The 144,179-nt window shown below is 40.6% G+C and overlaps 3 protein-coding genes, 2 non-coding genes and 1 pseudogene across 5 annotated transcripts; 2 read left to right on the top strand and 4 right to left on the bottom strand.

Annotated features, from left to right (window-relative positions):
• Positions 1-55,955: 55,955 nt before the first annotated feature.
• LOC128124197 (zinc finger protein 844-like) lies at positions 55,956-67,044 on the bottom strand (annotated as a pseudogene).
• Positions 61,115-61,223, top strand: LOC128095741 (U6 spliceosomal RNA). The gene has a single exon (XR_008213353.1). It is a non-coding gene; the product is annotated as a U6 spliceosomal RNA (small nuclear RNA).
• On the top strand, positions 66,597-66,705 carry LOC128095731 (U6 spliceosomal RNA). The gene has a single exon (XR_008213343.1). It is a non-coding gene; the product is annotated as a U6 spliceosomal RNA (small nuclear RNA).
• A 14,401-nt stretch (positions 67,045-81,445) lies between the features above and the next one.
• On the bottom strand, positions 81,446-132,758 carry LOC128124196 (zinc finger protein 120-like). The gene is made up of 7 exons (XM_052760388.1): positions 132,740-132,758; positions 112,564-112,624; positions 109,593-109,824; positions 83,852-83,978; positions 83,609-83,669; positions 82,267-82,400; positions 81,446-82,197 (listed from the first exon to the last, which is right to left on the bottom strand). Exons 1-7 carry the CDS (start codon positions 132,756-132,758, stop codon positions 81,446-81,448), a joined length of 1,386 nt encoding a protein of 461 aa, XP_052616348.1.
• A 7,616-nt stretch (positions 132,759-140,374) lies between these two features.
• Positions 140,375-141,748, bottom strand: LOC128124195 (zinc finger protein 709-like). The gene is made up of 3 exons (XM_052760387.1): positions 141,734-141,748; positions 140,833-141,376; positions 140,375-140,754 (listed from the first exon to the last, which is right to left on the bottom strand). The coding sequence occupies exons 1-3, from the start codon at positions 141,746-141,748 to the stop codon at positions 140,375-140,377; spliced, it is 939 nt and encodes a 312-aa protein (XP_052616347.1).
• Positions 141,749-142,693: 945 nt separating this feature from the next.
• On the bottom strand, positions 142,694-143,282 carry LOC128124194 (zinc finger protein 431-like). Its single transcript, XM_052760386.1, has 3 exons — positions 143,190-143,282; positions 142,953-143,079; positions 142,694-142,758 (listed from the first exon to the last, which is right to left on the bottom strand). The coding sequence occupies exons 1-3, from the start codon at positions 143,280-143,282 to the stop codon at positions 142,694-142,696; spliced, it is 285 nt and encodes a 94-aa protein (XP_052616346.1).
• Positions 143,283-144,179: the final 897 nt, after the last annotated feature.

The raw sequence follows: 144,179 nt of genomic DNA, 5'->3' as shown, positions 1-144,179 counted from the left end.
TAAATTAGTTAAACTATTTAAATAAACTCATTCTTCTAAAAGTTTAAAAAAAGTCTGGATTATATAGGGAAGAGTCTGGGGGAAGGGCAGTTCAACCCCCTGGGCTGGAGAGTTCAGGGCTGTAACAGGTAGGGACTGAGGGATGCTGGGAGAACCTGGAAGCCAGGTCCACTTTGATATGTTGAATGGGCGCCTCAGCTGTTTGTCCCAGGGTTTGAGATTTAACAAGATGGACCTACCCAAGGACTTTTTTAAAAAATATTTGTTGAATGACATTTTTTAATTAATTATTTTAATTTTATATACATTGGTGTTTTGTCTCATATATGTCTGAAGGAGGGTGTCAGATCCCCTGGAACAAGTGTTATAGACAGTTGTGAGCTGCCATGTGGGTCTTCGGAACTGAACCTAGGTCTTCTGGAAGAGCAACCAGTGCTCTCAACCACTGAGTTATCTCTAGGCCTCCAATATCTTTTTGTTGTTGTTATTTTGTTTTGTTTTTAACTTTCTTTTTATTTATTCTTTGTGTCTTTCACATCATGCCTCCCAATCCCACCCATCTCCCTCCCCCTACATAATAAAGGAAAATAAAATTTAAAAGAAAAAAGGGAAAAAACTATTTAAACATATAGGACTATAAAACTCACATTTATGATGTTTCTGTCTGCATTTTGTTTTTCATAATTTTATTAAATAAATTTGTTCTTGGACAATTTAATACATATAGATTATGAAGGCTTTCACCACGTTGTTCTGATTTCCACCTCTCTTCTGTCCACCCATCAACCTTTTCCCTACTAATCTGTTGCTTGCATTCTTGTGGTTTTGTTTGTTTGGTTTTTTTTTCACTTGGGGTTTCACCAGGGCCATCTGTGTATCCTTGGGGCTGGAACTGTCCCCTGGAACCTGATGGGTCCACAAGTGAGGACAGTGTCTCTCCTGTCTCATAGTCCATCAGTGTCCAGGTCTCCTGAGCCTCCCCAATCTCACCTCAGTGACTGACAACCGAGACACACTGTCGTGTACAGATGTGATGCAAGGAACTGTTGCAGCTGTGCTTGTGTAATTTCACAGGTTGTGGGTTTCTAGAAGAAGGGATTTTCTGACTTCCATTCTATCTTCAGTCTCCGGTCTCCTTGGCAACAGCGTTTCCTGACCCTTACAGTGACTTGTATAAAACGTGTATTTAGGGCTGACTCTTACTCTGTCACTTACTCTCAGCATCTTTCGCAGCCGTGAGTCTCTATATTCTCTGTTTCTGGTTACAAATAGAAGCTTCTCTGACTAAGGCAAACAGTAGCTTTTATATAAAGATTTTAACATAGATATTTATAAGCAGTGATATTGTTTATTTTGTTAAATATCAATAGCAATTCCTTTATAGGACCTATGATCTCCAAAACAAGGTTGTTTTTGTTTGTTTTGCTGCATTGTCTTTTCTTTTTTTAACCAGGTTTACAGCAGCAGATATGAGATACCGTTCTGTGGCCCAAACATTAAATTCTGAGTACACTGTTTGTTGCTCCCATAACAGTGGTGCCACTATCACATATGTAGGCACATCTTGCCTAGGAGTTTGGTGTAGGTTATGTTGTTCACTGCTCTGTAAAATCAATGATTCCTTCCATCCCTTGTAGCATGTACCATCTCTCACTTTGAAACTAGCCATCAGTGTAGACATTTCTTTTCCAGTTAAGTTTCCTGTTTGCTTCTTCTATATCTTGCAACTAAGGTGTGTGATAGCAATAGGGTCTTTATTTCTAGTTATGATGGGAAATCCATAAAAAGAACAAGAACCTATATTGTTCTGGGGGGCTCTGTGGTTTACCTAACTAATAATCCCTATAGAGGTAAGCTCCACATGGAATTGAATTTCTTATTTAGTATCTTGCTTGTTTGGTAACATTATAATCTATACATAGTAGGTATCTTGCTTCAAACTCATTTTGTTAATATTTTAAGTGAGCTTAAAAAAAAAGTAGGGAACAGATGAAGATAGGTTTATTCTGTATTCCAGAATATTATCAATATTTATATGTATAATTCAGCTATCATTTGGCTTAAAAGGTCTTATTGGGAAATGTTATCATTTATACTATTTTCTACAGAGAAAATATGTTATTGTTTAAAATAAAATAAAAAAACACAAAAAATAGGGGGAAAAAAGTAGGTTCCCATATGGACTTTTCAAACTCACTCTCCTTTTTTTTTTTTGGTTTTCGTTGTGATGGTGCATGCCGGTAGGATTTGCTGAAGGAGGCGAAGGCAGGAGGATCACCCTCCATTATTTAACCGTCTTCCTCCATACCCTTGTCTTCCTTATCCAACTATTTCTTTAACACTTAGCTTTTTCTATCCAGTAATTACCCTCCACATTTTCATTTTAACTATGCTCTATTATCCTTTTCTTTGAAGGCTACCTCTCTGTGACCACTTTTTACTTATGTGGTTTGCACACATTTGTTAGTTAAACACACAAAATGAAAGAATCAAAAGTAGATTTCACATATGAGAACACAATGATTCTTTTTTAGGATTTATTTGATTCATAAATTACATGTGTGGAATGATGTGTGTATGAATTCTGGTGTTCAGGCAGGCCAGAGGCATCAGATGTCCCCAGAGCTAGAGTTACAGGAAAATGTGTGTCCCCTGACATAAGTTCTGGTAATTGAACTCAGGTCCTCTGAATGAGCATATGTACACTTCACCATGGGACAGTTCTCCAACCTCAAGAGCCCTGTCTTTCTTGCCTGTGTTACTTCACTCAGTATAGTTTTTCTGATGACCGCAAACAGTCTGAGCAAAGAAGTTACACAATCAGTTTCAAACAAGGATATAACAGGTTATATCAGAGATAACACATTTATGTTTAACATGTATTCTGGGAACTGAATAATTACATTGATTAAGCACATTAAAAACAGCCCCAGAAGCATCAACATGTGTCAGTGTTCCATTAAGTAAAAAACACTTTTACTTGTATTGCCTTAATTAAGATGGAGCCCAAGTTTGGATTCTCTACTTCCCTTCCTTTTCTTTCTTTTTATCTGTAGTTCATGGTTTCTGGCTTATCTCTAGTCTTTCTGTCATTGGTCTGGCTATGCCTTCATGATATCTTACTGACATTCCTAATAAAGAACTTGGATGTGTATTTATTGAAATGCACAGAAAGTATCATGTGCAGAAAGAATTAGAGATAATCTACAGAGATTTTAAAAGTTTTATAAGGGATTAAGTAATTCATTCCAACTGATCCCAAAGCATCCAATTCTTCAAATGTACGCTTATCAGTACTATCTTTATGATGTTTTGCACATTTATGGTGGGTATTTGTAATTTAAGATTACTTTTGACATATCTGTTTTCAGCAAATTCTTAACACAAACATATATTCACACGTTGAGTTAGGGGAATGGAAAAGTACCTAATTTAAGATTAAAGTTATATATTAGCATAGGTTTTAAGAGTTCATTTTATAGGAAATCCAAAGCAAGTAAGGTTGGTTGATAAATTGTTCTCTTAAAAGCAGTTTAAACAGACTGAATGCACAGTGGGTTATCAAAGTGTGTTATTAACTTTGGCTGTGAGGACCAACAAATGTTCCAGTCTCTTTGAATGTAAAAGATATTTTCATTTTGTGTATAACAAAAATCTGCGATCCTTTGTAAAGGAGCCAGTGCTCTTAACTGCTGGCCTAGCTCTCCATTCTGTCATTAATATTAATTCATTTTTTGTCATTTCAGGCTTCTATATAATGCATTCTACTCTACATACTCTCCCCCACCCCATCTGTCTCTCTCCAGTCCCTCTCATATCACGTTTGTATCTATGAATCCATTTCTACATTCCTGTCTTTTTGTTTTGTTTGTGAATCTCAGAGTTTAACCAGAACCATCTGTGTGACCAAGAGGTTAGAACTCTCCACAGGAGTGTGGAGAGTTCATAAATGAGTAAATAAATGAAAACAACAACTCTGCACTATCCAGAATATGTCAGTAGCCAATAGTTCAGCAGGGAGGTGTAAGGTCACAAGAGCTCTTCCCCCTCTATCACTGATGTTTGAGAGCCTGATGCAAGGTCAGAGAAAGTGACCACAGCTGTTCTAAGTTCCGGTTTGTCAGAGCCATGCCATTTCCAGACGACTGCATTTCACAACCATCCTCTCTATCTTCTGGTGCTGGTATCATTTCTTTTCTTCTTCCCATGGTGTTCCTTGTGGTGCTATAAATGTCTGGTTTATGGCTGATCACCCAACCATTGTTTATTCTCAATGTCTTCTGCAACTGTGATGGAAATGCCATTTTTCTAAGAAATGAATATCGAAGCTTAGGGCTGTCCTGCTCAAAGCATTGAGGAAATGATAACCAGGTGTCTAGGGAGTGAAGTGCCCCTTCATGTGGGGCTGCTGTAATGACAACCACATGACAAATAGAATCAGCCTTCATCAGCCACATCCTGGGAACCTGTCCAGTCAGCCAGGCATTGTGGCCTCTTGGTGGAGATGCCATGATTCTTACCTTTACAACCATGCTCTGACTAGGTGAGATGTGAAGAGGAAAGGTGACTTTTTGGACTGCAAGATAACACAACCCAGAGCTTAGCACTGGTCCATTGGAAAACCCTGGGGGATCCAGGAGGCTCGAGAGAAAAAGTATACCTAACTGAACTTCACAAACAAATCTTTCATAAGACACTTTCTTCCAGGGCTGAGCCTGGACTCCTAGACCCTGGTACTAGTGAGTGAATGTGTTTCTAGCTGTCCCAAGTTTCTCCTTCCTAACTGGTGACTAGAAGCCAACCCTGGGCAGTAGTGATAGACATCAGCAGGTGTGAACTGCCCCTAGAGATGCCAGAAAGTTCCTTAAGCTGAGAACTGGCATGAACCCTCCCTAAACCCATCCTCATGACTGAACCAAACTCTGTGATTCCTGGGGGACCTATATAACAATCTTGTGTAAAATGACAACAGTATTCCAGGAATACCATCTCTGTAAAGATGGGAGGCCAAATCTGTAGTGCAGACAGACCCTATTGGAACCCAGGAGCAATGCTGAATTTCCATTCCAATCATTGGATGGAACCATGGAGGGAGATACCTCTGTGACTATCAGACCATTGCCAGCTAGTCTGTTTTCAGTAATTCCCTAGATCTGGTGGGGACAGGTAAGAGAATATCCATGGTTCCCATTCTGAGGATTTGCCTTCAGAAAAGGGGTCTTTTCTTAGGAGTGTCCACTATCACAGCCCAACGCTGATTGACAATGTGTAAGGTGAGTGTCCGTTTAGCACAATGTCTCCTTCCCTCTTAGGGTTTACTGCAGAGAAAGAACCCAGAATGTCAACCCCATTCATCTTTGCTGTGACCTCAAGAGTGAATGAGATCTTCAAGTGTATCTCAACACAGGGACAAAACACATTCCCCCTGACCAAGGAAAGAAAACAGGAGCTCTCCTGGACCCTGGACTCACAGTATTTATATACCAGGCAATCAAGGGTTCTATTCATTGTAGGTCCTGTGACCTTCAGCAAGAGGTGGACATTGAAATGTTATGGCTAACACAGAAGCAATCCACGTGTATGGTCAGAACCTATTGAGGACCTGGAGCATCTGGCATCAGATGAGGAAACCCAAACTTTTCTTTAAATAATGGTGAGCTTGATGCAATGAAGGGAGCTATGCTCCTACAGCTGATGTGTGAGGGGAGTCAGGCTCCTGAGCCTATTGACATGATGTGTGAGAAACAGTGGAATCCAAGATACATAAGCCAAGGAGTGGCTATGAAAGGCAACCATGGGGTATTCAGGAAATATGGGTCTTCATATGGCACCTCATATGTATCTGCCAGTCAGAATCAGACTATATGTCATCTCTGAACCTTTTCTGCATCACTGTTCAAAGAGACTGACATCCTCACATGCTTCCTTTCAGGTCCTCTCCAAACAACCACTCTGGGATCAACTCGGGGGTTCCAGTGAAAATATGGTGTCAGGGGATTATGGAAATGCAGCTATATACTTTGCATAAAGAAGGAATCCTAGACAGAGGATTCTTGGGACAGAGAGACTTCATTAAAGTCTAGGAATAAGGCCAGGTTCTCCATCCCATCCATGACACAGGAACAGACAGGAAAATATCCCTGTTGCTTTTATAGCCCTGATGGCTGGTCAGAACACATTGCAGCTGGTGGGGACAGGTAAGAAGACACTCAGGGATCCCAGCCCAAGAACCTTCCCTCAGAAATGGGTCTGCTTTTAATGATCTTCCCTTCTCACAGACAGCCCTGAGGGACAGGTGGACTATTGATCCTACTTAACTTACTCCCTCCATCTCACTTAAGATTATACAACAAACATTCACAGCGGTTCCATATGATCCCTATGGTGAGCTGGGGAGACAACATGAACTTCCAGCATTTCTCACAGCTGAGGTCTGATGGGCTGGCTCTAATTTAACAAGGAGAACAAGAGCTATCTTGGACATTGCACCCATAGGAAATATCTAGTGGGCAGTTTCCAGGCGCTGTTCCCTGTAGCCTTTGTGACCAACAAGAAAATGTACATGTTTAGATGTTATGGCTACTACAAGAGAAACCCAAAGGTGTGGTTAGAATTCAGTGACCGCCCCCCAGGAAATACAGATCTATATTGAGGAAGCCATATCATTGACACTATAATTTTTTTGAGATTTTAACTCCTTTTCATAAGACTTGCTCCCAGTGGTGTCCAGGTAGAATGTAGATGAAGGAGTTACAGTTCCGTGCTAGAGTGCCAGAGTGTGAGAGGCAATGACCCCTGAAGGCCGGATGTGAGAGGACACATATTTGGAAGGAATAACTGTTCAACATTCAGCCAGACTTCACTCTAGGGCTGTGCAAGAAGTCCTCCCTGTTAAACTCTCATGGTTCTATCTTGGCCACTGGAGAAAATCTGACCTTCCAATGTTGATATGGCATCAGCTATGAGAGTCACTCTACTCAGGCAAAAAAAGGAGGTGACCAGACTGGCAATTTCAGGTTAGATTTTCTAATACAAACTTTACCATGAGCCCTGTGAGTGCCTCCCACATTGACCAATGTGGATGCTAAGGTTCACACAACTTCTCCTCCATGTCACTGGTCCATATTAACCACTGGAAAGACTGATCATAGGGGAGAAGACCAAAAGTTCCAATCAAAGACCCATCGTCTTCAAGGCACTCTTGGTAGAAACCAGTGTTTGGAATGACATCTCATCCACACAGGAGAGAAGAGCAATGAAATGGCAGAGAAGATAGAATACCCAGGTCCTCAGAGACAGGCCTTTGTGATGTCTCAGCTCAGAACAAAGTTGGCATCTCTTCACTTATCCTATAGCCCAGCTCCCTGGCACTACCTGCCTCACAGTGCAACCAGGACTTACGGTATCTTCAGGTATATAACCCCATAGTTTCAGTCATGACATCTGGTAGACACTGCTTCTGTCCAAATAGCAACATCCTATCCTCATTGCATCTAAGAGCAAAGTCCTAAACTCAGCTCATTACCTGGGGACCTAGGACTGGAAAGGGACCAACAAATTCTATAGTTTTCAAGGTTTATCCCCAAACCAGTTTTTATATCTGAGTGCCACATGAAGCTCATTGTCTTTCAAGAGGTGCCCATGTCCTGTTCTCTCTGAACTCAAATGTCACTTGGCCTACTTCCTACTGAGAATTTTTTATTCTGGAGTTAGTGAGTGATGTTAGTTGTGAGGGATGTTAATTAGATGTGAGGTAGGGGTGATAATTCAGAGTGATATTCACAACTCATTGAGGTGGAGGTCAGTGGGTTTGTCTTCAGAAATGCCCATCCAAATGCCTTCACTGGAATCAAGAAAATTACAGGTGATTATTGTTTGGAACACAAAAGTCCTTGTGCTTACTGATAGCACTAGAGAAACTAAGAATATTATACTTGCAGAGTTGTCTTTTTGAGGATAGAGTGTACTACCTATTTTCCCACCCAGAAGGCTGGCAATGGAGTTGGTTAATAACCTGGTGATTTATTCTATCTGTATGGCCAGGTCAAATAAAGCTCCCACAAGCAGGAAGAAGGTGGCTAAGAGCCTAGGTGACCTCTGCATTATCTGTATATCTAGGGGCTCCCCCGAGCTCCCACAACAAAGACCAGTTGTGACTAATAACTCAAGTGACCACTGTGATATGTGTAAAACTGAAACCGTACCATGGTCTTAAGATAGCACATGCAACGTATGTCTAAAACCTATCTTCTTAAAAGAAGTGACTTAAACTTTAAGTTGAGTTTAATGTAATGATGCTTCCTTCTGCATAGAGGATTGTATTACACCAGGAAAAATTTTTCTAAGTCGTACTGTGTTTTAATATGCTTACAGTCAACTATTCAGCGTCAGACTCTAGAAGTTGGAAACAACACTGGATAGTTAAGCTCTCCTGAACTGGATTTCCTTCTTGCTTAGTGCCAATTGTTCCTCTGCTGGACATAGCACTTTCAGGGACCCACAGAGAATATGAACATGTTTTGAGTATATTGCAGGGTAAATGAAGAATGAGTACAGACCAATCCATCATTGTCCTCTATTGTTCCCATTTCCACGTCTTTTTTTTAATAGAGGTCACTCTCATTGGATCCATATCTCAGAGTATCCCCTGGCAAAGAAGTGCCTGATAGTGTTAATCAGGGAGCCTTGTGGACAGTGTTTTTACACAGAATAGTGAAGTCGTTTACCATCCCTCACCATGTGTAAGATCCTGAATTTCAGCATAGCTGTATCACCAAGAATAATCCATGATCCCCGTGACCTCAGCCTTCAGAGTAACATGAAGAGGCCAAATGTGTATTGCTTTGCCCTCTTTGTTCAACGTGACAGCCAATAATTCCTCCTTCCTTCCGCTCTGAATGTCTCCCCCACCTGAACAAGGAGGGCTATATGGATGTGGCCTCTAAGGGATCTTACATTGCTGATATTTGGAAATTCTGGATTGGCCAGATCATAGATCATGACAGTCCCTATCCCTCTATGTCTTGCCCACACCTCTCACAACTCTGACTTATAAGAGTTAAAGTTATGGTAAGAAAAGGAGCATTGGACTTATTCATTGAACTTGGGGGTCTGAACTAAGTGTGAGAAAAGTCTATAGTTGAAAAGGCAAATATATGGAATCCCAGCAGTTTAGAATCCACTCATTTATAATCCCCCCAAAATCTTTTAGATCCTTTGCTTAGAGATACCTTAGAGATAACAACACATCAAACTCTGTAGGATACCCACTCCTGCTTTAATCAGCCTTTCCCAGGTTCTACATAAGAAGTACTTAAAGAATAGGTTTTGTCAGCTAAGTATAGTTCCTATCATGAGTTGGACCTGGGAAGATTCTGGGTCTGATTCTGAAGAGATGCAACTGGGTCCATTGGAGACAAGAAACAGGGACTCTCACTGAGCAACAAGTGTTTCTCTTTTGAGAGTCTCTGAGGATGCAGCCCCTCACCCACACTTGGGTTGTCCCTGAATTTTCCTCATGCAGGGGGTGAGACTGCTGAGTTCACAGAGGAGTCTGAATTTTTAGGAAGCTGGTGCCCTCTGCAGTCACAGTCCTTTAGAAAGAAGTATCCCATGCTGTGGGTTCCCATCTACATGGCCCTCCTGAGCTCACTGGGGCCTCCATACTCAGTGCATTTTGAGAGGGGTAGCACTTTGTACCTGCTCACTGCAGTGACTCTGAGTATGACTGACTGGAAAGTCTCGAGCAAATCAATCTGTGACCACTCTGAATTTCCTGGTTATGTTGTTTATTATTGCTCTTTTTAAAAAAAATCCAAACATTGCTTTCTTGTGGAACTTATTTAAATCATGTAGAATTATTTCATCCTAAAAGGATATACATATATTACTATCTTCAGTAGACTTAATCATCTTTGTATAACAGTTTTGAAGACTAATTTTGTCTTGATATTAATTCTTTATATCCTACACATTGTATTTTTAATTTTTAATGAATTATTCCTTTCATGAATATGAGTGTTTTATCTGCATTGATGTGTGTGCAATATGCATCTAAGCCACACTGTGGGTGCTGGGAAGCAACCTAGTTCCTCTATAAGAACACCACTTTTCTTAACTGCTGAGTGATCTATCCAGCTCCTATCCCAGATATTTTCAGTGACAATTACTAATACCCAAAAATAGTTAGAATTTTTCACAGTAATTATTCACATGCAAGCAAACATCTATGAAATACTCAATTATTTTAATAATTTGTTTTTATTGTTTTTGAAATCTTTTAATTTTCTATAAAAATATATGAAAGAAAGATTTTTCTTTGGACATTAGTTTTATTTCATATACATAACTTATATTTTTTAATTTTTTAATTACTTAACAGTAAATGCTTTTTAATTACAGGTAATAAATATACTAATTATTGTAAGATGGAAACTTTATTTTTGAAAAAGAGTTTTTTTGTCATACACTCATTTTAGATAATGATAAAGTTCATAAAGATGATTTTATGTAAGTATCTTGTGTAGTTTTGCCACATTCACACAACCACATTTCCCTTTTCCTTCCCACTATTACCATTCATTTCTAGGCATATATACATAATACAGGAAATATATATTATTTATTAATATATAGAAAATTTAGGGCTCACAGATAAAGGAAAACAAACATTTGCCTTTAAATTATATGCATTTCAAAACAAAGAAATTTTCCTTCCATCAATTTTTCAAATATATATACACTTAATTACATAAACATATAAAGGTTCATCTTTAATTTTACATATTATGTATTTATAGGTGCTTAGAACTACAGAACCTTACCCACATCAATATGTCCAGCTAGGATATTTTATACATGTTTATTATCTACTAATCATCATAGGCATGCACCATGATGCATTAGAACAAATAAGACAGTGTGTGTGTGTGTGTTTGTGTGAGAGAGTGTGTGTTTGTGTGAGTGTGTGTGTGTGTGTGTGTGTGTGTGTGTGTGTGTGTGTGTGTGTGTGTGTTAGTGCTGTAAGTCTATCTCCATGTCTTTGTGAGGTGCACTGTGGGTATTTTAGTTAAGGAGATGTTGAAGGATGATAAAGCATTTTGGAAACTGGCTGTGGTGGATGCAAGCAAGAAAGCCCAAGAATGTCATTCCTTTGTGCTCCTGACATCCAGGCACTCCTGGGAAGCAGCCATCACCCCTGAATTCTGGGTCCTCAGCTGGTAAATCAGGGGAACTCATGTCCAGTGTAAGCAGCTTTTATCATCCTGTATTCCAGGCTGAGCAGAGAATACAGGGGCTTCTTTATTTATGAACTCAGAGAACATTTACTCACCCCGAGCTCTCAGATCTAAAATGGATACATTCCAAAGAAATCCAGACACAAATTCTGAACTCATATGGCACCGTGGGGGATGAAAAATCCATCAGGAAGACTGGAAGGAGCTGTGCTGCAGCAGGGAATGGGGGTTATGCTGGAATTTTGTGAAGTTATATAAGTTGTATAACTATATGTTTTTTAAATTGCACACCAAACTGAAAATAATGGATAAATTAAAGCATAAAATACAAATTTTGCAAAAATTATGTGTGAAAAATTAATAATTCAAGCCTATATCACCAAAATGAGAAAATGTTTTTTGAGAAAGGTAGACATAAGTTATCAATGTTAGCAATAACAATAGTTTGGAGAAAAATTGAAACATTTTTATCTATGGAATTTGTACTTGAAAGTTTAATAAAAAGCTACACCTGAAGATGAGTGTTGTGTGCAGATCTGTAATCCTAGCATTTAGTGGTGAAGCAAGGGGATCATGAGTTTGTGGTCCACCTGGGCTGCATTATTAACTTTCAGGCCAGTTTGTGCTAAAAAGACAGTTCACATCATCCTATCGATCTCAGTGAGAACTGGTTCCAAATAAAACTTTTAAACAGGTTTGGCTACAGTGTAAGAAATTCATAGATAAACATGGTCAGTACACTCTCTATGAGCATGTGATATTCTCACTGTTTTCCATTCATTTGGACACCAAAGAGGTCTTGATAACTCTGGTAATAAAAATTATGTAATGCTGGTAATGCTTATCCAGAAAAACACACCCATTCACAAAAATAGTAGACCAAACTTTTCCAGTCTTGTTCTTTGTTTCAACCAGAATCTCAGTATCTTATTACATGAGGAAACCAGGGCAGGCATGGACCTCAGAAGGCAATAGAGATAGTGTCCAAAACCTTGTCATCTGACCATTTGTGAATGCCACAAATACATCATGAGAATGGAAAAGCTCTAATCTACTACAGAAGGATCAGGAGCCTCTCCAGCTTATTTACAGGTGATGTGCACTTTGGCTGAAAGAAAGGGGAATTTTTAAAGTCACTGACAACATATGAGTGTTCGGAAGCAGTCCTGGTTTAAGGAGACTACATAAAAACCACACAAGTCCTACTACCTCAGAGACTTCTCATAGTCTTAACACCAAAATCATCTGAAATCTGCACCCACAGGAAAATGGACAGTAATAACTGTTCTAACCAGCCATGTTCACAAAGTACTCTGTAAGTGTTGCCAAGGGAGGAGTCGCATAACCCTTGTGAAAGCCCCACTTTCAAATATCTAGGTACTCAGAACCTGCCAAAAACTGAGGCTGATTCAGTAAAGAAACTGCTTCTTCCCATCATGATCAGCAAGAGCTGTCCTCAGCTGGGTGGATGCTAGTGGACACACAGGATTGCAGTATTAACCCAGTAGGTGTCATCTAGCTATGCCTCAAGTGACAATAATGCATGAAGAATGAATCATGAACGAGGTGGCCAATAAGCATGATTGGGAAATAAACATGGAATCAAGTTCCTGGAGAGTTGCTTTCTCACTAGGGACATGTTGCTCCTGCTGTGGTTGAACATCCAGTGTGTGTGATCAGAGAAGCCAGATGGGATGCCATTTGTTGAGGCCACAAGTCATCTCAAGGAAATTCAACACATGGAACTCTCCCCACCAGGAGGGGGGAGGACATTTTCTTGCTGAGAATGATTTCTATGGAGAGGATGGTGTTACTGATCTCACAGCACTGACTGCAAGTCTGACTGGTTCACAGGGTTAGTCCATTACATCCTATCAGGTCAGAGACAACAAGTATCTATAAATTAATAAGAAAGAAATAGTATTGTCATACTGTGCATGAGAGGACACAAGGATGCATAAGCTGCAAGGGGTTGAGTGCTGCTGTGTCTGAAAGAGCATGAGCATGTCTCCTTAGAAGTGGATGTAAGGAAAAGTTAGGAATTTACTATGCAGTATAGGTGTCTGACTGTTTGTTCATCCACCTGTTGGTTTTTAGACAGTGTCTGATGTATCCTAGGCTGATATTAAACTCACTGTGTGGCACAAATGATTATCCTTTCTCCATCATCTAAATGCCAAGATTATAGGCATCAATGCCCACAGCAGATTTATGTAGTGCTGGATCATCGAAAGATGTTAACGGATGCAAGTGTAATCAACTGAGCTGTAGTGTGCTGCCAAGGAGCAACATTTTGGTACAACAAAGAAGATAAAAATAAATACATAGACATAGATGATGAGAATGATTGACGAAAAGACAATTAAGGATATTCATCCTCACGGAGAAATATGGGGCACCAAGGAGAGAACTGGTGGGAAAGTTGCTTCTTGGGAGATGGGGTGATGTGTGTGAATAAGAACTGGAGGAGCGGCCTACAGGATACACTTCAGCAAAGGGAACATAAAACCAGAGAGCCATGAGAACAGCCCCATTTCCCTTCCTTCTCTCTGTGAATCCCTCTGTGCTCATCTCCAGGATAAAAGCCACATGTGAAGGGCAAAGTCATGTGACCAGTGTCTCTCTCTGCTTTGCATCCTCCCTGCAGCATCAATATGCATCCTTCCTGCTATGGGATGCTGTCCTGCAGGCAAGGAATGACCATTGCTTTCTTGAACTCTGAGCCCCTATGATGGCCTAATGGTGATGTATATAAGATTGGGACCATTAAGGTGTTCCTTCATGTAGAATCTCAGGAGATCATACCTCTCCCTAAGGACAGATAGCAGATAGGCTGTTAAAGGTTGCTGGGGAAAATATTTTCTTTATTGATATAGGCATTAAATAGATGCTAATTCTCCTCTCATACAAAAAAGTAACTAATTCCTTCACCAAACTTGGTCTCTGTCTGAGACTAAGTTTCTTCAAATGTCAAGGGGAGAAGCAAGGTTTTCATTTTTATGTTCCTTTCAATGTTGACCTAGGTTGTGATGTCTCCTGACACAGGACTTTCAGAACTATATTATTCAGTTATCCTGTCCCCACCGCCATAGTGATAGAGGCATATGTAGGGTGGAGGACCATTACATTCAGGCACTACATTCAGGCCCCTTCACTCTAGCTCATGGGATTCAATTGCTCTGGTATGAGGAGAAAAGCCAGAAGTCAGATTCCCTGGGTTCAATAACCAGTTTGCCACTTCCAGCCAGGTGGTCTGAGTGGCGGGTAGATGAATCCATGCTGCATGATTATAAGAGTTGCAGATGGTCAATGCAAAGATCTAGAATGAGTCTTGCTCATAGCAGATGGTCAGGCAGGCATCACAGTTACGCATTCCTTATGTCACTTGTGTCCCAGGACTGGGAAGACCTTGAATGTTCTCATCAGAATGTCTGTGGCCTTCCTCCTATTGCTTTCACTCTTCAAACACCTCTTTCTCTGGCACCAGCGTTGAGGCAAATTCAGGAAAAAACATTCATGGTTATGAGTATAGGTGGCAGGGGTCTCAGAAGGTGCTGAGCTCCCCATGCGCAATAAAATCAGAGACTCAGTGCACAAGACCAGGGAACCCATCCAGACTGGGACAGATGAACTTAGCACAAAACACTTGTGTAAAATCTCAGATAAGCAAATGTGATCTCAGTACCTGGGCAGATGTCAGGCATTCTGTGCAATTTTCCACCTCTTGAAACTTATCCCATGAGTTGTAAAAAACACTTACATTTCTGTGCAGGTGCCTGAGCTTACAGCGACTCCACCCTCCTGGCTGAGACCCTTTTCTCTATTGCAGTCTAGAGAGAGGAAACTAGCTTACAATTTTTTGCAGAATCTGTGGAGCCAGTGACCGGGGACAGAGGTCATCAGAAGATGCAATTCTAGCCCAGAGAAAGACTGCCACCTGCTGGACAGTGATCATTTCCAACAAACACCCTTTAGTTTCACAGTTCCTGGTTAGTTACTGCCATCCATGAAGGAAACCTGTGTGAGAGGAAGAAGGCTCAGAGAGAGAGCGAGCGAGCGAGCGAGCGAGACAGACAGACAGACAGACAGACAGACAGACAGACACACACACACACACACACACACACACACACACACACACACGCGCGCAGAGATCCAAGATCTTAGTATCAAATTGTTTGTCGAGAGGCTCTGGGTTCAGCAGCACCCTGAAGCATTAAAACCCTCACCGAGATCAGCAATCTGAGCAATCTGAGGAACTAAACCCAGGACTTCACCACAAGCCCTGGTTTTCTGCCTTTATCTCTTGATTCATTTGGAGGAAGAGCTTGAGGAAAGTGTGGAGCTTGCAAGGTGACTGAGGTCCTTGTCCCCAACTGCAGTGCTAAGAAGTAGGATCCCTACTTACTTCAGAGAGCAGTGTTTGTTCTACCTCTTTATGTAGGGAAATGAGGCCAGCCACAGAAACCCACCCAATGCCTGGAACCAGAGCTAGTGAAAGAAACCCATCCTGGCACTGAAATCAGAACTAGTGAAAGAAACCCACCCCGTCCCTGAAACCAGAGCTAGTGAAAGAAACACACCTGGGCCCTGAGACCCCAACCAGTGAGAGAAACACACTTTGTCCTTAGAGTCAGAGCCAGTGAAAAAAATACACCCTGGCTCTAAAATTAGAACCAAAAGACTAAACAGGACCAGTGAAGGAAACACAGTTTGGCCCTGAAATCAGAGCCATCTCTTCCCCTGACCAGTGAAACCAACCAATCCCTGAGCAAGAAAACTAACCAATGCCTGAGCATAAAATCTTCTCCCTGAAGACCCTCCACCCATAGGAAGCCCTATATAAGCCCCTCTGTGTCTTCAGTTATTAGCTGTGCTTTCCCACCCTATCAGAGGCAGCCACTCTCCTGGACTCCTCCTTCTCAGATAAATCTCTTTCTCACAGGAGTCATGGGTGAAGATCTCCATTTGCCAGTGCATAACAGAATAACCTTACTGAGATGTCACTTAAGGGAACTGAGCAGAAAAAAATCTTGCTGAGATATTCCCTTAGGAAGGCTGAGCAAGGCTGAAGAGAAAAAAGTCACATTTTTTTTTTTGCTGGAGCTGGAGAGGATTGCTACACTTCTGGAGGGTTTTCCCCTTCAGCAGAGTAAAGCAGAGAAGTAACATCTTGGGCCAGAGAGAAGAAACTGAGCTCTGCTGGGAAGCCCCCTCAAGACGTGGGGAGGTGGGGGTAGAAAGCTGAGATGTAACATCTCTCTCTCGGAGAGGAGCAGAATTGCTGTGTCCTGTGGGAGTCCATCTCCCACCACATCCCAGCTTCAGGTATCGCCTGACTTTCTGGCAGGATACCTTTCCCTCAAGAGCTGCCATATTGCAGCTCTAGGTATAATTTGGCTTCCTGGCAAGTCAGGATACCTTTCCCCCCAACCCCCCACCCCAACAGCTGAGCTGTCTCCTACTGCAGCTCCAGGTACAGCCTGAACTCCTGACAAGTCAGGATACCTCTCCCTCCAGATCTGAGCTGTCCTGCTGTGGCTCCAGTCTCCAGAACTGTCCTCTGCAGCTCCAGGTACAGCCTGAACTCCTGACGAGTCAGGATAGCTCTCCCTCCAGATCTGAGCTGTCCTGCTGTGGCTCCAGTCTCCAGAACTGTCCTGCTGTGGCCCCACCATCCAGAGCTGTCCTCTGCAGCTCCAGGTACTGCCTGACTTTCTGATAGGTCTGGATAACTTTCCCTCTAGAGCTGGAACACTCACATGCTAGACGCCACCCCCCACCCACCCACCAAGAACATCTACAGCTGACATTTTCCTTCTGCAAATACCTGCCTCCTGCGTGCTATGGTGTCATTCTATTCTCGTTTTCTTGGAACCCCATGTCTCCACCCTCATGTTCCCTTTCTGGCTCCTTGGCACCTCTCTGGTTGGTAACATAATCCTGGGATCTAAGAAGATCATGTGACTAAATGAGTCCTGATGCTCCCAACACCTCTACCCATCCGCCTGGCTGTCACAAGAGACATTCCCTTGATCAGGCTCACTGAGGAGGATAAAGTTAGTGCAAAGGGCAAATTCCCTTTGCAGGCTGTGACAATGTGCTAATAAATGCAGAGTGTGTGCTGTCCAAAATGTCTGGAAAAAAAAAAAAAAAACAGGTGAGTAAGGGTGTCAAGTATGTGTACCAGGGAGGGCCAGTGTGAGTTACAAGATGGACTCTGAAAGATGCCTTCTGAGGGGAAGCCTGTATGGAGAGGAACACAGAGACATGGACAAGATCGGGAATTATAGGCCGAAGACACAGCAGAGGCAAAGAACTGGAGCAGGAAGACAGGCTGTGTGATAGGAGACAAGACATACTGGGAGGTGTAACAGCTATGGCGATTGCTGTAAGCCATTAATAGTTATTTTTTATATATTAAGAAAGGGGGACCTGTGGGAGCCCATTCTCGCGTTCCTCGTGGCTTTACCCAGCAGGTCCGCATAGAGGATGATTAGGACCACGGGCCTGAGTGCAGGTGTCTGAGATGGTCTGCACTTGGCTGTGCTGGGGGAGGAGGTCTTTTGCTCCACCCCTTGGCGTCTCTATAAAAACCCTGGGGCAGAGACAGTCGGGGCCCGTTGGAATAGGTTCCAGGCCCTCTCGAGGCTATCCTTTGTTGTCTGTTTATCTCCGCAAGATTCTATAAATCCTTCTATCTAGTATTTCCTGCTGCTCGCACTCAAGAAAACTCTGGGGAACTGTGGGGGTGGTTGGGTAAACGCCCCACAGACCCTGTGATATTTCTGCCATGAAACACACACCTTTCCTCCTGAGGTCACCACAGGGCTAGGCTGGACTGACAGGCTTGGTTTCTGGCAGGTTCCTAGGAGAGAAGGAGTAATGAATTAAATATCTTAAGGTCCCGTTAACATCCTTGATTGTGGGTTGGTGGGTGGGGGCATACTTGTGAACAAATGCACTTTTTGACAGTCAAACCTGAGCTGGTGACCCTGTTTGTCCTCTCACAAGTCATGAATAGCCCCAGGGGGTGACAGTCCTCTCTGACTGCCCATTATGGGTATGATAGTGACAGCAATATTGTTCTGCATTGTGCTGCTCAACTGCTGAGACAGTGAGTTCAGTCTTGTTCCCAGGATACAGAGCCGTCTCTGAGCACTATGGATATGGGCCTTCATCTTTGTACAGACTGTACTCTTTGGCCCCATGTGGGCCCCTCCCACAAGAAGGTCCCCTTAGCCTGCTCAGAGAACAGAGTCTGAGTGAGCTCTGAAGACAGGCTTCAGGAGGGTCCCTGCAAAGAAATGAGCAGCGATGAGCCAGCACATCTGTCTGCAAATTTCAGTCCTCAAATCCAACTTTCCAGCCACCCACAGGATCAAAACACGTGTGTTGTGTTTCGCCCTTACTGTTCAGGCATGGCACCTGGGGATGATGAGAAGTGAAAGTCAGGACAGCTGCAGACATGCACTTGGCATCACGGGGGTCCTGATGCTCAGAGTCAGTCCTGGAAGAGGGTTCCCTCTGAGAGGTTTGCTCCTGAAGCTTTGGGATAGAGTAGTTCTTACCCTCTTCAGAGCCACCTGAGACCCCGGGGTTTCCTAAAGTCCCAGGGCTAGACCGTCGGGCAAGTTCATTCCTAGACCACTGTATCCCCCTCGCTCCCCACATCTCACCCAGACAGAGCAGTAGTGTGAAGGTGAAGGTCATGGCATCTGCTCCCAGACTCTGCAACTGTGACTTGGGGCAGAGCTACAGAGCCTGCCTGGAGGGCCAGGAAACTGGGGTGTGGCCTTTGGAAGCAGGCACTCTTCATGACATGGTTTTACTTCATCAGCCCCACAATAAGAACTGCCCGCTTCAGGTGGCAGGCTCTGACTTTCCTAGTACTGTTTCTAGGCCAGGTAGTATCCTTTCCACAATCAATTATTACATAGATGACATTTCACAACCCCATCAGTGCCTGCCTCCTCTGTCCTCTTTACATACAATCCAGATGGTAACAGTAAACAAACCTCATGTCTTTCTTAACTGTTCACCCCAGGAGAGGTTGGTTGAGACAAAGCCCTTCTCTCTCAGAGACTCCCCAAGTGGTTTCTTTTCACTCTTGCATCTGCATAGCATCCTAGGGTCTTTTCAATGACTGACAGCTTCCTTATCCCTGGAAATGCTTCAGGAGGATGCAGCTTGTTACTGCAGGGCAAATGTAGAGCAGCAGAAACGGAATGACCAAGTGCCTGTGCAGCCCACATGGAGATGAGTACAGAGAATTCAGACAGGAAGACAGGGCAGGAAAGGGCTGTTCTCCACCGCTATGGGTATAGTTACCTCTGTTGGACAGTCTGCTTCTTAAAAAGACTGAAACATGGTCTCTTTGTGTAGCTCTTGCTGGCCTGGAATTCACTGTGTAGATCAGATTAGCTTGGAACTCACAGAAGTCTGCCTATCTCTGTGTTTGGAGTACTGAGATTACAGATTAAGGACAGGTGCTACCAATCCTCAGCTCTAATCGTGTTACTTCAAGACTCCTTGTTGTATTTCCTTTGATAATTTTGTTACACTTTAGTCTACGCTGTTTATCTTTTCAAAGAATGGGACACTGATTCAATTTTTTCTGAATTTATCAAGTTTTAATTTTTAAAATATTGTTAACTTTACTTCATGTTTCAGAATGTTTGTTGGTATGTACGTATGTGTGACAAGCATGTGCAGTGCCTGGGGAGGTCAGAAGAGTGAATAAAGTACCCAGTGACGAGAGTTACAGGAAATTGTGAGCTACCATTGAATGCTGGACACTGAACCTGGGTCATCTGAAAGACCTACAGAGGCTCTTAACCACTTAGTGATCTGTCCAGGCTCTCATTCATTCATTGACTCATTCATTCATTCATGCATTCATTCATATATGTGTGCTTGTCTTTCATACATGTGGAGTTCAGAGGACAACTTGTGAGACCCAATTCTCTCTTTCAACTTTGTGTGTTCTGGAATCAAACTTAGGTCCCCTTTCCGTGTCACCAGCTGCTTTACTCACTGAGACATTTTCCCATCTCAGTTTGTTTTGTTGATATTTCATTATCTCTGAGTTAAGCTTCATTATTTTTATTTATTTCTTTGAGTTTATTCCCAGCCCTTAATCATTCTCATTTGAGAACACTCTGATTTTGAAATAGGCATTTAGAGCTCAAAACTTCTCTTTTAGGACTTTCTTCATTATATCTTCTAGAGATTGGTAGGCTGTGTTTTTATTTTCATTCAGCTTGAGAAATGTTTTCTAAAATTTTTATTTATTTTTTAAAATTCTTGCATCTATAGAATGAAATATTGTCATATCAGCTCCCATTTCCTTTTACACCCCCCTGATATCCCCCATGAAGCATTCTTCCCAAACACAAGACTCCTTTACAAATGAGCGGCAGTTATGATGGGTATTTGTTGTATAAGATCACGTTTAACTGTAGCTCGAATGTTAAAAGGTCATATAGTAAAAAAAAAAAAAACAAAAAACCCAGTACCAGATATTGGGGTAAATACTGAAAGATCAGAGAGCCAAAGGAATAAGCCATTTCTTACCTCTACGACTCCTCAGCCTGAACAGCTTTCCTCAGCTGAAAGAGCTACTAGCTGAAAGGGATGCTTCTGCCGAAAAGCCTTTAGTTCCTGTCTCCTCACGCCTTGTATGTTTTTCTCTATCCACCATATCACTTCCTTTTTAGTTCTGGGGTTAAAGGCATGTGACTTCCCAAGCAGAAGTATGAGATCTCAAGTGCTGGGATTAAAGGCATGTGACTCCCAAGTATTGGGACTAAAGGTGTGTGCCACCACTGCCTGCCTCTGTTTCTCCTCTAGACTGAGTCAATCTCATGTAGTCCAGGGTGGCTTTGAACTCACGGAGATCCAAACAGATCTCTGCCTCCTAAGTGCTAAGATTAAAGGTGTGTGCCACCACTGTCTGGCCTCTATGTTTCATGTAGTGGCTTGTTCTATTCTCTGATCTTCAGGTAAATTTTATTAAGGTATACAATATATCACCACATTTAACCTGTCTGCTATTTGCACCAAATTATTACTAATGCACACAAACCTTCATACATTACTCTGGGTTAGTAAAATGAAAGAGTATCCTATTTAAGAATAAAGTTACGCATTAGCATATGCTGTAAATGCTCATTTTTTGTAAATACAAGAAAGAAAGGTAGGTTGTTACATTGTTCTCCTAAATGTAGGGAAAACAGGCTGAATACCAAGCAGGTAATTGTTCTTAAGTGACCTCAGGATGTATTATTAACTCTAGCTGTGAAGGCAAAAAATAGTTCCTGTCTCCTTGAATATAATGGGTAATCTCATAAACTGTATCGCCCCAAACTGTGGTCCTCTAAAAGAAAAGCCAGTGCTCTTAATTGCTAACCTATCTCTGAAGTGTCTCATTAATATTTTTATTAATTAAATTAGGTCTTTGATGATTTAGGGCATGAATATAATGCACTCGAATTATTCTGGCCTTCACATTCTTTATCTCTCTTCACCCCTCTCAATTCCCCCTCCTCCCTATTAATGAGTTCGTACATTTTCTCTTTTTGTTTTGTTTTGTGACTAACAGAGTTTCACCAATGTTATCTCTGTGAAAGGGGATCAAAACTCTTGATGGGAGCATGGAGAGACCAGCCATCATGGGTGCATAACTGAAGACTACTCTGCATCTCCTAGAATCTGGTGCTAGAGGCTCCTGAGGCCCTCATCAACTGTTGTTGACTCTATTGTGCAGGGGGGAGAGAAAGCGATCCAGCTGTTTTGCATTCATGACCCTAACAGCTATGTCATGCCCAGAAGATAGCACTTCACAATCATCAATACTATCTTCTGGTAAGTGTATTATTTCTGCTCTCCTTAACAGAGTGTTTTCTGAGCCTTAGAAGTGGGTCTTACAAATGTCTTGTTTAGAGCTAAAAACTCATTGATTCTAACCATCTCATGCAACCATGAGGGCAACACAATTTTCTTAAGCAATGAATACAGAGTCTTAAAGTTGCCCTAGTCAGAGCATTGAGAAAATGACAACCAGACACCTAGGGAGAGGGATGCGCCTTTATGTGGGGCTGCTGTAATGAAACCAAATGACAGGTAACACCATCCTCCTTCAACCACATCCTGTGTGCCTGTCCATGCAGTGAGGCCTTGTGGCCCCTTCAAAGTGATGCTGTGAATTTTACTTTCACAACCCAGCTCTGTATGGGTGAGTTGTAAAGATGGGAGGTGACATTGAGTCTGGGAGATAACATAACAAGTAGCTTGCTGCTAGTGCATCAGAAAACACTGGGCTTCGGATCCAGGAGAATGTAGAAATAAAGAGGACCTAAATGGACTTCAGGGACAAACTTTTCACAGGACACTGTCTTCCAGGCTTGAGGTTGGATTCCACAATCCCCATGTTTCTGTTTCCTAACTAGTCACCAGGAACCACACTTGGGGAATAGTGATGGTCATTACCAGGTAGGGGGTGATCCCAGAGATACCAGGAGGGTATCTGAGCTAAGGACTCACATGGACCCTCTCCAAACCCATACTCAGGGCCGGAGCAAGTTTTGTGATTACCTGAAGGACTCAATCTTGTGTGACAGGACCACTGGGTCACATGAATACCATCTCTACAAAGATATAATACCAGATGTGTGGTGCAGGCAGACTTCTACTAGAAGCAAAGAATTTCTCACTCCATCCGTTTAATGGTACGATGCAGGGGGATAGCTCTGTATATCAGAACTCTGCTGGCTGGCCAGAGCTTAGTAACTCCCTGGATCTGTTGGTGACAAGTGAGAGAACGAACAGCGATGGGTTTCAGACCCAGGACATGCCCTTCAAAGAAGGATTTTTCTCTCAGGGGTGTAACCATGTCACAACCCAACACTGGGTGATAGTGTGTATGGTAAGTGACCACTTAACACACTGCCTCCTTGCCTCTTATGTATGCACTAGAGCAAACTCAGCCTGTCGGCCCTGATCTGCCCCGCTTTGATGACAAGTACTAATGTGGCCCTTCAGTGTATCTCTTAACATGGATATGAAGGAAAACTGGAGTTCTCTTGGACCCTGAACTCAAAGTATCTATACACTTGTCAGTTCAAGGGCCTATTCCCTGTAGACCCTTGACCTCCAGCCAGAGATGAAAATTCAAATGCTATGGCTTCTCACCCATAGGTACAGTCAGAACCCAGTGATGTGTTGAAGCTCCTGGCGTCAAATGATGGAGCCCAAGTCTTTCTTTACACGATGGTGATCCTGACACAGGTCATCAATGGATGACATTTCAGTGTAACCAAGCTCCTGAGCTGATTGAAAAGGAGTAGCAGAAACAGTGAAGCCCAAAATACAGAAGCCAAGGGATGGCTATGAAAGAGGACCCTGGGATATCCACGATAGAAATATGTTTTCACATGGCACCACATGTGTCCTCCTTGTGAGGATCAGCTTACATATCTTCACATTTGACTTTGACTGTGCCTTTGATCAAACAGACCCAGCTTCCCCAGACTTGCTTTCTTACAAGGAAACTTCTCAACTCCTCAGGGTTGAGGCAGCCTCTGTGATCATCTCAGGTAATGTACATGATGTGACTATGTGATGTCAAGGGATCATGGAGACCCAAATGTATATTTTTCATGAAAAAGGAAAATCTGAACCTCAAGAGAGACATACTCCATTGGAGGCTAAGAACAAGGCCAAGTTCGCCATCCAGTCCATGACACAGCAACACAGGGCAATATCATTGTCACTCTTACAGCCCAGATGTATGGCTAGAGCATAACAACATACTGAAACTGGCGGTGACAAATGAGCAAGGACTCGGGAATCCCAGCCCAGTGCTCTGCCCACAGAAAGAATTTTGCTGTCAATGATATTCTCTTCTCATATCCAGCCCTGGGGGACAAATGGGCTGTGTGGCCCTACGTCACATAATCTCAACTTCTCCCTTAGGATTCTACAGTAAATATTGCCTGTCAATCTAACCAATACCTGTGGTGGCCTATAGAGATAACATGGTCCTCCAGCATATCTTACAACTGAGATATAATGGGTTTGCTGTGACCAAGGAAGGCTATAAAGAGCTCTCCTGGACCTTAGACTTACAGGAGACTTCTACTGCACAGTTCTAGACCCTGTTCTCTGTAGGCCTTATGTCTCCCAAGGCCATTAGGGCCATTCAGTTTTTATGGCCACTACAAGAGAAACCTATAGATGTGGTCAGAATGCAGTGACCCACTAGAAATACAGCTCCACATCATTGACACTATCATTTTATGAGTTTCTCAAATTATTTTCCAAGATCCTTGCTCCCAGTGCTGTCCAGGTGACAATGTGGGGCTAAGATGGAGTTCTTGAGTTCTTGGCTCTGAACATATGGGAGGAACAGACACCCGAAGGCTTGATGGGAAAGGAATGATGGTCATAAAAAACAACCCCTTCAACAGACAGCATGAGTTCCCTCCAGGGCTGTGCAAGAAGCCCTCCTGCTTAATCTAACAAGGCTCTATCATGGCCCCTGGAGGGAAATTTATTCTTCAATGGTGACATGACATCAGCTATGACAGATTCACTTTGTCCAAGGAATGAAAATGTGACCTATCCCAGAGCCTTAACTTGAATATTTAGGTTAGATTCTTTAATACCAACTTTGTCATGATTTCTGTGAGTTGCTCCTACATTGACTAATACAGATGCTAGGGTTCACATAATCTCTCCCCACATGACTGGTTCACAGTGACCAGTGGAAGCACTGATGATTGGGAAAATTCCCAAAAGTTCCAGTCAAGGACCCAGCCTCTTCAAAGCCCTGTTGGCAGACTCCAGGATGTGTGATGACAATTTAGAAAGGAACACACAAGGAGAGGAGAACAATGAAATCCACGGAAAAGAGAATACCCAGTTCTTCACAAACAGGCTATTGTGGGGGAAATTTTAGCTCAGAACAAATTAGTACCCTCTTTAGCACAGCTCCCTGCTACTCCTTGAATGTCACTACACTCTGAACTTACACTATCAACTGGTATGTAATGCTGGTGTTGCAGTCATGAAATCTGGTGAACACTACCTCTGTAAAAATAGGAATGGGATAGGAAGGTTATCACAGAAGCCTTATATGTCTCTTATTTTTAACTGTGAGTCTACAGTTATCAACGTCACTGCCAAGCAAGTTTCTTTGCTCTTTACAGTCATTGGCAGCATGGATCATGGACATTTGACACGGTTTCTGGAAGCAGAGCAGATCGTGGATATCAACAAAGCCTTCAGCTGCAGCCCAGGCCACAGTGCTGCAGCGTGGGCCACAGATACCCAATTTACTTCAGGTGACAGCACACACCATGCACATATACATAGCCTTTAGTGGTAACATGGACCACCGACATCAACATGGCCACTAACGGGAGGCTAGACCATGAACATCCAAGCAGCCTCCATCTTCAGTGCAGAAAACACTCTATTATGGGCCTTGGCAGCCACACAGTTCATGGATATTAATGTGGCCTCTGCCAACCCAAACCAGTTTTCTTATCTCAGTGTCAAGTGAAGCTTATAGTTTAAGAAGCTCAAGCCAGGAGCAGTGGCCCACTGATGCTTCCTGCTCCCTTCCGAAGCAGATACACTACTCTTGGTTCCTTCTCTAGCATCATGTCTGCCTGTGTGCCACCATACTTCTTCCCATGCTTATAATGGACTAAACTTCTGGACTGTAATCCAGTTAAATGCTTTCCTTCCTTAGAATTTCTATGGTCATGTTGTCCTTTTACAGAAATAGAAACATTAACAAGGACAGCAATCCAAGCGTTTGGAACTATAGGAATCTGCTGAGTTCACTGGTGGTTGTCCAACTGAAGACAATAAGTCTTGTTCACTCAGAATTCATCACTAGTCAATAGCTCATGATAGAGGCCCATGAGTCCTTACCTGACCCATAATTGACTGCTAACAGGCCCAGTTTTTTTTAAAGCTACATTGCAGACTGCACAGTCCACGTTGGCAATGGCTGTTATCCACAGAAGATAACATTTGCTGTGCTGCCCAAAATTCTCGCTCTCACGTTCTTTCTTCTTATGCTTCAATGGTGCGTATAGAGCAGTGTCTACCATGAACCTCTTTCCGTGCCTGTACCCAAATGACAAAAATCTGTGTCATCACTCATGAGGTCAGTTATCCCGCCATCAGCTTCTGTCATTTGCTCCTTCGTGTCTTCATGTGATTGCTCCCCAAATAATGTCCATTCAAACTTTTTCTATGAATTCATAAACCTCACCAAATTCTGACGCACTTACCATAGGGTCCACACAGATAAGAAATGTCCCCTCTTGTTGCGGGTTTACTTCCTATCTTTCTAAAATGTGCTTCTAATTGAAAGGATGATATCACTTTCCCCCTCCCATTCTGCCCTTTATCTCCCCCCTGATATCATCCCTCTGAGCTCCTGTGCCCAGAATCTCAACATGATAGCCTCTTTTTTTTTTTTTGGTTATTACTGTTACTATATATTTGTATGTGTGTGCTCATATATGTAAATACAATCTGCTGAATCAGTTTTCTTTTGTTGTTTGTGTGTATATCATTTCAGAGTATGTCCCTCATCCAGAAAGCCTATCTTTACAGCAACTGGAGATCACCACAGAAAGCCACACCTGGACACAGTGTGGAGATCAACTGACCATGGGGATTCCAGCCCTAACAGATACATCTACGTCACAGCTCCTGCATCTATTACCCAAGGAATGTCACAAAAGAGGGAGCAAAAAGATTGTAAGAGCCAGAATATCAGGACATCACTAGTGAAGCAGTTTCTCCTAGAAATGGATAAAAAAATGGCTTGATTATTTTTGTAGAAATAAATGATACCAGAACAATACAGTATCAAAGAACATATTAACATGGAAAGGGAAACTTTTCATTGTGTTCTGTGATTAGACAGAGAAGTACTGTGCACTAATGCCCACTAGAAAAAGGAGAATTAGTCTCTTTCAAGCATGAGCCCCTGCAATTTTTCAGACAAATACCTTACCATTGGACAAACTAATCATGTTCTTGCTATTGCAAGTAATAGTTATACCATTGCAGGAACCTCCTAAATTGTCACCAATGTAATATTACATTTTATTATTTTTTTTGAAATCATAACTGTTGGGGTTAATGGTCAACACCACCATACCCAACTTTCATTTGTGGTTATTTGTTAGTTTTTAAATTTCTTTATTTACTTATTGGATGTGCGGAGCACACCAAGGACTTAGGTGGAGGTCAGAGAACAACTTGTGTGAGTCACTTTTCTCCTGCCTCTTTGTGTGTCCTGCTGATTAAACCTTGGATATCAAGCATGGTGTCAAGTGCCTTGACCTGCTGAGCCAACTCATTGGCTCTAGTTTATTTATTTGTTTGTTTTTGAGACAGGATTTCTCTATGTAGCCCTGGATTTCCTGAAGCTTACTGTGTAGGCAAGTTTGGCTTTAGACTCTCAGAAATATTTTGCCTCTATCTGATACATGCTTGGATAAAAATGATGGGCTACCAATCCATCCCTATTTATCTATTTTTAAACAGGATCTCGAGTGTTCTAGGCTGGCCTCTTACTCCTATGGTATTAAATTGAAGATTATATTGACCCGCTGATATTCCTGTTCACACCTCCAAAGTGCTAAGATTATGGTGTGTAATATCACACCTGGCCTTTGGCAGCTAATGTTTGAAACATGTCTTACTTGTTAATCCAGATTGGCATGAAATTCACTAAGTATCCCAAGATTGTCACAGAGCAAAGGCCCAGACTCCCATGGGTTGGGATTATGAGTCTGTGCAACCTTGCCTGTAAATTTTCCCATTTTCATGTCTTTTACGAGTAATGTCATTAAAATTAGTAGTCAGTTTAAGACCTCCCTTCTATTTAATCACATTTCACTTGATGATTGAGAAATCTCCTGTTTTATTTCCAAAATGTGTTAAGTTAGTTAAAAGGCAAAGACTCATCTCTCTTCTGGACCTCCTGGGCTTTTCTGTCACTGTCTATTACGGAATCTGTATATTTTTTATATGTTAATATATTTTATATAAAATGATAGTGCAATACCAAAATTAGCATATTGACATTGATACAGTGAAGAAGACTGTTTCTAACGTCACTGGATCTCTTACAGTATCATACCACAGCATCTGCTTCATTTTTGCCCACAAATTCTTACACTTTCTTAAGCCCTAACAACCCCTAGTTTGCTCTCTGTTTCTGTTTCTGGCATTTGAAAATGTTGTATAAATGGCATAATTGTTATGTATCCTCTGAGTATTGGTACTTAGCACACTGGATGATTTGAAATCTGTATCTTGAGTCCCTTTGTCTCCCATGCTCTGCATCAATGCCCTGGCTTCTCACTTGCATCACACATCAAAACCTGCCACGCCCACGACGGTGTCGCCCGCGTGACAAATGCCTTGGATGAGGTGGTTACGTGGGAAAGGGGGGCTCACGGACCTTGGGTCTATGCCCCCGGCGACCCCTTATCAATCTGCCCGAATCATGGTGCCAGGCTACACGGAACCACGCAAAATCTGCTTGCAGAGGCTGGCTGGCACTCTGCTTTTTTCTCTTTGCAGCTGTGACTATTGCTGTTTCCTTGTGTATTGATTTCAGGGAGTTAGCTCTCAATGTTCCTGATGTGCCCCATAAAGAGAATAATGATTCCTCAAAAGTGGCCTCAATACCCCCACCTATAATTCAAGCTTTTAGGCAAACAGTTAAAGAGGGTCCTAGAAGTTTGGGGGAATTTATGAATGACTTAGAGCAAAAAGAACTCATGACTCAGAGGGACAAAGATTCTAGCGAGGAGAGATGAAAGTAAAAGTCCAGAAACTCATAAGCAATCTACACGCGCAGCCAACAGCAGCTGCAAGGAAGCAGTTACAGGAACTAATCAGTCCTACAAGAATTATCAAGGGACAAATAGAGTTTCTCATCAAGGGTCGGTGGTGGCAACCCCCTAACTTTAATCCTAGATATAATAATTATTTGGAGCCATTGCCCTTTACGGGAGCTTATGATAAACATGGGAACCAATGGGTGAATCATAATAGTATGAAAACAGAATGGCATAAGTTACAGTTCATGGAAAGACTAGCTAGGTCCCAACCCCCCTGGTGCCTTCTCACCTGCAGGCAAAGGTTAAATATTTTCACACAAATGAAACCATGATTAGAACGATGGTGGGAAGGGTTTAATTTTGATACAAAACAAAGGTCTAATAATTACGTAGAAGGAAAACTTCAGGTAGGGCCGTAATGTTCTCTGTCTGGATGAGGGACCACAAAAGAGGAAATAACACCTGTACTCATGAGATCTATTAATCATTCTGAGAAAATTGTGTGACCACATTGTTAATTCTATGTCTATCGCCCCACTGGCCGATTGCCTTGTTTTCTTCAAACGATTGTATAAAAAACACTGCTTGATCTGAGTAAAATTGCAGCAGTTTCACAGCATACTCTCGTGTCTGTGTCTGTCTGTCATTCGCCGAATCTCACTTATCCTGAGTACCTTCAACCTGTTCTCCCTCGGTCTGGTGTTCCTACTGAGACCCAGTCCGCGGCAAAAACCTCTCTGAGTCCTGTATGATTTTAACTGAGAACAGGAGCCCCAGGAGATCACTAAGCTCTGAGCACACCTGTGGTCTTCTCTTCTCATACTATGTTGAAATTTACAGTTATTTTATGGTAAATCATCCTTGCAGGGTAATTATGTGATGATTACTTTGGATGTCTATTGTTTTGCATAAATGATCAATAGATGGTGCATATTGAAATGAAAAGCCCATCACTTTCGTGCATTATTTCCCACCCTCACTACTGGTCATTACATTGCTGTTAAAAGACAGAGGCTGCAGCATTGTATGAAGTGGTCAGCAAATGCCACAAATCATGACTTTGTTGTAAGAAAAATGATACTTTCAAATTCATGCCAACAGTGTCTCACCAGAGAGTTCCTGCATCCACCAGTGTAGTAACATTGGCTTTATATTTAAGGAGAAATCCTGTAGAGAACATATATTGAAGATGTGGGGTTTAGAGGGGCATGCAGAGAGGTTTGGGGCATCATAGGCACTGAATGACTTCTCAATTTCAAATCTGATTTCATTCACCATTTTTTTTTTTTACTGAGGAAAATGCTTGGTTTCTAGTCCAATAAACAGAGGCACCTGTCATGGAAAATGTGGTAGTTTATAATAAAAGAAAATGACTCATGAGAGGGAAGGGGAGCAGAGAATTCACAGAAGTGAGGACACAAGACGGACAGATAAGACAGGATGTTCCCTCATATTATAGATTCAGAAGAGATTTGGGAGAGTTAGTAAAAGCCCACAGTAGGTGGAGGAATAAAAATTAATTTGCTGTGACTAGATCTCATCACAACTCTGACATCTACCTGTACACCCAAAACACGTTGCTCCCTGGACATTCTCTCACACCAGTTCCTCAACATAAGGACTGGATTTTCTTACAGAAAATGTGAGATTATCAGGTTTATTTCTCATCCTCCACAACCTTGAAAGACGTACTTCTTTCTCTTCTGATTGCCTCTCAGCTTCACGGTGGGTCCTTCTCTGGCTGTGCCAAGCTTCAAATAGCAGAATCCCCCAAACTATGAAGACCAAGCAACTCCTTCTCATCCTAATGAGATTCTCCAATGTGTAGTTCTGGGTCTCTGAGGCCTATAGGTGTGTACAAAGAAATCACAGAGGTTAGGGAAGATGAAAATTCCCCCAAGATGACTGGCTTTCCACTCAGGGCATGAGTCTCACCTGGACTGTACTTAGACCCTCTGCATCCAGTGCTATGACTTTGAGTTCTCCTTCTTCACCTGGCTTTAGTTTGGTCATGTTCTGTGATTGACTGATGATCTCAGCTGATCCTGAGGACAAAATAAGAGTAGTAGGACGTATGAATTTCTTAAGATATCCATGTGTTTTCTCTGAGATCAATGTTCTTATTTCTCATAAATGCACCTTATTATCATCATTTAACACATAATATCTGGGATGAACCTTTCCCCTGCCCCGCTGTATTGGGGTTCTCTGTTGTATTCTTATTCTTCAGCCCCACTGTGCCAAAACAAAAACAATTTCTGCTAAGGTTAAGGCTCAGTGTCTTGTTGCTAAACTCTCTCAGAAGTTCCTTCCCACATGAGATCCAGAAATTTCTTTCAGGTAGGAGTACGTTCTCCTGAAGTAGCTAGTTCTCCACTTATTTCCTTTCACACATAATGTGGGAAATGTCAGATCAATATTTGTGGTGGTGCCATGAAGAATGTTTTGCTATCCTAGCCCTCAGTAAAAGATCAGAAAAGTGTGTGTGTGTGTGTGTGTGTGTGTGTGTGTGTGTGTGTGTGTGTATGTGTGTGTTTGTACACCAGGAAAAATAGTAGATGGTATGCATTAAACTTTTCCTTGTATAGTTTCCCCATTATCATGGCCATCTCACATCGAGCATAGATCTCAAGACTGATCTATCTACCATCTACCTTTTTCATATTTACAAATAATAGTTCCTGAAGCAAATAGATCAGGCAACAGGGTGATAAGACAGTGGTACAGGTCACCTACCACCACAGAAGACTCGAGATTAAGCAGCAGAGTTCCATAGAATTCTTATCCTTATAGCCTCTGTAGTTCAGATTCACAAAGCTCAATACAGTCTTAATACTGCTATGGTACCCTGAAGGTCAAAGTTGTAGATTTCACTGAGGTATAGGTTTTTATTGACCCTACTGGATTTTATTTTCCCTAATGTGATCATTTGTTATCTCCATTTTCTCATGGAGAAGTTCTCCAATAGGGCTGAGATATGGTTTCAGATCAGTCACTGAGTATGGTCAGGTCTATCTGATTTCAACAGAGGAGAGTCTAGCAGACTTTGTAATGATAACAGCAGGGCTGTCTCTTCCTCTGAAACACTCAGGGCTGTGGCTGAACTGAGTGAGAGTCTGATAGGGATCCTGTAAATATTGATAAGTGGAGGGTGACAAGAAGAGAGTGGCACTGGGGATCTGTTTCTGCTCAGTATCCTATATCTACCTGTAGCCTCCCCAGGATGCTCCTGTAGAGTACCTGGAACCTTTTGGATTCCATGAGCAGGGAGTGTAGTGAGCAGTCCTCAATAGTCTCCTGTTGGCCTCTGCTGTTGTGAGAGTGAATACCCACCTGGCTCACGCTATCTGACGTCTGTCACCACATTCTGTCCAATAATTGTTGTGAGTGGAACATGCTGAATGACCCCTTCAGCACTGAAAAAAAAAACCTGGGTCACCTCACCTGAGACCATGAGCTTTATGAGGGCACTGGCATGTGGCAACAGGTAGAGACAAGTCTCCAGAACTGTGGCACCTGAAGGTGTCCACAAGGGCAGAAGCCGCAGCACTCATGAAGAATTGTGCTTTGAACTGCATATCTCAGCGGTAGGCATAAGTGGACTGCTTCCGCCTTGGGCAGAGTGAAAGTGTCCACTTTGTGCATTAACACAGCCCTGTCACGTCCTTCCCTGAGTTTGTTGCGGAACACAGCTGCACTGAGGGGGAAGGTGGGTCAGGAAGTTGGTGGTCCTAAGGAGAAGAGCAGTGAGTGAAGGATGGCCTTCGTTGTTCCAAAGTGAGACTTTACCAGGGTCTGGTAAGAGCACACGGGACGGGTCTCCCCTTCTTTGATTAGCCCTTCTTCGGCTCCTCTGTCTCTGCATCTGTTCCTTTTCCATCCCTGTCCCTCATCTGAACTCCCGCATGAGCTCCCTCAGGCAGGCCTGTGCAGAGGCTAGGTAACTGATTGAGTCTGCTGGGTTTCTCACCTATGATCAGGATGTCAAGAGTGTCACTCGAGGGTGACCACTCAGAAAAGCGTTTGTTTGCACTATAGTATTTATATTGGCCTCAGGTAGAGCTGCTGACCAAGCTCACAGTGAAGCTGGCCAAGGAGATGACAGCCTGTGTATACTGGCTACAATGATGGTGGAGGTCATCCTTTCTGACCTTGTACAGAGCAAATCTGTCATGTGTGACATCAGAACAACACACCAGTGTGAGGTTCTTTCCAGGGTCCAGAATATGGCCTTAGGAGATCAGCAGGGAGGGCTTTTTAGACAGGTCTGGAGAGGAGGTAACAGGCCGGGGATAGAGCAGCTGTTTTTTTATTTTTATTTTTTTACCAAACACCTATTCCTTCTCATCCTGCACTGCATGTAACTGATTATTACTATCTGTGGAGCTATGGCTCAGAAACCAGGCTCTCCCCCTTATTCCCTCTCTACTGCAATTTCCCACAGTGGCATGGCTGTGGCAGAGGGCTTGGGGTCTCCAACACCATTGGTTAATGATGGGCTGACTCACCTGAGATGTGTATTTCTAGGTGATCAGTGGGTATTAACCATAATTATGGGATATCCTTGCAGTAACCTTGACAACTAAATGTTCCTCTGTGACATTCAGTAATGATACTCATAGAAAACAAGGCTTAGTACTGGCAAATACTACATATGCACTGTGAGACCAGGGAGCTGGAGAACTGCTGATCTTCCTTGGTGAGAGTGAACTTTTCATATCCCTTTTTGAGATACATTGAAGATTCATGTCCCACTCCCCCCACCCCCACCACCACTACCCACTCTAGGGTATCACAGGCTAACAGTCTGGGTTTATTGTAGTAGATTTCTAGGAGAGAAAGAGGCAGTCTGTTACATGAGCTCACAAAGCCACAACGTTCTTCAGGGCTAGGCTGTACGAGGAGAATATACCTAGGAGCAGAGCCTGGAAATGAGGCACTGACAGTCTCCTCATCTGTCACTACCTTTTCCAGGGGCTCACTGAACCCTGATGATCCAGTCTGGCTCTGATTTTGACATTTATATTACCCTGCATACTTCTCATCAATATATGAGTTGGAGAATTCAGCCTTATTTTCAGGCTCAAGTGTAATCTGTCTGCACCAAGGATGTGGGCCTCTCTCTTTATAGATATGATACTCTTTGACTCCTGGGGTCCTTTCACACAAGAGGGGCACCTGAGTCTGCTATCACCTGATGACAGTCACATCAAAGAGTCAGGCTGTGTTCTGAAATGAGTAGCTTGGATCCAGGACATTCTTCTTCAAATTGCAGGCCTGAATCTCCTGACCCTCCATCCATCCCCATAATCAGCACACACATGTTATTTTCCATCCTAATTAGCCAGATATGGCTCATATTTATGATGAGAAGTACAGGTCAGGATAGCTGTATACACTCACCATCCAACAATGGAGTTCTGAGACCCAGAGAAGTTGTAGAAGAGAGCTTCCTGTGAGAAGTTTGTCCTTGGAGATTGAGCATGTCCTTCCCCTCTGTAGAACCTCCTAAGACACTGGGGTTTCCAAATGAGCCAGTACTTGGCTATGGTGCAGGATCATTCATAGTCCACAGAATCTCCTCCCTCACTTAATATCTCACCTAGATACGGCAAAGCTTTGGAGGTAAAGATCATGGAATCTCCTCCAGAGGCTACAACTATGTGTATGGCAAAGTTACAGAGCTTATCTGGAGGGACAGGAAACAGTGTTTTGCCTTTTGAAGCTATTCTTCAGGAAACCTACAGGAAGGGGAACTGCCCTACTCAGGCACCAGCCTCTACCTTTCCCAATTTTGTAGCTAGGCCAAATAATAGACTCTCTGTAGTCAGTTCTTACATAGATGAAGTTTCTGCAACTCCATCAATGTCTCATCACACTTAGGTCCAGATGGTAGCAGACATGTCTGAATATGTCAAACCACAGATACAAATTTACGTGTGGGATTCCTTTGTTCATTTTTCACATTTTTATGTGAGATATACCCTCCTTTTCAAAAGTTAGAAGGTTTCTGAGAAGAGTCTTGCTGTGTACATCTGCATGGAATGAAATTTATAATGATTTTCCTAGTAGTCTCAAGTGCTGGGTTACATATATGCACCATTGCTTCCGGTTCCTTTTGGTGTGTGTACTTTCCGTTACAAATTTAAATTACATTTATTTATCTACTCATCTTTTCAGTGAGTGTGTGAGTGTGTGTGTGTGTGTGTGTGTGTGTGTGTGTGTATGCACGTGTGCCACAGCACATGAATGTACTTTAGAGAAGAACTTAAGTTAGTTTTCTCCTTGCATTATGTGGATCAGAGTCCATCTGAGGGCTTCTCCGCAGGCTTGTATACACTGAACGATTTCACTACTCCAACATTTACCATCTCCCCTCTTCTAAGTACTTCTGCTTCTGTCAAAATAACTCGCTGGGTACCAGGGATCCTGGGACGGACACAGGCACAGCTTTATTTGACAGTGATCAGTTGGATCAGTGTCTCCTATTTATTTCTAGACACCTTTTTTATCCTTCATGAAGCCTGAGCTGTCCTCGATGCAGCCAGGATGGGGATCTGCTTACTATGGCCACACACTTTAGCCATGGTCACCTAAAAACCTGAATGCTCATAGGAAATGTGGGGCCAATGAGTAGACAGAAGCTGTCATCAGAGGCCCGTGTTGTGGACAGATTCACATGGAACGTGGAATATCCTGTGAATTCCTTGTTAAAAGGAAGAACTTGTCATCAATCTCATGCAGGTTTTATACTGCTGAGGAGAACTACATTATAAACTGATGTTTGTGATTTTTTGATAATATAGATAATAGTTAATTTAAATTATCATATTTACTTTGTCTTTTTGTTTGTTTTTTTCTGTTTTTAAATCAAAAATGGATTTTTCCCATATATTATATTCTCATCAAATATTCCTCTCTCCAAGTTCCTCCCAGTTCTTCCATCCCTCTCCTCTCACCAAACTCCAAATCCTGTCTTTTTCTCTCTTATGAGGAAACAATCATCTAAAAACAAATAAAATTAAATAAAGTGAGATGAACTAAAAACAAACAACCTAGAATAAGATAAAACAAAGAAAAATAAAGGGCCAAAGAAAAACATGTAGATTCAGAGACACACACTTCTCAAACACATCAGTCCCACAGAAATACAAAACAGAAGATCATAATATATAAGCAAAAGGCCTGTAAGGTTAAGAAGGATTACCAGACAATCACTACGCAAAAACTCTCCAACACTGTCATTGAATTCATTTTCTATTGGCCATCCACTGCTGGGCATGGGCATGCCCTTCTTTGAAGTTTGTATACTGAGTGAGTCTCTGTTGGGAAAAAAAAAATCTCTTTTGCAAGTGGTTATTAATTGAACATAACTTCTGGCTTAGGGATGAGAGTATATGTCTACCTCCCTTCTCATCACAGGGACACCCATCTGGCTTAGATCTCGAAAGGCCATGGCCATGATGCCACAGTCTCTGTGAATCTATATTTAAATCAGCTTGTTGTATCTGGAAGGCAGTTTCCTTGGTGATTCCATCTCCTCTGGATGTTACAACCTTTCCACTTTCTCTTCCTCAGAGTTGGTTAAGATCCAAAGTGAATAGATTTGATGCAGATATCCCATTAAGACCTGAGAGTTCCCAGGTCTCCCACTCTCTGCTCACTGTTCAGTTGTGGGTCTCTGTATTAGTTCCCATCTCCTATAGGAGGAAGCTTCTCTGATGATAGTTAAGCAGGATACTTATCTAGGAGTCAATTTTTTATTAAGGAATATTTTATTCATTTTACATACCAACCACAGATCCCCTTCTCTTCCTCCCTTCTGCCTCTCCAGTCTTACCATCCCAACCCACCCCCCATTCCCTCTTCCAACAAAGTATGACCTCCCATGAGGAGTCAGCAGAGCCTGGTATATTCAGTTAGGGCAGGTCCAAGCCCCTCCCCCTGCATCAAGGCTGTGCAAGGTGCCCTACCATAGGTAGTGGGCTCCAAATAGCCAGTTCATGCACCAGGGATGGATCCTGACCCTACTGCCAGGGGGACCCTTAAGCAGATCAAACTACACAACTGTCTCACTTATGAAGAGAGCCTAGTCCAGTCCCATAGAGGCTCCACAGCTGTTGGTCTAAAGTTCATGAGTTCCCATTAGTTTGGTTTAGTTGTCTCTGTAGGTTTCCCCATCATGATCTTGATGCCCCTTGCTCATACAATCCCTCTTCTTTCTCTTCAACTGGACTCCTGGAGGTTGGCCTGGTGCTTGGCTGTGAATCTCTGCATCTGCTTCCATCAATTACAGGATGAAGGCTCTATGATGACAGTTAGGGTATTCACCAATCTGATTACTGGGGTAAGCCAGTTCAGGCACCCTCTCCACTATTGCTAGTAGTCTAAGCTGGGATCATCCTTGCAGATTCTTGGGAACTTCCCTATCACTCTGTTTCGCCCTATCCCCATGTCTCCCTCTATCATGGTATCTCTTTCATTGCTCTCCTACTTCTAGGAGTCATTTAATTGCTATGTTTCTTTAGCAAATAGTTGTCATGGTGTGTCTTCATAGTAATAGAACAGCAACTAAGACAGAGGTTGGTACTGAAGGGTCCATGAATATAGAAATATAAAATTATAAGCTTAAGAGATAAAAATTGACAGTCATCAGCTCTAAAGGTTAACTGCTAACAATGGCTCTCTGCTTTACAGCAAGCTCCTCTATCAACAACCAGGAGTTAACTTTTAACCCCTTTGCCCATTATAGCCAACAACTCCCTGGACCAAAGTTAACTTTTAATAGTTGTTTCTACATGACTTTTAGCATGCGTCCCATGTCTGATGTTTCTACGTAACTCCTAACATGCACCCCATGCCTGATACTATAAAAGGGGGCCAGCATCCACCTCCATTGCACAGCCTTAAAATCCAACTCTGGCTGTGGTCTCATCTAGCTGATAAGCTTTTGTGTTCCACAGTGATTTTTTTTCCCTTTGGTTTTTTTATGGAATAAAGGTTGCTTCTGGTATAGTAGACTTTGGTGGTCTGAACCTCATTATTATGAGACCCCAGACCCAACAGTACCAGGGAGTGGGAAATTGATGGGACAGGCCTCATGATGCTGCTTGTTGGTTGAATTTGGACTTCGGGACTTTGGTTAGGAAAGCAGTTGAATTTCTAAAGCAGGGCTTAATGGGCCATACTAATAAGAACATGGAAGACAGTAGTAGTGAGAGCAGTGTTGATTATGGAGGCATAGCTCAATAGGTTTCAGAGGAGAAGAATATGAATAAATGTACCAGAAACTGTTGTGATATTTTGGCAAAAATTGTGGCTGCTTTCTGCCTCTGTTAAAAAAAAACATCTGCATCAGTCTATATTGAACAGTTTAGTTTTAATAATGCTTGCAGAGGAGATTTCAAGATAGACTCATATTTACTGGCTTGTGGTTATCAGTGGTTAGTCTTATACAGGTCTGTAATGAGCAACATCATCAAAGGAAAATACAAAGTGTACAAGTGAGGAGAAAAAAACACCAGGAAGTACACTAAGGTTAAGTCCAGTGCTCAATGAGATAAAGTGTTTTAAGAAAAGCCTGGTGCTAAATGGAATAAAGGGACTGACGACCTCAGGACAAGACCCTAGTCAGTTAAGCTTTCAAAATGTGAAGAGAAACTGAAGAAAAACTGTAGCAGGGAGGAACGTGATCAAAAGAAAGCTGATGGCGAAGGGCTGGATGGAGGGGCTCAAGTTCTAGGACCAGCAGGTGGAAGAACATGGCTGGATCAACCACGTGGTCCTGGAGTTAGAGTTAAGGACAAAAGTAGGGGGCTGCTGAATCTCACTCCACGGCTAAGGAAAGTTGCTGAGGCTAGGTGTATGTCAGGGGTGGCCCTGCCTGGAGGCCCATAGAAGCTGTTGTTTAAAGCTGTGAAGGTGATGGATGCCTGGATTTACTTGGAGATCCCCAGATCTTGGAGATTCCAGTGTCATGGGATATCTGTCATGAAAACATGCAGAACAGTTATGGAACCAGCTCAATAGAGAGAAGTTTGTTGTACTCAACAAACCAAAAGGAGTTAGAGATCTGAAGAGATTATAATATTAGACATGGAGATTTAGGGGTTGGAGTTTACCCTCACGGTGTCCGACCTTGCACTGGTATAGTATGTCCTCATTATGCCTTATTTCTTGTGTGTTAGAATGGTGCAGTATAGTCTGTGCCAGTGTACATTGGAATTATGTAATCTGCTTTTTGATTTTGATTTTGCAGGTAGTTACATTTAAGAGCTTGCCATGGATCTCAGAAGAGACTTTGGTCTTTGGACTTTCAAACATTGTTGTGTCTGTGTCAGAATATTTGAACATTTTAAGTTGGACTACATGCATTTTGCATTATAATACGTGTATAAGCCTATGGCGGCCAAGGAGTAAAATGTGGTAGTTACAATAAGATTCACTGGGAACACGAGCAGGATCCTTGAATCCTTGTGAATTTTGATCCCGATTGGTTAGTGAGGTCTGAGTGACAATAGAACCTCCCTCAGGTTAAGACTGTGAGCAAGGACACAGGACAATAGGTTCTGGCCCTGATCTTCAAGTCACGCAGAGATTGCATTTCAATAGCTCTCACACCTGGCCTCCAATCGCTGATTCTTCTGTCTTCCAGCACTCCTTAGACACTTCCCCTCTCCTCCTGGATACAAGGTGGTTAGTTTGCACAGCTCATTACAAAATGTGGAGTGGGGTGATTTTCCTGTACCTCAGGTAGAAGGGTACCTGGGATATTAACAACTAAAGAGAGATTTGAGGACACAAAACAGTATTTTTGTTCCGTGGGTACTTGCTGAGTTCAGGTGAACTGTGGGTACTTTTAACCTAATGGGCTCAGGGACTTCAGGCAACACAGAGAGGAAAGCAGGAGCCAGAGCACAAACACTGTGATAGGTCTAGGCTGGATGATGGCTCCATTCTGTAGGAGTTTTCTTCCCGAAATCCAAGTCAATCTCTTGAAAAATGAATAATAATGAAAAGGATAGTCTCCAAGTTAACATGAATAAATAGAAAGAAATAGGGCAAGAAAGAATGCTTTTGATGAGTCTGGTTATTAGCCAGCACATCTTCCAGAGTGAAAAGGTATGGAGAGCATGGGAGCTATTTCCTAAGCAATGCTTTCCCTCAACAAAGGAAGAATAGGGATTAACATAGGGAGTCTGGGCATGATAGTTTAAAGGTCTGCCTCTAAATGCATTTCTGAAAAAATGCACTTCTGAATGTGCTTATATCATAAAAAGCAGAGATATTTGGGGGCATTCTTTGCACAATGTCATGCAGAAACATGTCCATTATGAAAATGATGGGAAGAAATGCCTCTACAGGTGTTAGCATTCTGAACCTGCCCTTGGGGCTGCCCTGCATCCTGAGATAAAACCTCCTTTAAGGAAAACTCCTCCCTTCCCCTTTCCTCTCCCCCTTCCCCCCTTCCCGGCCATGAGGTGTGCACACCTGTGCTTTCCCTCCCTTCTCTCTTCCTTTCTCTCTCCCTCTTTCCCTATCGTCCTCTCTTTCTATCATTAAAATAAACATTTGCTGGGTGGTGGTGGCACACGCCTTTAATCCCAGCACTCAGGAGGCAAAGGCAGGCAGATCTGTGTGAGTTCAAGGCCAGCCTGGTCTACGGAGTGAGATCCAGGACAGGCACCAAAACTACAGAGAAACCCTATCTCGAAAAACCCGAAAACGTAGATAGATAGATAGATAGATAGATAGATAGATAGATACATAGATACATAGATACATAGATACATAGATACATAGATACATAGATAGATACATAGATAGATACATAGATAATGAACTCTTTGCCATGTGGATTCAGTGCTTGGGGTTTGAGTGACTTAATACGCGTGCCACAGCCCGCAGCCATATCTGCATGGCATGTTTCTCTCACCTGTGGGACACCCTGGCCTGGCCTGGCCAACTAGGGTATCCTGAGGGCCATATCATTACATCAGGTTCCTTTTTTATCACAAGCTCTTAGATCAAAATCAAGTAAGTGATACTGGGAAAGTATATCACTTGAGAGCCAATGTTCCCTGTTAAAATTGATGTATGTTCTAAAAGATAGATATAGCAATGCTATAGTTCTCACAAATACAAAGGACACAGAATATGAATGCAGGAAATATCAAGAAAAAGTTGCCTATTAGCACAGTGAACACTGTTCTTGGACAGCTATACTGAGCTATTCTAACTTCAGAATAAGGCTATTTTAGCCTCTGAGCAGGCTGGCTCACAGGAAGGCCACAGCTGTTTCCAGGCAGGACCAGAAAGAATTCATTTTAACTAGTCCTGGCTCCTGTCTGTCTCAGAACTGTGGCATCACTGTAGAGAATTGCACTGTTTTTAACATTTATTTTTATGTATAATGGTGCTGGCATGCCTGTGTCTATGTTCAGTACCTGTAGAGGCCAGAAGGTCATAGATCCCCTGGGACTGGCATTACCAAAGGTGGTTAGTCAACATGTGAGTTCTATGGTTGGAAGCCAGATCCTCTCAAACAACACCCAGTGCTCTTAACTGCTGAGCCATCTCTTTAATACGTCCTTTTTATTTTAAAATTCATTTTTATACATTTTAATGAAAATATATTACATCACTTTGCCCCTCCCTTTTCCTCCTCCCATCCCTTCCAAATTTCTTCCCTTCCAACTTCTTCCTTGTTAATTATGTATGAATAATTATGCTCAAATATATGAATACTACCTGCTGAGTCCTTTTTTTTTATGTATGTGGTTTCAGAGCCACCATGTTGTACTGGATAACTAATTAGAGAGCTCATGCCTGCCTAGGCTAGATCTCCCACTTGCTGGAGAATTCTGTTCTTTAATGAGTAATAGGAATCGGACCTCATGGGACCTTGTCTGCTTTGGCCAGGGAGTATTATCAAAAATAGAAAACCGAGAGGGGGAAAATACCTCACTAGTTAAGAGCACTGAAGATTCTTTCAGAGCACCCAGTTTCTATTCCCCATTCACATTGCAGCTCACTACTAACTGTAACTCCAGTTCCATGGGTTCTGAGACCATCTCCTGGCCTCCCTGGCTGCCAGACATAAATGAGCTATAATGTCACACATACAGACAAAACACACTTATACATAAAATAATGACTAAAACTCATTTTGTAAGAGAGAGAGAGAGAACCTGCGCCATAAAACTTATGTTTCTCTCTCTCTCTCTCTCTCTCTCTCTCTCTCTCTCTCTCTCTCTCTCTCTCTTTGTTTTTTTCAAACATGGTCTCTTAGTTGTAGCCCTGACTATTCTGGAACTCACCTTGTAGATAAGGCTGGCCTCAAACTTACAGACATTCAATTGTTTCAGCCTCCAGGATGCTGGGATTAAAGGCATGATCAGCCAGGTCCCTGAAAACTTATTTTTCAAGTTGGGTGTGATACTGCATTCCTGTAATATGAGCACCAAGGCAACAAGATCACTGTGATTTTGAGGAAACCAAGTGCTACATAGTCAAGACATGCTCATACACACACACACACGCACACACACACACACACACACACACACACACACACACACACACACTGGAAAAGAACAAAAATGAATAACACAAAAGAAAAGCAACATTGGAGAATTGGAACAATACAATACCTCTTAAAGTCATTTTAAGTTTGCCAGTGGTTCCATACCATAATTTTCAAAAATGAATATTGCCAGTCATAAGAGCACATGCAATTAATCCCAGCACTTGTGAGGCAAAGGCAGGCTGATATCTATGACTTAGAAACCATGTTAATCTACCTAGTTACTTTCATAGCAAGAGCCATTTCAAAACTAAAAAGGTTGATATAATTTCAATTTTTTATTGTTTGTTTGTTTCTTTGTTTGAGACAACATTTTATTTTGGAGGCCAATTGACCTTTTTCACAAAGCACAGTATAATACTCAATTAATCTTTAATAAATACTAGTATATATTTAACCTTGTGCCTTTGGGTCATCATTGTTTTTTTTTTTTTTTTTTTTTTTTTTCGAGACAGGGTTTCTCTGTGTAGCTTTGCGCCGTTCCTGGAACTCACTTGGTAGTCCAGGCTGGCCTCGAACTCATAGAGATCCTCCTGGCTCTGCCTCCCGAGTGCTGGGATTAAAGGCATGCGCCACCACCGCCCGGCCAGTCATCATTCTTTTTTTTTTTTTTAAGATTTATTTATTATGTATACAGCATATATGACTGCAGGCCAGAAGAGGGCGCCAGATCTCATTACAGATGGTTGTGAGCCACCATGTGGTTGCTGGGAATTGAACTCAGGACCTCTGGAAGAGCAGTCAGTGCTCTTAACCTCTGAGCCATCTCTCCAGCCCCAGTCATCATTCTTAACATGCCAGTTTTCCACAGAAGAGGGAACTTCCAAGGAACTTGATATTGGTCTGGTTAGAAGTAAGAGAATATTCCAAACATGGTTGCTTCTTTATGACAATCCAGACTTGTCATTCCTGAGATCCCTACTACCCTTAAGGCAAGGGACTTATACTACCTGCTTTAGAGCTAAAGTTAAAACAACTCTCTCTAATTTCTGTATTTGAAATGGGAGATTTTCCTGTGTTCTGATCTTCCACAGAACACTTCTGTATTGTTCCATTTCTATAGATGCTGTGATAAAACACACCATTCCAGGGCAAATGATAAAAGAAAGCACTACATTGCTCTTACAGTTCCGGAGCGTTAGAGTCCATGATGGCCGAGAAAATATCTGGGAGTAGGATGAATTGAGAGTTCATATTTTGAACCTCATGCAGGAGGTAGAGAGCACAATAACCATGGTCACAGGCTTTTGAACTCACAAAACCAATCCCCATGGCACACCTCCTTCAAAAAGGCCATAGCTCTACTCCTTCCCAAAAAGTCCCACCAACTGGGAAATAAGGATTCAAACATATGAGTCTAGGGTGCCATTCTTATTTAACCACCCCAGCTCTCTTCAACACTTAGATAGGAGAATAACTTCTTAACTGACCAAACTCTACCATAGCCTTACGTGAGACTACAATGTTTCCAGCATACAGTGGAACAGAACAATCACTCCTACTCCACAAAGAAAGAAGCAGAGCACAGCAAGGAATGTACAGACAAAGCAAGATCAAATTCCAGCAGACATCAACTCTTGAAGCTCCTTGTCCAGGATCCTGAGATTAGGGTGAAATTGCCTAAACTCCAAGGGGCTTGTGTAGTCCCACTCCTCCAGCCCTGTGCCCTGCAACACACATAGCTTCTCTTTTAGGACAGATCCACTGCAGGCCTGAAGCCTTCCTCAAAGGACATCCCATGGTCTTCATTTCTCCAGTCTCCTCTGTATGGCATTCTACTTTACTCTGTAGAAAGTGTGTTAGAGGGGCTGGAGAGATTGATCGATGAATGGTTAAGAGCACTGGTTGTAGAATCAGATTCTAGTCCTAGCACCCACATGACTGCTCACAGATGTCTGTAAGTGCATGTCCATGGAAACAATAATGCTAAGTAGTTAGGGATAAGCTAGTATCTGGCACTGCCTTGGGTGATTATATGAATGCATTTTTCTGTGAGTCTTGACACTTAGATACAGAAATCAGTTACATAGGCTGGGTGGTGGTGATGCACACCTTTAATCCCAGTGTTTGGATTGCAGAGGCAGGTGGATCTCTATGAGTTCAAAATCAGCCTGGTCTACAAAGAGAGTTCCAGGATACCCAGAACTACACAGAGAAATCCTATCTCCTAACACCAAAAACAAACAAACAAACAAACAAAAGAATCAGTGACACAAAAATATACTTCTGTCCCACAGGAGAACATGGGAGATTTTTTTGCATACTGTCCCCTTTCCAGAAAAATAAACCTGACAACATGTTACATAAGGGATGAAAAGCATTTTTCAGCTTGTAGTTCCAGGCAAATACTCCATTACTGTGGGAAAGACTGTGGAATGGGGTTGGAAGACGAGCTTGAGAATTGAGTCTGTGCTCAGCAATCAGAGAGTAAATAAAAATTTTCAACAGCCATAAACCTTAAGTACTTCACTGAAATCCATTTCTCAAAGAAGGGTCTATTTCCTAAAGGAAAACTGCACAACAGGATCCAGTGTTCAATCACATGAACTGTGGAGGATATTTCACATTCAGACAGAAAACGTAAATTCTGGAACCAAATATCTGTGGCCATAATCTAGTAACACATATTAAATTAACACAAAATCTGTGTTCCCATATAATAACACTCCCATAAAGGATTTTTCCATCTATGATAAGACAACAAAGGAAGTTATGAATCAAGTCATTTAAAATACCTTAGTGGAAGCCGGGCGGTGGTGGCACACGCCTTTAATCCCAGCACTCGGGAGGCAGAGGCAGGCGGATCTCTGTGAGTTCGAGGCCAGCCTGGTCTCCAAAGCGAGTTCCAGGAAAGGCACAAAGCTACACAGAGAAACCCTGTCTCGAAAAACCAAAAAAAAAAAAAAAAAAAAAAAAAACCTTAGTGGAAGCATGACATAGGTGTGTTAAATAAAAGTGCGGGAAATCCCTCTTCTAATATATTCACATTGGACCTCCTGACAATGGTAGTCTACCCATGAGTGAACATAAAGGGGGCCTGTGATCCCCCTACAAGTTACAGACATCATCAACAGATGTTTACAATGTCAGCATGGAGTTCAGAGTCTTCTTTCTTTTCAGTTTCTTTGGCTCATTTGTAAATGGAAAAGTCTTGCTAGAGGATCAAGAAGCTCTATATCAATAGCACCTGAAACATTTGCCTTCTCCTTTAGAAGTAGTCTAAGTGTAATGTGGGTTTTGTAACTGGGGTACCATCAGTACTTGTTCACATTATATGGTGATCAGAATGTTTTGTAGAAGAGAAAGTCACTTTCTATTTAGATTATCAAGGCCATATTGTATTTAATGGTTAAGATTATAGCCAATGGCAATTTTGGCAAGAATAAAGGGAGTGCTTTTCAAAGGACCAAGTAGGTAGAGGTCTTAGGGTTACAAAATCCTTTTTTAAGCATCCCTCACAGTACTATGGAATCTACCACATACCCATCTGGGAATGCTCTTCACAACATGGAACTGTGTTCCCTGACTTGTTGAGAACTGCTGCCACTTCATTTGAAGCAATCTCTCCTGGTTAATTCCTGTCACCAAACCTTGAATGTTTCACTTTTGCCTTGCCTGATAATGCTAATGTCTACATCCCACTATATGATCTCTGTTCGGAATCTGTAATGTGAGAGGATGTTAGTTCTGCCTTGCTACAGTCAGTGTTGTGTTTGCTTGATTGTTTATTTATTTACATAGGTAGATTTTGAAAAGATGTATAAAAAATTCTTCCCAATGACCCACATACACTCATGTCTAAGCAATTTGTTACAGATTAACAAATTGTTAGCAGGTGGGGTATTTTTCTCAGTTAGTTCTTTTACTGGCAGGGTCCATTTTGCAGTTGCAAAGAAAGAATCAATAATAATATTTATATTAAAATAGAATATTATAAAATATCTTAAATAATCACAAATCTAAGCTTTTATATTTGAAAACAATCAGTCATGTCTACCTTAAATCCTCAGGGTGCACGCTCACCACAATTTTTTTTGTTAAATCATATCAGGAGGCCAAGGGCAAAAGGGAATTAATCATCAACTTGGTCACTAATCCATCTTATCAAGAAAGGCACATCAGCTAGTAATAGCCAGGCTGCCATTATTTTTGTTCCTGAGCCAGGAAAACCTTATAGTATCTTAGTGTTACTTTACAAGGAGAGTGGGATTTATAAAACTACATCTTTTTTATTTTACATAATTTTAATTTCAGAATAAAGTAAAAAAAAAAGCCACACAAAATACACAATACCCAAATAGGTATTTTGTGGAAACAGATTTTTCTGCCTAAGGAAATTCCAAGGGCAAGGAGAAGAGATCCTCTAGACATTAGCAGAGAGCCAGGTGGGTCAGGGTGGGTCAAGGCTGCTGGGGAGTCACTTGGAAACTACGCACAGAATGTAGGATTCCAAGTGAGAAGGAGTCTCTAGTCTACTCCTTCCATGGGAGAGGCAACTTCATCACCCACAAGTGGGGGAGAAGAATCAGAAACAGCAGCACTGGTTTCTATGCTGTCACCTTACTTCCATCAATGCCTAAAAAGAACATGATATTACAACCCAGAATGCTCCACTATTTGCCATGTATATCTCACAAACCTCTTAACACAACCAGGCTGAGTTTGATCACACAGTTGGTCAAGTTGGAGTGGACCTTGGGATCCTCAAAGGAGAAACCACAGGAGACCAGAACAGTTTCAAACACCATAGCAACCTGGCCCTTGACAACATTGACATTGTTATCCACCTATGCATTCTTCTGTAGAGTCTGCACACCAGGGTGGGCAGGACTGACATCTAGATGCTTTGGGCCATTATGTAGCACATTCTAGAGCTGTATTAAAGTGCCTAAGACTTCATGATCTGCTTAATGTTGGCTATCCAGCCATAGAGACTTATCATAATGCAGCAGGGTGACAACAAAGCATATTAGAGATTGTCACCTACTTGTGTCCAGGGATTCAAGGATAGCCTATACAACACAGCAAGGCCTTTGCTTTTCATATCTGTCACATGGAATAATGATGTGTGTGTATGTATATCTACACATATGTATGCATGCATGTGTGTTAAAATAATAATAAGATGAAACTCCTACTTCTCAAGAGACTGGAAAAATCTGATAAAGTCTACAGAAAGACTATTACTGCTGGGGAAGGGGGAGCAGGACCTAGTTCTATGCTGTCTGAAGCTATTGACTATACAGCACCATAAGGTTTCCTAGGAAGTAACTCCAGCATAAACTCACCTTCTCAACATTCTTATACAAAACCTCCTTCATGAGACTGCAAAAATTCTCAAACATTGCCTTGCTTTCCTCCATTTTATTTATCTCTTCTTCCTTTTCTTGTAGGATCAGCCCCTCCTTAGTCAAAAATACCAGGCTCTTTCCAACAATCTCCTTAAGCTGCTGTTTACAGTACTAATCAATAGACCCAGTCCTATATACCACCTCAAAGAACTGATGCTGCACATGCTCCACAAAGGTCAAGTCAGCCTCCTGGTCTTTGCTATCACCTATATGAATGGTTACTAAATGAAACTCAGTAACCAAAAAAAAAGGGGGGGGACTTTCACACTTCCAGTCTCAGGTAGCCTTAGTGTATTTGTCCCTCCTTCATTTCCAAAACCTATGATGAAACTTTGAAAAGATCCAAGCCCCAACACACCAGTGATATAGGAGATGGACTCCTGTGTCTTTTTCATGTGACCCTGACATTAATCCACACACCTATGAATACCTGATTTTTGACAAAGAAGCCAAAACTGTGCAATAGGAAAAAAAGTATCTTCAACAAATGGTGAGATATAACTGGATGTTGACATGTAAAGGAATGCAGGTAGCTCTACATCTATGCCCATGCACAAAACTCAAGTCCAAGTAGATCAAAGACCACAACAAAAATCCAGTCACACTGAGCCCATAGTAGTACAAACACTGAGAGCAATAGTCAATAAATGGGACCTCCAGAGACTGAGTAGTTTCTGTAAGGCAGAGGACACTGTAAATAAGACAAAACAACAGCCTACAAAATGGGAAAATATCATCACCAACCCCACATCTAACAGAGGACTGACCTCCAAAACACATAAAGAACTCAAAAAACTAGACACCAAAAAACCAAATAATCAAATTTAAAAATGTGATACAGATCTAAACAGAGAATTCTTAACAGAGGACCTCAAATGTCTGAAAGACATTTAAGGAGGTGCTCAACATCCTTAGCCCTCAGGGAAATGCAAATCAAAATGACTCTGAGATACCATCTTACTCCTATCAGAGAAGCTCAGATTAAAAAACACTGATGACAGTAATGTTGGAGAGAATGTGGAGTAAGGGGAACACTTCTCCACTACTAGTGGGAGTACAAACTTGAACAGCCACATTGGAAATCAGTATGGTGGTTTCTCAGAAAATTGGACATCAATCTTCCTCAAGAGCCAGTGTTACCACTCTTGGGCATATACTCACAGGAGTTCCAATAATACCAAAAAGACACTTGGTCAACTATGTTCATAACAGCATTATTCATAATAGCCCAAACCTGGAAAAAAACCTAGATGCCCCTCAACCAAATAATGGATAAAGAAAATGTGGTAAATTTGCTTAATGGAGTATTACTCATCAGTAAAAACAATGACATTAAGAAATATGCAGGCAAATTGAGGAAACTAAAAGAAATCATCCTGAGTGAGGTGACCCAGACTCAGGAAGACAAACATGGTATTTATTCACTCATAAGTTGGTATTAGATGTAAAGCAAAGGATAACTAATATACAATTTACAATTCCAGAGAAGCTAGGAAACAAGGAGGAACCTAAGAGAAACAGGCATGAATCACCCTGGGAGGGGGAAATAGATATGATCTCCTTGGTGAACTGGGAGGGAGGAAGTAGGGTAGGGAAGGGGGATAATAACATGAGGGAACAGGATGGTCGTGTAGTGGGAAGGACAGAGGGAGAGCGATGAAAGAGATATCCTCATAGAGGGAGCCATTATGGGGTTAGGGAGAAACATGGTTGTAGCTAGAGTTTTCCTGCCTGGCCCACAGTCAGGACAAATCTCTCTCACCTGCCAGTCCCACAGCCGCTCAGACCCGACCAAGTAAACACAGAGACTTATATTGGTTACAAACTGTATGGCCATGGCAGGCTTCTTGCTAACTGTTCTTACAGCTTAAATTAATCCATTTCTATAAATCTATACCTTGCCACGTGGCTCGTGGCTTACCGGCATCTTCACATGCTGTTTGTCATCGTGGTGGCTGGCAGTGTCTCTGACTCAGCCTTCCACTTCCTAGCTTTATTCTCCTCCTTGTCCTGCCTATACTTCCTCCTGCCTGACTACTGGCCAATCAGTGTTTTATTTACCAACCAAGCAGAGCAACACATTTGCCATACAGAACATCCCACAGCACACGGTGTTAGGGAAATACCCAGGAATCCACAAGGATGACCACAGCTAGTAGTCCTAGCAATAGTGGAGAGGGTGCCTGAACTGGCCTTCCACTGTAACCAGATTGGTGACTACCATAATTGTCATTACAGAGCCTCCATCGAGTGACTGACAGAAGTAGTTCCAGAGATCCACAGCTAGGTATGGGTGTAGCACAAATTGTTAGAAGGTCTTATTAATAAAAACAAACCCAGTTCCAGTTATTGGGGTGAATGCTGAAAGATTAGAGAAACAGAACCAGCCGCAGCTAACCTCACCTCACCAATTCCTCAGCTGGTCTCATTTCCTCAAACTGGAAACCTCTGTGTCCTCATCCAAGTGGATCTCAGCTGAACTGCTGCTCAAAAGCCTAAAAGCTTAACCGACCCTAGTTCCTGGTTCTCACTCCTTATATACTTTTCTGCTTCCTGCCATTACTTCCTGGGATTAAAAGTGTGTGTCACCATGCCTGGCTGTTTCCAGTATGACTTTGAACTCAGAGATCCAGATGGATTTCTGCATTCAGAATGCTAGGATGAAAGGTGTGTGTGCCACCATTTTCTGCCCTCTATATCTAGTGGCTGTTCTGTTCTCTGACCCCAGATATGTTTATTAGGGTGCACAATATTTTGGGGAACACAATTTCACCACAGATGGGGTCAAGCTACTGGATTCCAGTCGAAGAGAGGGAGGAGGGGTGGCCAAAAGCATGATGGGGAAACCCACCTGAACAGCTGACCTGAGCTACTGGAACTGCAAGGATTCTGGACTGACAGCTGGGGACCTGCATGGGCTCAAACTAAGCCCTCTGCATGTGGGTGACATTTGTTTGACTTGGTCTGTTTGTGAGACCCCCAAAAGAGGGACCTGGATTTATCCCTGGTACATGAACTGGCTTTTTGAGCCCATTCCTTACAGTGGGATACTTGCTCAGCCATGATACAGGGGGGAGGGGGTGGGTCCAGCCTCAAAGTGGTGTGGCAGACATACTTGACTCCACGTGGGAGGCCTTATCCTCTCTGAAAAATGGATGAGTGGTTGGGATGGGGAGAGGAGGGGGGACTAGGGTGAGGGTAGGGAGGAGTAAATGTGTTTAGTATGTAAAATGAAAAAAATGTATTAAAAATTATGAAAAATAAGTAAAAATGGCATGTGTGTTGATGTATGCACACATGTGCAATAGTGAATATGTGGAAGTCAAAGAAAACTTACAGGTATGCATTCTCTCTTTCCTCTATGCCTGTTCTAGGGATCAAAGACAGGTTGTCTCCATAGGCAACAAGCACCTCAGCAACAAAACCCCAATGAGCAAACACACTGGTGCTTTTCATTTAAAAAATATCTATTTAAGTGGTGGTGTAGGGGTGTGCATGTGCCATAGTGCAAGTGGAGGTAGAAGTCAGAGAAAAACTTGTGGGAGTCCTCAGGGTTTCTTACTTACTGAACTAAATTCATCAGGCTTAGTAGCAACCACCATTACCATTGAGTCATCTCTGTGCCGATCATTTTGTTTCTGAGGCAATATTTATGAGAGTGTTATTAACAAGGGTTTACATTTACTCTTCAGAATAAATATGAACCCAAACACAATGTGGATGACTATCATTTCACTTGCAAATAGTTATATTATTTCAATTGGCCCTTGTTCTCATATTTTTTGATTAAAACACTGTTTACAGTTTTAAACCTTTATTGATACAATATTATGACAACACTTATATCTTCACCAGTGAGATGGTACAAAGGGAAAAATATGTGAGGTGTGCAAGGCTAGTAACTTGAACATTATCACAGAAACCATGTAACCAGGGCAGAGAAATACTCAAAAAATATGTCGTCTGGTTTTCACATATCTGTCATGGCCTACATGCCCATAACCACATCACAGACACGTTTGTTTAGAAAGAAATCTTTTTGCAGTTAGATTTTCTGGTATTTCAAGTCTATTTCTTGAGGAAGCAGTACTTCATCTAATCATAACATAATACAGGATGGAACAACATACATATCTGTCTACCTCAGTCTGTGTTATGAGATATACATATACAATTGAGTGCTACCTATCTTACTTTACTACATTTCTACCATATAGATGAAAATGCTACTTTACATACACACATGGTATTCAATATTTCTGATATTCTCTTCTATTAATCATTTAAAAAGTTACATTATTGAAATATGTGGACTGAATAGAAAACATGAGGCGTACATTGTCTATTCAAGTTCTCAGAAGGCAGATACATCAGATCATAAGTTCAAATGTAACCCTGTTAATTACTGAAAACCAAGAAGGCTAGATTACAAAGAAGACCATCACAAGGAAATTTGTGTGAATATGAAAAACAAAATCAGTAACAATATACCACTTTTCAAGAAATTATTACTTGACAAGTTATCATTCTCAACTACCTAATATTCAAATACATAATCAGTGGACTATATTTGATGGGCAACCCAAGTCTATACATTGTAGCAGAAAAGTAACTATCACCAAATAAACACAATAGAAGAGTAAAATAAACCACAGAATGAATGTAAGACCCTCCAAATAAAATTCAATAAGGCACTTGCCACACATTCTGAAGACTTCTATTGCTAATCTATAAATTTCAAAGTACAGTCCATAATACAGTGATTTCTACTATAAGACTTGAGTGAAGATGGTATAATATTACTTCCTTCAAGGCGTTGATGAAAAGGAGACAAAGGAAGAATTACTCTTGTAATTGGAGACAATTGCAGTATTTTATGTCTTTAACAAGTTGTTTATATGAATAGGGCACTTCTTGCATGAATTTTTCCCTATTTCCTGATATCAAGATGATATACAAAGGCATTAAACTACTATTTATGGAGATAGAGAGATTGCTCTTTCGATAAGAAAAGTTCCTTCCCAGAATCCAGGACAGGTAGCTGGCAATGTCCTCTAATTCTTGGTAGAAGATAATCTGATGCACCTTGGGCCACAACAAAAACATGCATATGCTCACATGTAGACTCAATGATATAACATAACTAAAGTAAAAAAAAAAAACAAATTTTAATCAAACGTAATTCCTATTCATAACTTTCTCTAGGTGAATGATACCTTCATGTTGCAGTATCCAAAGGCTTACCTATGGAATTTTGCTTGATCATTAATCAGTAGCTGGAACAGAATGCAGAAACATTAGCAAACATGTTTTTACACGTTGTTTTCATTGAGTTTCCAGTATTTCTCTCATGGCTTTGATGGTGACAGTGATACAGGAGGGCATTGCTACTCTGTCAATACATGTGGTTATCACTTTGGAAATCAATATGGCGCTTTCTTAGAAAATTGGGAATCAATCTCCCCCCAAGATCCAGCTATACCACTCTTGGGCATATACCCAAGGAATGTTCAATCATACCACAAGAGCACTTGTTCAGCTATGTTCATATCAGCATTGTTTGTAATAGCCAGAACATGGACACAACCTAGATGCCCTTCAACTGAAGAATGGATAAACAAAATGTGGTTCATATACACAATGGAATACTACTCAGCAGAGAAAAACAATGACATCATGAGGTTTGCAGATAAATGGATGGATCTAGAAAAAATCATCCTGAGTGAGGTAACCCAGACTCAGAAAGACAAACATGGTATGTACTCACTCATAGGAGGATACTAGATGTAAAACAAAGGATGACTAGACTGCTACTAACAACTCCAGGGAGCCTACCTGGAAAACAGGACCCCAAGAAAGACACGGGGATCGCCCAATGACAGAGAAATGGAATGAGATCTACATGAACAGCCTGGACATGAGTGGGGGTAATGAAGGGCGAGGGTCGAGGGAAAGAGAGCTTGGGAGAGTGGGAGATCCCAACTGGATCAAGAACAGAGAGGGAGAACAAGGAATAGGAGACCATGGTAAATGAAGACCACATGAGAATAGGAAGAAGCAAAGTGCTAGAGAGGTCCACAGAAATCCACAAAGATACCCCCACAACAGGCTGCTGGCAATGGTCGAGAGACAGCTGTAGCTAGAGTTTTCCTGCCTGGCCCACAGTCAGGACAAATCTCTCTCACCTGCCAGTCCCACAGCCACTCAGACCCGACCAAGTAAACAGAGACTTATATTGCTTACAAACTGTATGGCCATGGCAGGCTTCTTGCTAACTGTTCTTACAGCTTAAATTAATCCATTTCCATTAATCTATACCTTGCCACATGTCTCGTGGCTTACCGGCATCTTCACATGCTGTTTCTCATCATGGCGGCTGGCAGTGTCTCTCTGACTCAGCCTTCCACTTCCCAGCTTTATTCTCCTCCTTGTCCCGCCTACACTTTCTGCCTAGCCAATGGCCAATCAGTGTTTTATTTATTGACTAATTAGCAACACATTTGCCATACAGAACATCCCACAGCAGACAGCCCAAACTGACCTACTCTGGTGATGGGATGGCCAAACACCCTAATTGTCGTGCTAGAAACCCCATCCAACTACTGAGGGATCTGGATGCAGAGATCCATGGCTAGGCCCCGGGTGGAGCTCTGGGAGTCCAATTAGCGAGAAAGAAGAGGGTTTATATGAGCAAGAATTGTTGAGACCAAGGTTGGATAAAGCACAGACAAATAGCCAAACAAATGGAAACACATGAACTATGAACCAATGGCTGAGGGGTCACCAACTGGATCAGGCCCTCTGAATGGGTGAGATAGTTGATTGACTTGATCTGTTTGGGACGCATCCAGGCAGTGGGACCAGGTCCTGTGCTCATTGCATGAGTTGGCTGTTTGAAACCTGGGGCCTATGCAGGGTCGCTTGGCTCAGCCTGGGAGGAGGGGACTGGACCTGCCTGGACTGAATCTACCAGGTTGATCTCAGTCCTCAGGGGAGGCTTTGCCCTGGAGGAGGTGGGAATGGGGGGTGGGCTGGGGGGAAGGTGAGGGGGATGGGAGGGGGGAGAACAAGGGAATCCGTGGCTGATATGTAGAACTGAACTGTATTGCAAAATAAAAAAAAAAAATACATGTGGTTATAATAAGAAATGTCTTCCATGCTTTCAGGCATTTGAAAATTGGTGTCCAGTGGTGGGGGTAGGCTTAAAAAGTGCCCCATTGATGGAGGAAATATGCCACTGGGATTGGTGTTCTAGGGTTTAAAGCTTCAATCCCCATGCAGTTCCCACTCTCTGATTCATGCTTTCAGGTTGATGATGTGAGCTCTCAGGTGCCCTGTCATGATGAACTCTTGTTCCTCAGGAACCATAAGCCAAAATAAACTCTTCTATAATTTGCTTTAGACATTTTGTTTTCACACAGCAACAGAAAAGGACCTAATACACACAATATGTCTGAGTATTTTCATGCAATTGAAGAGAAGTCTGGTATCTAAAATGTTTACCTAATTGTTTAAACATATTGAGGTTTTGCTCTATGCTAAGAGCATCTATGGCTATAAAGGATTTGGAAAGATCTTTAGTCAACACCCCTTGGCTCTGTTCAGTTACACAAGATTATTCTGAAAGAAAAATCTGCTTACTGTGAACAATATATTCAAGCATTTTAATGTTCCTCTTCACTCTCTTTGCACCTACAAATTCGTATAAAGAAAAGACTTACGGACTTAAAAAATTAGGCATACTTTTAAATATCAGACTTTAATTATATTAGTATTGAAGAGTGTGAATATTCCAATGTATTTAATGTGACTGGTGTGCAAGGGCTTTACCACACTTATTACTCACAGATTTTTTATATAGTGTGCATTCTTTCATGGTATCGAAGTTGACTGTTACTTATAAAGGCTTTATCACACTGACTACATTTGAAGGGCTTCTCTCCAGTATGTTTTCTTTTATGTATGTGCAGACTATTGCAATGTTTAAAGACTTTCCCACACTGGTTACATTCATAGGGTTTCTCTCCATTATGAATTCTTTCATGTGCTTTAAGATTTCTACAACGTATAAAGGCTTTACCACATTGCTTACATTCATAAGGTTTCTCTCCAGTGTGAGTTCTTTCATGCACTTGAAGATAACTTTTACATACAAAAGCTTTATCACATTGACTACATTCATAGGGCTTCTCTCCAGTATGAATTGCTTTATGTATTTTCAGATTACTGTCACGTGTAAAGGCTTTACCACATTGTTTACATTCATAAGGTTTCTCTCCAGTATGAATTCTTTCATGCCTATGAAGATTATTTTTAGTTACAAAAGCTTTATCACATTGATTACATTCATAGGGTTTCTCTCCAGAATGAATTGTTTTGTGTATTTTCAAATAACTATGATATGCAAAGGCTTTACCACATTCATTACATTCATAGGGTTTCTCTCCAGTATGAATTTTCTCATGCACTTTCTGATAACTTTCTTGTGTAAAGGCTTTTCCACATTGCTTACGTTCATAAGGTTTCTCTCCAGTATGAGCTCTTTCATGCTTTTGAAGATGACTGTTAGATTCAAAGACTTTATCACATTGATTACATTTGTAAGGTTTCTGTCCAGTATGAATTGTCTCATGCCTTTGAAGATTAATGAGACATGTAAAAGCTTTACCATGCTGCTTACATTCATAGGGTTTCTCTCCAGTATGAGTTCTTTTATGCTTTTGAAGATTAATGAGCCGTTCAAAGGCTTTACTACATTGCTTACATTCATAGTGTTTCTCTGCAGAATTACTTCTTTTCTTCCTGTGAAGAAACTTGGCATGAGTAAAATCTTTACTACATTAAATACATTGATGAATCTTTTTGTCTTTTTGAACTCTACCATACAATTAAGAAGTTTGATATGTTCACGATTTACCATATAGTTTATATTCATAGGGTTTTACTTCCATATACATTTTTTAGTACAACTGTAAAGAGGAATCAGAACTAAAGGCATTATTAAATTGTTTGCATTAGCCGGGCGGTGGTGGCGCACGCCTTTAATCCCAGCACTCGGGAGGCAGAGGCAGGCGGATCTTTGTGAGTTCGAGGCCAGCCTGGTCTCCAAAGCGAGTTCCAGGAAAGGCGCAAAGCTACACAGAGAAACCCTGTCTCGAAAAAACCAAAAAAAAAAAAAAAAAAAAAAAAAAAAAAAAAAAAAAAAATTGTTTGCATTAATAGGGTTCAACTTCAAAATGGGTTCTTTTATGTGTTTGAAGATACCTGTGCTGGTTCAAACATTTAGTACATGACACATATTTATAGTATCCTTTCCCCATATGAGATTCTTTATATTTTTGAAGAAAACTGAAAGAACCCAGAGCTTTACCACACTGACTGCATTCATAATATTTTTCTATAGAATGAGTTACAACACATTTGCAATGTGAACCAGGACAAACCAACAGTTTTCATAATTCTTACACTCTTATGGATTTTCTCCAGTTTGAGTTTGTTGATCAATTCCCAATGAATTTGGAAAACCAAATTATTGTAAACTTGTATCACATTCAACAAGTCTACTCATAATAAGGACTATGACACATCTTATAAATGATCTGGGAGAGGAAAGAACTTGACTTCTATCCATATGTCTTAGGCTCATACTGTTTGGGTCCAGATTGGCATATGCTATGCCTATCAAAGGAAAACAAACAGAAGGGTTTCACCTTGCATTTACAAAGTTCAGTTTCATTCCTCATAGAAATGTGGTAGAGAGACTGAAATTTCTCCACAATGGCAACCCTTTTGACTCTTGTAAACTGCCCCCCTCACTGTATTTGGAACTCATTGCAAGAACAGGAGTAACACTAGCTTTTTTATGGACTATTTCATTCTTGGATTTTCTTGGACATACACTGATCACCTAATCAACATGTAAGGTCTTTGTAATACCTGAATGGTATGAAACCTGCAGCATGAATCTTAAAAGGTCTTATTAATAAAAACAAACTCAGAGCCAGGTATTGGGGTGAACACTGGAAGATCAGAGAAGCAAAACAAGCCACAGCTTCCTCACCTCGCAATTCCTCAGCTGATCCTGTTTCCTCAGACTGGATGCCTTTCAGCTGAACTGTGCTGATCTAAGTCTAAAAGCTTAACCAGGCTAGTTCCTGGTTTTCATGCCTTATATACCTTTCTGCTTTCTGCCATTACTTCCTGGGATTAAAGGCTCTTGTTACCATGCCTGGCTGTTTCCAGTGTAGCCTTGAACTCACAGAGATCCAGGTGGATCTCTGCCTCTGGAATGCTAGAATTAAAGGTGTGAGTGCCACCATTTTCTGGCCTCTATGTCTGCTAGTGGCTGTTCTGATAAATTTATTAGGAGCACAATATGTTGGGGAACACAATATCACCACAGAAACCAAAACAATTGACAGTTTTGTAACATGACATTAACATGGTTTAATAAAATGGTGATATCTGTTAAGTCATTTTTTCCATTTCTTCTTATAGGAATGCCTTACAACCATGGATCAACTACCTGACACTGAAAGAATAGTGTTGTGAGAATTTAATAATCATCAAGACACTTAAAGCTATGCTTATTTCCTCCCTTGCATTTCATTAGAACTTCTACGGCACATAAACATTAATTCAGAGACACATCTGTATCAGCTCTCACATGAAAATTACCTTCTATGTCTTCTAAAATGTTGACAAGATTCTTCAATATTTTGGTCTTCCCATTTGTACCCTAAAATATAGCAACAGAAAATGTATATTATTTTAAAATATGCAAAATGTAATATTATCCTGGGAGAACCTTAGAACCATGCCTGATTTATTTACATTCTTCCTTTTTCACAATCAAATCACAGATAATCATCAACAATCACAAAACACTTGTTCACTTATTATAACAATTGAAGAAAAACTCAGTCTTACCTATAGTAGTGAGGTTCCTGTAGGTTTCTACCATCACATCTTTGTAGAGACTCTTCTGGGAAGGATCCAGCAAAGTCCACTCTTCCCTAGTGAAGTCCATATGCACATCCTCATAGGTCACTACATCCTAAAATAACAGTATGTTACAGAAATGATACTGACAGCATTGGAAATGTATTCTTCCTTGACAATATATTCCCATAATTTCATATATTCCCTATTTCATGGAAGAAGTGCGCACTTCTTCCATGAAATAGAAGTTCGGATGTAATCACCAAGTCATTTGGAAGGAAACTGAAAATGAGGTTCACTCTGTCATTTCTGAGCCCACTGAACAGGATATACATTTACAAGAGAAATATCTACTAACAGATATACAGAAAGAGAGAGAGAGGAGAGAGAGAGAAAGAGAGAGAGAGAGAGAGAGATCAACAGTACTGAGAACCCATCAGAAAAATTGTATGGACAATTTCTAACTATAAAAAAGGATAAATAATCTGGTTCTTCTTGCTCAGGCCTTTAATTCCTGCACTTAAGAGGCAGAGGCAGATAAATCATTAAGAATGAGACCTACCTGGTATCTGTAATTAGTTCCAGGGCAGCCAGAGTTACATAATAAGGCCATGCCCACAATTTTTAAATAAATTATATATAATTTACATATAATATTAAATAAATGAATGTACAAACAAGATGGACAAAACTTAGAGGGTCTCACTGAAGTTTCTGCAAATAGTTCTGCATAAACTCGTTCTGTATTTATCCTCCAGAAACCCGAATTGCCACTTTAAACTATAAGATTAATATGATCTTGCTAAAATTAAGTACATGTTTAAATAGTTACAGGTGGACAGATGAAAATGCAAACAACGTACATATTGGACATAAAAAATAGGACAGGCAGGAGAGATGGCTCAGAAGTTAGGAGCACATTTTGGTCTTGCAGAAGACGTATATTCAATAGCCAGTACTAACATGGGGGCTCCCAACTAATCATAACTCCAAGTTCAGGGGTTCTGAGGCCATCTTCTGACTGCTGTGTGCATCAGTCACCCCTGTTGTGTATACCTGTGCATGCAGGCTAAAGACTCATATTTATTCAAAAAATTCAAACTACAGAAAAGGTGTCAAGAGTGTCACGCACCTGTCACCCCATGACTCTGAAGGCTCATACAGTCTTAAGGTCATGGACATGTGCCACCCTGATATGCAGAATAATACCCTCTGACAAAGTTCAAAAGTCAAGATGTGGGTGAAGCTCAGCACAATACCATATGCTTGACATGAATAAAAATACACATTCCAGGCCAATCAGTCAATAATATAGAAATGAAAGAGCAGGGTGTGGTGGAGCACACCTTTAATCCCAGCACTTGGGAGGCAGAGGCAGGCAGATCTCTGGGTTCCAGGCCAGCCTGATCTACAGAGCTGTTTTCAGGAAAGCCAGGACTATAAAGAGAATACCTGTCCTCAAAAAAAGGATGTATTTTAAAAATGATAAACAAACAAACAAACAAAAAAACCATCAGGCTAGGAAAATGACTTAGCAGTAAAAAGCAATTGTTCCTGCTGTATCTTGTGTAATTTAGGGGTATAGTCCATGACGGTGTGTAGGCATGACAGCACAACAAAGAAGTTGGATGATCAGTTTCAACCACAAGAAAGTAGACAGAAAGCACAGGATAAGGGGTGAGGCCACAGACACACAAATACCTTCCCTGGCAAGGAACTTCCCAAGAAATGCTTCTAACCCTAAAATATCCATAAGCAGTCTAAAGAAACCCACCAATGAGAGATAAGGAATCAAATACATCTTATTATCTGAGAGGATTTTCAACCAATAGACTATATTCTAATCGATGTCACTATAAGCTTATAACTAATGATAAAAAATGCATTTAATCTTACTTCCAAACATGTCCCCATGTTCTGGAACATGCTTACAAGTCAATACACTCTCCCACTCTATTTCTCATTCTCAGAAATTATAACACAGATTTGAATGTTTCCACATCACTGGACTGTATGATCCTCACACTAACCCTGAAAGAGAGGTCATTTCCACCATTGTGGCCTGAAGACTGAAGGGAGATAACTACCAACTGACGTTAAGAATTGGTAAATGTTGTGCTTGTTTCGACAGCACATGTACTAAGATTAGAAAGATACAGAGAAGATTAGCATGGCCCCTGCACAAGGATGACACGAAAATTCCCATGTGAGTCACCTGTAGCTTGCAGATCTCACTGTAGACCTTCTTTGGCACTGGTTGGCTGCTATGATACAAATATTTGAACAGCATGAAGTTACTAGAGTTAGTAGGTCAAGGCCTGATCTTGACTGAAAATCATTGTAGTAGGTCAGATTCTGTCGGTCTGGACAAAGCCCAAATTGAACATGAGCAGCAGTGGGTGATGCAAGAGGCCTCCCTACCTCCCTGTATGAGACAGAGCTCATCTCAGGCCCCTCCGTTTAGTTCATCTTCCTTAAATGTGAGTGGTCCATTTGATTTGACAGAACTACGCTTTGTTCTGCAGGAATGGAAGTTTATGGAACACAAGCCCTTAATGTCTGTTTTGACCCTGTAATCCTCTTTTAAGCAGCTTCTCAGAGGCTTGCTCTTGGGTATGAGGATAGGACTAGTGGCTGGTTTTAAATCAGGGTTCTCTCTTTTGTTATAGTTTGCAGTCACATGCCTGGTTAATCCTGGTTAACATACAGTTATGTCCCAGCATCCTAGTTCCTAACAGGCAGGCCTGGCTAGCCTAGTACTTATCTTTGGGAACTTTTAGAGGCAACCCTCCTTTAGCTCAATTTTATTTTATGTTACTTACTTTCTCCTAAGCTTTGGTAAATCCTTTATATCATCAGGTCTACTCTTATATATCACAGCTTAGAAGTGGAGTACTATCCAACACATGAGATGCTGTCTATAATCTCCAAAAAATTTAACTCCAAATGGATTTTACACCTACATATTAAAAGTGAAGGACAGAACTTCAAGAAGATACTACAGAAACTAGGCCTTTCCAAGTTTGGCCATCTGCCTTCCAAGAAATCAAAAACATGGTGATGTTAATAACCAGGAGTTTTTTACATACAGTCCCTGTGTCTGGTCACACAAGAAATTCATTTTCCCAAAGTCAGATATTCAGACAAAAAACAGAGGTCAAGAGCAACGCTCTGCTCTGCTTATCTGGTGAGATGCCACCTATGGCTGGAGAGTCTCCCCAGCATTCTAGCTTGAATCAGAAACTTTCAAATCAGTGACTTCTGTTAGAGACTGGACCTGACTTTAAGCTGAAATAAATGGTACAAGTGAGCAGCCTTGGGAAGATAGGCTCAGCCCTGCAGCTAAGAATTTAGAATGAACCTTGGATGAGGTCTTTCATCATCATAAAATACATCATTTACTAAACTGTGTATATCTACCTTCTTATTCTAGACTGTTTCCCAGGAGACAGTCTTGCCAGTTTTGAATAAACTTTTCTCTGTTCACCCACAGAGCAGCAATTTTGTTTTCTTTACGGCACATTTTCATTCACCCTGTTCCCAGTGCTCTAAGCAGATGGGGCCCCCAGAGAACATTATTCAGAGGCTCCTATCGTGCCTAGGGAGTTGCAAGAACTTTATAGGATGCCATTTCTGGCTGCCTGCTCCCAAACAGCTCTAGGGAGGACTCATCACATGGCTCCCAAAGCTCAGGCATCTGCTCCTCCCCAGTTGAGCAGAGCAACATCTCACTCACCATGTCGCTGTTTCCAAGCTCTTCCATTCTCTCCACACAGCTCCCTAAAATAGTTTTTAACACACAGAACACCAAAGGACTCCTGCTTGCTCGGCTATGGATCCTAGCCTGCAACGTGGAGCCTGGAAGAGCCCTCCTCCCCCTCTGACTGGTGGTCTGCCTGGAGATCCTGATTGGCTAGTGAGGTCTGAGTGACATGAGCACCTCCCTTAGGGTTTGAGTGTGCTCAAGGACACAGCACAACCGGTTCTGGCCAAGGCTTTCAAGCCAGGCCCAGACCTTTCCCAGGTCTGTAGAAATTTGCGTTTTAATAGCACTTGCACATGGCCTCCAATAGCTGATTCTTCTGTCTTCCAGCACTCCTTAGACACTTCCCCTCTCCTCCTGGATACAAGGTGGTTAGTTTGCACAGCTCATTACAAAATGTGGAGTGGAGTGATAGTCCTGTATCTCAGGTAAAAGGGTGCCCAAAATATTAACAATTAAAGAAAGATTTGAGGACATGAAACAAGATTTTTATTCTATTGCTTCATGCTGAGTTCAGGCGAACTGCAGGTACTTTTTACCTAATTGGATCAAGGACAACACTGAGCAAAAAGCAGAAGCCAGAGCACAAACACTGTAGCAGCTCTAGGCTGGATGATGGCTCCATTCCTGTAGGAGTTTTCTTCCTGAAATCCAAGTCAACCTCTTGAAAAATGAATTATAATAAAAAATATATTCCCTAAGTTAACATGAATATATAGAAATAGGGGAAAGAAGAATGCTTTTGAAGAGCCCTATTGTTAGCTAGCACATTGTCCAGAGTGAAAAGGTAGAAAAAAAACACAACAACAAAAACATAAAACAAACAAACAATAACAACAACAAAACCCAGCAGTATCAGTCAAGGTTCTTGAGATAGACAAGAGTGATAGAATGAATGCCTCTTGTATGTGTAAAGGAGATTTAATAGAATGGTTTATACCCCGTATTCCAGCTAGTACATCAGTGACTGTCTACAATCAGACAATTGAAGACTTCAGTGGCTGCCCAACCAATGAGACTTGATGTTTCAGCTGGCCTATAGTGTGCAGAGGAATTCCTAAGAAATAGGCTTTAGTGCCAGTAAAGGAAAGAACTTGCTAATCAGACGTAGGGCAAGCAGGCAAAGACAGAGTTTACTTTTTCAATGTCCTTTATATATTTAGGCTGCCAGAAGACATGGCGATGATTAAAAGTGTATTTTATATTCAAAAGCATTTCCTTCTTTAAGTTGTGAAAGTTTTCTTCTATGATTTTGTTGAATACATTTTCTGTGCCTTTGAGTTGGTATTCTTGTCCTTCTCCTATCCCTATTATTCTTAGGTTTGGCCTTTTCATTGTGTCCCAGATTTCCTGGATGTTTTGAGTTATGACTATTTTGGTTTTAGTGTTTTCTTTGAAAGAATAATCTATGTCCCCTATCCTATCCTCCATGCCAGAGATTCTCTCTTCCATCTCTTGTATTCTGTTGGTTATGCTTGCATGTGTAGTTCCTGGCCACTTACTGCAGCGGGAGGGGCTTGGACCTGCCTCAACTGAATGTACCAGGGATTGCTGACTCCCCATGGGAGGCCTTACATTTTCAGAGGAAGAAATGGGGAGTGGGTTGGGGGAGCAGGAAGCTGGGTAGGGAGTGGGAGGAGGTAAGACAGGGTGATCTGTGCTTGGTATGTAAAATGAATAAAAAAAAATTCTTAATAAAGAAAAAAGTGTGTCTTATCACCCCAACAGACCTGGATTAGTGGTGGATTTTATTACTTCACATGATTTAATTTTTAAAAAATCCATTACAGATGTACCTGTCTGGACTTTAGTTAATTCCACATGTGGTCAAGTTGACTACCAAGAATAGCCATCACAACAGCCAAGAAAAAGGAGCTAAGAAAGATTGTTTACCTTTGGCAGGCATGGAGAGCATGGGAGCCATTTCCAAAGCAATGCTTTTCTTTAACAAAGGAAGAATGGGGATTTTACACAGGGAGTCTGGACATGATAGTTTAGAGATCTGCCGATTCCTAAGGTTGCACAGTGAAGAAATCCACTTCTGTTTTTGTTTTGTTTTGTTTTTTCCAGAGGCGAGGACCAAACCCAGGGCCTTGCGCTTGCTAGGCAAGCACTCTACCACTGAGCTAAATCCCCAACCCCAAAATGTGCTCATATTGTAAAAGCAGAGACATTTGGGGGCAATCTTAGCTCAAAGTCATGCAGTAACATAAGTAAATTTTAAAAATGATGGAAAGAAATGCCTCTAGCACATTTTCCCTTTACCACAAGGTCTAAGATCAAAATCAAGTAAATGATACCGGGAATGTAGATTGCTTAGGAGCCGATGCTACCTGTTAATAATCATGTATGTCCTAAAAGATAGGTGGTGGGGGGGACAGCTTGACCACACAGCTGCTATCACAGGCTTAGGGGCCCAGACATGCCTGCTGTGAAAGGCAACACCAGGATCCAGGAAAATCCATAAACTAACACCACCTAGGTATCCACCCAGGGATGCACTGGCATTTAAGGGGAAGTACTTGACACTCCAAACAGTCCAGCTGTTAAGATTAGATGAGATCACCAGGTGGTGGTGGCACTCTGGAGGCAGAGGAAGGCAGATCTCTGTGAGTTCCAGGCCAGCCTGGTCTACATCGTGAGTTCCCGGAAAGGCGCAAAGCTACACAGAGAAACCCTGTCTCGAAAAAACAAAACAAAACAAAAACAAACAAACAAAAAGATTAGATGAGATCACCAAATGTCCCTGAGCCTAGCACAGTCCTATTTTCACTTTTACCAAGATATCCTTTAGGAAAATGTCAGCCAATCAGGGTCCTGAACCCTAGAAATCACCTTACCCTAAAACCTGCTATGATAAAGACCCCACCCCACCTAGGCTCAGGGCTCTCTGCTCTTACCAATGTGTCAGACAGAGAGACCAAACTCCAAGCTTGAAAAAAAGGCTCTTTTTGCTTTTACATATGGGATTCAGTCTCCATGGTGGTCTTTGGCTGTCCCTGAGATCTGGGCATAACAATAGGTGTATCAATGCTACAATTCTCACAAATACAAAGGACAGAGAACATGAATACAGGAAATATGAAGGAAAAGTTTCCTATCAGCACTGCAAACACTGTTCTTGGACAGCGATACTGAGCTATTCTAACCTCGGAATAAGGCTGCTTTAGCCTCTGAGCAGGCTGGCTCAGAAGAAGGCCATAGCTGTTTCCAGGAAGGACCAGAAAGCATTCATTTTAACGAGTCTTGGCAGTGGTCTGTCTTAGCACTGTGACATCACTATAAAGAATTTCACAGTTTTTAACCTTTATTATTATATATAATGGTGCATGAATACCTGTGTCTGTGTTCAGTACCAAAAGAGGCCAGAAGAAAGTGATAGATCTCCTGGGGCTGGCATTACCAAAGGTGGTTAGCCTACATGTGAGTGCTATATTGGAAGCCAGGTCCTCTCAAACAACACCCAGTGCTCTTAACTGCTGAGCCATCTCTTTAGCCCCTCATTTTTAATTTAAAATTATTTTTATACATTTTTACTGAAAAAGTATTACATCCATTCTCTTCTTCCTTGTCCTCCTTCCATTCCTTCCAAAATTCTTCCCTTCCAACTTCTTCCTTGTTAAGAATGTATGAATCGCCGGGCGGTGGTGGCGCACGCCTTTAATCCCAGCACTCGGGGAGGCAGAGCCAGGCGGATCTCTGTGAGTTCGAGGCCAGCCTGGGCTACCAAGTGAGTTCCAGGAAAGGCGTAAAGCTACACAGAGAAACCCTGTCTCGAAAAACCAAAAAAAAAAAAAAAGAATGTATGAATCACTATGTTCAAATGTATGAATAGTGCTCACTTCGGCAGCACGTATACTAACATTGGAACGATGCAGAGAAGATTAGCGTGGCCCCTGCGCAAGGATGACCTGCAAATTTGTGAAGCGTGTTCCATATTTTTTGAAAAAAAAATATGAATACCACCTGTTGAGTCCCTTTTTTGTGTGTCTATGGTTTCAGAGGAACCATGTTGTACTGGATTACTAATTAGAGAGCTGATCCCTGCTTGAGGCTAATTCTCCCACTTGTGGGAGAATTCATTTCATTAATGGACAACGGGACTCTGACCCCATGTGACCTAGACTACCTTGGCCAGGAAATATTATCAAAAAAAAATGGGGATGGAAAATACCTCAGTAGTTAAGAGCACTGAGAGTTCTTCCAGAGCACCCAGTTTCCATTCCCCATTCATGCTGCAGCCCACTACTACCTGTGACTCCAGTTCCTTGGGTTCCGACATCATCTTCTGGTCTCCCTGGCCACCAGGCATAAATGGGATACAAAGACACACATAGAGGCAGAACACCATTATTCATAAAGTAATGACTAAAATTCCTTTTGTAAAGACAGACAGAGAGAGAACTTGCACCATAAAACTTATTTCCTTTCTATTTTTCTCTATTTTTTGTTTTTGTTTTTGTTTTTTATTTTCAAACAAGGTTTCTCTTTGTATAGCTCTGACTTTCCTGGAACTTACTTTGTAGACAAGGCTGGCCTCAAACTTACAGAGATCCATCTGCATCTGCCTCCAGGGTGCTGGAATTAAAGACATGCACCACTACTTCCCTGCAAATTTATTTTTCAGGCTGGGTGTGATACTGCATTCCTGTAATACTAGCACCCATATTACAGAGGCAACAAGATCACTGTGATTTTGAGGAACCAGTGCCGCATTGTCAACACACACACACACACACACACACACACACACACACACACACACACACACACACGAAAAGAAGAATGAAACTAAATAACATAAAAGAAAAGCTACATTTGAGAATTGACAAAATATAGTACCTCCTAACGTCATTTCAGCTGTCTGCCACTGGTGCCATACCACAATTTTCAAAAATAAATATTTCCAATCATAATAGCACATGCAATTAATTCCACCACTTGTGAGGCAGAGGCAGGCTGAGATCTGTGAGTTCAAGTCCATGTTAGTCTGCTGCGGGCCGCAGGAATATACCATAAGAACTCAGCTGGTTATGGCAAAGTCACTACCTGGAGGAATCAGGGAATTCCTCCAGAGGAAGCCAAATCCCAAGGAGTTTTTGGTGTTACTTGGCTTGTTATATATCAGCTGTCTTCTGTTATGAAAATCATGTGTGCCTTCATAGTTTTCCCAATTGACTTTTCCCTAAGAACGGCTAACAATGTGGACTGATCACTCTCTAGACATACACATTCCAGGCATTTGGAGAACAGCCTCAGGAAAGGCTTTCTCTGGAATCAGATATCTCCCCTAGCCACTTTCAAGGACTAAAGGAGACACCACCCAGGTGGTCGCCCAACTTCCGAGGACTAACAGTGATAACCACCCACAGGCGAGTCTCCTGACTTAAGGTAAATTCCACAAGGAGACACCGCCCAGGTGGTCGCCCAATTTCCGAGGACTAACAGTGATAACAGCCCACATACAAGTCTCCTGACTTAAGGTAAATTCAACAAGGAGACACCGCCTAGGAGGTGGACGTTAAGTAATAGCTTTACACAATTTAGCTCGGACCCTCCTTTTATATACCGGGACTTCCAGGGCAGAGGGTCGGAGAAGAGAAAAGAGAATGGAAGAACTAGACGGGTAAGAACTTGAGAGGAACAAACTGAGATGGGGAAGAACTAGATTGAAGGGCTAGAAGAGAGTACTAGAGGAATGAGATGGAAGATGAGGATGAGCCAGATGGGGAACAACACGATGAGGAAGAACGAGATGAGGAGAGAGAAAGCGATGGGAGAGAAGATGATATGGGAAGGAACAAGATGGATGAGAACCTAGAAGGGGCAGAACAAGATGAAGGAATTAAGATAGAACCCAGAGGGGACCACGGACAAGTGTAGAGAGAAATCAGGCAAGAAAAGACCTAAATATGAGAGCAGAATATAAGCTTGTAACTGACACAGAATAATAAAGTATATGGACTAAGGAGTTTCGTGTACATAGATTCATTTCTTCTCATCAAAGATTAATTACCAGCTGGTTGTAGATTCTTCCCGGACCCTGGGAGGGGACTACCAAAGGGCTGGACCCCCTTAGTCCCTGATATTAGTCTAGCTAATGACTTCCATAGCAAGAGCCATCTCAAAAATAAAAAAGCTTAATATAATTTCAAGTTTTTTCTTGCTTGAGACAGCATCTTATTATGGAGCCCAGCTAACTGATTCACTAAGTACACTATAATACTCTTTGAATCTTAAATAAATTCTAGTATAAATTTAACCCTGTGCCAATGGACCGCCATTCCAAGCATGCCAGTCTTCTATGAAGAAAGCTTCTATGTAATTTGATATTGCTCTACTAGGAAGTAGAAGGGCATTTTGGAACAGGGTTGCTTCTTCTGGCCATCTAGACTTGTCTATCTTGGGATCACTCATACCCTCAATAGAAATGGACTGACACTACCTGCTCTAGAGTGAAAGTTAGAACAACAACTCTCCAATTTCTGTATTTGGAAGGGAGACTTTCCTGTGTTCTGATCTTCCATAGAACACTTCTGTTTCGTTACCTTTCTACTTCTGTGGTAAAACACACCATGCCCAGGGTGTGGTGATATTTTGTGGTTTTATAATAAAATTTGCCTAAAGATCCGAGGACAGATCTAGTCACAGAGGTCAGGCAATGTGGCATACACCTTTTATCAGGGTGGTGGCCAAAACATCTTGACCACACTGCTGCCATGACAGGCTTAGAGGCCCAGACACAGCTTCTGGTAACACCTGGACCCAGGAAAAGCCATTAGCTGACCCCACCCAGTGGGGCCTGCATCTAAGAGGAAATACCTGGCATTCCAAACATTCCCCATACTACTAGACAAATGTCAGCCAATCAGGGTCCTAAACCCTGGAAAACCCTTTGCTATAATTAAAAACCCCATCTTACCTGGGTCCTGGGCTCTCGGTTCTCACCACTGCATTGGACAGAGAGTCCAAGCTCTGAGCTTGAAAATAAATGGTTTTTGCTTTTACATACAGGATTTGGTCTACATGGTGGTCTTTTGGAAGTCCCGAGATCTGGGCATAACACTGTAATTGTAGCACTTGGGAGGCAGAGATCCAGCTGTATCCATCCATGTAAGTTCAAAGCTACCCTAGACTATATGAAATTAATCCAGTCTAAAAGAAAAAGAGCCAGAAATGGATGGAACTAGAAAATATCATACTGAGTGAGGTAACCCAGACTCAGAAGGACAAACATGGTTTGTACTCACTCATATGTGGATACTAGATGTAAAGCATAGGATAACCAGACTGCAACCCACAGCTCTAAGGAGACTAGCTAGTAGGGAGGACCCTAGGAGGGATGCATGGATCGCCCAGTGAAGCAGAAATAGATGAGATCTACATGAGCAAACTAGGGGTGAGGGGGTAATGGAGTGCAAGGGATGAGGGATGAGAACATAGGGGAATGGGACTTTTGAGCTGGAACAGGGACAGAGTGGGAGAGCAAGTAAAGAGATTCCATGATAATCTGGGAATAGGGAGAAACAGAGTGCTAGAGAAGTTCCCAGGAGTCCACAAAGATGACCCCATCTTAGACCACTGGCAATAGTCAAGAGGGTGCCTGAACTGGCCTACTCTGGTGATTAGATGTGTGAATACCCTAACTGTCATCACAGAGCCCCCATCCAGTGACTGATGGAAGCAGATGCAGAATTCACAGCCGGGTGCCTAGCCAAGCTCCAGGAGTCCAATTGATGAGAGAGAGGAGGGATTCTATGAGCAAGGGACATCAGGATCACGATGGGAAAACACACAAAGATGACCAGCCAAACTAGTGGAAATGCATGAACTGTAGACCAATAGCCGTGGAGCCCCCATGGACTCCTGTGGATAGGCGAGACAGTTGTTTAGCTTGAACTGTTTAGCGGGCCCCCAGGCAGTGGGATCAGGATCCATCCCTGGTGCATGAGCCAGCTTTTTGGAGCCCAGTGCCTATGATGTGACACCTTGAGCAGCCTTGGTGCAGGGTGGAGGGGCTTGGACCTGCCTCAATTGAATGTACCAGGCTTTGCTGACTCCCCATGGGAGATCTTGCCTTGGAGGAGATGGGAATGGGAGGTGGGTTGGGGGACAAGGCTGGGGGGAGGAGGAGGGAGGAGAGGGGAATCTGTGGTTGGTATGTAAAAGGAATAGAAAATTTAATAAAATACATTTAAAAAAGAAAGAAAGAGAGCCAGGCAGTGGTGGCACACACCTTTAATCCCAGCACTTGAGATCTCATGCCTTTGTACCAGTATCTGGGAAGCACATTCGCCATTAATCCCAGCACTAGGAAGGGTGAGAGAGGAAGTGATAGAGCAGGGTGGAGAAAGCCATATAAGGCACGAGGAGACAGGAACTAGAGAGGCTTTTTTGGCTGAGGACTCAGGAGCATTCAGTCTGAGGATTCGTGGAGATGGGATCTGCTGAGGAGTTGGTGAGGTGAGAAGTGGCTGTGCCTTGTTCCTTAGTCACTTTGCTCCTACAGCAGTTACAATATCTGGCTCTGGGTTTTTATTATAAGAGTCGTGCAATGCCAGTTTAAGTTATGAAACAAAGTAGTAAGCTGAACTTACAATTCTGGAGTGTTAGAGTCCATGATGGCAGAGTAAATAGCTAAGAATTGGAAGAATTGAGAGTTTGTATTTTGAACCTCATGCAGGAGATAGAAAGTACACTAAGCATGGTCAGAGGCTTCTGAACTCTCAAAGTTCATCCTCATGGCACACCTCCTTCAAAAAGTCTATAGCTCTACTCCTTCCCAAACAGTCCCACCAACTGGGAAATAAGGATTCAAACATATGAGTCTAGGGTGCCATTCTTATTTAACCAACACATCTCTCTTCAACTCTTAGATAGGAGAATAACTTCTTAACTGACCAAACTCTACCATAGCCTTATGTGAGACTATAATGTTTCCAGCATACAATGGCACAGAATATACACTCCTATTCCACAAAGAAAGAAGCAGAGCACAGCAAGGAATGTACAGACAAAGCAAGATCAAATTCCAGCAAACATCAACTCTTGAAGCTCCTTGTCCAGGATCCTGAGATTATGGTGAAATTGCCTAAACTCCAAGGGGCTTATGTAGTCCCACTCCTCCAGCCCTGTGCCCTGCAACACACATAGCTTCTCTTTTAGGACAGATCCACTGCAGGCCTGAAGCCTTCCTCAAAGGACATCCCATGGTCTTCATTTCTCCAGTCTCCTCTGTATTTTATTTTATGGAAAGTATGTTAGAGGGGCTGGAGAGATCAATCAATGGTTAAGAGCACTGGATGTAGACCCAGGTTCTGGTCCTAGCACCCACATGACTGCTCACAGATGTCTGTAGCTGCATGTCCATGGAAACAATAATGCTAATTAGTTAGGTATAAGCTGGTACCTGTCACTGACTTGGGTAGTTACATGAATGAGAAGTTTTTCTGTGAGTCCTGACACTTAGATACAAAAATCAATGATTCAGGTTGGGTGGTGTTGGTGAACATCTTTAATCCTAGCACTTGGAATGCAGAGGCAGGTGGATCTCTTTGAGTTTGAGATCAGCCTATTCTACAAAGCGAGTTCTAGGACAGCTGGATCTACATAGAGAAATTCTGTCTCATAACACCAAAAAAAAAAAAAACCAATAAAAATCAGAGACACAATATATTTCTTTCCTTCAAGAGAACATGAGAGAATTCTTTGTATTACTGTCTCCTTTCCAGAAAAAAAAAGCCTGACAACATGTGATATAATGGATGAAAGGTATTTTCTAGCTTGTAGTTCCAGGCAAATACTCCATTATTGTGAGGAAGACTGTGGAACAGTGTGGGATATCCAGCTTGAGAATTGAGTCTGAGCTCAGGAATCAGGTAGCAAATAGAAATTTCCAACAGCCATAAACCTTGAGTACTCCACCACAACCCATTACTCAAAGAAGTCTCTCCATTTCTTAAAGTGTTTAAAACTGCAAAATCCAGGATCCAGTGTTCAAACACATGAACTGTGGAAGATATTTCACAGACAGAAAAAATCAATTCTAGAGCCAAATATCTGTGATCATTAACACAAAATCTGTGTTTCCATATAACAACATTCCCACAAAGGTTTTTTTTTTGTTGTTCATCTATGATAAGAGAACCTAGAAAGTACAAATCAAGGCATTTAAAATATAATAGTAGGAGCATGTCATAGGTGTGTTAGATAAGTGCGGAAATCCCTATTATGTAATCACATTGGACCTCATGACAAGTTAGTCACTCCATGTGTGAATCTTAGAGTAGAATGGTAATGAGGACTGTGACCCCCCTACAAGTTACACAGACACCAGCAACAGACTGCTTGCAGCGTCAGCATGGAGTTTGGTGTTTTCTTTCTTTTCAGTGTCCTTGTCTCATTTGTAACTGGATAAGTCTTGATAGTGGATCAAGAAGCTCTAGATCAGTAGCACATGAAACATAAGGTTTGTCTTTTAGAAAGTGAGTCTAAGTGTAATATGATTTTGCAACAGGGGTATCATCAAGTATTTGATCACATCATGTGGTGTTCAGAGTGTAGAAGAGAAAGTCACTTTCTCTTTAGGTTATCAAGGTCATATTGTATTATAGGTGATTTTGGCAAGATTAAAGGCGGTGTTTCCCATGGAATTCTAAAAGAGACTTTTTTTTTTTTTTTGGTTTTTTCGAGACAGGGTTTCTCTGTGTAGCTTTGCACTTTTCCTGGATCTCGCTCTATAGACCAGGCTGGCCTCAAACTCACAAAGATCCGCCTGCCTCTGCCTCTCGAGTGCTGGGATTAAAGGCGTGTGCCACCACCGCCCGGCAAAGAGACTTTTCAAAGGACCAAGTGGGTAGAGGTCTTAGGGATACAAAATCCTTTTAGGTATCCCTCACAGTTCTATGGAGTCTACCCTATGCCTACTTGGGCATGCCATTCATAACTTGGGATTATGTTCCCTGACAAATCCAGCACTTGGTGAGAACTGCTGCCACTTCATTAGGAGCAGCCTCTCCTGGTTACTTCCTGTCACCATACCATGAATGTCCCACTTGTGCCTCGACTGATGATGCTAGTCTCAGCATCCCCTGGTATGATCTCAGTTCAGAATCTTTAAGGTGAGAATATATTAGTTCCATTTTGCTACAGTTTGGTTGTTTACTTATTTACATAGTTAGCTTATGAAAAGACTTATAACAGCCCATTTATTATATACAGAGCAGTCCTTCATGCATGATGGTAGAATACATGGTTACTACATCTCTAGTAATTTTCACTGTGTAAAGGAAACTTAACATAAATATTTTTACAATCATATAAGTACATCTGTAATGAGAGCCTCAGTGGCATATATATATATATATATATATATATATATATATATATATATATATATATATATAAATTTATTAAGGGATTCTATGGGGAAAATAGACTCGCTGATAAGGTAAATCCAGTTGCAGAGTCCTTAAAGCTGGGTACTGATCACAAGCTGCTTCAGGATGCCTGATCTGGTCATCACCACCCAAGAGCCCTTGGCCCCCTTTCTCCTCCCTTTTAAGTGGTCATGTAGGCAGAGAAGAAGCACCATTTCTAACAGGCTGGATAGCCCAAGATCATGGGCAGAGCAAATTCCCACTATATACATCTTCCTACTGATGCAATTCTAGGAAAACATACTTTGATCTGTGGCTTGTTTTAAGAACAATTCTGAGCCGGGCGGTGGTGGCACACGCCTTTAATCCCAGCACTCGGGAGGCAGAGCCAGGCGGATCTCTGTGAGTTCGAGGCCAGCCTGGGCTACCAAGTGAGTTCCAGGAAAAGGCGCAAAGCTACACAGAGAAACCCTGTCTCGAAAAAGCAAAAAAAAAAAAAAAAAAAAAGAACAATTCTGGGAAAGCCTTCATTTCCAATGCATATATACAACAAATGTCAACATACATTTAGTGGTATTCGTTCAAATGAATCATTACTAATAAAATGCCAGTTTACCTAACCTTACTTACTCAAGTGTGTAAGATACTTGTATTGTGTCCCATGGTAGTTAGTTCCTTTTTTTCACCTTGACACAAGTTAGAATCATCTGGGAAAAGAGATCCTCATTGAGAAAATACACCTATACGTTTAGTCTTTAGACAAATTCATGGGGACATTTCTTTGACTACTAATTAATGTGAGAGGAGTCAGTATGACCTCTACAGTGACAACTTGGGCAGGTAATTCTGGGGAGCATAAGAAAATTAGGTATTGCGACAGGAGAGATGGCTTACTTAAAAAGAGCAAACATCTCTTTGAGAGGAGCTGAGTTCAGTTGCCAACACCTACATCAAGCAGCATAAAACTGCATCTAACACTAGCTCCAGGAAGAATGCATGCCATTAGTTAGTGTTCTCCAAGTGAGCTTTCATTTGTATGCATGTACAAGCATACACAAGCACACATACACACACATACACATCTTAAAAAAATGAAACATCCTAGACAATGGGCTGAAACCTCTGAAACTGTGGCCAAATCAATTCATCTTGAGTCATTTAGATCACCTATTTTCTCACAGACATAATAAATACATTTGGGACCTATCATGGAAACAGTAGGTAGACTATCAGAAAAAAAAAATCATAGTTTATTTTTCTGAAACTGAAACTGTAACTCAATTGCTCACCTATTTCCATACAATTGCTATTTTATAAAATACTGTAATTTTACAATTAAAATACATCATACTATACCTCAATAAATATCAGAAAACAATACTAAGTTATCTCACATTAATAAACATGGTCAGGTTATAATAGAAAATTTTCCAAATTTAAGATATGCTTCTATAATGATCTATTTTAAAGTCATAGATGAAAGGATAATATGAAACAGACAGAAACCATCATTGTTTTGAGGGAAAAGTAACACTTCTTCAAACACTCTAATGTGTTGATTTCAACATGTAAATCATGTTTATTCTTATTTAATAATATGGCTGTTTTCTGTAGTATGTTAATTTCTTCTATTTAAAAAAATTTACATGTGTACTTGTGTGTTGTGATGTGCATGTGGAAACAGGAGAACAACTAACATGTCTAGTCTATTTCCTTCCTCCACCTGAGATCCAGAGATCAAATGAAAGTGCTCAAATTGTCAGCAAGTGCCTTTATCCACTAAGTGACTTGACTGACCCTTATTTGCTTTAAAAAATGTTCTCTTATGTGTTAGTGTGTGGATGTGCATATGTAACAGTCCAAGCCAAGAAATCAGAGGAAAATTTATGGGGGTCATGTGGGTTTCTCAGGGATTGGATTCAAGTCATCCGACAGCACCGCCTACCTTTACCCACTGAGCAATGTCTCTGGCACTCAATTGAATTTCTGAGAATCTGTTTATAGAACACTGTTATAAACTCTGGGGGCTGGAGAGATGGCTCAGAGAAAAAGAGCACTGGCTACTCTTTCAGAGGTCCTGAGTTCAATTCCCAGAAATCACATGTTGGCTCACAACCATCTATAATAGGATCTGAAGCCCTCTTTTGGCATGTAGGTATATATTCAGAGCACTCATATATAAAATACAAATAAATAAAAAAATTTAAAAACGTATTGTAAGCATGTGTTTATGTTTACATTTCAAAATAAAGTTAACACACACACACAAACGATAAATGTGTGAATACCATTTTGGCTTGCAAATAGGATTTGTTATTCAAATATTCCTGTTTTACTGTATCCTTGGATGAAAATACTGTTTACAGTTTTCAAAGGAGATGTTTACTGATGGACTAGTACTACAAATGTTATTTGGGCACTACAGTGAGAAGGCTTAGTGGGGAATTGCATGCGGTGTGCAAGGCTGGTAACCTGAGCTCAATATTCAGAACCCATGTTAAAATGGTGGAAAGAGAGCCAGGTGGTGGTGGCACACACATTTAATCCCAGCATGTGGGAGGCAGAGACAGGTGGATCTCTGTGAGTTCCAGGTCAGCCTGGGCTACAGAGTGAGTTCCAGAAAATTACTATGGTGTTTTCTCAGAAAATTGGGACTCAATCTACCTTAGGACGCAGCTATACCACTCCTGGGCATATACCCAAAGGAGGTTCAATCACACCACAAGGACACTTGCTCAATTATGTTCATAGTAGCAATATTTATAATAGCCAGAATCTAGAAACAACCTAGATGCCCCTCAACCAAAGAATGGATAAAGAACATGTGGTACCAAGGACACATGCTTAACTATGTTCATGTCAGCATTATTCATAATAGCCAGAACCTGGAAACAACCTAGATGCCCCTCAACAAAAGAACGGATAAAGAAAATGTGGTACATTTACACAATGGAGTACTACTCGGCAGTAAAAAAAAATGACATCATGAAATATGCAGGCAAATTGATGGACCTAAAAAAAATCATCCTGAAATCCACAAGGTTGACCCCACCTTGGTCTGCTGGCAGTGGTCCAGAGGGTGCCTGGACCAGGCTACTCTGGTGACCAGCATAGCAAATAACCTAGCTGTCATCATAGAGCTTTTGTCCAGTGACAGATAGAGGCAGATGCAGAGATCCACGGCCAGGCACCAGGCTGAGCTCTGGGAATCCAATTGATGAGAGAGAGGAGAGATACTGTAGTTGAGGGATGTCGAGATCATGATGGGAGGATGTGCAGAGATGACTGGCCACACTAGTGGAACCCCATGAACTGTGGACTGGTGGCTATGGAGCCCCCATGGAACTGGACTAGGCCCTCTGGACACGGAAGAAGGTTGTTTGGCTTGAACTGTTTGGGGGATTAGGATCTGTCCCTGGTGCATGGGCAGGCTTCTGGGAATCTGGTGCCTGTGGTGTGACACCTTGCACAACCTTGGTGCAGTGGGAAGGGGCTTGGACCTGCCTAGGCTCAGTGTGCTGGGCTCTGCTGACTCCCCAAGGGAGAACTCGATTTGGGGGACGTGGGGATGCGTGGTGGCTTGGGAAAGAGGGCTGGGGGCGGTGGGAGTAGGGAGGAGGGGGGGTGTAGATGTAACCAAACCTCTTATTAAATAAGAAACACAGAGCCGATTCAGAGAAGAAAGCCAAGAGGTCAGAACTAAGAGCCTTACCCTTCCTGCTTCAGTCAAGAGAGCTCTCCGAAAGGGGCCTACTTCCTGTGTGTATGTCTTTATATAGTCTTTCTGTTCTGCCTTCTCATTGGTTGTAAACCCAAACACATGACTGCTTCGTCACTGCCTGTCTGTAGAGACTTCCAGGTCTTCTGTGGTTGGTATTGAGATTAAAGGCGTGTGTCTCCAATGTTGGCTGTATCCTTGAACACACAGAGATCCACCTAGCTCTGTCTACCAAGTGCTGGGATTAAAGGCGTGCGCCACCACCGCCACGCTCTTGCTATGGCTTTAATAGCTCTGACCCCTGGGCAACTTTATTTATTAACATACAATTAAAATCACATTTCAGTACAAATAAAATACCACCATAGGGGCGTCTGTGGATAACATGAGGAGTGAGTAAAAAATTTCTTAATAAAGAAAAAAAAAATCATCCTGAGTGAGGTAACCCAGAATCAGAAGACAGACATGGTAAGTACTCATTCATAAGTGGTTATTATATGTAAAGCAAATGATAACCAGACTATAATCCACAGCTCCAAAGAAGCTAGCTAACAAGGAGGACCCAAAGAGGGATGCATGGATCACCCTGTGAAGTAGAGATAGATGAATCTCCATGAGCAAACAGGAGTGAAGGGTGGGCAATGGAGGGTAGGGGATGGGGGATGAGAACATCAGGGAATGGGATGGTGGAGCTGGAACAGGAATGGAGTGGGAGAGCAATGAAAGAGATACTATGATAGAGGGAGTCATCCTGGGGATAGGGAGGAACCGGGTGCTAAGGAAATACCCAGGAATCCACAAGAATGACAACAGCTAATAGTCCTAGAAATAGTGGATAGTGTGTCTGGTCACAGGCCTTCCCCTATAATCACATTGGTGAATACCCTAATTGTCATCACAGAGCCTTTATCTAGTGACTGATGGAAACAGATACAGAGATCCACAGCTAGGCACTAGGACAAATTCCTGGATTCCAGTGGAAGAGATTGAGGAGGGACTGTATGAGCAGGGGTGGTCTAGAGCATATTGGTGAAATGCACAGGAACAGCTGACCTGTAGTGATGTATTGTGTCCCCCAATAAAATTTATCTGAGGATCAGAGGAAAAAGCCAGCCATGATATTAGACATAGAAGTCAGGCAATGGTAGCATATGCCTATTTAATACTATCACTAGGGAGGCAAGGATATGTCTGGATCCCTGTGAGTTCAAGGCCACACTGGGAACAGAGTCAGGCAGGGTGACACACACCTTTAATCTCAGCACTAACCATAGAAGTCTGGAGGTCTGTACTAATAGATAGGAAGGAAAAAACATGTGTGGTGTGCAAAGCTAGTAACTTCAGCATAATCCCAGAACCCATATAAAGAAAGCAGAGAGAACACTCCAAAAAGATGTCATCTAGTTTTCACATATCTCTCATGGCCTCCATAATCATCTGTCCATAACCACATGACAGAAATGTTTGTTTAGAAAGAAATCTCCTTGCAGTTAGATTTTCTGGTATCTCAAGTCAATTCAAGAGGAAGCAGTATTTCATCTAATAATAACATAAGGGAATATGGGACATCATATACATATATATATACACACACACACACACATATATGTGTGTGTGTATTTCCATAAAACTTCAGTCTATGAGACATACATATACAAATGAGTGCTATCAACCTATTTTTTTACTTCTGTACCATACAGATGAAAAGCTGCTTTACATATACACAAGGTATTCAGTATTTCTGGTATTCTCTTTTATTAATCATTTTAGCAGTTACATTTTGAAATGTGTGGACTAAATAGGAAACATTAGGTATACATCATCTATCCAAGTTCACAGAAGGCAGCCACATCAGATCATAAGTTCAAATATAGCCCTGATAAATTACTGACAGCTAAAAATAGAATACAAACAAGACAATCTCAAGGAAATTTGTGTAAATATGAAAAACAAAATCAATAACAATACACCACCTTTTCAAGAAATTACTGTTTGAAATGTATTATCAACTAATACTTACATAATCAATGGACTAGTTATTGATGGGCTACATATTATAGAAGAAAAGTAACTATCACCAAATAAACACAATAGAAGAGTAATATAAACCACAGAAGGAATGAAAGAACCTCCAAATAAAATTCAATATGGCATCTGTCACACTTTCTGAAGACTTGTATTGCTAATCTATAAATTTCAAAGTACAGTCTACAATGCAGTGTTTTCTAATATAAGAATAAAGTGAACATAATATTATTTACATCCTTCAAGGCTTTGGTGAAAAAGAGACAAAGAAGGAATTGTTCTCGTAGTTGGAGACAATTGTGTTGTTTAATGTCTCTAAAAAGTTGTTAATATGAAGAGGGTAATTTTTTCCCTTGCATGACTTTTTCCCTATTTCTTGAAATCAAGATGAAATACAAATGCATTAAAGAACTATTTATGGGCTTAGAGAGATTTCTCTTCTGTTAAGAAAAGTTCCTTCCCAGATCCAGGACAGGTAGCTGACAATGTTCTCTAATTCCTGGTAGAAGATAATCTTAGTCTCCGGTCACCTTGGCCCCAAGAAATACTGCATATATCCACATGTAGACACATTGACATAACATTAATTAAAAATAAAAGAAACCTTCAAACAAACATAATTCAAAGTCATAAGTGTTTCACTCGGGGAACAATTCATTCCTATAACCCAGGTGTTACAGTATCCAGAGGTTCACTTACAGGCTTTTGCTTCATCATCAATCAGTAGATAGAGCAGAAGGCAGCCATGTTGGCAAAAGGCATTTTACACATTGATTCCATTCATGGGCTTTCTCTCCAGCATTTCACTTATGTTTTTCATGGTGACAGTGACATGAAAAGGCATTGCTACTCTGTCGATTCATGTGGTTTTTTGACGAGGAAATGTCCTACAGGCTTTCAGGCCTTTGAACACTGGTGTCCAGTGGGGGGTTTCGGCAAGGTTTAGGAAATGCTGCATTGATGGTGGAAATGACACTGGGATGGGTGTTTTAAGGTTCAAAGCTTCACTCCACATGCAGTTTCCACTCTCTGATCAATGCTTTGAAGTTAATGATGTGAGCTCTCTGGTACCCTGTCATGAAGAAATCTTGTCCCTCAGGAAACATAAGTCAAAATGAACTCTTTTATAACTTGCTTCAGACATTTTTTTTCCTCACCAAAAAAACAGAAAAGGACCTAATACACATAGTATGTCAGAGTATTTTCATACAATTGAAGAGCAGTCTGATTTCTAAAGGGTTTACCTTATTCTTTAAGTACAGAATGTTTTGCTCTATGCTCAGAGAATTTGTGGCTATAAAGGATTTGGAAAGACATTCAGCGAACACCCTTCTGCTCTGTTCAGTTAGACAAGATTACTTATTCTGAAAGAAAAAATTCTGTTAAATGTGAACAGTATGTTCAAGTATTTCTATATTCCTTATGGATTCAAACAATTATGCAAACCTTTTAGATATCAGACTTTCCTTTGATTATGAGTATTGTAGGGTATGAGTATTCCAATGTATTTAAAATGATGGGTGTGCAACAGTTTTACCACACTGATTACATTCACAAGGTTTCTATCTAGTGTGCAACCTTTCATGATTGCGAAGATGACTGTTGCATATAAAGGCTTTATCACATTGGTTACATTTGAAGGGCTTCTCTCCAGTATGTGTTCTTTCATGTATTTGGAGACTAATGTGATATGCAAAGACTTTCCCACATTGCTTACATTCATAAGGTGTCTCTCTAGTATGAATTCTTATATGTACTTTAAGGTTACTAGGTAGTACAAAAGCTTTTCCACATTGCTTACATTCATAGGGTTTCTCTCCAGTATGAATTGCTTCATGCATTTGAAGATGGTTGTTACATATAAAGGCTTTACCACACTGGTTACATTCATAGGGTTTCTCTCCAGTATGAATTCTTTCATGTATTTTCAGGTAACTGGTACGTGAAAAGGCTTTACCACATCGTTTACATTCATAGGGTTTCTCTCCAGCATGGGTTCTTTCATGTTTTTGAAGATCTCTTTTACATGTAAAGGCTTTACCACATTGATAACATTTGAAGGGTCTAGAATGCCTTTTTTTATGACCCTGGAAATAGTTGTGATGTGAAAAGGCTTTACCACATTGATTACATTCATAGGGTTTTTTTCCAGTATGAGTTGTTAGATGTATTTTCAGATAATCGGTACGTGTAAAGGCTTTATCACACAACTTACATTCATAGGGTTTCTCACCAGTATGAACTCTTTCATGCCTTTGAAGATAACTCTTCTGTGTAAAAACTTTACCACAGTGATTACATTCATAGTGCTTCTCTCTAGTTTGGGTTCTTTCATGCCTTTGAAGATGACTGTTACTTACAAAGGATTTATCACGTGGACTACGTTCATAGAGCTTCTCTCCAGTATGAATTCTTTCATGCATTTTCAGAGAGCTGTAACATATAAACACTTTACCACATTGCTTACATTCATAGTTTTTCTCTGCAGAATCACTGCTTTTGTTCCTGTGAAGAAACCTGGAATAAGTAAATTCTTTACTACATTAACTACAGATTCATCTATTTGTCTTTTTGAAGTCTACCATACAATAGAGAAGTTTGTCATGCTAAAGATTTACCATATAGTTTATATTCATAGGGTTTATCTTCCATAGAAGTTCTTTATAATAATTGTAAAGAGGAATCAGAACTAAAGGCATTATTAAGTTATCTGCCTTTATAGGCTTCAACTTAAATATGGGTTCTTTTACATGTTTGAAGATACCTGTGATGGTTCAAAGACTTAGTGCATGGCTCCTATCTGTAGTATGCCTTCCCCATATGAGGTTCTTTACATCTTTGAAGAAAATGGGCAGAACTTATAGCTTTACCACACTGACTGAATTCCAAATATCTTTCTATAGTATTAGTCATAATACATGTACAATGGGAACCAGGACAAACACAACATTTTGTACTCATTTCTTGTACTCATATGGATTTTTCTCCAGTATGAGTTTGTTGATGAATTGCCAATGAACTTGGAAAACCAAGTTACTGTAAACTTATATCACACTCAACAAGTCTGCTCATAATGGGGACTATTACACATCTTATAACTGATCTGGGAGAAGTAAGTATTTTACTTCTATACATATCCCTTAGACTCACATGGATTATATCCAGACTGGCATATGATATGCCTATAAAAGTGTAACAAATAAAAGGTTTTCACACTGCATTTACAAAGTTTACTTTTCATACCACATAGAGATGTGGTATAGAGATTAAAATTTCTCCATGACAACCTTCTTGGCTTTCATAAACTGCTGCCTAAATATTTTTGTAAGTCACTACAAGAGTAAGAACAGCACTAGCTTTTAGTGACTATTTCCTTCTTGAAATTTCTTGAACATACACCAATCACCTAGCCCACATATAAGCCTTCTGCATATACCTGAATGATATGAAACCCAACCAAGTGATCGTTTTGCAACATGGCATTTACAGGATTTAATAAGATGGTCCTATCTGTTAAGCCACTGTTTCTTTCTTTTTCTGAAAAGAATGCTTTGTAAGCATGGGTCAGCTACCTGACACTGAAGTAAATAGTGTTGTGAGAATTTAATAATCATCAAGACACTTAAAGCTATGCTTATTTCCTCCCTTGCTTTTCATGAAAACTTCCTGGGCCCACCAACATTACTTCAGAGACACATTTGTATCAGCTTTCACCTGAAATTTACCTTCCATGTCTTCTAGAAGGTTGATGATATTCTTCAATATTCTTGTCTTCCCATTTGTAACCTAAAATATATGATATGTTATTAGAAAGTTTGCAAAATATAATACTATCCTTGCTGAACTTTAGAACCACATCTGCCTTATTTACATTTTTCCTCTTTCATAATCAACATCCCAGAAGAGCATCAATAACCACAAAACACTTGACCGCTTACTTTAACAATTGAAGAAAAACTCAGTCTTACCTATAGCAGTAAGGTTCCTATAGGTTTCTACCATGACATCTTTGTAGAGACTCTTCTGGGAAGGATCCAGCAAATTCCACTCTTCCCTAGTGAAGCTCACATGCACATCCTCACAGGTCACTGCATCCTAAAATAACAGTATGTTACAGAAATCATGATACTGACAGCATTGGAATTGTATTCTTCCTTGACAATATATTCCCATAATTCTGTGTGCTTCCCACACTTCTTCCATGAAACAGAAGTTCTAATGTAATCACCAAGTCATTTGGAAGGAAACTGAAAATGAGGTTCACCCTGTCATTTCTGAGCCCACTGAACAGGATATACATTTATAAGAGAAATATCTACTAACAGAGAAATATATATATATATATATATATATATATATATATATATATGGAGAGAGAGAGAGAGAGAGAGAGAGGAGCAAAGAGATCAGAGCTCAACAGTACTGAGTAACCATCAGAAAAATTGTGAACAATTACTAACTCCAAAAAAGATGGATAAACTGGTTCTTTTGGCTCAGGCCTTTAATTCCTGCACTCAGGAGGCAGAGGCAGGTGAATCATTAAGATAGAGGTCTGCCTGGTGTCTCCAGTTTGTACCAGGACAGTCAGTGGTACATAGTAAGACCATGCTCACCAACAAATAAATGAAATAGATAAAACACAGAGGTTCCAACTGAACTTTCTTTAAATAGTTGTGCATAAACTCCAGTTCTGTATTTATCCTCTAGAAACCTAAATTACCCCAGTTTAAACTGTAAGATTAATAAGCCCTTGCTAGAAGTGAGTATATGTGTAAACAGTTACAGGTGTACAGATGAAAATGTAAGCAATGTAAATGTTGAAAATAAAAAATGTATAGGGCAGGAGAGTTGGCCTAGCAGTTAAGAGGCAAGTAGATCTCTGAGTTCAAGGACAGCCGGATCTATAGAGCTATTTTCAGGAAAGCCAGACCTACACAGAGAATTCTTGCCATGGAAAAAAAAAAAGTATGTATTTTAAAAATGAAAAACCAACAAACAAAAACCATCAGACTAGCAAAATGGAATAGGAATAAAAATCAGTTGTTCCTGCTGTATCTTGTGTAATTTAGGGGTATAGTCTATAATGGTGGTGTAGACATGACAGCACAACAAAGAAGTTTGATGATCAGTTTCAACCACAAGAAAGCAGATTTAAAGAACAGGATATGGAGGGAGGCTATGGACACACAAATCCCATCCCCCATAAGGAACTTCCCAAGAAAGGCTTCTAACACTAAAAGGTCCATAAGCACTCTAAAGAAAACCACCAATGAGAGACAAGGATTCAAATACTTCATACTATCTAGGAGAATTTTCAATCAATAGACTACATTCTAATCAATGTCACTATAGGCTTCTGGCTATCCAATGATGAAAATGCATTTAATCCTGATATTCTGGACATGCCTAGAAGTCAATACATTCTCCCAATCTATTTCTTATTCTCAGAAATAATAATATAAATTTGAATGTTTCCATGTCATTGGACTGTATGATCGATCCTAACACTAACCCTGAAAGAACGGTCATTGACATCATTGTAGCCTGAAGACTGGAGGAAGATAAATATCAATTGATAGTAGGAATTGGTTAAGTGGTGTTCTAGCACCTAATATAGAAACCTGTGATTTTTGCCTTCCTTACCAATAGTGCCTGGTGCATTTAGATAAGGACTGCAGTGTCTTATGAGAAACTTTCATCCAGAGATTAAAGGAACTAAGGTAGGATAAGCTTTGTGGGGATTTGGTTGTAGAGTTAGAAGTGAAGGTTCTGCCCATTACAGAAATGATGATCTCAGAGGAATTAGGGAATTCTAGTGACAAAAGCCCAGGTTCAGGCCAGGGAGGAGGACAACTTCCCCATGTGAGTCACCTAAAAACAGTTTTGTATTGACATAAAAACTGACACGTCAACCAATGGATTCAAATAAATCCACACTACTATGAACACCTGATTTTTAACAAAGAAGTCAAAATTCTACAATAGAAAAAAGAAAGCATCTTCAAGAAATGGTGCTGGCTGATAACTGGTTGTCAACATGTAGAAGATTTCAAATAGATCCATATCTGTCACCATGCACAAAACTCAAGTCCAAGTGGATCAAAGACCTCAACATAAATCTAGTTACACTGAACCTGACAGAAGAAAGTGTAGGAAGTAGCCTAGAATGCACTGGCACAGGAGACCACTTCCTAAATATTACACCAGTAGCACAGACATTGAGAGCAACAATTAATAAATAGAACTTCCTGAAACTAAGAAGCTCCTGTAAGGCAAAGGATACCGTAAATAAGACAAAACGACAGCCTATAGAATGGGAAAATATTTTCACCAATCCCACATTTGACAGAGAGCTGATCTCCAAGATATATAAAGAACTCAAAAAACTAGACATCAAAATACCAAATAATCCAATTAAAAAAATGGGCTACAGATCTAAATAGAGAATTCACAACAGAAGAATCTCAAATAGCTAAAAGACATTTAAAGAATTGCTCAATATTCTTAGTCATCAGGGAAATGCAAATCAAAATGACCCTGAGATACCATCTTACACCTGTCAGAATGGCTAAAATCAAAAGCACTGAAGACAGCTTATATTGGAGAGGATGTAGAGCAAGGGGAACACGCCTCCACTGTTGGTGGGAATGCAAACTTATACAGCCACTTTGGAAATTAGTATGGTGACTTCTCAGAAAATTGGGAATCAGTCTACCTGAAGACCCAAGGATACCACTTTTGGCCACATACCCAAGGCATGCTCAATCATACCACAAGGATACTTGCTCAACTACCTCAACGGCATCATTATTCATAATAGCCAGAATCTGGAAGCAACCTAGATGCCTCTCAACCAAAGAAGTGATAAAGAAAAACTGGTACATATACACAGTGGAATATTACTCAGCTGTAAAAAACAATGGCATCATGAAATTTGCATGCAAATGGATGGAACTAGAAAATATCATCTTGAGTGAGGTAACCCAGACTAAGAAAGACAAGCATGGTATGTACTCACTCATAAGTGAATACTAGATGTAAAGCAAAGGATAATCACACTACAACATACAGCTCTAGAGACGCTGGGAAACAAGGAGTAACCTAATTGGGACGCATGGAACACCTTGGGAAGGGGAAACAGAGGAGATATCCATGAGTAAACTGGGATGGGGGCTAGAGAGGGGAGGGGATGGGGGATGACAACATGAGGGAACAGGATGGTCAAGCTAGAGGAGGGAAAGAATGGGAGAGCAATGAAAGAGATATTTTGATAGAGGGAAACGTAATAGGGTAAGGGGTTCTAGGGAAATTCCCAGAAACCACAAAGACAGCCCAAGACTAGACTAGTAGCAATAGTGAAGAGGGTGCCTGAACCCAGTAATCAGATTGGTTAATACCCTAACTGTCATCATAGAGCTTTCATCCAGTAACTGATGGAAGCAGACGAAGAGATCCACAACCAAGCTGAGCACTGGAAGTCCAGTCAAAGACAGGGAAGTGGTACTACATGAGCAAGAGGGTTCAAGATCATGACGGAGAAATCTACAGAGAGAACTAAACCAAGCTCTCAGGAACTCATGAACTTCAAACCAACAGCTATGGAATCTGCATGCGACCAGACTAGGCCTTCTGCATACTGGAGACTGTTGGGTAGCTGGGTCTGTTTGAGGGGCCCATGGCAGTGTGATCAGGATCTATCCCTGGTGCACTAGCTGGCTTTCTAGAGCCCATTACATATGTTGGGGATGCCTTGCTAAGCCTTGATGCAGGGGGAGGTGCTTGGTCCTGCCTCAACTGAATGCACCAGAATTTGCTGTCCTCCCATGGGAGGCTTTACAATTTTGAAGGAGGGGATGGGGGGGGGGGGGGAGTTGGAGGGGGGTGGGGGGGGTAAAGCAAGAGGAGGGTTGAGAGGGGGATCTATGGTTGGTATGTAAAATATACAAATATTATAAATGAAAATGTGCTTGATCAAATAAAAAAGAGAAAAAAGAAATTGCCTTATTCTCCTGCCCAAAGCCACGCACACCGGAGAAGCCATTGCAGCTCATAAACCCCTTTTGTATCCTGGAACTGAAATTCCCTGAATCACACTATTGTGGCTTAAGGAAGCAGGAAGTTAAAAGCATTCTAGTCAAGTATTGCTGAAGGATGATTCCCATCACCTCCTTTCTACCAATTTCTAGACTATTTGTAAAATTTATCAAACAAACTTGAATATAGAATGCAAAGTTTAGAATCTGTGGAAACCAACACTTCAGTTTTCAAATCTGGCCCATCCCTATTAGAGGAATATCATTACTAAGATACTGATTTACCCTGCCCCTATTCACAAAGTTAGCTGCTGAGATCTGTAATCTAACACACAGTTACAGCCATTGATGGCTTATGTCTCAAACCTCTGAGCTGCCTTAGCTGTTTCAATCTGAATTGCTTATATCTGCATAGGAGAGTTCCCTAATTGGCAATTCAGTATTCATTGGCTCAAGCTACCCTCCCCAAATTGAACACCCCCCTCAAACAGGTCTGCTTTCATTCACAGGGCATGAATTAATGCATGCTGAGAAATTACACAGAAAGTCTGCCGCAATTAGGCCCTTCTTCACGATGGTGATCCTGTAGTGATCTGCCTTAAACATCAGCCTCTGCTCTCCCTGTTGTCTACTCCATTGCCCCTGTGGTGTACACAATAAATGATTCTCCTATTCTGGGCTGAAGGCAAAACCCTGCTCCACATGCAAGTCCATTTCCTGTTTCTGCAATGCACAGTCCACTACATGATTCAAATAGGTAACTTTAAAACTATAGTGTTACTGCCATTTAATTGAAGAATTTAATTATTCTTCAATCAATCAGCAGGGTCCATCAGCTGGGTCAATCAGCAGACTCCAAGGTGACTCCTTGTGGAGCTACAGACTTGGGTCAAGGTTACCTAAGTCAATGTAACTGAGCTTGTCTCAGAAACATTTCTGGGAAAGGCTACAGGTGAAATTGTTATAGAATTAATATGTGTTTCCAGGGAGAAAACACTGCATGTACTTCAAAGATTAAGGAAATAGAATATCTTTTTTTTTTTTTTTGGTTTTTCGAGACAGGGTTTCTCTGTGTAGCTTTGCGCCTTTCCTGGAACTCGCTTTGGAGACCAGGCTGGCCTCGAACTCACAGAGATCTGCCTGCCTCTGCCTCCCAAGTGCTGGGATTAAAGGCATGAGCCACCACCACCCAACTTAGAATATATTTAATGATACTGTGCATGGTGTTCTGGCTACTGTTCAACAAGGAGTCAACCTGGAACTGATTTTTCATTTCACATATGCTGTCATCCTTAAATTTCTTTTAGGTTCAGTCCCCAGCTTATATTTTGAACAATTTAATCAGGGAAAAGACATTTCAAGTCCAGCCACTTAGACAGATAGGAGATTTACACAGCAAGGATATTCCCACAATTATTTCTTAAATGCACAAGTGACTGGAAACAGCAGGTTATTCTTCAATATCAGGGTCCTGAGGGGGAGGTGCCAGGAAGAGGAGAATACAGAAAAGATAAAACATGGAAGTAGGAGGTCTTGCACAATCTATCTTATGCCAAGCGAGCTTCTTAAGAAGAATAGACTTTGTATACAACTCTAGGGCTGAAACGTAAGGAAATGGGAAGCTTCCATGAAGTCAACAGAAACTCTCATACAATGGGAAAAACTCAGGAGGAGGTTGTAGCATAAGAGAAACATAGGGTTTCTCAAGAATACTACTGACCAAGTCCACAGTAGACTTAGGACTGATAATCAGAAACCCATGTGGTGGGAAGAATTGGGGTTCTCAGGATCTGAAGCAACCCTTTCCCAAAGGCCCTGTCCCCAGACCATTACCAGCTCTCTCAAGCATATTCATGGTTTAAAAGTAGTAATTGTTTTTGTTCTGTATCTTGGGCCTTAGGAAAAGCTGCCAAGGGCTAGACCTCAGGCTGTTATTGGCTCTACCAGGCATGTGCCAAGGTTTGAGAAGGAGCAATTTCTTCTCCGTACATGAGGGCCTCATGGAAAGCTTCACTTGAACAGGCCAGCTCTCAATACTCCACTTTTTCCTTTTCTAATAATTGTTACCCAGGGTCATGTTGCCCATCTGAGAATAACCACGTTTTCACAGGAATCAAGGTTTGTGTAACACCAGCCCTTAATGTCTGTTTTGACCCTGTAATTTATCTTCTGAGCAGCTTCTCAGAGGCTTGCTCTTGGATATGGGGATGGGACTAGTGGCTGGTTATAAATCAGGGCTTTCTCTTTTGTTATGGTTTGCAGCCACATGCCTGGTTAATCCTGGTGAACAAGCAGTTTCATCCTTTTTAACCCTGGTGAAAATACAGTTATATCCTAGCATCCTAATCTATAACAGGCCTGGTTAGCATACAACTTATCTTTGGAGGCTTTTTTTTTTTTTTTTTTTTGGTTTTTCAAGACAGGGTTTCGCTGTGTAGTTTTGGTGCCTGCTCTGGATCTCTCTCCATAAACCAGGCTGGCCTCGAACTCACAGAGATCTGCCTGGCTCTGCCTCTCAAATGCTGGGATTAAAGGCATGCGCCACTATTGCCCAGATTCCAACTAGATTTTACACCTAACAATGAAATGTGAAGTGCAAAACTTCTAGAAGATACTAGAGGAATCAGGCCTCTCCAAGTTTGGCAACCTGCCTTCTAAGACACCAAAAGCATCGTGTCATTAATAACCAGGATATTTCTACACACACTCTTCTCTGTCTGGTCCCCAAAAAAATTCATTTTGTCAAAGTCAGACATTTAGACAAAAGCCCCTATTTCCTCAGGGGATTTAGGAATGTTCATACATGCAAAACAAAGAAACAAACAAAAACCAGGTCATATTCCTTATCTCTGGGAAGAGGGTCATGTGGTTCCCAATAACACGCCTGGTGCCTATTAACCTGTGAAGGTCAATGCTAGCCTCTAGACTCCCTGATCACAAGCCCTACCCCAGCTCACATCCCCTTTTCTTGTGTTTCCATTTTACCCTGGAAATATCCCCTGTAGATTCCCCTTCTTTCTCTAATGAGCTTAGTAATATAACTGCCTTTGAGTCATGTAAAGACAGCTTAGTCAGGATCCCCACTACACCCATGTACCACATAAACAGGATTCAGTCACATCACTCACTCAAGATAACCAGACACAGTCCTAGAACCCCCTGACACCCACTGGACAGTATATTAGCAGAGGTCAAGAGCAAATGCTCTGCTCTGCTTATCTGGTGAGATGTCAACTTGATCTGTCCTGTGGCTGGAGAGTCTCCCCAAGGACGCTGATGCTTGAATCCAAGACTTTTGAATCAGAGACTTCTGTTAGAGACTGGGCCTGACTTTCACGAGGTGAATGAATGGCACAGGTGAGCAGCCTTGGAGACAGGCTTAGCCCTGCAGTTCGGAATTTAGAAGGTGAACCTTGTAAGGACCCTCCGCATAATAAAATACAACTTTTGTTGAACTGTGTGTATCTTCCTTCTTGTTCTTGATAGTTTCCCAAAAGACAACCTTGCCAGTTTGGAATAAACTTTTCCTCTTTCACCCACGGAGCTGCAAATTTGGCTTCTTTTCTGCACCCATTTTCATTTCCCCTGCTCTTAGTGCTCTAAGCAAATGGAGCCCCTAGAGGAACATTATTCACAGGTTCCTACCCGGTCCAGGGAGTTTCAAGGACTTTATAGGGGCAGGCTGCCTGCTCCCATCCAACCCAGGTGGGGAACCACCACCTGGCTCCCAAGGCTCAGGTATCGCTCTTCCCCACCCGAACAGAGCAGCACCTCACTCACCATGTCGCTGTTTACAAGCTCTTCTAGGCTCCCCACACGTCTCCCCTCAGCAGCTCTCTGAACACAGAACACCAAACCACTCCTGCTTGCTCAGCCTGCAGCATAGAGCCCGGAAGAGCCCTCCTCTGCTTCTGGTTGTGGTAGGCCTGGAGATCCTGATTGGCTAGTGAGGTCTGAGTGACAAGAGCAACTCCCTTAAGGTTAGAGTGTGCTCCAGGCCACAGCACAATGGGATCTGGCTCAGGCTTTCAAGCCGGGGCCAGACTTTCCCTGGTCTGCAGTGATTTGCAGTTCAATAGCACTTGCACCTGGCCTCTAATAGCTGATTCTTCTGTCTTCCAGCACACCTTGGGCACTTCCCCTGGGCACTCCTCCTGGATACAAGGTGATTAGTTTGCATAGCTCATTGCACAATGTGTAGTGGGGTGATTTTCCTGTACCACAGGTAGAAGGGTGCCCAGAATATTAACAATTAAAAAGAGATTGTAGGACACAAAACAAAATTTTTGTTCCATGGATTCATGCTAAATTCAGGCTAACTGCAGGTACTTTCTACCTAGTAGGATCAAGGACTTCAGACAACACTGAGGAAAAAGCAAGAGCCAGAGCACAAACACTGTGATAAGTCTAGCCTGGATGATGGCTCCATTCTGTAGAAGTTTTCTTCCTGAAATCCAAGTCAATCTCTTGAAAAATGAATTCTAATAGAAAAAAAATGTATTCCCCAAGTTAACATGAATACATAGAAAGAAACAGAGCAAGGAAGAATTCTTTTAATGAGACCTATTGTTAACCAGCACATCTTCCAGAGTGACAAGGTCAGAAAAATACAACAACAACAAAAACAAACAAACAAACAAATAAATAAATAAATAAATAAATAAATAAATAAAAATAAAACAGCAGTATTAGTCAAGGTTCTCAAGACAGACAGGACTGATAGAATGAATCTCTCTCTTTTATGCAGAAAGGAGATTTAATAGAATTGTTCATAGGCTATATTCCAGCTAGTCCAGTGATGACTGTTTACCAGTGGTTGTTCAGCCAATGAGGCTGGTTGTCTCAGCTGGTCTACAATGTACAGGGCAATTCCTAAGAAATGGGTTCTAATACCCTTAAGAAAAGAACTTCCTAGCCATACCTAGGGCAAGCAGTCAAAGAGAGAGTTTAATTTTTCAATGTCCTTTATATATTTAGACTGCCAGCAGAAGGTATGACTCTTATTAAAAGTGTATCTTATCTTCGCAAGCATTTCCTTCTTTAAGTTGGGAAAGTTTTCTTCTATGATTTTGTTAAATATATTTTCTGTGTCTTTGAGTTGTATTCTTCTCCTTCTCTCCATATTACTCTTAGGTTTGTCATTTTTCATGGTATCCAAGATTTCCTGGATGTTTTGTGCTACGACTTTTTGGCGTTAGTGTTTTCTTTGACTGATGAATCTATTTCCTCCATCATATTCTCCATGCCAGAGATTCTCTCTTCCATCTCTTATATTCTGTTGGTTATGTTTGCATCTGTAGTTCCTGTTCTTTTACTCCAGCGGGAGGGGCTTGGGCCTGTCCCAATATAATGTAGCAGGGTTTGCTGACTCCTCATGGGAAGCTTTACCTTTTCAGAGGAGGGAATTGTGCTGAGTTGGAGGGAAGGCTGGGGGTTGGGGGGTGGGAAGGGAAAAGAGGAGGATCTGCGGTTGATATGTAAAATGAATAAAAAATTCTTAATAATGAAAAAAGTATATCTTATTACTCCAACAGACTCAGACTAGTGATGGATTCTTTTATTTCAAGTGATTTAGTTTTTAAAAATCCCTGACAGGTGTATCTGTCTGGATTTTTAGTTAATTCCATATATGGTCAAGTTGACTACAAAGAATAGCTAACACTGCTGGGCGGTGGTGGCGCACGCCTTTAATCCCAGCACTCGGGAGGCAGAGGCAGGTGTATCTCTGTAAGTTTGAGGCCAGCCTGGTCTACAGAGCGACATCCAGGACAGGCACCAAAACAACACAGAGAAACCCTGTCTCGAAAACAAACAAACAAACAAACAACAACAAAAAAGAATAGCTAACACAACAGCCAAAACAAAAAGAGATGAGCAAGATTTCCAAGATTTCTTACCTGTGGCAGGCACGGAGAGCATGGGAGCCATTTCCAATGCAATGCTTTTCCTCAACAAAGGAAGGATGGGGATTTTACATAGGGAGTCTGGACGTGATAGTTTAGAGATCTGTCTGTTCCTAAGTTTGCTCAGTGAACAAATCCACTTCTGAATGTGCTTATATCATAAAAAGCAGAGACATTTGGGGGCATTCTTAGCTCAAAATCATGCAGAAACATAAATAAATTTTAAAAATGATGGAATGAAATGCCTCTAGCATGTTCCTCCTTTACCATAAGGTCTAAGATCAAAATCAAGTAAATGATATTGGCAAACTAGGTTGCTTAGGAGCCAACGCTACCGATTAATAATGATGCATGTGTGGGGGGCCCCAAAACAGCTTGACCACACAGCTGCCATGACAGGCTTAGAGGCCCAGACACAGCTTCTGGCAGATAACACCTGGATCCAGGAAAAGCCGTAAGCTGACCCCATCCAGTGGGGCCTGCTTCTAAGAGAAAATACCTGATATTCCAAACATTCCCTATACCCCTAGAGGAATGTCCCCCAGTCAGGGTCCTGAACCCTGTAAATCCCCTCACCCTAACCTCTGCTATGGTAAAAACCCCACCCTGCCTGGGCTCTGGGCTCTCTGCTCTTACCTCTGCATCATACAGAGAGACCAAGCCCCAGAGATTGAAATTAAAGGCTCTTTGCTTTTACTTAGGGGATTCAGTCTCCGTGGTGGTCTTTGGGGAGGGGGGTCCTCATAATCTGGGAATAAAGTATGTTCTAAAAGATAGGTGTTGGGGGGCCCAAAACAGCTTGACCACATAGCTGCCATCACAGGCATAGGTGCACAGACACAGCTGCTCTGACAGGCTTACTGACAGGCCACATTAGGATCTAGGAATATCCATAAGTTAACACCACCCAGGCCAGGGATCCACCCAGGATGGGCCAGCAACAAAGGGCAAGTGCATGACATCCCAAACATTCCAACTGTTAAGATTAGATAAGAGCACCAGATGTCCCTGAGCCTAGCAGAGACCTTTTTCCACTTCTTACCAAGATACCCCCAAGACAAATGTCAGCCAATAAAGGTCCTAAATCCTAGAAATCCACTCATCCTAACATCTGCTATGATAAAAACCCTACCCCACCTGGGCTCAGGGCTTTCTGTTCTCACTGCTGTGTTGGACAGACAGAGAGACCAAACTCCAAGCTTGAAATAAAGGCTCTTTGCTTTCACATAAGGGATTCAGTCTCCATGGTGGTCTTTTTGGGTTCCTGTGATCTGGGTATAATAGGTGTATCAATGCTACAATTCTCACAAGTACACAGGACAGAGAACATGAATACAGGAAATATCAAGGAAAAGTTTCCTATCAGCACTGCAAACACTGTTCTTGGAGAGCTATACTGAGCTATTCTAACCTCAGAATAAGGCTATTTTAGCCTCTGAGCAGGCTGGCTCATAAGAAGGCCATAGCTGTTTCCATGAAGGATCAGAAAGCATTCATTTTAACTAGCCCTGGCTCCTGTCTGTCTCAGGGCTGTGATATCACTGTAGAGAATTGCACTGTTTTTAACCTTTATTTTTAATGTATAATGGTGCTCGCATGCCTGTGTTTGTGTTCAGTACCTGTAGAGTCCAGAAGAAGGTGATAGATCCCCTGGGACTGGCATTACAACAGATGGTTAGCCAACATGTGAGTGCTATATTGGAAGCCAGGCCCTCTCAAACAACACTCAGTGCTCTTAACTGCTGAGCCATCTCTTTAGCCCCCCATTTTTAATTTAAAATTTGTTTTTCTACAGTTTTACTGAAAATATATTACATCCCTTTCCCCCTTTCTTGTCTTCCTTCCATCCCTTCCAAAAGTCTTCTCCTCTAACTTCTTCCTTGTCAAGTATGTATGAATCAATACGGTCACATATATGAATATTACTTGTTGAGTCCATTTTGGGGGTGTATATGGTTTCAGAGCAACTATGTTGTACTAGATTACTAATAAGAGAGCTGATCCCTGCCTGAGGCTAATTCTCCCACTTGCAGAGAATTCTCTTCTTTAATGAGCAACAGGAGTCTGACCCCATGTGATCTAGGCTGCCTTGGCCAGGAAATATTATCAAAAAAAAAAAAAAAATGGGGGTGGAAAGTACCTCAGTAGTTAAGAGTACTGAAGATTCTTCCATAGAACCCAGTTTCCAGTCTCCATTCACACTGCAGCTCACTACTACCTGTGACTCCAGTTCCTTGGGTTCTGACACCATCTTTTGGTCTCCCTGGCCACCAGGCATAAATGGGATACAAAGACACACATACAGGCAAAACATCACTATTCATAAAGTAATAACTAAAATTCCTTTTGTAAAGAGAGAGAGAGAGAGAGAGAGAGAGAGAGAGAGAGAGAGAGAGAGAGAGAGGATCTGCACCATAAAACTTATTTTTCTATTTCTCTCTCTCTCTCTCTCTCTCTCTCTCTCTCTCTCTCTCTCTCTCAACAAGGTCTCTGTGTAGCCTTTGCTTTTCTGGAACTCATTTTGTAGACAAGGCTGGCCTCAAACTTACAGAGATCCACCTGCTTTTGCCTCCAGGGTGCTGGGATTAAAGGCATACATCATCACTTGCCTGCAAATTTATTTTTCAAGCTGGGTGTGATACTACATTCCTGTAATACCAGCACCCATAATACACAGCAAAAAGATCACTGTGATTTTGAGGAAAATAAGTGCTGTTTTGTCAACACACACACTCACACACACTGGAAAAGACAAATTAAACTAAATAGCATAAAAGAAAAGCTTCATTGGTGAATTGGCACAATGTAATACCTCCTAAAGTCATTTCAGCTGTCTGCCACTGGTTTTATACCATAATTTTCAAAAATGAATATTTCCAATCATAATAGCACATGCAATTAATTCCAGCACTTGTGAGGCAGAGGCAGGCTGAAATCTGTGAATTCAAGTCCATGTTAGTCTAGCTAATGACTTCCATAGCAGGAGCCATCTCAAAAATAAAAAAGCTTAATATAATTTCAAGTTTTTTCTTGCTTGAGACAGCATCTTATTATGGAGCCCAGCTAACTGATTCACTAAGTACACTATAATACTCTTTGAATCTTAAATAAATTCTAGTATAAATTTAACCCTGTGCCAATGGATCGCCATTCCAAGCATGCCAGTCTTCTATAGAAGAAAGCTTCTATGTAATTTGATATTGCTCTACTAGGAAGTAGAAGGGCATTTTGGAACAGGGTTGCTTCTTCCTGGCCATCTAGACTTGTCTATCTTGGGATCACTCATACCCTCAATAGAAATGGACTGACACTACCTGCTCTAGAGTGAAAGTTAGAACAACAACTCTCCAATTTCTGTAGTTGGAAGGGAGACTTTTCTGTGTAGAACACTTCTGTTTTGTAACCTTTCTACTTCTGTGGTAAAACACACCAAGCCCAGGTTGTGGTGATATTTTATTGTACTATAATAAAATTTGCCTGAAGATCAGAGGACAGAGCTAGACACACAGTTAGCTACAGAGGTCAGGCAGTGGTGGCACACAACTTTAATCCTAGCACTCAGGAGGCAGAGATCCATCTGGATCTCTGTGAGTTCAAAGCCACCCTAGACTACATGAGAATAATCCAATCTAAAAGAAACAGAGCCAGGCAGTGGTGGCAAAAAACTTTAATCCCAGCACTTGAGATCTCATAAATTTTCTACCAGTATCTGAAAAGCACACTTGCCATTAATCCTAGCACTAGGAAGAGTGAGACAGAAAGTGATATAACTGGGCAGAGAAAGGCATACAAGGCATGAGAAGATAGGCCCTAGGGAGGCCCTTTTGGCTGAGGACTCTGGAGCATTCAGTCTGAGAATTCTTTTTTTTTTTTTTTTTTTTTTTTTTTTTTTTGGTTTTTCGAGACAGGGTTTCTCTGTGTAGCTTTGCGCCTTTCCTGGAACTCACTTGGTAGCCCAGGCTGGCCTCGAACTCACAGAGATCCGCCTGGCTCTGCCTCCCGAGTGCTGGGATTAAAGGCGTGCGCCACCACCGCCCGGCATTCATGGAGACAGGATCAGCTGGAGAGTTGGCAAGGTGAGAAGTGGCTGTGGCTAGTTCCTTTGTCTCTCTTGTCTTTCAGCAGTTAACCCAATACCTGGCTCCGGGTTTTTATTATAAGACCATCGGGAGTTGTGCAACACCAGGGTAAGTTATAAGAGAAAGCACTAAGTTGGCTTTACACTCCTGGAGTGTTAGCGTCTATGATGGCAGAATAAACAGCTAGGAGTTGGAAGAATTGAGAGTTTATATTTTGAACCTCATGCAGGAGGTAGAGAGTACACTAAGCATGGTAAGAGGCTTTTAAATCTCAAAGCCCGCCTCCAAAACACACTTCTTTCAAAAAGGCCAGGGCTCTATCTCTCCCGAACAGTCCCACCAACTGGGAAATAAAGATTCAAACATATGAGTCTAGGGTGCCATTCTTATTTAACCACCCCAGCTCTCTTCAACAATTAGATAGGAGAATAACTTCTTAACTGACCAAACTCTACCATAGCCTTACATGAGACTATAATGTTTCCAGCATACAGTGGAACAGAACAATCACTCCTACTCCACAAAGAAAGAAGCAGAGCACAGCAAGGAATGTACAGACAAAGCAAGATCAAATTCCAGCAAACATCAACTCTTGAAGCTCCTTGTCCAGGATCCTGAGATTATGGTGAAATTGCCTAAACTCCAAGGGGCTTGTGTAGTCCCACTCCTCCAGCCCTGTCCCCTGCAACACACATAGCTTCTCTTTTAGGACAGATCCACTGCAGGCCTGAAGCCTTCCTCAAAGGACATCCCATGGTCTTCATTTCTCCAGTCTCCTCTGTATGGCATTCTACTTTACTCTGTGGAAAGTGTGTTAGAGGGGCTGGAGAGATTGATCGATGAATGGTTAAGAGCACTGGCTGTAGAATCAGATTTTATTCCTAGCACCCACATGACTGCTCACAAATGTCTGTAAGTGCAGGTTCATAGAAACAATAATGCTAAGTAGTTAGGGATAAGCTGGTACCTGTCAAGAAATTGGGTGATTACAAGAATGAGAAGTTTTTCTGTGAGTCCTGACAGATACAAAAATTAGTGGAACAGGCTGGGTGGTGATAGTACACTCATTTAATCCTTGGGATGAAGAGTTAGGTGGCTATCTATGTGTTTGAGACCAGCCTGCTCTACAAAGTGAGTTCCAGGACAGCTAGATCTACACAAAGAAATCCTGTCTCATAAAACTAAAAAAACCCAAAACAACAACAAAAAATATATTTCCATACTACAAGAGAACATAGAGATTTTTTTTGAATTGCTGTCTCCTTTCTGAAAAAACAAAACAACAACAACAAAAAACCTGACAACATGTGATATAATGGATGAAAGGTATTTTCTAGCTTGTAGTTTAAGGCAAATACTCTATTATTGTGAGAAAGACTGTGGAACAGTGTTGGATGTCTCACTTGAGAATTCAGTCTGACTTCAGGAATCAGGTAGCAAATAGAAATTTCCAACAGTCATAAACCTTGAGTACTCCACTACAATTAGTTTCTCAAAGATGGCTCCATTTCCTAAATTTTTTAAAAATGCAAAACAGGATCCAGTATTCAAATACATGAACTGTGGAGAATATTTCACATTTGGACAGAAAAGTCAATTCTTGGCCCAAATATATGTGACCATCACCTAGTAACAGTATTAGATTAACACAAATTCTGTGTTTGTCCCCAGCACTAAGAGTCCCAAAAGTTTTTCCCATCTATGATAAGATAACACAGTTATGAATCAAGGCATTTAAAATATATTAGTGGAAGCATGATATAAGTGTGTTAATTCAAAGTGGGGATATCCCTCTAATGTATTTTAAATTGGACCTCATGACAATGGCAGTCAATCCATGAGTGAACATTCAAATAGAATGGTAATGGGGCCTGTGATCCCCCTACAGGGTAAGTGGACCTCAGAACAGTTTGCTTACAGTGTTACTATGGAGTTCAGTGTTTTCTTTCTTTTCAGTTTCCTTGCCCTCATTTGTAAATGGGAAAGTCTTGCTAGTGGATCAGCAGCACCTGAAATATTTGTCTTCTCTTTTAGAAAGGGAGTCTAAGTGTAATGTGATTTGTAACTGGGGTTCCATCAAGTATTTGTTCATATTATATGGTGGTCAGAATGTTTTGTAGAAGAAAAGAAAGTCACTTTCTCTTTAGGTTACCAAAGTCATATTGTGTTTAATGTTTAAGATTATAGTCAATGTCAATTTTGGCAAGATTAAAGGGGGTGTTTCCCATAGAATTCTAAAAGAGACCTTTCAAAGAACCAAGTGCGTAGAGGTCTTACAGTTACAAGATCAATTTTAGGCATCCCTCACAGTTCTATGGAGTCTACCATATGCCCATTTGGGCATGCCACTCACAACTTGGGATTGTGTTCCCTACCAATTCTAGTACTTGGTGAGATCTTCTGTCACTTCAGTAGGAGCAGCCTCTCCTGGTTACTTACTATCATCATACATTTAATGTCCTACTTTTGCCTTATCTGATGATGCTAGTCTGAGTAACTCCCATACTGTCTTAGTTCAGAATCTGTAATGTGATAAGATGTTAGTTCTGCCTTGGTACAGTCAATGTTGTGTGTGCTTGTTTGTTTATTTATTTACATAGTTAGCTTTTGAAAAGACTTATAACAGCTCATTTATTATATACAGAGCATTCCTGTCTGATTATTATATATAGAGCAATCCTCCATGCATTAGGAAAGGTAGAATATGTGGTTAATGCATCTCTAGTAATTTTCACTGTGGAAAGGACTTAACACAAGTAGTTTTACAATCATATAAGTTCATCTGCCTACATGATGCAATTCTAGGGAAGCATATTTTGATCTGTGCCTTTGTATTGAGAACAACTCTGGGAAACCATTCATTTGTAATGCCTGTATTCCTGTATTTTCAACATACATTTAGTGGTATTTGATCAAAATAAACCATTAAAAATAAAATGCCAGCTTACCTAACCTTACTTATTCATGTGTATGATACTTGTATTGTGACCCATGGTAGTTAGTATTTTTTTTCACCTTGGCACATGCTAGAATTACCTGGGTAAAGAGATCCTCAATTGAGAAAATGAACCTGTAAGTTTGATCTTTAAGCAAATTCATGGGGACATTTCCTTAATTAATGACTAATGTAAGAGGACTCAGTATAACCTTGTTCAGTGACACCTTGGGCAGGTAGTTCTGGGAGGCATAAGAAAAGTAGCTAATGGGGCCAGAGTTTTGGCTCACTGAAATGAACACACACTGCTCTTTCAGAGGAGCCGAGTTCAGCTGTCAACACCGACACCAAGCAGCATAAAACTGCCTGTAACACTAGCTCCCGGAAGAATGCATGCCATTAGTTTGTATCCTCCATGTGAACCTACATTCATGTGCATGCACAGGTACACACACACACACACACACACACACACACACACACACACACACGTTAAAAAATGAAACAAAACAGAAGAAATTCATCCTGGACAGTGGACTGAAACCTCTCAAACTGTGGCCAAATCAATTCATCTTGAGTCATTTAGATCACCTATTTTCTCCTAGACATAATACATTTGGGACCTATCATGGAAACAGTAGGTAGAATATCAGAAAAAAACACATAGTTTATTTCCTTCTGAAACTGTAACTCAATTACTTCCATATTTCTAAACAATTATTATTTAATAAAATACTAAAGTTTTACAAGTAAAATATATCATACTATACCTCAGTAAACATAAAAACAATACCTAAGTTAACTCACACTAATAAACATGACCATGTTTAATAGAAAATATCTCAAATATAAGAAATGCTTCTATAATGAGCTATTTTTAAATCATAGATAAAGATAATATCAAACAGACAGAAAGTATCATTAGTTTGAGGAACAGTAACACTTCTTCGAACACTCTAATGTGTTCATTTCAACTTATAAATCATGTATTTTCTCATGTAATATTTTGGCTGTTTTCTGTAGTATGTTAATTTCTTGTATTTAAAAAAGTGCATGTGTACTTGTGTGTTGTGATGTGCAAGTAGAAACAGGAGAACAACTAACATGTCTAGTCTATTTCCTTCCTCCACCTGAGATCCAGAGATCAAATGAAAGTGCTCAAATTGTCAGCAAGTGCCTTTATCCACTAAGTGACTTGACTGACCCTTATTTGCTTTAAAAAATGTTCTCTTATGTGTTAGTGTGTGGATGTGCATGTGTAACAGTCCAAGCCAAGAAATCAGAGGAAAATTTATGGGGGTCATGTGGGTTTCTCAGGGATTGGATTCAAGTCATCAGACTTAGTACTGCCTACCTTTACCCACTGAGCAATGTCTCTGGCACTCAGTTGAATTTTTGAGAATCTGTTTATTAAAATGTTATAAACACTGGGGGCTGGAGAGATGGCTCAGAGGAAAAGAGCACTAGCTACTCTTTCAGAGGTCCTGAGTTCAATTCCCAGCAACACATATTGTCTCACAACCATCAATAATAGGACCTGAATCCCTCTTCTGGGAAGCAGGTATAAATGCAGAGCACTTATACATTCAATATAAATAAAGAAAAAAATTTTAAAAGCTGTTATAAACTCGTGTTTATGTTTACATGTCAAAATAAAGTAAAACACACACAAGATGAATGTATGACTATCATTTTGGCTTGCAAGTAAGATTTATTATTCAAATATTCCAATTTTACTGGATCCTTGGATAACAATACTGTTTGCAGTTCTAAAAAGAGATACAATATTTACTGTTGGAATATTACTACAAGTGTTATTTGGGCACCAGTGAGAAGGCTCAGGGAAAAAATATGTATGGTATGCAAGGTTGGTACCCTAAGCTCAATATTCAAAATTTATGTAAAGATGGTGGAGAGAACCTTCCCCAACATTATTATCCAGTCTCTCCATATCTGCCTTGGCCAACATGCTCAAACTCACACCACACACACACACACACACACACACACACAAAACAGAGGTATTTGTTAAAATCAAAGTCTCAATGTAGTTAGATTTTTAGTATATTAGGATAATTCCCTTTGGGAGCAGTATTTTAATATGAAATGACCAAAGGAAACTCTATTTATACATAAAGTAACAGAGAACATTAAAGAATTTATACATAGCAAAATATATCTTATAATGTTATGAGATGAATAAGTTGATTGAGGAATATCTTATTTCATTATATTTCTATCAGGTAGGTAAATGTTACCTTAAATACATATATAAGATATTTAATGTTCTGACATCCTCTTCTATTAAATATTATAACAGATACATTATTAAGATGTGTTGATCAAAAAAGACACATTGGGAGTATATGTTCAATCCATGTACTCAGAAGAATGATAAATGAGAATCATGCTCAAATGCAGCACTGACTAATTACTGACATCCAAGACAGATTGAAATACAAACAAGTTCTTACCAAGAGAATTTGTCACAATATGAAAAAAACAAAAATCAACCCACCATCTTTTTAGGACATTACTGCAGGTAATAAGTCATCACTCACTATGTGGTATTCACATAAACAATGGACCACTTCTATGATGGGCATTCATTCTACAAATCACAGCAGAAAAATACCTATCACCAAGTCAAACCACAATAAAAGAGGAACATAAACAACAGGAGGAATATAACTAAAAATGAAGAAAATGTCTCCAAACAAAATTCAGTGGAGAAGTTTGCCACACATTCTGCAGACTTGAATAGCTACTTCCAAAGTTTCAATATGCAAACCACAATGATCTTCACCAGTAGACTTGAGTGAACATGATAAATTATTTATGTCATTTAAGGATTTGGTGAAAAGAGATGTAACAACAATTATTCCTGTAATCAAATACAATTGTGACAGACAAAGTGTTACCAAATTGTTTCTGTGAATACAGTTTATCTCTGTTCTGAGTTATTTCCCATGTAATTACAGTAAGTTGATACATAAAAGCTTTTAAATATTATTTCTAAATTAAGGGGTGGTGGCAATTGGGAGGCAGAAGCAAGCTGATCTCTGATTTTGAGGCCAGCCTTGTCTAGAGAGTGAGCTTAAGGACAGTCAGCACTATAAAGAGAAATCCGCTCCCAAAAACAACAACAACAAATTATTTCTGAGGCTGTAGAAATGGCTTTTCAGTTAACACAAATTCATTCTCAAAACCAATGTAGGTGGCTGGCAACTTCTTTCAAATTTGTTTAACTTATTGCTCAAATATGTATGTTTTTTTCTCTTCATGAGTTTGTAGGTAAAAACAAAGTGAGAAAGGACCTCAGAAGGCTTGAGCAGATTGATTACAGCTGTCAGAGTTTTGGTCTTCAGAAAAAAAAAAATCTGTAAGTGAGGGAAGTATGTTGCACAAAGGTCATACTATATCCTTCATGGCCATATTCCCTTCAGTATGCATTTGTTCATGTCTACAAAGACTAGTGTGTAATGTTAAGGCTTAAGGCTTCCACATGGTGTTTACAGCTATATGAATTATTTTCACGTACTGACTGGAACTGTTTACAAACTAAGGTTTACCCATATTATTTATACCCATACACTTTCTCTCCAGCATGAGTTATTTTAAGTCTTTGAAGATAACTGTGACATGTGAAAACTTTATTGAACTGATTATAGTCATATGGTTTCTCTACTGTTTGACTAGATTTGTGTCTTTGAAGATGAATATGGAATGCAAAAGCTTCACCAACCACATTGGCTACATGTAAAATATTTATCTCCAGTATGACATTTGCAATATTTGACTGGGTTTAAACCAAATTGTTTGACAGTTCTACAGTACTGATCTCATGGTATGTGATTCAAACAGTGGCATTTGTTAAGATATCTAGAGAAATTGTATTGTAGAGAAATGCCTTGTAAACACCGAGGAGCTACCTTACAATGAGGTACATGGTTTTATAAAACATAAAAGGTATAAAGCAATTTAAAAAAAAAGAAAATGCCTTTATTATATGTTATATTAGAGCCCAGACATCATTATAGTGATGAAGAGATGACAGAAAGAGAAGGAAACTGACCCATCAGTTTTAGTCATGAGAACACAGACACAGAGAATAGGAAATGTAGTGAAACTATGAACATTGAAAATCATCTGCAATAATGTACTTCCTCTAAAAAGGCTCTGGCTCCAAATGCTTCAATAAGTAATCCCAAAGAAGGCGCAAATCAGAGACAAATGTTCAAATACATAATCTTATCTAGGAGACTGTTCATTCAACCGACCACATTCTAATCCAGGTCACTATAGGATCAGAGTCAACTCACGTTGCAAAATGCATTTAGTCTACCTTCAAAGGTCCCCATATTCTCTAAAAGTCCCAAGAGTATTGAAATGCCCAAAGTCTCTTCTGAAACACAAGGCAGACTATGGATAAAGTGTCTTGACTGTGACACATTGTAAAATAAAAAAAAAATTATATTTATTTATAGCTTGGGTGTTGTAATATCTTGCGGTCTCAAAATGCAACCCAGGCTTCATTTTCACAGCTTCATACAATGGTCTCTCAACATCCCCTCACTGGGGCTCTGACTCTGCCAAACATAGCTTGTTCTGCAACAGCGCTGAACAGAGTAGTGTTGAAGTCTGTATGATATTGATTTCTGAGAATTGAATGTTCCCAAACACATGTAATATGCATACAAACATGCATGCATATTACACACAAATGAACAAAAGGGAAGGTGATGTTAGATGAGAACACTGGTTGTCAAAAGCTTTCATGCTTCCTTGTCCACTAGCCAAATTCTATCCTCCAGAATGCTTCTTCCCTTTCTTAATAAACTGACTCAACTTCTATTACTAAACGTTTGTCTCTATCAATTGACTGCTCTGAGAATTGGTCACCTGTGGTGATATATTGTGTATCTTAATAAACTTGCCTGAGGATCAGAGGACAGAGCCAGCCACTAGATTAGACATAGAGGTCAGGCAGTGGTGACACACACCATTAATCCTATCACTCAGAAGGCAGAGATCCATCTGGATCTGTGGGAGTTCAAAGCCACACTGGGCTACATGAGATTGATCCAGTATAAGAGAGAAAGAGAGCCAGGCAGTGGTGGCACACATTTAATCCCAGCACTTGAGATTTAATGCCTTTGCTTGGGAAGCATGGACACATGCCTTTAATCCCAGGAAGTCATATGGCAGGGCAGAGAAAGGTATACAAGGCATGAGGAGACAGGAACTCACTCTCTTTAGGATGAGGATTTTGTTGAGGTAAGAACTAGTGGCTGGCTGTTCTGCTTCTCCAATCTTTCTGCTTTCACCCTGATAGCTGGCTCTGGTTTACTTACTAAAGACCATTTATAAATTCATGTTACAGTCAACAGATATTCATGAGATGTTTACTGTTTATCATGAAACGACTAAGAAACTCCATTCTAAGCTAGACATCTATTGTTACCTACCTGCCATTTGCTCTGATTTCCTTTCCTGGAAGACAAGTTTCCAATAACCCTGACTCAGTGACCTCCATACAAAAATGTGCAGCTGTGACTATCTACTTTCAATTATATAATTAATTGATTTTAGATGCCCTAAGATGGTTTTGAATTGCTTTAACCACTTATCTGGTCAGAACAGACAAGTTTTGCTTGCTGTTGTAGATACTGAAGGCCTTCTTATAGTTTTCCCCTTTAATAACACTTCCCCAACCCCCTCTCGTGGAAATCTCAAATTTGGCTCTGATAGTCTTTATCCTGATAGCACCTAATGAATCAATATTTCATTGGATTATATTTAATTATAATTGGAGTGGCTCTATGGTCTTTTCCTAGTGTCACAAACTCCACAATATTTTGTTGATCTAGTAATCTCAGGGAAGTCACTGTTTTGTACTGAGTAAAATCAAGGCAGAGCCCCAACCTCTTCCTACCTGGAAGCTGAATGCATAGCTGCTGGAGCTGTGTCCCAAGGTATTTACCCATCTGCCCAGGCCAGAACACAGGGCTAGTGTAATCCTAAAACAAGACTAAGAACAAGAAGAAACAAACCAACAGAGTTTCTGATGCTTAGTGCTTATAACCACTAAGCAAGTGTGTGCTGTGAGTTAGGTGGCTGTCAAAACAAATAAAATACCAAAGTACATGGAGATAACTTGCAATGGGTGAAGAGCAGAAGGTGAACTAGCAGGAAGGAGGACAGTGAAGTGGGTGGAGGATCATTCTTTGGGAGGAAGAGAGAAGCTATCAACTCGGACATAAGATGAGTAATGAAAGGGACAGAACGCTGGGGATGGCCACTGGTGAATTTAAGATACTGAAAGCAGGCCAACAGGACTGTCCATGTTTGGGTGAATGGGTGATGAGGACGCAGCAGGTCATACAGAGCCTTGAAAGTCACGGTTATAGACGATAGTGGGAATGGCCACAGACCCAGTCAAAAACGCCATTGCTTAAAAATAGGAAACTAACATAAGGAGAAGGATAGACTCACAGATATTCACAAGTCTGGTCCATTGAGTTGCAGGGGTTATCACTACATCTTGGATGGCAGGACTGACGACTGTGACTAAGCAGGTTGGCACATAGGGAGGCCATCCAAACTGAGGTGCTAGGCAGGACCTGGGCCTGGACTGTCTCCAGGCTGATCTGGGACACTGTGGCTAGGCCACTGTAGAGAGCTGAGAGGAGGCAGGAAGAATAAGGCTTGTTTTCTGCCTTGCTGGGTATTGAGAATGGCAGTGAAGGAAGCAGAGGGAGCCTATGGCCTGGACACTAGAATTCCCTGGACCAACACCCCCTAGCTGCTCAACAGTGTAACACCGTTGGGAGCCTGTGCAGAAAGGGGTGCAGCTGGTGGCCCTTCCTTCCCAGGAGCTTCCAAACTGTTCCATAGAAATTGTACGGGAATGTGGTGATCAGGTGTGCAAAGCAGGGAATGTCTGTGACCCAAGCTGTCCTTGCAACAGAGGGGGAAGTCTTGACTTATGTGCCTGAGCAGGTGAGAACAGGAAGGGAGGAGGGTCTACCAGGTCTGGCCAGGACTTCATTGACAGAGGAAGAGGGAGGCTGTTTATCCATCCTGCTGGACTGCATCAGCGAGGGCGGGAAGGACGCAGAGAACTGACCTGGTACCGTCCTCGCCTGAGGGCACAGGGGGCTGCAGCGGCACAACTCCAGTCACTGTTCCCCTCACACGACTTCTCCGTAGCGTCTCAAGAAGCCCTTGGCTCAAAGACAAAATGTTTCCTCAGTATCGGAGCACGGAGCAAAGATTGGAGCCCTGGAGGCTGCATCTTTGGCCTTAACAGCCCCATCACCCCTGACTTTCCATTAAGCTGATTCTTCTGAGTTACTACTGCATGGCTGTGACAATTGTGGGTCTAGGTTACAATGGCAATTCAGATATACAGTACTGCCAAAAAAAAAAAACCAAAAAACCAGCTCTCAGCAGGTCCGGTACTGAAGAGGACACATGGAGTTGGTGGGTATTTACACAACGGACTTTTTTCTCTGAGGCAGGAAAACTTAATTCTCCACGGTCAGCAAATGGTGGAACACACACACACACACACACACACACACACACACACCCCTTCAGCACATCAAGGTCTCTGGCTTTATTTTCCTCACAGCTTATATCCTTCAGCAAAATCATTCAAGTAATAAAAAATTACAAGGCAATTACATTGTATTCATATTCAAGTCAATAATTACAGTGAGTACTAGTAGAAAACAACATGTTCACCAATACCCTTACATGATGAAATGTTTTACATATGATAAGTAAAAAGCAAATTCTTCCCAAGAACTCACATATATTCATGTCTGAGCAACTTTTACAGATAAACAAAGTGCAAGCAAGCAAGCTATTCTTCTCAGCAAGTTCTTTTATGGGAAGGCTGCATTTTGCAGTTACAAAAGAAGAATAAATCATTACATTATTTATTTCAAAAGGTAATATTATAAGAAAATCTTAGAAGAATCACAAACCTAAACATTTTTAAATGAAAGACAGTCATTTCTACTTTAAATCCTCAGGGTGCATATTCACTATCCAATATTTTTTTTAGTAAATCATAACATGAAGCCAAAGGTAAAAATGAATACAAGGAATTAATCATCACCTTTGATAACCAACCAGGAATTAGTAACAACGCTAGTACTAGAGAAGCTGCCCTTGTTTCTGTTCTGTGAGCCAGGAAAAGCACAGAGCATCATGAAAGCAGTCATGTATAAAACTACATCTTTTTATTTTGCATATCTTTAATTTCAGAATAAAGTAGACAAAACAAAACAAAAAGCCACACATAGTACACAATACCTAAACTGCTATTCTGTGGAAGCAGATTTTTCTGTCTAAGGAAAATCCAAGGACAGGGAGAAGAGATCCTCTAGACATTAGCAAAGAGCCAGGTGGGTCAGGGTGGGCCAAGGCTGCTGGGGAGTCACTGGGAAATGATGCACAGGACATGGGTTTCCACTGAGAAGAGGGTCTCTAATCTGCTTCAGTCACGGGAGAGGCATCTTCCTCACCCTCAAGTCGGGGAGAGAACTAATGAGGAACAGCAGCAACTGTGTTTCTCTTCTGTTTCCTTACCTTCATAATGCCTAAAAAAAAAAAATGATAGAATCCAGCATGCTCCACTCCTTGCCATGTATACCTCACAAGCCTTCTTACAGTTGAAGCATTGCAGTACATCAGGAGCTTCTCAAAGGAGAAATCAGAGGAGACCAGAACAGTAGCAAACACGTCACCACCAGGTCCTTGACAGCTTTGTCATTTTTATCCAACTCCGCTTTCTGCTGCAGCGTCTGTACACCAGGGTGGGCAGGACTGACATCTAGGTGCTTGTGGCCATTATATAGCCCATTGCAGAGCTCTCTTGAAGTGCCTAAGACGTCATGATCTGCTTCGCGTTGGCTCTCCAGCCGTAGAGACTTGTCACAATGCAGCAGGGTGACAACAAAGCCTATTAGAGACTGCCACCTGTGGATAAACAAAAATATTTTTTGATACAGGGTTCCCCACAATATAGTCTTGGCTGTCCCAGAACTGCTAAGTAGATATGCCCAGAAGTACTTGGGGTTTTTAAGAGTGGGAGATGACTAACCCCAGCTACTCAGGAGGTTGAGTTTCCAGGAAGGTCACTTGTATCCAGGGATTCAAGGATAGCCTATACAACACAGCAAGGCCCGTGCTTTCTATATATATATTACATGGAATAATCATATATATTAGCATATATGTGTGTGTTACGAAAATAAAAGAAGATTAAATGCCCACTTCATCAACAGAGTGAAAACAATCTGTTATGCTCTACACAAACAGCAGTCTATCATGGCTGGGGTACAGGACCTGGATTTATGCTGCCTGTAGCCACTGACTATACAGCACCAAAATGTTTCCAAGGGAGAAACTACAGCACAAACTTGCCTGCTTGTCTAAGACCTCCTTCATGAGATTGCAGAAATTCTCAAACATTGCTGTGGTTTCCTCCATTGTATTTCTCTCTTCATTTTCTAGTAGGATCAGGCCCTCCTTAGTCACCAAGACCAGGCTATTTCCACCAAACTCCTTAAGCTGCTACATGCAGTACTCATCAACAGACTCAGTCTTACATACCACCACAAAAACCTGATTCTGCACATGCCCCACAAAGGCCACGTAAGCCACCTACTCTTTACTGTCACCTATATGATTTATTATTATATATAATTCAATGACCATAAAAGGGCTGTCACACTGTCAGTCTCAGATAGCCTTAGTGTGTCTGTCTCTCCATTTCCTAAAATTACACGGCAATTTTGATGAGATCCAAACTTTAACATACCAGTGATATAGAAGATGGACTCCTGTGTCTCCCTCATGTGAGACACACTCTCTGACAGGGAAGACATCTCATTTCTAAACTGAGAGGTGTGATAGTGAAGGAACTGAGAGAGGCACGGCCAGTTAATAGAATCTATATGGATTTCCAGCTTTAAAGGTGGGGGGAAAGTCCAAGCCTAGAACGGCTTCTTTTATGTTATAGGAAATAACTGTGATGTGCAAAGGCTTTACTACATTGATTACATTCATAGGATTTCTCTCTAGTATGAATTGATTCATGTATTTTCAGATTACTATTATGCGTAAAGGCTTTACCACATTGCTTACATTTATAGGGTTTCTCTGCAGTATGAATTCTTCCATGCCTTTGAAGATAACTATTATATACAAAGACTTTATCACACTGATTACATTTATAAGGTTTCTCTCCAGTATGAGTTTTTTCATGCATTTTCAGAGTGCTATGAAATGTGAAGGTTTTTACCACATTGCTTACATTCAAAGTATTTCTCTGCAGAATTACTTCTTTTTGTGCCTGTGAAGAAACCTGGCATGAGTAAATTCTTTACTACATTAACTACCCTGATGCATCTTCTTGGTTTTTTTTTTTTGAAGTCTACCATACAATACAGATATTTGATATCTTAAAGATTTACCACATGACTTATACTCATAGGGTTTTACTAACATAATTTTTTTTACTATAATTGTAAAGACGAATCAGAACTAAAGGTGCTATTAAGTTGTTTGAATTCATAGAGCTCAACTTCAATATCGGTTCTTTTTATGTTTGAAGATTCCCGTGGTGGTCAAACATTTAGTATATGGCTCACATTTAAAGTATCCTTTCCCTATATGAGTTTATCTACATCTTTGAAGAAATCTGGAAGAACTCAGAGCTTTACCACACTGACTGCATTCATAATGCTTTCCTATATTATGAGTCACAATACATTTGCAACCCAGGACAAATACAACAGTTTCCACATATCTTGTACTCACACAGATTTACTCCATTGTGAGTTTGTTGATGAAATCCCAATGAAGTTGGAAAACCAAACTACTGTTAACTTGTATCACATTAAACAAGTCACAATACATTTGCAACCCAGGACAAATACAACAGTTTCCACATATCTTGTACTCACACAGATTTACTCCATTGTGAGTTTGTTGATGAAATCCCAATGAAGTTGGAAAACCAAACTACTGTTAACTTGTATCACATTAAACAAGTCTACTCATAGTGGGAAAACTACACATTTTATAACTGATCTGAAAAAGATAAGTACATTACTTCTATCCATATCCCTTATGCTCATATGCCTTATATCCAGACTGACATACGATATGCCTATAAAAGAATAACAAAGAAAAGATTTTCACATTACATTTACAGAGTTTAGTTTTGTTCCACATAGAAAAGTGGTATAGAGATTAAAATTTCTCCATGACAACCTTCTTGGCTTTCATAAACTGCTGCCTAAATATTTTTGTAAGTCACTACAAGAGTAAGAACAGCACTAGCTTTTAGTGACTATTTCCTTCTTGAAATTTCTTGAACATACACCAATCACCTAGCCCACATATAAGCCTTCTGCATATACCTGAATGATATGAAACCCAACCAAGTGATCGTTTTGCAACATGGCATTTACAGGATTTAATAAGATGGTCCTATCTGTTAAGCCACTGTTTCTTTCTTTTTCTGAAAAGAATGCTTTGTAAGCATGGGTCAGCTACCTGACACTGAAGTAAATAGTGTTGTGAGAATTTAATAATCATCAAGACACTTAAAGCTATGCTTATTTCCTCCCTTGCTTTTCATGAAAACTTCCTGGGCCCACCAACATTACTTCAGAGACACATTTGTATCAGCTTTCACCTGAAAATTACCTTCCATGTCTTGTGGAAGGTTGATGATATTCTTCAATATTCTTGTCTTCCCATTTGTATCCTAAAATACAGAAACAGAAAATATAGGATATGTTATTAGAACGTTTACAAAATATAATGCTATCCTTGCTGAACCTTAGAACCATGTCTGACATTTACATTTTTCCTCTTTCATAATCAACATCCCAGAAGTGCACCAACAACCACAAAACACTTGTCCACTTATTTTAGTAATTGAAGAAAAACTCAGTCTTACCTATAGCAGTGAGGTTCCTATAGGTTTCTACCATCACATCTTTGTAGAGACTCTTACGGGAAGGATTCAGCAAAACCCACTCTTCCCTAGTGAAGCTCACATGCACATTTTCATATGTCACAGCATCCTAAAATATCCCATACATTTATATTACAGAAATCATAATACTGACAGCATTGCAAATATATTCTTTCTTGACAATATATTCCCATAATTCTGTGTGCATCCCACACTTATTCCAAGAAACAGAAGTTTGGATGTAATCACCAAATCATTTAGAAGAAAACTGAAAATGTGGTTCCCCCCTGCCATTTCTGAGTCCACTGAACAGGATATACATTTACAAGAGAAATATCTATCAACAGATATACACATGCTGAGATAGAGAAGCAAAGTGATCAACAGTACTTAGTGCTCATCTGAAAAGGTGTATGAACAATTACTAACTACAAATAAAGGATTGTTAAGCCTGTTCTATTGGTTTAGGCCTTTAATTCCAGCATTCAGGAGGCAGCATCAGGAGAATCCTTAAGATAGAGGGCTGCCTCGTGTCTTCAATGAGTTCCAGGACTGCCAGAGATTCACAGTAAGACAATGCTCACAATCTAAAAAACAAACTTACAAACAAGATAGATAAAACTCAGAGGGTCTAACTGAAGTTTCTGCAAATAGTTATGCATAAACTCCAGTTCTGTATCTATCCCCCTAGATACCTGAATTGCCCCAGTTTAAACTGTAAGATTAATAAGATCCTTCTAAAAATGAGTGCCTGTTTAAACAGTTACAAAGGAACACACGAAAAATGTAAGCAATGTAATTGTTCGACATGAAAAAATAGCATAGTGCAAGAAAGAAGCCTCAGGAGTTAAAAGCACTTTTTTGATCTTGCAGAAGAGGTAGGGTCAATAGCCAGTACTTACCTGGGGGCTCACAACTACTCAAAACTCCAAGGCAAGGGGTTCTGAGGCCATCTTCAGACTTCCTTGAGCATCAGGCACACCTGTGGTGTCTATCTATGCAGGCAGGCAAAAACTCACAGAAAAGGTGGCAAGAGTGTCACACACCTGTCATCTCATGACTCTGAAGGCTCGTACAGTCTTAAGATCATGGACATGTGCCATCCTGGGATACAAAATGACACCCTCTGACAAAGTTCAAAAGTCAACAGCATGTGCTTGACATAAAACAAAAAACAACAAAAAAACAAAAACAGACAAACAAACAAAAAACATACATTCCAGGCCAATCAGTCAACAACATAGAAATGAAAAAGCAGAATGTGGTGGAGCACACTTAATCCAAGCATGTGGGAGGCAGAGGCAGGGATATATCTGGGCTCCAGGTCAGTCTGGTCTACAGAAACATTTTCAAGAAAGCTAGGACTTCACAGAGAATCTCTGTCCTCCAAAAAAAAGGATGTATTTAAAAAATGAAAACCAAATAAACAAAGAAAAAAACCATCAGGCTAGCAAAATGACTTAGCAATAAAAAGCAATTGTTCCGACTATTTCTTGTGTGGTTGAGGGTATATTATATAATGGTGGTATAAGCATGACAGCACAAGAAAGAAGTTGGGTGCTCAGTCTGAACCATAAGAAAGTAGACACAGAGGACAGGACATGGAGTAAGGGTACAGACACATAAATCTCATCCCCACTGAGAAATTTCCTCAAGAAAGGTTACTAACACTAAAAGATCCATAAACACTCTAAAGAAAGCCAATGAGAGATAAGGATTCAAATACATATTACCTCAGAGGATTTTCAATCAACTGACTACATTCTAATAAAGGTCACTCTAGGCTTATGGCCATCCAATGATGAAAATGTATTTAATCTATCTTCAAATGTCCACATGCCACAAGTCAATACACTCTCCCATTCTGTTTCTCATTCTCAGAAATTATAAAACAGATTTGAATGTTTCCATGTCACTGGACTACATGATACTCACACTAACCCTGAAGGAATGGTCATTGCCTCATTGTAGCCTGAAGGTAAGAGGGAGATAACTGCCACTGATATTAAGAATTAGTAAAGGTTCTAGTACCTTATACAAACATGAATGACTTGGCCTCCCTCACCATTAGCCGTGGATCATTGAGACAGGGTCTGCAGTGTCTTAGAAGAAACTTTCATCCAGAGATAAAAAACAAAAACAAAAACAAACAAACAAAAAAAAAACCAAAAACAAAACCTGAGGTAGAATAAGCTTTGTGAAGGTTTAGTTGCAGAATCGGAAGTAGGGGGTTCTGCCCCTTAAGGAATGAAGAACTTGGAGTAAGAAGGAAAATCCAGTTAACAAAAGTCCAGGTTCAGGCCAAAAGGGAGTTTATCCTCCCCATGTGTGTCACCTTCAGCTTATAGACCTTTCTCTAGACTTTCTTTGATAATGGTTGGCTATGGTGGTAACATGTGAACACCATGGAGCTATTTGGGTTAGTTGTCCAAGTCCTGAACTTGATTGAAAAGCACTGTAGTAGGTCAGAGCCTGGAGGTCTGGACAAAGTCTAAGCTGACCCTGAGCTGCATGGAGTGATGTAAGAGAGGCCTCCCTACAGCCCACAGACCTGGCTTTATAAGTCAGAGCTCATCTGAGTCTCCTCCTTCTGGTCTCTCTGACTTAAAGGGGAGTGGCATCAGACCACTTGCTTGCCACTGCCCCCCTACCTTGACATCTTTACATTCCAGTCCCAGATCCTAGACAGGTGGTGAGAAGGCACCTGAGACTGGGCTGGCAGGGACTCTTTGGTGGGATGTAGTTGAAGGAAAATTTCCTTGTGGTTCCATGTAAATCCAGCCCCACAGATGCCTACACAGAAAACAACACTGAAGAATAATTTAACATCTGCTTCCTGCCACATCGACTATGGCACAACATCTAGAAATTGCCTATCCACCTGCCCAACACCATGCACACCTGAGAAGCCACTGCAGCTCATAAACCTCTTTCGTGTCCTGGAACTGAAATTCCCTGAATCACACTATTGTGGCTGAAGGAAGCAGGAAGTTAAAAGCCTTCTAATCAAATATTGCTGAAGGATGATTCCCATCAGAACTTTTCCACCAATTTCTAGACTATGTGTAAAATTTATCAGATAAACATGAATATGAAATGCAAATTTCAGAACTTGTAGAAAACAACACTTCAGTTTTCAAATCTAGCCCATCCCTACTAGAGGGAATATCATTGCTCAGATTCTGGTTGACATGGCTCCTAGTCACATGTTAAGTGCTGCTACCTGTAGTCTAATACAGAAAGACAGGCAATGAGTGGTTTGCATCTCCAATCTCTGAGCTGACTTAACTGTTCCAATCTGAATTGCTCATATCTGTTATGCCCAGATTGGGACCCCAAAGATAACCACCAGGGACTTTAGGTACAGAATGCAATAGCATGGTTTATTTCTGTTTGTTTACAAGCCGTGGGCAGGGAAGCTCAATCCAAAGCACTCACTCATAGTAACCATGAGGCCAGGAGGAACTTGCTTTTTCTTTGTGCGGCTAGCTTTTTAAAGGCAAAATCCACAAGCCCTTCAGTGGGGTTGGGGGAGTTTTGCACGGGTGAAACTCGGATTGGTTTATTTTTATCTCTGTTCTCTTTTAATTGGGTGAGGGTATGTAACCTTTGAATTTACTGGTTGGTGGTTACAATTTATTACTTTGGGGGCAGTCCAGCACAAGTCCCAGGCTTTGTCCTTGAGCCACCATGGGGGCTGGCTGGCCAAGCATGTACTGCACATAACTCTAAGTTGGTGAGGGGCCCCAGACAGTAAACATCTGACTGAACTTCATGGCCCTCCCAGAAACTGCTTGCTCAAGTCTCAGGAAATTGAAATTGAGGCCTGATCTCTGAGAGAAGACTGAGCAGCCTATTATGGCATCTGCTTGGTCCTTTCAATATCAACATAGCAGAGTTCCCTAAATGGAAATTCAATATTCATTGGCTCAAGCTACCCTCCCCAAATTGAGTACCTCCTAATCTGGTCTACTTTCATTCGCAGGGCATGAATTAATATGTAGGAAAATTACATAGAAGTCATTTAGTCTGCCCCAATCAGGCCCTTCTTCGTAATGGTGACTCTGTAGTGGACTGCCTTTAACATCAGTCTCTGTTCTAGGTTTTGTTTACCCCATTGCCCCTGTGGTGTACACAATAAATGATTCCTCCTATTCTGTGCTGAAGGAAGAAACCATGCTCCACATGCTAGTCCATTTCCTGTTTCTGCAATGGACAGTCCACTTCATGATTCAAATAGGTAATTTTGAAACTGTAGTGCTACAGCCCTTTAATTGAAGAATTTAGAAAATTTAATCAGCAGATTGCAAGGTTACTCCTTGTGGAGCTACAAACTGGGGTCAAGGTCACCTAAGTCAAGGTAATAGAGCTTGTCTCAAAAACATATTTAGAAAGGCTAGAGGTTCAACTGTTCTAGAATCAATGTGTGTTTCCAGGGAGAAAACACTGCACACACTTCAAAGATTAATAAAGTAGAATCTCTTTAATACGAGTGTGCATGGCCTTCTGGCTACTGCTCAACAAGGAGTTAGCCTGAACCAGATTTTGCATTTCACATATGTTGTCATTCTTAAACCTCTTTTTGGTTCAGGCCCAAACTTATATTTTGAACAATTTAAACAGGGAAAGGAGACTGCAATCCATCCACTTAGGCAGACGGGAGATTTACACAGCAAAGATATTCCCAGAATTATTTCTTAAGTACACAAGTGAGCTGAAACAACAGGTCATTCTTCAATGACAGGCTCCTACTGTGAGACCAAAGTGAGCCATCTTAGAAATAAGACCAAAATGCTTTCACCCTAAAACTAAGGTCTAAGATTCCTCCTTTTGGGAATAGGCCATTAGTTACTGAAACCAGTCAGTTCAGATTCCAGAAACCAGGAAGTGTAGAAGTACAGAGTCACAAGGTAGTCATGGGGTAATGACTGCCGGACTATGGAATGTCCTCTCCCTGGTTTCCAGGGTAACTGACCACAGAAATGTCCCCACCTGAGGGCAGTCAGTGAGAAATGGTGGCGGGTAACCACTCCCTTAGAAGTAAGATTAAGCCATGATTTCTAGAAAGCCCCTAGAAGCGAGCCAATCAGAATTGTACCCGTACTAGCACCCCTAAATGATGTAACCTTGTGATTTTTTCCTTTAAAAACTGAGCTTGCAGACAGGCAGGCACTTCCTCCAGCCTCCACTGCGTTGGATGTAATGGACGAAGTCCCTGCCTAGGCTTGTATTGGATATCCGGAATTAAACCTTGCTTTTGCATTCTGGCATGCTGGTCTTTGGTGGTCTCTCTGGGGGTCGCGATCTGGGCACACTACTACCCTGGCCATGGAGTTACAAGGACTTTATAGGATGCCATTTCTGATTACCTGCTCCCACCCAGCTCTGTGGAAGATCCACCACATGGCTCTCAAGGCTTGCGTATCAGCTCTTCCGCACATGAGCAGAGCAGCACGTCACTCAACATATCGCTGTTTCCAAGCTCTTCCACTCTCTCCACACAGCTCCTTTCAGCAGAGTTCACAGCACAGAACTCCAAACCACTCCTGCTTGCTCAGCTATGGATCGCAGCCTGCAACGTGGAGCCTGGAAGAGCCCTCCTCCCCCTCTGACTGGTGGTCTGCCTGGAGATCCTGATTGGCTAGTGAGGTCTGAGTGACAAGAGCACCTCCCTTAGTGTTTGAGTGTTCTCAAGGACACAGCACAGTGGGTTCTGGCTAAGGCTTTCAAGCCAGGCCAAGACTTTTCCCAAGTATGCAGAGATTTGCATTTCAATAGCACTTGCACCTGGCTGCCAAGAGCTGACACTGTTTTCCAGCACTCCTTAGGCATTTACCATCTTCCTCCTGGATACAAGGTGGTTAGTTTGCACGGCTTGTTACACAATGTGGTGTGGAGTGAACTTCCTGTACCACAGATAGAAGGGTGCCAGAAATATTAACAACTAAAGAGAGATTTTTAGGACACAAAACAAGGTATTTGTTCCATGGCTTCACGCTGAGTTCAGGTGAACTGCAGATACTTTTTACCTAGTAGGCTCAGGGACTTCAGACTTCAGGAAAGCAGGAGCCAGAGCACAAACACTGTGATAAGTCTAGGCTGGATGATGGTTCTGCTGTGCCCAGGTCGCAAGACCCCTAAGCAAGACCACCACAGAGCCAATATCTGATGCAAGCACACAGAGGTTTTTAATAACAAAACAAGCACCATCCAACATCCAACACAGCAGGTAGAGGAGAACGCCGTCACCCCCCCCCCCCCCCCACTCACTTTAAGGGGTTTATATAGGAAAAGTTTACATGCAGCTTGGGATTGGACGAGGGGGTTAGGGGTGAGGTAGTTCTTTGAAGTTACTGGCTGAACTAAAAGCATGAGGTTACTGATGGCTAACAGGATGCAGGGTATCTACAGAGACATAAGTTTTTACTCCCTATGTCCTGCTTTTGTTGAACCCAGGATATATACGTTCAGATTTATTGTTCCAGTCCTACTCTCCTGTAAGGTCAACTTCTGGTCAGTGGAGCCCATTACTTCCCATATCTTGTTTTGCCAAGTCCAGGATACATAGATTTATTGTACCAGCCTTAAGTTCAACTTCTGGTCACTTCTAAAACTGCTGGTCAGCAAATACCTTTGGAGGAGGGGAGAGGGAAGCGTCTCTCAAGATGGCTACTGATTTTTCCCTTTCAGGCTTCATTCCTGTTGGAATTTTCTTCCCGAAATCCAAGTCAATCTCTTGAAAACTGAGTAATGAAAATGATAGTCTCCAGGTTGCCTAGCAACTGAGCACACTTTCCCCCCACCCTGCAGAAAAACGGCAGATAGCTTGGACAGATAGGAGCCACAGGAAAAAAGAAGACAGTTTTATTTTCTCCCATTTACCTAGCAACTTATAGATTCTTAACATTTTCTACTAATCACGTTTAAGACTATAGTTGAGCACATAAGATCCCTCTTCTTAGATATTACCTGAATTTAGCCTTTAGGTGAATCATTTTCCCACTGGTCACTTTCCTTTGGGGTTGCAAATGATAATTAATGGTTATTGCCTCTCAGTGTGATTCTTATCACCCCTCCATTGGACCTTGGAAGCCTGGCTTTATATACCAGGACTTCGAGGGCACAAGGGACGGAGAAGAGAAAAGAGAATGGAAGAACCAAACGGGTAAGAACTTGAGAGGAACAAACTGAGATGGGGAAGAACTAGATTGAAGGGCTAGAAGAGAGGACTAGAGGAATGAGATGGAGGATGAGGAAGAGCCAGATGGGGAAGTACTAGCTGGGTAAGAACAAGATGAAAAGGACCTAGATGAGGCAGAATTAAGATGAGAGAATTAAGATAGAACTTAGATAAGTATAGAGAGAAGTCAGGCAAGAAAGGAGCTTGGCACGAGAACAGAACTGAAGCTGTGTATAAAGGATGTTATGCCAGAGGAATTAAAGCAAGTGGACTATAGAGCTCGGTGTGCTGAGATTCTATTTCCTGAAAATAGTCCTCGCCGTTAGTAGTTCTCTCTCCTGAGTCCCTGGGATGTATAATATTAAGGCTGGTCCCTCTACTATTATACAAGATCTGAGCAGGCTGGATCAGAAGAAGGCCACAGTTGCTTCCATGCAGAATCAAAAGGAATTCATTTTCACTAGCCCTGGCTTCTTTCTGTCTCAAGGCTGTGATATCAGTGTAGAGAATTTCAGTGTTTTTAACATTCATTTTTATGTACAACGGTGCTTGCAGCCCTGTGTCTGTGTTCAGTGCCTATAGAGGCCAGAAGAAAGTGATGGATACCCTGGGGCTGACTTTACCAAACATGGTTAACAAACATGTGAGTGCTATGTTTGGAAGCCAGGTCCTCTCCAACAACACCCAGTGTTCTTAAGTACTGTGTCATCTCTTTAGCCCTTCCTGTTTTGTTTTAAAATGTATTTTGTTTGCTTGCTTGTTTGTTTTTTTCCTAGACAGGGCTTCTCTGTGTAGCTTTGGATCCTGTCCTTGAACTCGCTCTGTAGTCCAGGCTGGCCTCAAACTCACAGAGACCAGCCTGCCCATGCCTGCCAATGGCTGGGATTAAAGGTATGTGCCACTGCTGCTGAGCTAAAATGTATTTTTTATACATTTTTACTGACAATATATTATATCACATTCCCACTTACTCGTCTTTCTTCCATCTCTTCCAACTTCTTCCTTGTTAAGCATGTATGAATTAGTATGCTCAAATATATGAATAACACCTGTTTAGTCCATTTTTGTTGTGTGTATATGGTTTCAGAGCAACCATGTTGTATTGGATAACTAATTAGAGAGTTCATACCTCCTTGAAGCTAATTCTCCCTCTTGTGGGAGATTTCTCTTCTTCAATGAGCAACAGGAATCTGACCCCCATGTGACCTAGCCTTCCTGGGCCAGGAAATATCCTTAAAAATAGAAAACTAGGGGATGGAAAATACCTCACTAGTTAAGCTGAAGGTTCTTCCAGAGCACCCAGTTTCCATTCACCATTCACACTGAAGCTCATTACTGTCTATAACTCCAGTTCCATGGGTCTGACACCATCTTCTATCCCCTGCCTCAACGCATAATTGGGCTTCAAAGACACACATACAGACAAAACACCCTTATTCATAAAATAATGGCTAAGTTCTTTTTATAAAAAGAGAGACAACCTGCATAAAATTTCTCTCTCTCTCTCTCCTCTCTCTCTCTCTCTCTCTTGCTCTCTCTCTTTCAAACATGGTTTCTTAATATAGTCATAGCTTTCCTGGATTTCACTCTGTAGGCAAGGTTGGCCTCAAACTTCTGCCTCCAGGGTGGTGAATTAAGGGTGTGCATCACCACTGCCCTGCAAACTTATTTTTCAAGCTGGGCGTGATACAGCATCTCTGTAATATCAGCATCCAGGACACAGAGGGCACACAAGATCACTGTGATTTTGAGGAAACCATGCTGCTGCATAGTCAACACCACACATGCACACTGGGGCGGGGGGGAGAAGAAAGAAACTGAATAACATAAAAAAAAAAGCAACATTGGAGAACTGGCACAATACGATACCTTTTAAAGTCACTTCAGGTGTCTGCCACTGGTGCCATACCATAATTTTCAAAAATGAATAATGTCAATCATGATAGCACATGCCATTAATCCTAGCACTTGTGAAGCAAAGGCAGTCTGATATCCATGAGTTCAAAGCCATGTTAGTCTACCTATTCATTTCCATAGGAAGAGTCATATCAACAATTTAAAAACGTTACTATAAGTTTAAAATTTTATTTGAGACAGCATCTCATTTTGAAGTCCAACTGACTTTGATTCACTAAGCATACTATAATACTCAGTGATTCTTTAATAAACACTAGTATATATTTAACTACGTGCCTTTGGATCATCATTCTCAGCATGCCAGTCTCCTATAGAAGACAGAGCTTCCAAGTAATTTGATATTGCTCTGATCAGAAGTCAAAGAATATTCCAAACAGGGTTGTTTCATTATGGCCATACAGACTTGTCAATCTGGGGATCACTCCTACCCTTAAAGGCAAGGGACTGATTCTACCTGCTCTAGATTCAAGTTAGAAAAAACTTCTTTCCAATTTCTGTATTTGGAAATGGAGACTTTCCTGTGTTCTTATCTTCCACAGAACACTGCTGTGTTGTTACTTTTTTTTATTATTGTGATAAACACACCATTACAGGGTAAATTATAAAAGAAAGAACTAAATTGGGATTAGAGTGCTGGAGTGTTAGAGTGCATGATTCCAAAGTAAACAGCTTGGAGAAGGAAGGGTTGAGAGTTTACGTTTTGAACCTCATGCAGGAGGTAGAGAGCACACTAAGCATGGTAAGAGGCTTTTGAACTCACAAAAACCCAACACCCATGACACACCCCCTTCAAAAATGCCATAGCTCTATCTCTCCCAAACAGTCCCACCAACTGGGAAATCAGGATTCAAACATATGAGTCTAGGGGTGCCATTCTTATTTAACACCCCAGCTCTCTTCAACTCTTAGATAGTGAGAATAACTTCTTAACTGACCAAACTCTACCATAGCCTTACGTGAGACTACAATGTTTCCAGCATACAGTGGAACAGAACAATCACTCCTACTCCACAAAGAATGAAGCAGAGCACAGCAAGGAATGTACAGACAAAGCAAGATCAAATTCCAGCAAACATCAACTCTTGAAGCTCCTTGTCCAGGATCCTGAGATTATGGTGAAATTGCCTAAACTCCAAGGGGCTTGTGTAGTCCCACTCCTCCAGTCCTGTGCCCTGCAACACACATAGCTTCTCTTTTAGGACAGATCCACTGCAGGGCCTGAAGCCTTCCTCAAAGGACATCCTATGGTCTTCTATGGGGGACTAAGAGGGTCCAGCCCCTCGATAGTCTCCTCCCAGGGTCCGGGAAGAATCTACAACCAGCTGATAATTAATCTTTGATCAGAAGAAATGAATCTATGTACACAAAACTCCTTAGTTCATACACTTTATTATTCTGTGATAGTTCTCTCTCTACATAGCTTCTATTCTGCTCTCATGTCTAGCTCCTTTCTTGCCTGATTTCTCTCTATATTTATCTACTGTCCCCTCTAGGTTCTATCTTAATTTCTTCATCTAGTTCTGTCCCTTCTAGGTTCCCATCTATCTAGTTCTTTCCCCTATCAGCTCCTCTCCTGTCTCCTTCTCTCTCATCTGGCTCTTCCTCATCTTTTTCTTCCCCATCTGGCTCTTCCTCATCTTCCATCTCGTTCCTCTAATACTCTCTTCTAGCCCTTCAATCTAGTTCTTCCCCATCTCAGTTTGTTCCTCTCAAGTCCTTACCTATCTAGTTCCTAGTTCTTCCATTCTCTTTTCTCTTCTCCACACACCCCCCCCCCCCCCCCCCCCCCCCCCCGTGCCCTGGAAGTCCCGGTATATAAAGGGAGGGTCTGAGCTACATTGGGTAAAGCTATTACTTAACGTCCACCTCTCCTAGCCAGTGTCTCCTTGTGGAATTTACAGTAAGTCAGGAGACTTTGCCTGTGGGCTGCTATCATTGTTAGTCCTCGGAAGTTGCCCCCCCCCCCCCCCCCGCGTGTCTCCTTGTGGAATTTAAGTCAGGAGACTTGTAGGCGGGCTGTTATCATTGTTATCCTCAGAAGTTGGGCGCCCCCCTGGGTGGTGTCTCCTTGTGGAATTTACCTTAAGTCAGGAGACTCGCCTGTGGGTTATTATCACTGTTAGTCCTCGGAAAGGGGACCACCCTGGGTGGTGTCTCCCTTTAGTCCTTGAAAGTGGCTAAGGGAGATATCTGATTCCAGAGAAAGCCCTTTCCTGAGGCTGTTCTCCAAATACCTGGAATGTGTATGTCCAGAGAGTGATCAGTGCACACTGTTAGCCCTTCTTAGGGAAAAGCCCAATTGGGAAAACTATGAAGGCACACATGATTTTCATAACAGAAGACAGCTGATATATAACAAGCCAAGTAACACGAAAACCCTCCCTTGGGATTTGGCTTCCTCTGGAGGAATTCCCTGATTCCTCCAGGTAGTGACTTTGCCATAACGAGCTGAGTTCTTATGGTATATTCCTACGGCCCGCAGCAGTCTTCACTTCTCCAGTCTCCTCTGTATGGCATTCTGTTTTACTTCATGGAAAGTGTGTAATTAGGGCTGGAGAGATCAATTAAGAGCACTGACTGTTGACCCAGATTCTATTCCTAGCACACTCAGGACAGCCCATAAACATCTGTAACTACATTTCCATGCAAAAAATAATGCTAAGTAGTTAGGTACCTGGCATTGACTTGGGTGATTACACGAATGAGAAGTTTTTCTCTGAGTCTTGACACGTAGATACAAAAATCAGTGGCACATGCTGGGTGATGGTGGTGCACAAACTTTAATCCCTGCACTTGGGGTGCAGAGGCAAGTGGATCTCTGTGAGTTTGAAACCAGCCTGGTCTACAAAGAGAGTTCGAGGACAGCCATATCTACACAGGAAAACCTTGTATCATAACACCATGGAAACCCCAAAACTATGCTGCAAGCCACAAAGAATATATGAAGTTGGAGTCAGCTGATTATGACAAAGCTATACCTGGAAGAGTTAAGAACTCTTCCAGAAGCTGAGGCCAAGGTTCAAGGAGTCTTGGTGATATTGGCTTTTGATTATTAGCCATTCTCTGCTATGAATTTCTCGCGTGCTATTGTAGCTTTTCCATCATTCATTGGGCACTATTTCCCCTCTACTAATGGAATATTTAGATGACCTTCTGTGCAGTAACACAGCCTGGATCCATAATTTCAGGCCTTTCTGCAATTATCATCATTAGCAGCATCTGGCCAGGACCATCCCTGGATGGATCAAAGTATCTTATCTGAGATACCTCACAGTTTCTCTAAGAACTGACTTAAGCTTCCAGATTATCTGTTTGAGAAGGCCTAGCAGATATGCCATTGAAGCTTAATTTTCTCCTTTCCAAGGTCTTATCTCTAGTTTTAGATCCACCCTTAACACTTAACTCAGAACTAAATGGTTCCTACTTACAGGTACATCTAGTTGTGTCAAAGGTGCCTAGCAAGTTGCCTGGCAACCAAACACACTTCCCCTGTCCTGCCAGAAATGGTGTGAGCTGAGATAGCTTGGAGAGATAAAGGCGTAAGGGATAAAAGGAAGTTTCATTTTCAGAGCAGGACAGAAAAGAAAGGAATGCAAGAACTAAATGAGTAAGAGCTGGAGGGGAAAGAACTGAGATGGGGAAGAACTAGATTGGAGGACTAGAAGAAAGAACTAGAACAATGAATGAGATGGGAGATGGGAAAGAACTAGTGGAGGAAGAGCCAGATGGAGGAGGACTAGATGGAAGAACTAAGGAGATGGGAAAGAACTGGATGGGGAAGAATGAGAAAGAGAACATAGGAGAATATAGAGAGGAACCAAAGATGAAGAGGAACTAAGATAGGAAAGAACTAAGTGGATGAGGACCTAGATGGGCCAGAACTAGATGAAGGAATCATGATAGCATATAGAGGGAACAGCAGAAAGATGTAAAGAGAATCAGGCAAGAAAGGAACAATTTATGAGAGCAGAAAAGAAGCTGTGTAGAGAGAGAACTGACTCAGAAAAAAAGTGTATGGACCAAAGAGTATCATGCGTGTAGATCCATTTAATATCATCAAAGATTAGATTATCAGTTGGTTGTAGATTCTTCCATGGACCCTGAGAGAGGGCTTTTGAGGGACTGGACCCCAATGGCTCCTGTTAAAACTACAACAACAAAAAATCAGTTACACATAAATATACTTCTGTCCTTCAAGAAAACATGAGAGATTTCAGAATAAAAATACGTGAAAACATGTGATGTGAGAGATGAAAGGTATTTTCTAGGTTGTAGTTCCAGGCAAATACTCCATTATTGTGGGAAAGACTATGGAAAAGTGTTGGAATTCTGGCTTGAGAATTGAGTTTGAGCTCAGGAATCAGGGAGCAAATAGAAATTTCCAACAGCCATAAACTTTGAGTATTCTACCACTGTCCATTTCTCAAAGAAGGATCCATTTCCTGAAGTTTTCAAAACTACAAAACAGGATCCAGTGTTCAAACACATGAGCTGTGGATAATTTCATAAAAAAGAGACCAAAAAGGTCAACTCTGGAGCCAAATATCTTTGATTATCACCTAGTAACACAGATTAGATTAACATAAAATCTATGTTCCCATAAAGGTGTTTCCCATCTATGATAAGAGAACAATTAATGTGGTGATATTCAGTTTGTTCTCTAACAAATAAAGCTGGCCTGAAGACCAGATGGTGAGCTAGTCATTAGTTAACCATAGAGGCCTGGAGATTTCTACATACAGGAAGCAGGAAATGACATTGCTGGGCAGAGAGGAAGTGATAAGGTGGGGGTAGAGACAGGAGTTTGGGCTTTTTTGGTCTAAGAACTCACTAAGGAAGTGAGAGGTGACTTTGGCTGGCTTTTTTCCTCTTTGATCTTTCTGCATTTACCCCGATATCTGGATCCCTGTTTTTTATTATTAAGACAAGTTAGAATTCCTGCTACATCTAGCATCCAACTTGTGTGGTACAAATTCATGAAAACACTGCTTGCCTTTGGCTTTGCAGCCACTGGCACAGGCCAGAGCCAGAGTCACTACACTGCTGGCTAGGTTTTCCTTTCTTTTCCCCAAGCCCTCTGAGTAAGTCTAGGATTTTTCTGTGGCAGCCTCTCTGCACCAAACTCCACAGGCTCCACAGTTACCCCCACCACCAGCCTTCTCTGCTTTTAGGCAATTCCCATCACATGTGTTTCTTCCCCATAATCCCCTGTTTGTGTTTTTCAGACATCAGGTTCCCTTTTTCCAGTTGGTCGTGTGCTTTCCCTGGACCCTCTCCTCAGGCTGCTGCCAAATTATGTAGGTGCCATGAAAACCCGCTCAGGCTTCTACTGTTCTGTGCAGAAGTAGTCAGTCTCACATCTTCACCATCATTGTTGGCAGATTTAGTGAGAGAACTGGGAACTCTTAAAGGGAGGAATTAGTTAAAACAGAGGTTTTTTTTTCCCCCATGTTAAAAAATGGCAAACACTATTATGATGGAGATAGTTAGTTCTCTGTATGGTTACATGATGAATGGTTTAAAAATTAAACAATTGAATGAAGGGATAATCAACTTAACTAGTATTGACATAATGTTAATTATCATTTTGATAATCTTTATTGTTGGTTTGATAATTCTTGGTTTATCCTTGAAAAAGTTGGTTGGATATGGGTGTCAAAATACAGGCCTTAGAAATACTTATTAAAACACATCAGAGATATTCAGACCCAGACAAAGGAATTTAAAAGAGAACCAATTTCAACATTGTATTATAAGATTAGATAGGAACTGCCTAAGACTTTCAAACAACCAACTTTTATTTATCGAGTAACCTTACAGGAATGGCCAAATGATAGATATCCCCAAGGCTGTGTAAGAGCTGAATGGATTGCTGTGGAAACGTTAGATTTAAGGAGATTTAAGGAAGTGATAGTCTCATATGGCATGCATTCATGTTTTGTGAAGCAGATGTTAAATTCACAGTCAAATTGTCATAGAATTATCCCTCACAACTGGAGAGACTTGGTTACAACAGTCTTGGAGCCTAGTCCTCAATTACAGTGGAGGACCTGGTGGAAAGATGAAACTAAGACCATTGAACAAGGAAGTAGGGCTAGAGGTATGGAACTCTCCCAAGATCAACTTCTTGGAGAGGGAGATTATGCTAATGTACAAGGGCAATCTCTATATGATGACCACAGCCTGGTTTTAAGCCACTCAGCAGCCTTGAATGCTTGGGACCTAATTGAAGAAGTAGGAAAGAAAACTGAATCATTTATTAAAGTTATACAGGGCCCAAAAGAAACCTTCACTGATTTCTTACAAAGATTGACTTCAGCAGTAAAATGAGTGATACCAAACTCAGAAACTATACAAATAACAATAATTAAATCCCTGGCTTTTGAAAATACTAATGCACAATGCAAAAGTGTAATTAGGCCATTAAAAACCAGCACCCTTAGAGGAATGGATCCAAGATACAATCAATATTGAATCTCATAACCATAATGATGTTTGGAAAGGAGGGGTGATTTCCAGAAGTTTGAAGAAAAATTGAAATGTCAGATGTTTCAATTTTGGTAAATAAGGTCACCTGAAAAGTGACTGTAAACAGGGTGTTCCTAGAAACAATGCTTTTTCTAAGAATAATCCAAGTAGAATGTCCCTCACTTCTGGAGTATGCAGAAGGTGTAGCAAAGCCAGACATTGGACTAATGAATGTAGATCAACAAGAGACAGTCAAAGTAACCCTTTGCCATTTGGAAACTCCTTGAGGGGCCTCTCACAGGCCTCCATGTCAAATTCGGTTCTATCCTTTCCTGTGACCATTGGGGAAATTCATTCCCAGAGTAATTAAAAGACCTAATACCTATTGGAAAACAAAAACAAAAACAAAAAACAAAACTATACTGCTCTGGATGATAGAATAGCTTTAGAAGATAAAATGAAAATTTCAGGAAAAACCATAAGTCAAGACTGATAAAGATTAGATTTGAACAAGAGAGACTTCTTGATTAGAAGAGATGATAGTGCATCAACCAGCATGGCTATTTAATCTAAACAATGTGTACCACTAACAAATGCATTTCATTTGATTAGATATAACTTGCCAAAAGTGAACCTCCCCAAAGTTAGGGTTGGGGCATGGTTTTGTTTTTGTCTTTTTGGGAGAATGAAGGCATCCAGATAAGGAATCTGAAGGCCACTGAACAAATGAGACATGTGAAGAAAAGGGACAAATCATCCAGAAAAAAAAATGTCCCAAGAAAAGGAGTAAATTGACCTATTGGTGTATCACATATCCAACAGGATAAAATTTCATAATTCTTCCTAAATGTTTGTTTCTGCTCTTCTATACAGGCATGCAATGCAAACGGTTTTTTTGTAGCCCCAGTTCAATTGAAAATTGAAGCTGGCTTTGGAGTTGGGAGTGTGGCTCCCTCCTTCTCTAATCCCAAGCATGTTTGTTAAAGTAAAATTAAAAATCTCTGTCTAATGTCAAAAGAGCTACTTAAGATGGGACAGAAGAAAAACAAAAATCTAGGTCCTATTTTATTGCCACTAAACTCATAATCCTATGGTTTTATTTTGACTCTTTAGCGCTTTTCTTAAGGTATAAATATTATCTCAAAATTTATAAGATTTATATAAATACATATTTTAAACTTTTTGTCATGATATAGAGTACTAATTCTAGTAAAAGGCTTCATCTAGCTTCCTGTACATGACTTCAGATTTGATTCTCTATCAAGTAACTGGGAATTAAGTTTTTGTACTCTAGATGTACATAAAAAATATTTATACTTTAATCTCTTTGAGATCTGCTGCCTATGACATTTAAAATATTTAAGTTTTCTGCAAGACCATGCCTAACAATGACCTCTGAAGTCTCCAAAAGGAGGATGGGGCCTCACAAAGATGATTGCACCAGGACTATGATAACACCATTAAGCTGACAAAAACCACACAAAGATCAACTTTGGCATACAAACTGCTCAGGATAATTTCAAGCTGGTTAGCTGAGATGATCCAGCCTTACAGACTACTCTAGCCAGGACTTGAGACAAGTCCTGAACTTTCTCATTATGCAGACACTGGAAAACAAATGATACAGCTACCTCTCCCATGACTTGACAATTAACCCAAATTTCTCTTTTCAGGATCCCCTTAAGGATGCAGTTGTATCCAGACAGCAGGAAGCAATTTTAATAACATGATATGCACATTATATATCCAAGAGGTGGGGTGGGTTGTGGCAAGCCACAAGAATACGAAATAGAAGTCCAGCTGTATATTATAAGCTATACCTTGACAAGACCAAGGGTCAGTTGAGTGGGAAGCCAATCAGCAAGGACTATTGGTGTTATGCAGCTTAATATTCAGTTGTGCCTTGCTATGAATTCCTTGTGCTCATAATTCTCCTGAAATGTGTATGAATCTCCGCTTCAAGGTACCTGGATAGTCATGGAGACAGAACCTTCTGCCTCTGAGCTCCAGGCCCCCTCTTTAGCATTTGTTTTGGGTATTTGCCTTTTGCAAATACCCTCCTTGAGCTACTACCTAAGGTAGAGGCAACCCCAAACAAAGCCTTAAAAGACAAGCAAGGAACAGGCAGCTACCAGGCCATCTGTTAGAAGCCTGAAGTCCCCCCCACCCAAACTAAGGTAACCTCTTACATCAAAAGCGTTTCCTCCCAGCAGGCATTTCAAGCTGTGATGCAGATTGACTAGCTATCAGTACTCCTTCCCTGCCCTGTCAGGAAACTGGCAGCCGAGGAAAAAAGTGAGTTTTAACTTTTAGTGACCTACTGTCTTTCCCTACCTTATCACCTGTAAGTTTACAGTTGAACACATTTATGATAGACTTGTAATGCCTTCACCTAACCACAGTAAGGATGTATTTCTAGCACACAAATTCCTTTTCTGATTTATTTCAACTACTAACTGACTCCACTCTTATCTCTCTCCTTTTGGGTTGCAAATACAATTGTCAGGAAGCCTCTAGCGGGGATCCCTACAATCTTGTGCTGTTTACAAAACATGAGGTGTTGCTGCTTGGGATAGGATATGGACCAGTCCTGGGAGGAGGAGGTTAGAATAAAAGGAACCAAGGAAATAAAAAGATCTGAGAAAGCCAACTGGTGAAATGAATGATGGACTGATGAATAAATGAATTGGACCAAGAGCCTCATGCATCTGGATTCATTCTTGCACCAATGGTAGCATCTGTCCTGGGCCCCTGGAATTGTATAATATTAGGGCTAGATCCTTCAGTATTATGCAAAAGTGGGTGCTTTTTGATCTTTCAATGGGTTATGGATATCTGTCATTGTTTAGGGTGGTTGGTTACAAGATTTATTGGTAATGGTTTAAAAACAAGTTGAACAAAGGAGATTCTATTTAGGGTTCTTGTTTTTAAAAGAAAAGGGGGGATATAAAAATGATAGGATAAATGGGTAGATTACTGAATCTACTTTTAAAAAGCAACTGCTTGTTTTAAATATTTACATTGATATAGATCTTTGTATGTCGATACAAAGTTGAGGTTATTTTTGTTAGAACATACAGTACATACATTTCTAATCTTGCTCAAGGTATTGTACCTATACAGGTCATTTAACAATATCATGCAAATTTCTAGTCCTTGTTAGCTATTATTACAAACTATTTAGGATAAAAAAGAAATGTAGCTTAGTAGTTAGTCACTTATTACAACCAAACTTGCAGTCATATTAGGTATGTTTTCTAGGTCAAACGGATACATTTTAGGTAGACAGGTGGTCTTCAAACTCTTCAGAAATCTACAGAATAGGGCATTTAAGATGTTTTAATAAACATAAGTTTTTTTTTTGTTTTTTTTATGACAATGAGACATGTCTTCTCCCAGCAGCACCAATCTAATTCAGAGAAGATGGTGGGCATTGAAGAAACTCCATATGAAGCTTACTTTCTTTGTGGCCAAAATTATCTATTGGGCAAGTTGCTTTTGCCTCAACTGCTGACAGTATGCTGTCCAAATTGGACAAGCAGGACACAAAAGAAAGTGACTGCTGAACATTGCCACGACAAGGTAGAATAGTTCTTCATAATATCCTGCTTCACAGAAAAGTCAATCAGATATGCTAGGTCTGTGGGCCAAAGATGGACTCTGCAATGTTACAGTGAAACCTTGGGTGACTGTACAGGCAACCAGCCGTTTGTGTCATTTCTCACATTTTTTGGAAGGCACTTGCTTGTACCTCCTGTTTACTTAGGTAATATTATTTCCTTCTTAGGTCTCTGATGGAGTTAAAGACTTCATAGTTATAGTTATAATCTTTCTTGTTAACAGGTTCAGAAAAGAAATTCACTAAAGAGCTGTAAAGTATAGGGTTGGAAGACATTAAAATAAAGCTTTGTCAGTACAAGTTACAATAGAAAATGAATTAGGTACCTTTTGGACTCATCAAGATAGGATAGATAATGGAGTGTTTTCTCTGAATTTGTCAATTGTTAATGGACTAGACATTGTTGATGTAATTATTGTACATAGTTATTGTACTTATTGTACATAGTTCTTCATATATTAGTTATAAACTTCTTTATTTTATTTTAGACAAAAAAAGGGGAATTGTGATATTTTATTTGTTCTCAAACAAATAAAGCTTGCCTAAAGATGAGAGGGGGGAGACAGCCATTAGTTAACCATTGAGGTCTGGAGGTCTGTACAGACAGGAGACAGGGGGGCAGAGAGAGGAGCGATAAGGCAGGAAAGACAAAGAAGCTTGGCCCTCCTCAGTCTGAGAAGTTGTAGAGACAAGAGGTAACTTTGGCGAGCTGACTTACTTCTCCGATCTTTCGGCATTTACCCCTATATCTGGCTCCTCATTGTTGTTATTAAGACCAATTAGAATTCACACTACAAATTAAAGTTATGAATCAGAACATTTAAATGTATTAGTGGAAGCATGACATAAGTGTGTTAAATCAAAATGAGGAAATCCCTTTTATATATTTAAAACTGGACCTCATGACAATGTTAGTCTATCCATGAGTGAACATTAAAGGAGAATGGTAATGGGGACTGTAATCCCCCTATAAGTTACATGGACCTCAGGAACGGATTGCTTATAGTGTCACTATGGAGCTCTGTGTTTTCTTTCTTTTCAGTTTCTTTGGCTCATTTGTAAATAGAAAAGTCTTGCTAGTAGACAGAGAAGTTCTATATTATAGCACATGAAACAACTGTCTTCTCTTTTAGAGAGTGTCTAAGTGTAATGTGATTTTGTAACTGGTGTACCATCAGTAATTATTCACATTATATGGTGGTCACAATGTTTTGTAGAAGAGAAAGTCATTATCTTTTTATGTTTTCTAGGTCATATTATATTTAATGGTTAAGATTATAGCCAATGAAGATTTTGGCAAGACTAAAGGGGGTGTTTCCTAAGGAATTCTGAAAGAGACTTTTCAAAGGACCAAGTGGGTAGAGTTCTTAGGATTACAAAGTTCTTTTTTAGGCATCCCTCTCAGTTCTATGAAGGCTACCCAACGCCCATTTTCACATGCCATTCACAACTTGGGATTGGGTTCGCTGACAAAGTCAGCACTTGGGGAGAATTGCTGCCACTTCATTTAGAGCGACCTCTCTGGGTTACTTCCTGTCACCAAACCCTTAATGTCCCACTTTTGCCTTGTCTGACGATGCTAGTCCTAGCATCTCCCTAGATGATATCAACTCAGGATGTGTAAAGTGAGAATATGTTAGTTTTGTCTTGCTACAATCAGTGTTGTATTTGTTTGTTTATTTATTTACATAGTTACCTTTTGAAAAGACTTATAACAGCCCATTTATTATATACAGAGCATTCTGCATGCATTGTGGATGGCAGTATATGTGGTTACTGCAGCTCCAGTAATTTTCACTGTAGAAAGGAAACTTAACACATATATGTTTACAATCATATAAGTTCATCTGCCTACAGGATACAATTTTAGGAAAACATACTTCAATCTGTGCCTCTGTATTAAGAATAATTCTGGGAAAGCATTCATTTCCAACACATGTATTACAACAAATTTCAACAGACATTTAGTGGTATTTGATCAAAATAAATCATTAAAAATAAAATGCCAGTTCAACTAACCTTACATGTCATGTGTATATGGTACTTGTATTGTGTCCCATCATAGTATTTTTTTTTTCATCTTGACACAAGTTAGAATCATCTGGGAAAAGAGATCCTCAATTGAGAAAATGTACCTATAAGTTTGGTTTAGGCAAATCCATAGGGATATTTCCTTAATTAATGTGAAATGACTCATATAAACTGCACAGTGACACCTTGGGCAGGTAGTTCTGGGAGGCATAAGAAAAGCAGCTAATGGGGCAAGAAATTAGGGATCACTGAAAATGAACACACACTGCTCTTTCAGGAGCCGAGTTCAGTTGCCAACACCTACATCAAGCAGCATAAAACTGCCTGTAACACTAGCTCCAGGAAGAATGCATGCCATTAGTTTGTATCCTCCATGTGAGCCTTCATGTGCATGCACAGGTATACACACAGACACAGACACACACAGACACACAGACACACACACATATGCTAGAAAATTAAACAAAACGGAGAACAAATTTATCCTAGACAGTGGACTGAAATCTCTGAAACTGTGGCCAAATCAATTCATCTGGAGTCATTTAGATCACCTATTTTCTCACAGAAATAATACATTGAAAACAGTAAGGAGAATATTAGAAAAAAATTATAGTTTATTTTTCTGAAACTGTAACTTTAACTCGATTACTCACCTATTTCTACGCATTTATTATAGTATAAAATACTATAATTTTACAAGTAAAATATATCATACCATATCTCAGTAAACATCAGAAAACAATACGCAAGTTAACTCACATTAATAAACATGATGAGTGTCGGACAGTGGTGGTAGAGCACGCCTTTAATCCCAGCACTCAGAAGGCAGAGCCAGGCAGATCTCTGTGAGTTCAAGGCCAGCCTGTTCTATAGAGTGAGATCCAGGACAGGCAACAAAACTACACAGAGAAACCATGTCTCGAAAAAACAAATAAATAAATAAATAAACATGATGAGATTGCAATAAAAACTTTCTAAAATTTAAGATATGTTTTTATAATGAGCTATTTTAAGTGATATGTGGTGATATTGTGTCCCCCGATATATTGTGTACCCTAATAAACTTATCTGAGGTCAGAGAACATAACAGCCACTAGATAGACATAGTGGCCAGAAAATGGTGGCAAACACACCTTTAATCCTAGCATTCCAGAGGCAGAGATTCACCCAGATCTCTGTGAGTTCAAAGCCACACTGGAAACAGCCAGGCATGGTGACACACACCTCTAATCCCAGGAAGTGACGGCAGGAAACAGAAAGGTATATAAGGCATGAGGACCAGGAACTAGAGTCTTGTTAACCTTTTAGCTTTTAGCAGCAGTTCAGCAGAGATCCATTTGGATGAGGATTCAGAGCAGCTGAGGAATTGGCAAGGTGAAGTTGGATGTGGCTCATTCTTTTTCTCTGATCATTCAACATTCACCCCAATACCTGGCTCTAGGTTTGTTTTTATTAATAAGACCTTTTAAGATTCATGGTACAGTTATGGAAGAAAAGATAACATCAAACTTAGACAAAAACTATCATTGTTTTTTGTGTGGCTACAGTTATCCTGATGCCCAAATCACACAAAGACTCAACAAAGAAAGAGAATCACAGAACAATCTCCCTTGTGAACTTTCATGCAAAAATACTCAATAAAATACTAGCAAACCAAATCCAAGAACACATCAAAAATATCAGCCACCATGATCAAGAAGGCTTCATCTCTGACTTGCAGGGGTGTTTAACATACAAAAATATGTCAATGTAATCCACAATATAAACAAACTGAAAGAAAAAACCCACATGATCATTTCATTAGATGCTGAAAAGTCTTTGACAAAAATCTAACATCTTCATGATAAAGGTCTTGGAGAGATCAGAGATACAGGGAACACACTTAAACATAACATTATACAGCATGCCAACAGTCAACATTGAACTAAATGGAGATAAACTCAAAGTGATTCCACTAAAATCAGGAAGAAGACAAGGCTTTCCACTCTTTCCATATCTATTCAATAGAGTATTCAAAATTATAGCTACAGCAATAAGACAACAAAAGGAGATCAAGGGGATACAAATTGGAAAGGAAGTTGTAAAACTTTCACTATTTGCAGATGATATAATAGTATACATAAGTGGCTGGGCAGTGGTGGTGCACACCTTTAATCCCAGCACTCAGGAAGCAGAGGCAGGCGGATCTCTGTGAGTTTGAGGTCAGCCTAGGCTACAGAGTGAGTTCCAGGACAGGCTCCAAAGCTGCACAGAGAAACCCTATCTTGAAAAACTAAAAAAAAAAAAAAAAAAAAAAAAAAGTATACATAAGTGACCCCCAAAATTCCAGCAGGGATCTTCTCCAGCTGAATAACACCTTCAGTAATGTGGCGGCATACAAGATTAACTAAAAAAAAAAAAAAAAAAAAAAAAAAAAAAAAAAAAAAAAAATCAATAGCTCTCCTATATACAAATAATTGGCTTGAGAAAGAAATCAGAGAAACATCAACCTTTACAATAGCCACAAATAACATAAAATATCTTGGAGTAACTCTAACAGAACAAGTGAAAGACCTGTATGATAAGAACTTTAAGTCTTTGAAGAAAGAAATTGCAGAAGATATGAGAAAATGGAAAGATCTCTCATGCGCTTGGATGGGTAGGATCAACATAGTAAAAATGGCAATCTTACCAAAAGTAATCTACAGATTCTATGCAATCCCCAACAAAATCCCAGCATGATTATTCACAGACCTAAAAAGAACAATACTCAACTTCATAAGGAAAAAAAACAAGAATCGCAGGATAGCAAAGACAATCCTATACAATAAAGGAACTTCCAGAGGCATCAATATCCCTGACTTCAAGCTCTACTATAGAGCAATACTAAGAAAAACAGTTTGGTATTGGCATATAAAAAGACAAGTGGATCAATGGAATTGAATTGAAAACTGACATTAATCCACATACCTATGAACACCTGATTTTTGACAAAGAGGCCAAAACTGTACAATGGAAAAAAGAAAGCATCTTCAACAAATGGTGCTAGCATAACTGAGTGTGGACATGTAGAAGAATGCAGGTAGATCCATATCTATCCACATGCACAAAGCCCAAGTCCCATGGATCAAAGACTTCAATATAAATCCAGTTACACTGAACCTGATAGAAGAGAAAGTAGGAAGCAGCCTAGAATGCATTGGAAAGGGAGACCACTTCCTAAATATACCACCAGTAGCACAGACACTGAGAGCAATAAAAAATAAATGGGACCTCCTGAGACTGAGAAGCTTCTGTAAGGAAAAGGACACAGTAAATAAGACAAAATGACAGCCTACAAAATGGGTAAATTTCTTCACCAACCCCACATCTAACAGAGGACTGATCTCCAAAGTATATAAAGAACTCAAGAAACTAGACATCATAAAACCAAATAATCCAATTAAAAATGTGGTGGAGATCTAGACAGAGAATTTTCAACAGAAGAATCTCAAATGTCCAAAATATATTTAAGGAAGTGCTCAAAATCCTTAGCCATCAGGGAAATGCAAATTAAAATGACTCTGAGATACCATCTTACTCCTGTCAGAATAGCCGAGATCAAAAAACACTGATGACAGCTTATGTTGGAAGGAATGTGGAGTAAGGGGAACACTCCACCACTCTTGGTGGGAGGGCAAAGGGTGGGAACAGCCACTTTGGAAATCAGTATGGTGGTTTCTCAGAAAATTGGGAATCAATCTACTTCAAGACCCAGCAATACCACTCTTAGACATATACTCAGATGAGTCTCAATCAAAACACAATGACACTTGCTCACCGAAGTTTACAGCAGCATTATTCATAATAATTAGAACCTGTAAACAACCTACATGCCCCTCAACCAAAGAATGGATAAAGAAAATGTGGTACATTTACTCAATGGAGTATTACACAGTGGGGATGATTATCCTTTTCACTTGCAAATAGATATATTTCAATTGTCCCATGTTCCAATATTTTAGATGAAAATATTGTTTACAGTTTTAAACCTTTATTGATACATTATTACTACAAATCTTTCTTCACCAGTGAGATGGTTCAAAGAGAAATATGTGTGGTGTACAAAGCTAGTAACTACAGCATGATCCAGAATTCATATAAAGAGAGCAGAGAGAGCACTCCAAAAAGATGTCATCTGGTTTTTACATATCTGTCATGGACTACATGCCCATAACCACATGACAAAAATGCCTGTTTAGAAAGAAATCTCCTTGTAGTTACATTTCTGGTATCTCAAGTCAATTCCAAGAGGAAGCAGTACTTCATCTAATAATAACATAAGGGAGGATGGGATATCATATATATTTCCATAAAAGTTCAGTCTGTTATGAAATATACATATACAATTTACTGCTACATATCCTATTGCATTAAATCTTTACTATATAGATGAAAAAGCAGTTTTACATACACAAAAGGTATTCAATATTTCTAGTATTCTGTTCTATTAATCATTTTAAGAGGTACATTTTTGAAATGTGTGGACTAAATAGGAAATGTTAGGTGTAAATCATCTATCCAAGTACACAGAAGGTAGACCTATGAGATCATAAGTTCAAATGCTGCCCTGGGTCATTACTGACAACCAAGAAGGCTAGAATACAAACAAGGCCATTTCAAGGAAATTTGTGTAAATATGAAAAATAAAATCAATAAAAATACACCACATTTTCAAGAAATTAGTGGTTGAAATATATCATCATCAACATAATCAATGGACTACATATTTATGGACAACACATTCTATATATTGTAGCAGAAAAGTAACTATCACCAAATAAACATAAAAGAAAAGTAACATAAACCACAGAAGGAATGTAAGAACCTTCAAATAAAATTCAATAATGCATTTGCCACACATTCTGAATACATCTATTGCTAATCTATAAATTTTAAAGTACAGTGCACAATGCAGTGATTTCTACTATAAGACTAGAGTGAACATGGTATATTATTTACTTCCTTCAAACTTTGATAAAAAAGAGACAAAGGAGGAATTGTTCTTGTAATTGGAGATAATTGTGGTATTTAAAGTTATTAACTAACAAGTTGTTTATATGAATAGGGTACTACTTTCTTTTGCATGACTTTTTGCTTATTTCCTGACATCAAGATGATATACAAAGGCATTAGAGAACTATTTATGGGACTGGAGAGGTTGTTACTCTGTTAAGAAAAGTTCCTTCTCCAGATCCAGGATAGGTAGCTAACAATGTTCTCTAATTCCTAATAGAAGATAATCTTATGTCTCTGGACACCTTGGGTGCCAACAAAAGTATGCATATACCCACATGTAGACACATTGACATAATTAAAAATAAATCAAATCTTTAAACAAACATAATTCACTAGGGGAACAATTCATTTCTATAACACAAGTCTTAGAGTATCCAGAGACTTACCTCCAAAGCTTTGCTTCATCCTGAATCAGTAGATGTAGCAAAAGGCAGTCCAGGTGGCAAAAAGTTTTTTACACATTGCTTTCATTCATCAGGTTTCTCTCCAGTATTTCACTCATGTTTTTGATGGTGACAGTGACATGCAAGGTCATTGCCACTCTATTAATTCATGTGGTGGTTTGAATAATAAATGTCCTCTATGCTTTCAGTCATTTGAACACTGGTGTCTAGTAATGGTGGTGTTTGGGAGGTTCAGGAAATGCAACTTTGTTGAAGCAAATATGTCATTGGGATTGGTATTTGAGGATTTCAAGCTTCAGTCCCCATGAAGTTCCCACTCTCTGATTCATGCTTTCAGGTTAATAATGTGAGCTCTCAGGTTCCCTGTCATGATGAATTCTTGTCCCTCAGGAACCATAAGTCAAAATAAACTCTTCTATAATTTGCTTTATTTTGTTTTCCTACAGCAACAGAAAAAAAACCTAATACACGGAGTATGTCTTAGTATTTTCATGCAATTGAAGTCTGATATCTAAAAGGTTTACATTATTGTTTGAATATATAAAATTATACTCTCTGCTAAGAGAATCTATGGCTATAAAAGATTTGGAAAGATCTTCATCCAACACCACTCTGCTCTGCTCAGTTACACGATTAATTAAAGTTAATCTCAAAGGAAGAAAATCTGCTTAATGTGAACAGTATGTTCAAGTATTTTGATGCTCCTCTTCTCTTTATCTGTACCTACCAATTCATATAGAGAAAAGCCTTATGGACTTAAACTATAAGGTAAATCTTTTAGAGATATGACTTTTCTTTGATTATATGAGTACTAGAGTGTAGGTATTCTAATATATTTAAACTGATGGATGTGCCAAGGCTTTACCACACTCACAGGGTTTCTATCTAGTGTGCATTCTTTCATGATAGTAGAGATGACTGTTACATATAAAGGCTTTATCACATTGGTTACATTTGAAGGGCTTCTCTCCAGTATGTGTTCTTTCATGTATTTGGAGACTAATATGATATGCAAAGACTTTCCCACATTGGTTACATTCATAGGGTTTCTCTCCAGTATGAATTCTTTCATGTATTTTCAAATAACTGTGATATGCAAAGGCTTTACCACATTGATTACATTCATAGCGTTTCTCTCCAGTATGAATTCTTCCATGCCTTTGAAGATGGTTATTACATATAAAGGCTTTACCACATTCCTTACATTCATAGAGTTTCTCTCCAGTATGAATTGCTTCATGCATTTTCAGAGAACTGTTACGTGTAAAGACTTTACTACATTGACTACATTTGTAGGGTTTAGTATGGCTTCTTTCATGTTGCAAGAAATAACTGTGATGTGAAAAGGCTTTACCACATTGATTACATTCATAGGGTTTCTCTCCAGTATGAATTCTTTCATGTATTTTCAGAGAACTGTCACGTGTAAAGGTTTTACCACATTGCTTACATTCATAGGGTTTTTCTCCAGTATGAGTTTTTTCATGCCTTTGAAGATGACTGTTATATACAAAGACTTTATCACATTGATTACATTTGTAAGGTTTCTCTGCAGTATGAATTCCTTCATGAATTTTCAGAGTACGGTGAAAAGTAAAGACTATACCACATTGCTTACATTCATAGGCTTTCTCTCCATTATGAATCCTTTCATGCCTTTGAAGATGAACGAGACGTGTAAAGGCTTTACTACAGTGATTACATTCATAGGCTTTCTCTCCATTATGAATCCTTTCATGCCTTTGAAGATGAACGAGATGTGTAAAGGCTTTACTACAGTGATTACATTCATAGGCTTTCTCTCCATTATGAATCCTTTCATGCCTTTGAAGATTAACAAGACGTGTAAAGGCTTTACTACAGTGATTACATTCATAGGGTTTCTCTCTAGTATGAGTTTTTTCATGTATTTTCAGAGTGCTGTGAAACGTGAAGGCTTTACCACATTGCTTACATTCATAGTCTTTCTCTGCAGAATTACTTCTTTTGTGCCTGTGAAGAAACCTGGCATGAGTAAATTCTTTACTACATTAATTACATTTATGCATCATTTTGTCTTTTGGAAGTCTACTATATAATACAGATGTTTGATATGTTAAAGATTTACCACATGGTTTATATTCATAGGGTTTTATTTCCATTTAAGTTCTTTACTATAATTGTAAAGGGAATCAGAACTAAAGGCATTGCATTCATAGGGTTCAACTTCAATATGGGTTATTTTATGTGTTTGAAGATACCTGTGGTGCTTCCATCCTTTAGTACATGGCTCACATGTACACTATCCTTTCTTCATATGACTTTATTTACATCTCTGAAGAAAACTGGAAGGCCCAGAGCTTTACCACACTGACTGAATTCATAATACTTTCCTATATTACGAGTCACAATGCATTTGCAATGTGAACCAGGACAAACACAACAGTTTCCAAATTTCTTGTACTCATACGGATTTTCTCCACTGTGAGTTTGTTGATGAACTCTCAGAGAAGATGGAAAACCAAATTATTGTAAATTTGTATCACATTCAACAAGTCTACTCATAGTGGGGGTCTACTATACATCTTCTAATTTATCTGGGAAGAAATATATTACTTTTATACATATCCCTTAGGCTCACATGGCTTGTGTCCAGACTGGCATATGATATGCCTATAAAATAATAACAAATAAAATATTTTCACATTGCATTTATAAGTTTAGTTTCATTCCACTTAGAGATATGGTATAGAGACTAAAATTTCTCCATGCCAACCCCATTCTGCATAACTCTCATAAACTGCACACTCACTATTTTGTAAGTTGCTACAAGAGCAGGAGTAACACTAGCTAGCTTTTTATCGACTATTTTCTTCTTGAAATTTCTTGGACATACACTGATCACCTAGTCAACGTGGGAACTTTTTGCAAAACCTGAATGATATGAACCAAACCAATTGACAGTTTTATGACACGGCATAAACAGGGTTTAAGAAAATGGTGATCTCTCTTAAGCCATTGTTTCCATTACTGACTTTTTAGAGGAATGTTTTGTAAGCATGGAGCAGCTACCCAACATTGAAATAAATACTATTGTGAGAGTTTAATAATCATCAAGACACTTAAAGCTATGCTTATTTCCTCCCTTGCTTTTCATGAAAACTTCCAGGGCATATCAACATTACTTCAGAGACACATTTATACTAGCTTTCACATGAAAATTACCTTCCATGTCTTCTAGAACATTGATGATGTTTTTTGATATTCTGGTCTTCCCATTTGTAGCCTAAAATATAGCAACAGAAAATGTATGATATGTTATTGGAAAATATAAAAAATATAATACTATCGTTACTGAACCTTAGAACCATGCCTGATTTATTTCCATTCTTCCTCCCTCATGATCAACATCACAGAAGAGCATCAACAATTAAGAGATACTTGTCCACTTATTTTTTACAAAGAATAACTCTATCTCACCTATAGCAGTGAGGTTCCTGTAAGTTTCTACCATCACATCTTTGTAGAGACTCTTCTGGGAAGGATCCAGCAAAGTCCACTCTTCCCTAGTGAAGCTCACATGCACATCTTCATATGTCACAGCATCCTAAAATATCCCACACATTCATATTACAGAAATTATGATACTGACAGCATTGGAAATGTATTCTTCCTTGACAATATATTCCCATAATTCTGTGTGCTTCCCACACTTACTCCATGAAACAGAAGTTCTAATGTAATCACCAAGTCATTTAGGAGAAACTTGAAAATGAGGTTCACCCTGTCATTTCTGAGCCCACTGAACATGATATACATTTACAAGAGAAATATCTATTAACAGATATACACAGAGAGAAAGAGAAAAGCAAAGAGATCAATAGTACTGAGTACCTATCAGAAAAACTGTAACTACAAAAAAAGGATGGGTAAGCTCGTTCATTTGGCTCAGACCCTTAATTCCAGCACTCAGGAGGCAGAGGCAGGTGGACCACTAAGATAGAGGCCTGCCTGGTGTCTGCTATTAGTTCCAGGATTGCCAGAGATACATAGTAAGACCATGACCAAAAACAAACAAATGAACATTCAAACAACATAGACAAAACTCAGAGGGTCTCACTGAAGTTTCTGCAAATAGTTATGCATAAACTTCAGTTCTGTTTTTATCCCACAGAAACCTGAACTGCCCCAGTTTAAAATGTAAGATCAGTAAGAACTTGCTAGAAGTGAGTTCATGTTTAAACAATCACAGGTAGACAGAAAAGAATGTAAATGTTGAACACAAAAAAAGTATAGGGCAAGAGAGATGGCTCAGCATTTAAGAACACTTTGGTCCTGCAGAAGAGGTACCCAGTACCTACATGGGGGCTTATAACTATTCAAAACTCCAAGATCCGGGATTCTGAGGAAATCTGACTGCTGTGAATATCAGTCACCTCTATGGTGTGTATCTGTACATGCAGACTAAAGACTCATATTTATTCAAAAAATTCAAACTACAGAAAAGGTGGCAAGACTGTCACACAACTGTCATCCCATGACTCTGAAGGCTCATACGGTCTTAAGATCATGGATCTATGCCATCCTGGTATACAGAACGATACCTTCTGACAAAGTTTAAAACTCAAGATGTGGGTGAAGCTCAGCACAACAGCATATGACTGACATGCACAAAAACATATATTCCAGGTGAATCAGTCAATAATA

Source organism: Peromyscus californicus, unplaced genomic scaffold, assembly GCF_007827085.1.
Source record: "Peromyscus californicus insignis strain IS unplaced genomic scaffold, ASM782708v3 Scaffold_4__1_contigs__length_199733344, whole genome shotgun sequence".
Classification (NCBI taxonomy): Eukaryota; Metazoa; Chordata; class Mammalia; order Rodentia; family Cricetidae; genus Peromyscus; species Peromyscus californicus.
Note: the sequence above shows the minus strand (reverse complement) of the source record. Positions and strands in the feature narration are given on the sequence as shown.

Coding starts and splice junctions, on each gene's coding strand:
- LOC128124195 (XM_052760387.1), bottom strand. Junction 140,755..140,832: donor ATGTGGTAAAGCCTTTTCAC/ATCACAGTTATT, acceptor AAGTCTTTACAC/GTAACAGTTCTCTGAAAATG.
- LOC128124194 (XM_052760386.1), bottom strand. CDS start 143,282: ATGTTCAGTGGGCTCAGAAATGACAGGGTGAACCTCATTTTCAAGTTT. Junction 143,080..143,189: donor TAGAACTTCTGTTTCATGGA/GTAAGTGTGGGA, acceptor GGGATATTTTAG/GATGCTGTGACATATGAAGA. Junction 142,759..142,952: donor CAGGAACCTCACTGCTATAG/GTGAGATAGAGT, acceptor GCTATATTTTAG/GCTACAAATGGGAAGACCAG.
- LOC128124196 (XM_052760388.1), bottom strand. Junction 109,825..112,563: donor CCTTCCACAAGACATGGAAG/GTAATTTTCAGG, acceptor GTTTATCCACAG/GTGGCAGTCTCTAATAGGCT. Junction 82,401..83,608: donor CCTTCTAGAAGACATGGAAG/GTAAATTTCAGG, acceptor TACTTATTCCAG/GTTTCTTCACAGGAACAAAA.